We start from the raw sequence: 135,065 nt of genomic DNA on the forward strand, positions 1-135,065 counted from the left end.
CTGTGACTCACCACCTCTCATTATTGAAATCTGTACACTTGGGTACTTCTGGTGCTCAGCTGGTGGATGCTGTGGGAACTTCTGAAAAGTCTTGAATAAACAATAGCTCTCTAACCCTGAGGAAGTGTGCAGATATGGTACTTACAAAGGGGGAAAACTTTTCCTCTGCCGTGGGTGTGCCAAGACTGCTTCCAGCAGGAGTGTCTTCACCATACAAGCATGGTATTTACCAATTTACAAAGCATAAGAGGTTTGCTTTGAAGTTAAAAAAACCCCAGTTCTTATTACACATTTGGGGTTTTTTCCTGTTTGTATTTGATACTCACACTGCCTGTTTTGGCCTTTGACTCAGGAACTCTGGTGGAAAAAAGGGAGGGAAATTTTTATCTAAGTATGTCCTTGTTTTCAGACAATCCCTAGATGACCTTCAGAGGTCCCTTCCAATGTCAACAACTCTATGGTTCTGCTCATTGCAGTTATGATGCAGTGCCATTGCCTTCACTGCAGCTCCACAGTGGAGAAAAGACACTTGCTTAGACACTTCCTACAAATTCTAGGTTGACTTTTAAAGGAGGACAGTACTGAAAAATGCCAATTAAGCTGTACTTGAGTGTATTCTGTTTAAGGAATGCTGTACTATCATTAGTCCAGAAATTACATTGTAAAATAAGTTTTTGAGAACTGTGTGTATTTTTACGGAAGACTTCCAAATACATAGCTTTTAATTAAATTTGTACAGAAAGCATAGCTTTATAGCTTTTGGGTAGAGCTCAAGACCTCCCAATCTTACACACATTGCAGTAGCAATTGTGTCAACAACTTCCAGCTGCAGCATTCCTGTGGGGCAGGAGTCCTCACTGGAGTTAGAGGGATAAGGCACTCCTACAGAAACTGAGGCTATTTAGTGCTTGTTTCTGGGTGCTGCCTTCTCCTGCAGGGTACTGGAGTCAGGCAGCTGTAAAGGAGGCTGTATGTAGGCACAGCTCCTGGGAATTTGGTTCCTGCTGGTGCTGAGGGTGAGCTAAGCCACTTCCTCAATAATTTGAGGTCTGCCCTGCGATGCAGTCCAGTGAGTGTGGACTCTTCTTCCCTGCAGCTATGGAAGATTAGATTCAGCAGAATGAAAGGTATTTTATAACTATATTCCTTAAAAATAGGAGATGGGCATTACTGGTGTCTGTTTACCAGAAAATGGGTAACTATTGCAGTCTATTGTTTGAAGCAGGGCAGCTTGATTTTGGTCTTGTTTGGTGTCTACTTCAAATTCTCAATTCACTGATTTCACTGGATTTATGATTTCACTGGATACCTCTGTGGATGAAAGAAAACAGGCATACTGAGAACAGTTTGTGTTTTTTGTTTCTTCTATTCAAGTACATAATAAGGGTTTGCAAGTAGTTTAAAGTCTAAGTTTTGGATTCAGAAGGAGCAGGAAGGAGAGCATAGTCAAGCTTTCAAAAACAGACTCTGCTTTCACCCAAACTATGAAAACAACAAAATTTTTGCTGTTTGTGGATCTGCTTTTCAGCATTCAATACAACCATTCCAAATAGTTAATTACTATTATTTTGAAGGGGGAGAAATAGTATTATACAGGAGGAGCAGGTCTTAACAGATGTCTTGCTAATAATTCTCTTTCCTCAGATGTAGGGCTTGGACCAGTGACCTCTAGAGAGCCTTTCTAATTTAAATTCTGTGAAATAAATAAGCTTAAGACTTACACAACAAATAGGTCAGCTGAAAGTCAGATCACCACATCACATTCAAAGATAAACTAACGGAGAAAGCACAAACAATTTCCAGTCTTGAGGGAAAAATCCTTCATAAAGGATTGTGTAAAAGCCTTCATAATGCAAATGTAAAACATTTTATATGTGACTGTAGTAAGTTTAAACTGCAGGTAACACTTTTAAGAGAACTTTGAATTATTTTACAAAAGTTAGAAACTACAACACTGGCTCCTATTGATACATGCTACTTTTTCTCCTTTTGAAAACAGTGCTGGCAAATTAGTGTAGCCTCTCTGCACTCCATGGTGAGGAAGACAGTTATCTGTCATTTAGGAATAAAGCTCTGCTATCAGTAACTGGGTAACTCGGATTGCAGACCAGCAGGCACAAAGACTGGGTGTCTCTTTACATAATCTAAAGCCAAGGGTGTTTTGAGTTCTCCAAGTGATGGTATAAAGGCTATAAGCTGAAGCAGAGGCAGCAATAAATAAGTGCAGATCCTTGTTTGCCTCGAGAAAACAGCAGGGATTTAGTGAACAGCTAAGGATCTCTGGTCATAACCTCAGTCATGAAGAGGGGAAGTGAACCCGGCTGTGAAGGACCTACATTCCTCTCCTATTAAGTCAGTGTCACTCATTCCTGAGAGATTTTTACAAGATTGTTAGATTAAATCCCATGGAAAAGAATGAGCCCAAACTGCAACAGACCAGAATTCTACATTACCCTTAACACAGGCAAAGGCGATGCTTATTTGGGAATAATTTTTGTGACATCTAATCTTTAAGAATGGTAGCATAACAAATGAGACAAGATCCTCTACGTACCTTTAAGAAAAAAATATTTATTTATAAAAATACAATGGGATCAGTTTGAGAAGTGTGGCAATAAATACAGTTCAAGGAAGAAAAAAGCATTTCTACATGGATATATTATGGCACAATAAAAGGTAAATGCACCATCAATCATGGAACTTCTGTTGGCTCAAGACTTTGTACAAGCTCCCTTTTTAGTAAGACAACTATTTCTAAGTTTGGTCAGTGTTGATAATGGAATGAATACACAATCACAAATGCACACTTATGTCTAATGCAGGACTTACCATTAGCAAACAATACTTTTAAAACATAGCAATGATATTAAATCACTAATGAGATATCTTAAATTCAATTGGCAAAAACCACATGTAACTTTAAGCATGAGATTTCATTTATCTCCTCTGGAGAAAAGCTGTAAATATGTAAAATGAAGGCTTAACGTGGTATGTAAAGACCTACTTAAGTAGAGATTGTGAGAATGCATAGCTCCTTATCAAACAACCTGGCTGTATGAGAGCACTCCCCCTTTCACAGTATTCCTTTTACTTCATATGCAGTTATTGTTTATGCTGTAGACTACAACTGTTACAGCACTAAAGGCAACTAGACAGGGAAAGGGCAGAGAAAGGAAAAGGAATGTATGTAAGGCAGTATTTCTTTAGGTACATTAAGCGTAGTGTGTAGGAAAGACAGGTAACAATTCCACAAGGCTAGTTTCGTTCTTACTGAATAAAATAATGGACTAATACTGAACTTTTGATGCAAAGCTAGTAATCAATGCCCTGGTCACTGTACTGACCATGGTAATCTCTTTGATAGTCATCTTGGTACTCTCCGTGATAGTCATCTGGGTATTCTGCCTGATAATCGCTATCGCTGATTTCTGACCCATTCGTTCCTGTTCCTTGGCTGCCGTTATGGATGACAGGTTCTGTGGGTGCAGCACAGTACTTGGGGTCATACACTTGCCGTCCAAGCCCATACACACTCATTCCCTTCTGTGAAGCTACTTTGTTGGTACCCATTTGTAACGAAATAGTTGAGTTATCCACAGGCTGTAATATGTGCTTCTGATCGTAGATGTCTCTCCTGGTACCTGGTGCCAGCATACCAGCCTAATAAAACAGGATTGTAGAGGTTCAGTAAGAAGGTCAAGAGCTGTGATTACCAGATTTATGATTTCAACTACTATGCCTCACTGAAAGTGCTGTAAAGTAAAAATTAAAGTATAACAAAACACAGCACAGAAGCATGTGCTCACTAGTACGTAAGTCACAGACGAAAGTCCTTGAAGAAAGGTCCAATTAATGTTCCTCTTTTGGAAAGAACATACTAAGTACTCTGACTAAAGTGGTGCCAGTAAGCAATTTCTTTTTTGCCTCTGTCTAGTTAATACTTAAAATGAAGTTACTGTTTTCTTCTGCTCTAACAGTGCTAGCAGGAAATTCTAGAAGCACCGGGTCATTTTTGTGCCTTAGGACACTCAGCACAGAACACACTGGTTAAGAGATTCAAAGTCCTCTATTACGGCTTTGAATAAAAGCACAGCTGAACTACATGTACCCACTCACTGCTGCCTGATAGACTCTGCTACTGGGCACCACTCCAGGCTCTCCTGTCCCACTGGTGTCCACCCTGCACATGTCACACAGTCTTGCTTACCTGACTGGCTCCTTTGTTAGTGCCCATCTGTAGGCTAATCGTTGTCTGGTCAAATGGCTTATCAGTTTGCATTTTTGGATCATAAAGGTGTCTTCTAGTTCCGTAAGCAGTCATGCCTGCCTGACTGGCACATTTGTTGGTGCCCATCTTTATTGGGGGAAGGAAGAGATGGACAGAAAAAAATATTTTTATTTGTACATTAAGCATAGTCTAAGGAAACAAATATGGTTTGTAACTGTGCTGGCTTACAAAAAAAGTAGTTTCAGGGCATGCTTTCCTCATGTAGTTTGACCACTACCTGTTATAAATTACCCTTTCTCCTTACTGAGTTTCGAAAGGAAAAATAAAGGCAACTGTCATCTTAAGGCATTTCAGTGACTGGCATTTGCCCAACTGGAATTGGAATTTTCCCAATTGCAATTGGAATGGATGTATGCCTCAAAATGTAACGAGTAACTTTTACCTTGGACAGAAATTATTCATTTATACTGCCACAATTTTCTCTACCACAGGAATTTTAAGATTTTATTTTGGTTTTTATAATTACTAAGGAAAGAGGAGAGAGAAAAAAGTTTCAATCACACAAAGAGATTCAGCTATCCAAAGACTCCTACTTTAAAACCACCTTAAAAGACAGAGATGATGCTGCTAATATTAGCTGTTCCTTTCCTCCTTATCACTCTTACAGCAGATTTAAAACAAACAAACAAACCTTCCAGGCAGTGACTTGAGCTTATAAAGCCAATCAACTGCTTACAAGAATTAAAACCTCATTCCTCATTCCTCTTCCGTGATAAGAATATAATGTTATTCTGCACCTGGTTTTGCATAAACAATGTATCAGTTAATCAAAGCAAGAAAGTTGTTCTCAAATGTAACAAATTAACTGCAAATTTGAATTTCATACTTACCTGCAGGCCAATTACACTTTGACCAGCTTTTAGTTTTCCTGCATCAAAACTTCGTGCTTGTTTCTCTGCATATTTGACACCAATATCAATTGTAGTATGAAAACCTTTAGTTTTTGCCTATTTAGGGAGAGGAAATATAGAGTATTCAGTGTTTGAATCGTATTTTCTAGCTCCACCGCTGAGCCTGGGCTCTCAAACAATGCCACAAGCAGGTCTATCTCCATGAGACTGTGTGTCAGGGCTAACAGAAGGTACCAGCTTCCCATGCCATTTGAAGGTGGCACTCCAAAGCTACCCAAGTCAGAAGGATATTCTGCAGGGAATAGTGTTCTCCTGTGAGCCCCCCACTGCTCTGTGTATGCACAAGGAGGCAGTCAGGGACCCTCACTCTGAACTCCAAGCCTTCCCTGGGGCATGTGGGAGCACACAGCCCTCTGAAGTGCAACCTCTGCAGCATCTCAGACTCTCAGTACTGTCTGTCCTCTCCTGACAGGCTGGATGCTGTTTTCTGTATTTACATAGGTTGTAAGGGTGCGTCTGAACTGGCACATGGATTTGTGCCAACTCCAGGGGTACTAATACTTACCAGACCTGCCAGTGCCACTAGAGTAGTCTGTACTTGAGTCATATTTCCATTTTCAAAAAGATCATTTGCTTCAAAAATATCATGTGGCTTCATGCCGTAGACTTGGATGGCTTTGATAAAATTCCCAATGTTCTCCAGCTAAACAGAAACAGAAAAGCCAGTTTTCTACTCAGGGTTTCAAAACAGAATGTAAATAATTTTAAAACTTTCTGGTGTTGGTTGGTTTGTTTGCTTGTTTTACTCAAGTTCTTTGTGTGAACTGGACAAAACAACTGGCATGGTTAAGAGTGACAGGTGGGAAGTCTGGGATTACTTTTTGTTAGTTTTAATACTGATTTCAGAAATCAGACTTAAGGGGTTATCCAGCCTGGCATCCCTCCATCAGTGAGTACCACACACTTTGTTGGAGTGGGCTTTGATAAGAAAACTTGTCTCAACTGTTTGTCCCTTTCAAGTGAAATTCTAATCTAAAACCTAAAAATTAGAAAATTGACATAGTGTCCATGCTATTTGACTTCAGCAACTGATAATTTTGAATAAAATAAAAGCATAAGTATGTGGATGGGATCCTTCTGTGGACTGAAAGCCTTATCTTGCTCACCTCCTGGGACAAATAAGCTTTGGGGTTTCTTAGCACTTTTTAGCCCTATGTGCTGTAGAAATTGGAAAGCAATATGCAATACAAAGAGTAAGGACTGCATGTCATCTTTCCTTCTAAAGTCTTAAGAGGTATTACAACCTAAAAAAAATAAAAAATCCTTGACCATATTTAGAAGTGTTCAATGCCAAGAAAACAAGGAGGCTGACATAACAGTATTAAGCTATACCCAGCAACAGCAAAGGCAGTTACTCTAGGCAGCAACATTTCCAATGTTTGTTCCGAAGCTGCATCCTCTCCAGATACCTTCTCAGGAGAACACTTCATACAGAGATGTATAGGTGCAGGCAAGCTGTTGACTTAATACCCTGCAGCATTGCCTGGATGGAAAAATCAGTTGTGATTTAATAAAAAGTAAACTTTTTGTTTGTTTGTTTGTTTTTTTTAACTGAGGAAAGGCCTTGCTATAGGGCTCTAAGTTGTTCTACCATCTCACACTTCCCCAAACAGCTAAAGCACTGCTATTAAATACAGGTACTCAACTGCCATTGATGAACCACCTCAGCTGTAGCTGCATTCTGGTAAACGTTACTCAGGTCTGCAGCATCCTCAACTCTTGGATATGTATCACATGTAAACTTGGTGCTCTTAAGATTTAAGATGAACCATTTTCACAGCAAATTTGTTAACACGGAAAAAAATAATTGTTTGGGGGTTGAAGGGGTTAGAGGTGTAGTTCTGGGGTTGGTTTGTTTTTTGTTTTTTTTACCTGGTGCCAATTTAGTTTTGATTGATTAATTTTCTTCACTGATCCTGGCTGCAGCTTATTTATAAGCCTGGGGAGGTGAAAAAGAGGGAAATGCTTAAACAATAAATCTCATCCTTATACCATCTGTGCAGGCATTTTATAATACTTTCACTCATGCTTTATTAGTTGCATTAGTTTCATCAAAATGGTTAATTTCTTGGTTCACAGAGGACTAGCTCAGTTCTTAGGTCTCACAAGTCTAATAGACTCTAAGAATTTTTGTGTGCTATTGATTACTATAGAAATGAGCTATGCCATTAAATTTAGAAACACTTAGAAATCTTTGCTGAAACAGAAAGGAGATGTAAGAGTTCATTTTTCCAATAGTTTCAAAGAAGTTGTCTCCCACCCTACAGTCAGCTATCTTTGACTGTTATTGTTGATGTCTTTTGAAGGGGAATCTTCAGAAAGTCCCTTCTTAGTTCCTCAAAAGTAGAAAACTACTAAAAACAAGGCTACTTAATAAATGCTTACTCGCATAAAATTATGCCATCTTTTAATCCCAGTTGAAAGTTTGCACCAATACTCAGCCCTGTAACCTCTTCTATCCAGTTACGCAGATCTTCTTCTATCTGGGGGTCATATTTCAGGGCAATCTGTAACACAAGCAGTTATAAAGTTACTTCAGGAGAGCAATCTCCAACTCTTCCCCACCCCAATTCCATTTCAGAGTATGTTACAGCTGTTATCCGGTAATTTTATTGCTGGATTTTTAAACTGTATTTTATACATCAGAGTACAGATGTAAGTACTTTATCCCTTCAACTACAATTTCCATGGCTTTATTAAACATCTATTTGCAAAAAGCACTTTGAAGCATGTAGCAGTTTTTCCTAGAGCAAGTATTTCTGGAGATCCTGAAAAGTCTTTTGACAGCTGCAGAGGAATGATTTTTGAAAAAATATTCAACCCAAGTTGTACTTTGGCAGGAAATAAGGAAGGGAAATAGTATATTATGAACACAAGAATTCTGAATCGCCATGCCATCACAGCTACTGCTTGCATGTAGATTTCTACATGAGAAATATTATATAATAGATTTGAAGTTATCCAGCTGAAGATTGTAGTGGGTTTGCTTTTATAGCTAGTTTATGATTAATGGAGATGACCTAGTAAGTTTTCCCCTTGTTGCTACAACATGAAGAGTTATCTCGCTGGGGATTTTGGAAGCTGTGTGTGTGTCTTGGTTTATCGTTAACCTTTTAGTATCCCTGCTATTTCTTTTCTCTTTGACCTTCCTGGAAGACTCTTTTGGAATAAACTGTGATCTCATATTTTAATTGCAAAGAAAGAAAACCTGCAATAATCTTTGAAGTTAAAGTCATCAAGCAGAGGCCCAGAGTTGTTAGCAAGATGACTTAAAAACTAATTTTCCAGATGTTCAGACTTCACTATGTGTGTAAGTTTATGCTTCAGTCACTAGAAATCAATCCATGTGAAAGGAATGCTTAATACCAGTGAACTTCACACCACCAGCTGTCAACAGCATCCATGTTCCTTCACTGCCCTTTGTTCCCCTCCCTTGAACACACCAAAAAGCAGCTCAAACTTCCTTCAGGCTGAACCTGTCACCTTTGCAAACATTTTCGATATCGGTGACTTGCACAAAATGGATTCTGTCACTGAAATCATCACTACTTCTTCTGCAAACAAAACAAATTATCTGAGCACGAGATTGTGTGGGATAAATAACCTCCACTGGTGCAGAAGTTGGCAACACTTCCACCTTCATTAGCTGTACTGCATGGGTCAGTGAGCAAGGTGGGAGGCGAGGGAGGTGCCATGAGAAACCTGACAGGCAAGCACAGAATGTACCTGCAGTATTTCTAACTCCTGGAAGATCAGCTCAGCTACACCAGTTGCTTACAAACTCCTAACAAGAAATGCCTGTACAGCCTTTCACATTCAGATCAAAATGTACATTTGAGACTTTTTTCATATAGTTTTGAGACCTCAGCCAAGGAAGGCTAGCTATTAGCAGCTATATTTATACTGCAGGAGATTATAATTCCAGCCTATCTGAATTACTTGGATAGAGGCAATTGCTACATTTTGGCTAGCATTAGTAATCCCTGACTCTAAACTGACCAAACTACAAATTACAGTACTCTGTTCTCTATTTTTCTTCTAAGGGGAATGGAAAATTCCTGTATCTCTGGCTTTACTTCAAAAACTTGCCTAATACTTATTTTCCTTAGACTATTTGTAACAGTAGTGCTATGATGCCATAGTTACAGATCAGGATAATGGACTAACCCATTCCTACATTCAGATCTTGATTAAGGTATAAAATCTTGTGCAGTATTCTGTACAAGATGACAAGGGAAATGTCATGACTTTATTTTTTAATCACACCTTTTGGATATTAGCTGAGAAGCAGACTATAAAAGCTAACTGAACATTAGAGCTTCATAGAGGACATGGCTGTGGTCTCATCTCTTGGGTGGCAGATAGTTTCCCTTGCACCTCCCTTAAGTTTAGCAGCAGCAACACAACCACATTCATTTGTAGGGATGGTAATAATAGCAAAGAGTGGGTAACATCTTGAAAATGGTGTATGAAGAAGTCAGCTATCATCTTTATCCTTCCTAACCTGGTGATTAGCTTACAAATTACTTTTCATGGATATTGTTATTTCCTATGGAAACAAAGCTAATGTGATCACAGCTTTAATTTGTTTTCCCATGAACATCTGGTAGAACTCAACTATCTTGTTCAAAATTATAGAAGAGAAGCAGTCTTGGACAGAATTGAGTCAGTTTAGATTTTGTGTGAAAATAAATATATGTGCAAAGGAGAAAGATACCAAAACATCCCCTGCAAATGACTGAAACATAGCACTGTACTCTTTTTACACATTAGAGAACCTATTGAAATCTTGCAAAAGTGACCTTGCCCACAAAACCATAAGTTATGTGTACAGGCAAGACATATAGTGTCTTCAAATGAAGAAACAGGATTTATAGAAAGGCCAGAACATTCTGTTCTGAGGCTCCAGTTAGAAGACAGCAGACAATTTGGGCTGGTCATTCATATGTTGACAGTTCATACTGTGATAAATATACCATTCTGGCATGCACGTGGGCACAAAGCAGGGGTTGAACTAATCTCCTCCACAATTCTTTAGTTACATATATAATAAACACTGTGCTTTCTGAAAACTTAGGCAATTTCAGTGTAGCTTAAAGACAGTGTTAAGTCATGGTTTAGCCATCCTACAGTTGAAATTTTCTGGAATAGAACTGCATTTGTGTTTCTACCTTTCTACCACTTATTTTTAAACACCGGTAACTTTTTTTCTTCTCTTTTTTTTTCTTTTTTTTTAATTAAAAAAAGGAAATTAAGTTTGTGATCATATCACCAAGAGACAGTTTAAAGACTAATCTTTTCCCTCCCAATATTAAAAAAAAGTAAATATGGAAGCCAGTAAGACTGAGAACTCTAAAGACTTCTGCAAGTGTGGCTATTCGTATCCATCTTGGCAAACTTATAAAAGAAAAAAAAAGGCAGAAATTTTCCTCATTTAATTCTAAGTGCATTCCATATGTGAGATTACAACTGAACTGAATATTGAATTGCTAACCCCTTTGCTTGGGGACCTTAGAAGTAATCAGGTGGAATTTTATCACTTCTGAAAAATATTTACTTTATGTTGGAGTACTTCACCATGTGTTCAAATCCTGAGCTTTTCAAGGGGTTTTAATTGTCTTGGGATATCACTACGGTGGTTATCTAGAGATAGGAAGTAAAAAATGCTTATACACATGAGGAGACTTTTCTTATTGCCACTAAAAGCATTACTAAAAAGCATTACTTATTGCCACTAAAAGCATTAAATCTGCTTGTTTTCGAAGTTGTTTTCCTCTACTGTACTGTTTGACTTAAATATGGTAACATTTTTGTTCTGATTTTTGAGCTGATGGGAAATTAGGTTACAAAAAAGTAAAAACTGGCGCTAGTTTCTCTGCAAATTATCTTCAATCTACCCAAAAAGCTGGAGATGTGGAATCTTTACAAGGTTTTAAACATGCGAGAAGAAGGGATTAAACAGGCAGAGATACAGGTCAGATACTACCAGAAGCAAGGCATTATGCTTACTTTAAATTCTTAGCTCTTCTATTCCCAACAGCACAACCAGAAGTTATGTAACACTCTTTGTGACTATTTCATATTTTCCACATGTGGATATCAGAGTTGTTCCAGTTTTCCTTTGATTGCTATCTATGAGGTGAAGCTGAAGGCTTTGATATAAATGTAAAAAAATTATGTCTTTTTCCATTAGTACTTATCAACGTGCCAACATTTGATCCTTTTTAAATACTAAACCTTCATGGAAGATACTTAAATCTTACAAGTCTACAACAAAAGAAAACATTGTCTACTGAAGATAAAAGCAGTAGCTAAGAAGCTTCATCCAAAGTATCATCAGTACCATGAAAAAAACACTGCAGTTTCAGAATATTGTAGAAATTATTCACTTGTAGCAATGGATATAAGATTCTACAAAAGTTTAATACAAGATAGCAGGAAGCCAACTGCTAATTTCTTTCCTTCTGACAAATGTTGAAAGATATATAAAGTTGTAAATGTTGCTCTTTTTGTTGATGCTTCTGAGATATAGGTTTAATAGTTAGAAATATCTTTGAAAGGAAACTAATAGTTATACAAATGGTCAAAATTACAGGTGATCCAAGGCTGTGGAAGGAAAAGGTGGTTAGGTGTTACTTGCCTATTACAAACTGATAGACATATGTTTATGTCAATGTATGCCTCAGGCTAGAATCCTTGGGTTAAACTTGATTCCTCTGGCAACTTCACCCCTGATCCTCACTCCTAGTTCTGTTTCGGTAGGACTTTCCTGTTTGGGACATTTTAGAGTGTAAAAACCCTCCCTCCATGTGTAGTACAGGAACAGTAATAATCATCACTGTCTTTATCAAGCTCATGAATTTCTGGAAGCAAGAGAAATTATGCTGGCCAATTTTAATGATCTGTCTGTGTCCCTTGAAGTTACTCAATGCGCCTGTAGCATGTTTAGTTTGAGTGATGATGTTAACCAGTACTTCACACCATAACTGATATCATATGGACTTTCAGTTGTCCTTTTATACTAATCTTTTCCAAATTACACAGTACACACTGTACGCTAAGGGCTACATGTATGCCAAATCTCCAGTTTAAGAGTTCAGCTGGCTATATTGCTGCTACTCTGGAAAAATACTGTAACAGGATCTCAAGAAAGAGTTCAAGCACACTGGACTTCTTTTTGCACTGGGAGTAGCAAACACAAATCTTACTAAGTTAAAAAGCAGGTATAAAAGATAAAACTTTCAAAGTTGAACATTGTGTCATAACAGCTTGCACTTCTTAGCTCTGATGAAATTCCTGATTAAAGCAGCAGGTTTCCTGCCCTCCCCAGCAGGAGACAAAGGTTTAACGTTTAATGCTAAATTTAAAGTACTAGAAGGCATTTGAAAAAACTGCTCTCTAGTCATAAGTTTTAACAAGAAAAGCATGTGCTTCTTGAAGTCCATCAACAACTCTATCATAGGAACTGTGTTTATCAACAAAACTTAAGATGTACATATAAAACTGCAGCAAAGTAGGTTGTACACTTTGGTTTTCCAAGGTAATAAAGTGCAGGGCCATGTACAGCAAGAGAAATAACCAGGACTTTACTCGAAGATAAGATAGCATAGGAAGAGGGTACATATATGCTTTTTCACCAAAGTGAACAGAAAAAATAGATAAAGCCCTAAGTTTTGGGCTTTAGGGAGAAATTTGGTATTGCCCATATTCTTGCTTAAAGTGACAGAAAATTACTAACTTTTCAATTAAAAAACAAGATTGAGTAGAGGAAGCTTACTGAATTTCTAATAAGTATAGGAGCATATTAATCTTGTACTGAATTTAATCCATGTCTAGCCAGGGGGTTTAATATTAATTTTACTGTTACACATTTAGATCATAAACTACTGAAAGCAAATAAAAACGACAAATGGAAAACTCCAGGTTTTAAGACCTAAGGTTGTACAGTTTCAATTTTAATCAGCAATTTGTTTCCATATCAACTTTTCAGTCTTTATTAATTTGGAACTGAGTGAAACTGAATTGTTGTGGTTTCAGTGCTGCCTACAAACAGCCTTTGCACTGAAATAAGCACAACCTTCAGCAGCAATTTGTCCTGCTAAGGCCAAAGATACCAATGCTGATACTTCTTTTTTGTTTGCTTGGCACTAGCTTGTGATGAAATCTTTGTCCTCCCCCTTTTAAGGCTTTATGATGGTATGGGGAAAGATGAAAGCAAAATTCTCTCCTTATATCAAGGCAAAAGAAGCTCTTGAAAGCCCTTGTTGCTCAGAAGTGGGAGTCAGGCAGACCACAGCCAGTCCCAAATTGTTTTCCAGAATTCCTGTTTATCACCTGCTGTTCCAGAACACACTTTTGAGTCACCTATCTAAAATTTACACAGCAAAATATCTGGGAGAAAAGAAGCACTAAGAGCTTACTGGCTATGTGAATGACCAACACAAAGGCACAGAAGAGTAAGTTCTTCTCATTAGAGAAGAGGGAGAAGGACTTTCTAATTTTTTTTTTTTAATTATAAAAGCAAGATAAAACTTTCTGGTTAAAATTCCATAGTGTAAATATATTACTGTACCTATCTAATCTTCAGCTTCAGAGGTGACAGAAAGTGGCAAGGACATAATCACTGATTATTTAGTCATAGAGAAAACAAGTAGCAGACTCTGTGAGTTGACACAGAGCACCCAAGAGTGGAAAAATATAAAGTTTTGATTTTTACTGAAAGTGGGTAAGAAAAGGAAGTGACAAGGTACCAAGGTGATTGTCAAGGGGAGCTTCTTGCCGTTTGAACAACCAACCCTTACAATGCAATGACCTTACATCATGAGGACAATTCCCTGTTAATTTCATGTATGTCGACATACATGTTCCATGAAAAAGCAAATGTCAGAGGAGGCATACTGAAGAAACCTAAATGTAAAGGGAATGTGACAATCCAGATGAAAACAAAAGGGGAAAGTACTTCAGAAACTCAAAGCCACCATTCAGTATTCCTTGTTATTGGACCGTGCTTGTTTTTTTTGTCATTATGGACTGTTGTACAAAAAGGCAGAGAACACTGCATTAATATTGCCACAGAAAGATCTCATCATATCCCAATATGCTACTTAGCACAAAAATTTTACAGCTGTATCCATTTTGCTTTATGTGTAGCATAACTGACACCTTGCCAACATCTCACTGTTTTCTCTGTAAATCAAAATTTTTAAAGAAGGGATCTTTAAAGAATCTTTAAACAATCTTTAAAGAAGGGATGGATGAGCATTAATCCAAAATTCCTGGCACTCTTCCCATAGGCACCACTTCAAACTCTGTGAAGTGAGAACAAACCATGCCTCAAAATTTCCAAGTCATCTTACGAGTGCAGATACCTGTAGTCATGCATGGTGCTTGTTGCCAGATCAGCCAGCTGGAAGAACTGAGTGTTCTACTCCCTGGCTGTCCAGTAGGGCTTTATGACATTTTGCAAGCTATTTAAGAAGGCAGTGCTACCCTCTCTTCCCCCAGAGTGCACCAACAACTCAGACACACGCCTGTCCTGGGACTGAATGCTGCTTCCCTCTTGCTCTCAGCAGCTACTGCGATGCCCTCCCTTATCCAAACATGTTCTCAGTTTCTCTTGCACTTTTTGCTCTTATCATGTTTTGTCATTGTCACGGTTTTCTGGCTTGAAACTCCGGTTCTCCTTAGTCATCATCTTCCACTGCCAACCGTAGCACCTTCTATCATGCCACCATATATTATACTTCTTGGTATTGAGTTCCTTTGCACTGTGTATTTAGCCTGTATATTGCTGAACTATTTATATTTCTTCACAGAACGTGGTTTCAGTCACATTCACTATCTACTGGTTTTCGTTTCAAAACACCACTGAGACATGAAATTTCTTCAGCTATGACACAGCTGATCCAACCCAATGGACAAAAGCCTGTTATTCCCTGATGGGAAGTGAATTCTTCTTGCTTTGAAATTCCCCCCCAGTATGAGTGATATGACACAGCAAATCTGGGCAGGCTCTGACATCACATGCACTAATGTCTCCTGTAACAACACACTGAGTCCTGTATGGAAAATCCTGGTAACCTGACAGACAACAGTGCTGCCTAGTTAATCTTCTTTTGAGGAGGAAAGGGAAAAAAATCATACAGAACAATCTGGTGCATAAACAGAAAAAAACTTCCAAAGCAGCTGAAAACAATTTAGTTTTTCCAGAAGCATCTCCTGAGACAATTTTTACTGTATCTCTGGTGGAACAATAGTTCTCAAAGCCTAGATGGAGCCTACAAACAGAAACAGTAACATCAGAGATCACTCACTCTTTCTCAGAATAATTTTCAAATCTATTTCTACTACAGAAAACCAGGAAATTATATATTCTTTCAATCTTGTTCATTCTTCTCCTCAATAGAATGACTTTTAAAACATGTAATTTTATAAGCACACTGTATTGTGACTCAGTAGCCCTTTCCCTAGGCCCAACTGTGTTGACAAGTCTTTCAAATTTGTCTTCCAAATAGAACCACAAAATCTGATTGTTTCAGGCTGAGTCTCTCTCCACACCTTTTTTGTTCTCTTCACACCCTCTTCACTACCAGAACCAGAGTAATTGTTCTACAATAGCAAGCAGGTTATGGGTAACTCAAACATATCACTCACAAAAGTTGGCTAAAGAAAGCTGAAGTCTGTCACTGCAAGCGTTGCTACAAAAGTTACTCAAATGCACATTCCTTCTGCCTCTCCAGCAAAGGCACAGTCCGTGCTACATTTTCTCAGCATTTTTCCAAAGATAAACCTCAAAACTCTGCTCTTACCACTCTTATTTGCCCCCCACTCAGTAAGCTCAGGCCCTCGATTCCTTGCTGCCAGCTGTGATCCCAGGCATAGGCTTGAGTGGGAAATGAAGCAGATGACATGGGAGGTCCCAAGGTGACAGGCATTTCCCAGTTAACAGTGCTCAGTGCTTCCCACCGACTGCACTGATACACTTGGTTGCCTGTCAGCCTGCTCTGATTCACCTCCATGAGCTCACATTAGCTGAGCAGGCTCACTGAGGTGCCTGTGACAGGTATTCATAAAGAAAACACAGATTTCCCTCACTCTTACCATCATTTCATCTTCGCACATCATGATTCAATCTGGCTATTTTTTGTAATTTAGGTGAAAGAAAGACATGATTTCTAAGGAACTTCCTTAGCTGCTCCTAGCCAGTAAGATCTGCCCAGGTTTATCTTTCATAAAAGTAGTAGATCAAAATCTCTCAATTCATGCATAGCACATTTTTGTGGTTGAGGTAATTTCCCCCATTGCTAGTTTTCTTAGCAGAAGCACAAGAAATGCAGATTTCACACCCTAAGCTTTAGAAGACCTTGTCTATCAACAGCTTCATACTCTTGTTTTGCTTTACTGCCAGCAAAAATATTGCAAGAATGAACTTGGCCCAAAGAATGAAAGATAATAATAATCTCCTGCTCCTGACCTTCCACCTCACCCCCTCCTGGATATATCTCTGACCAGTTAAAGTTCAGTAGGTGATGCATAAGGCTGATTATAATCCTGGAAACATTCAAAAATATTTTGGATATGGCCACCCAGACAAGTTGTGCTTTAATCACATAAAAAGTGTTAAAATTATATTCAAAGAAAAAAAAGGTGATGACCATAAACAGGTTAAAAAATGTTTATTTGATTTTCTAATAATATCCATCTTCAAGAAAAAAGCCTAAGAAAAGGAAGACAGAGTGACAAAATTTTTTATGATGTTAACTTCTAGCTCAACCACTTATTTAATGAAAATGTAGTTTTAATCATGTAAAAATCAAGCCATAAGGTTGCTACACTGGAGTTTATGAGTAAAGAAGAAAGCACAGGTGGGAAAGCAGGACAGTCAAACCCCAAAGTAACAGGTTCTGATTCAACACCCTGTAGAAACTTTTGAAGCAACATTTTTCAGCAGTTAAGCACAAACAGCAAGAACAGCTGGCAGTGCTGGGGACGTGCAGGAGATGCAAACACAAACTGCATCCCAAACTCCACAAGGCATGTTGTGGTCTCATTATGAGACACCTGAATTGACAGTAGGCTTGAAATACCCAACCAGCAGAATGTATTGGCAATGCTGTGCTGCCAGTGACTGCAAGAGGTCCCAATCCTCAATTGTTTAAGGTTGCATTATTCTGCTGTAGAACAAAATGCTCAGGTGCACTGACTGAGCTCTTTGTTAGTTATGTTTTGTTCCAATTCTGTTCCATCCATTCAAAGACCAGTGCTTTATCTCTGATATTTAATATCACAGCTTTGTTTATTTTTTAATTAAAACCCACTAGATTCTTTCAAATAGAAGTAGCTTTCCAAACCACAAACATTTTCAAACCATCTTTTATTAATGACAAAGCCTGCTATCAAGACAGACTATAGTAAAAAGGCATTAGTCTTTATTATCTTCAGAAGTTACTTATAATTTTTACTTGTCCAGGGCATGATTAATACAACAATGTCAGCAAGGTAAGGGAACAGCTTCTTTCAAAATTAAGTAAAGAGCACTTAGTCTTAGCAGATATGTGCCTGAACTACACATGCTTCATTGACTTAACACTGTATTGACTTTCAATTACAATACATAATGGAACTTCTAATTGATCCCCCACAGTGTTATGAAGTGAACCAAAGCAGTGGCAACTCAGACTGGTAATGCAGTGAGAATCTCATACTACAGCTCCTGCTCCAACATATCCTTCTGTACACATTCCTTTCTACCGGCCTGAGCTCTGACTTGCGTTCTGCCCATGCTCAACACAGAATGGAAATATTCTGGTATAGTCATGTCAGCAGCAAGGCAGGAGCTGCTTTTCACCATGAACATTTAAATATAACCAAATCCCTTCCCAAATGCATGGGTATTTTATGCCTTAGCTTTTGCTATGAAGGCTTCTAGTATTTAGTCAACAAGAAAAATACTTACTAATTAAATTATTCTTATTCAAGCAAAACCAGGGATGCTAAGGCAATGTTGTCTATAAATAAGAGGCTGTAGCAGTGGAAATATCAGCAGAAAAGCAATATAACAGGAGAGCTTTCTTAGCAAAAAAGCAAAGCAAGGTTTTTACAATAGCAACATCCAGTTTTATCCTGGGAAGAGCCATGGTACAAACATTCAAAGCCCAGCAAGATTTGTTTAGAATCCATCTATAATTCAGCCAGCTTGGATTTTCAGTAGATCAGATTCCATCTTCATGCAAGCATTTCAAGACAGCAAGAAAGTGCAGAAATATTTAGGTTTTGCCCAAACCTAGGAAAATACTTGGTGCTCAGATCCTGTGTGCATGCCCCAGCCACATACTGTTTCACTTTATTGTACTTCTTTAGGATTACACAGTAACCAAAATGCTGTCTAAGTAAAGGTCTGCCTATAAAGTCCTCAAGCAAAATCCTGTGTTGACCCCAGAAGACAGGGTCGAGTCTTGGAAGGGAAGCAGCAAAGGCACTGAATGGTTCAAGTCTGTTTTCCAGGAGCGAGTGTTTATCAGCGAGCAGGGCAGCTCAGGCTCCCAAGGCTTAGAGCCTGCTTGGCCCAGCTGCTGGGCCCGGGCAAGGCACTTGGGGAGAGTCCAAGCAGGGCACTAGAGCGTGGCTGTGACAGCAGCACTTCATCCTTGCTGTCATGGCATTCCCTCACTGCCAGCTCCTCCAGGGGCACCAATGCCTGCCAGCCTTTGCAAGTTATACATCCACAACAGCGTCTGCTTTGGGTAAGAGAGAGTTTTGTATAAGCAACAAGAAATTTAATTATGTCTCCCCTCCAAATATCTACTAAAATCTGCACTGGCTTGATTACAAGGGGAAAAAATGAAGGCATAGGAGGGGGGAGGAGGGAAGGGTTATTGCAGTTAAAAAAAAGAAGAAAGAAAATAATAGCCCCAAACATAGAACCACCCACCTGAAGAAAGCCAAAACTGTTTTTGAGAAAAACACTGTAATTTAACCCCACTAAATAGAAACAATATAAGTTACTATGAGGCATTACTGCAGAACCAAATGTATTTACTCAAAAGACATCATTTGCTGCTGAATATAGCTATACAAGTTAACAGTTGTTTAGAATCAGATACCTACAAAAAGCATTTTTAAGCAAAAGAGTCCCTCTTGAAGAAAAAAAAGAAGGATTTTCACATGATCTCACTTAGAAAAAATCTGTTTCAAATCGCCCTACGTGTCCTGGCCTCAAGCCCGTTTTATACTGAAGGCCTTTCCTGTACAGTTCCATAGGGGATGGGAATCTCTACAAAGTTTGCCTTAAAAGGACGTGTCAGATGCCCAGTGTATACCGTGTTGTGCAGCTACAGAAGCTAACAATTCTGACTACAAAGAACTTTCTATCCTTTATTCTCTGAAGGAAATGATAAACTTTTTGCAGGCAAGAAGAAGCAGCCAAATTAATGTTCTGTCAAAAAAAGACAAGGTGAGACAAAAATCAGTGACGTGCTGTTGTCCCACAAGAATGTGTGCATACATCTATCTCTTATGGGTATTGAGTCAGCAACAGGACTGTAAGTGTTTTTCTCTAAATTTTAATCTAACTCTGAAACCACACAAAGAGCACATTCACTTGTAAATTTTAAACAAGCAAGCATTACTGTAATGCAAATCACAGTTTTTATTTTCTGAGGCTTCTAATCCCATTTAATTGTCATGACTGTCAAGCTCTATTTGCTTTCTTCAGAAGGGTTCTAGTCATAGGAGGTACACTGTGAGTTTGCTTGCAAAGGATGAAAAATACTTATATCCTTAAAAATTAACCTTAGCAAGTTTTATGATTTTCTATCACCAGTGTAAGATTTACTATGAGTGTATGAATCCACCATAAACAATGTCATTATAATACATTTTATACATACACAGAAAATGCTTTAAATGTGACAGTGCAGATGTGCTTACTAAGGTTAAACAGAATAAAAGTTTTCAGCAAATATCCTCACTGTTCCTTTCCTTGGCCCCGTGTTGGGCTGGCCCTGCACTGGGAGTTCTGTCTGCACTGTCCCCACACAGGAGAAGACCCGTGTGGTGCTCCACCTCCACCTTGATGTTGATGAGGCAGCAGGAGCTAATCCTGGCTATGCCATGCATTCATCACCTTCCTCCTAGAAAAAATGGTGTAAGCTGAGAGGCAGAAGTGGAAATGACACCCCTCACCCAGGGCTTAGCACGGGCAGTGACACCTGCCCTGCAGCTCATGACAGCCTCACTGCTTCGCGCCTCACGCCTGAGGACTCCAAAAGACAGCTGGCAACTTGGCAGTGAAGTGTCAAAATTCACTGGGGATTGAAATTGTTGGGCAAAGGAAGCTAACTCCTGTGGCAGTGGTTTACAGCAACTACTGCCACATGTCCCTGGGGTAGCCACTTTCACACATCTGTTTAATCTGCTCAGGGGCTGCTGACCTGACACTGGGTACAGGGTAAGTCTGCCTGGTGGGGTTGGGCCAGGGCTCCCGAAGGCAAGCCATGTTTGTGGGCTTGGGCAAGTGTGCAGAACAGGCAATGCCTGGCTACAAATAAGTGCCATGGGTGCTAACATCCAAGCTGCTGGCAAGAGAAGAGTTTCCACGGCAAACCACTTGCTTCTGTTCATTGTAAAAAGAGATGTATCCTTGCTATGAACTGTCAACCTAATGCCATGTAGGTTCCATCACCATCAGTCTGTACCTCTTAGTAGGGCTACTTATTACTGCTGCAGTATTCATAGTTCTATAGAAGTAGCCACAGAATTGGAAACCTATACTTGATTATGCCTAAGAGAACAGACTGGTCCTGAGACTCAAACAGCGAAAGTGGAAAATGGATTAGACATATCAAGGGAGAGTAGAGACACTGAGATAGACAGTAAAGGATGAAGATGAGTGGAAACACTGTAGTTAAGATTCTCCACTGCTGGATTACCTTCCTCATTTAACTAAAGCAACAACAACAAAAAAATCTATTTAATCTGCATTAATACCAGCTCTCACTCAGTATGAGAACTCTTCACACATGGGATTTAACACTAGGAGAATACAAATTAATAGGTTACTAACGCTTAATAAAGCCAGTGATTCACTGGGTTTCTTAAAAAAAATCCTCTGCAAAATTCCCAGCAAGAGGCTGAACTAATGTTTCAGCAATTGAGGTGGCAAACACATTCTCAGAAGTGCAAGAGGTGTCTGCCCAGAACAGGAACACGGCATGATTTGGAAGTGGAAAGCAGCATGTAGCAGGGCCATGTTCAAGTAACTGTTGTTGAATGCAAGTAACTGAAATTTAATACTGTCAGTCAAAGTAAAACTAAGCATCAGAAACAACCAGCAGAGAAACTGTAAACAAGTTGGAGAATTCTCATAAGTTGGTTGGTGATACATTAAAAATATGCATCTCAGGACTAACTGACAAAATACATGGTTTCATTTTTTATATTATTAAAGTGTTATTAAGTGATGCATGTAGTTACTGTGCCAAACATTGATTGATTGCAAGTTTAGCTATGGAATTATTCCACTGTCATATTTATATTTCATGGACAGTTTTGCTTTTGACTCAGTTACCAAAACTGTGCCATTATGTACAAAGTTCTGAAGTTCACTTGAGCTACAGATCTGTTACCAATGCCTGGATCCAGCCAGAAGAAATTCACAGTTCTTTGAAAAAAATACAAAAATTGGACACAAAGAGAAAAGTTTTAGTGCTTTCCACAGTGAAACTGATATTTAGCTAGGAAATGTTAACTTCAAGAGCCACAATCAGCTATCAGAAACCACAAATTAACTGGCAACAAACTGAAGTTTAATGCTTGCTCCTATAAATTCTTCTGCCATTTCCTCTGAAATTCTCTTTTCAGTATATATTTCTACTACAATATTTCTAAGAGCACCAAAATATTAGATTTTTTATTTATTCCCCATGCAACAAAATGAAGATTTGTATACTGCAAATGGTCATGCAGGCTGATTTTATTTTAAACTAAACATCTGAATTTAATTCAAACCTTGTAAAAGAAAGACATTTCTTCTTTAAAAGTTACATGGATGTCTACACACAAGAGAATAGGAATGCAGAGATCTTATGCTGTCAGTTATGATGACAGAACATACTCTCCTCTGCTCTCAAAGCCTAAGTTTTCACTGCCTTTATCCAATACAGTCTCAATTTTTATTACATCATTTCAGACAACATTAATAGAAATGAACTTTTATCAGCAGCAAACATTTTCACCTAGGGTTCATAAAATTCAGTGAGCAAACCTAAAGGTTTGTCAAGGGAAAATAGTCTAGAGGAAGCATGGAATGGTAAAACAAATGTATAGTAGGAAGAGTTGCATTTTAAGAATGGAAAAGGGTATTATTTTTGTTTTGAAAGGAGGGGTGAGAAAAAGGAGAGGGCCTAACAGTTCAACCACAGACAGCCAAAACTCATCTCACTATTAAATCACTAATTAAAAATTCTGCAAGTTAATTATTTGAATCTGGTTCCCCGATAAAAATATTTATTAAAAAAAAAAAAGAAAAAGTAAATTCTGGACTTGGCAATTAAATCTATTTGGCCTGTAGCAGGTAAAATACAGGACAAGAATTTTCTCCTCAGCAGTTTCAGGAGGAACACAATAATCATACCTAAGACTGGTTTGCATTATTCACCACAGACTTCAATTCTTTTTCATTAATCTGTATTTGCCCTCCAGAAGGAAAGCAGGAAACACCACTGCCCTCCTGCACACTTGCAAAATAGGGAGATATTCTGTTTACAGGCTTCATTTGTCTAACAGCCTTCAGTTCAAAATGTTTGTTTGCCTTCCTCTTCCATGTCACTAGGTTTTGACCTTTCAGGGTGGCAGCTGCAAGGCCAGGATAACTCACCTCAGTTACTCTGCTGTCTTTAAAAAGTCTGGGAAATGGTACTGAGCAGTGACAGCTTCCTGACACAGGGATGGCTCAGAAGGAAAGTCAGGGACATGGAATAGCCAAATGCTATGCAAAACTTAACTCCCCATACAAATCATACTCCTGCCCACCCTTACTTTCTTATGAAGATGAAACTGGCACTGTATCAAACGTAAGAGGAGGGAGAAGATAAATGCCTGCCCAATACAAATAACAATTCCATGGGAAGGGTGGAGTCACTAGGAAGCAGCTGAATGAACTGGAACCTCTCCTCCTGTGGCCTAATGTTCCTGTTTGCCCCACACCTTCTGCAGTGAGACAATGGAGCATAAATCAGAGACAAATATAAAAACTAGTTTGTAGCTCTATCTAATTACATCATCATTTCATGCTATGTCAACTTCATGTACTGCAGAAAATCCCCCATTGCTCAAGAAGAAAATTATTTCTTGCCTGCAGAAGAAACTACCCGTTTCAATCCATTTAAAGGGCTCCCCACTGAATATTTGTTTTGAATCAAATATCTTCTGTGATCTCAAGTAAACAGGGAATCAGCTTCAAAGGGATTACACTAGTTTGACTACCTACTCAATTCTCATGCAGACAAGTTTCCTTACAGCTGGGAACCAGTACACAAACTCCATATTTTTCTTTGAAGGAATGAGGAAAAGATATCCCTAACAGACACCACACACCATATTGGTGTGAAATAAGGTAGGGAGCAAAACAAGAGAATGGACAAGAAGAGCCTCAAAAGTCCAAAAAAAAAAAACCAAACAAAAACACCAAACTAGACATAGATTTTAATCTTAGAGACTGAATCCTGAACATCAATTAAATAAAATTCTTAAAAAGTATCAGGACATTTTATATTCATCTATTCAAATACAATAGCAAACAAAAGGTCTCTCTGAACACTAATACAATGTCTTATGAAAAACTAAAGAATAAAACCCAAAACCAAGGGACTTTTTTATCTAGCACAGTTGGACCCTCAGGCAGCATGGCTCTGAAGCTGTTTTCTGCAGAAAAACATTGCTTTGGGATCAGCACTGAAAATTTCAAACAAGAGTATCTATCATTCAAGCAGGGAGGTACTACAGCTACTTACAAACATAACCCCAACACCACATTAAAAAACCCAGAACACAAGAATTTGCAAAAGGCCAGTATTTCAGAAAGCGTGATTATAATCAGTAGCAAAACCTGATCCTCCAAGAATTGGAAACTAATTCTTCAAATCTTCATGAGACAAAACAATCTGGAAAAAGGAATTTCTGGTCTTTACAGAGACAGTATCTGCTGATCCTTTAGAATTACACAGATGAACAGAAACAAGTCTAACCCACAGCTCCATGCAAGGTACTAGATGGGAGGTACATTATGTATCTGTATATAACACAATTGCTTTGAAATTTGATCTCTTACAGTAAGAACAACACTCTAAAACTCAAAGCTATATCTCTTCTGGAGTTTTTGTTGTTCACTGGAGTTTGTTTGCTTGGGTTTTTTGAAAGGAGATGACTTCATTCGTCTTTGATGCACTTGAATTATTTTCTATGGCTCTGCTACACTGACATTTCCAAAGAGTGCAGCAGAAACCTGCAAACAAGTAAACTGGAGCTGCCCCAAAGCATCAATCCTTTGCACTGAAGGCAGAGAAAGTGAGCAAAACAAAACTCAGCAGGATGAAGTAGAAGGCCCTTTGCATAAAGGTGTGAAATACACCAGTTTCAAACCCTCTGTTAATGCATGGGCTTGGAGCAGTTCCTCAGGAGGCCCTGATGGCAATAAGAAACTGAAAGAAAGAACAAAGAACTTCCCATCTTGTCCCCATTAAGGGATCACTGTTAAACCTACATGATTTTGTCAATAATTTTTGAAGTAGAAGAGCATCCACTTTCTTCCTAATTCACATGAGCTAATACAAAACACGTTTTAGTCTTCTTTTAGGTTTGTTTTTTTTGAGGGTTTTTTTTGTGTATAATGGTGTAGATAAATCATTACATTTAGATGCCAGAAGCAACCACTCTGGGAGATATTTGGTTATGTGATGTCATCAAGCTTTGCAGCAGAACCCACAACCAACTGGGAAAGCCAATAAAGAAAAAAAACCAAAGCAAAATGTTATTTTGTAAAGAATAAATTACAATGTTTAAAGCAACTACTTTTCTCTCCTCTCTCCTTTCTACTCAGCTACAAGTAAAACAGGATTTGGTGATATGCTGAAGCCCAAAACCAGACGTGTGTGAAACAACCGGTTATTAAATACCACGTTTAAACTTTAAGCTTGTGAATAAAGACACTGAGTACCAACTTATGCCCGCTTGTTTAGCGGTGTAATTTTTATTGCAAAGGTTTTTTCCTCTTAGCAAGTAATTGTTCGCTGCAAGGTAGCAGCCAGTGTAACAGGACGGCACGATTACACCTTTTGTTCCTAAGAATGCGAGAAAAACCTCAGCAAAGCCGCGCACAACCGGCGCCCGGCCGCTGTCAGCTGGCTTTTGTGCCGCTTTAAGCCGCAGCCCCGGCACGGCGGGGCTCCGGGCGCTGGCTGTCCGGGCCGGCGGAGCTCCCCGCGCGGAGCCGCGCCGCCTTTGTGCGCCCGGGGCGGGGCGGGGCGGGGCGGGCGGGCGGACAATGCGCGTCTGTGCGGGGCCTGCGCCGATTGGCCGCGCGCCGCCCGTGCCCATGATGTCATGCGGATGGAATGCGCCGCGCGGGGGGCCGCGAGCCGCGCACAGCCCGCGCAGCGCCCCGCGCACCGCCGCGCTCGGCGGGATCGCCCGCGCCCTGCCCTGCCCGGCCCGGCGCTGCCCCGCGGGGCACCTCTGCCCGCCGCGCCGCGCCGCTCCGCTCCGCCGGCTGCGGGACGGCTGCGGGCCCCTGCGCCGCGCCCCGGCCGGTCCCGGCGGGAGGAGAGGGACGAGCGGGATGTCCCGTGCCAGGGCTGCCGGCCCGGGCAGGTGCAGCCCGGGCGACCTTGCGAATCGCGGCTCCGCACAGGGGTCTGCCCGGTGCTGACAGCTCTCCGGTGCCCGCAAGTTTCCCGAGCGGAGCCGCGAAGGACAGCGCCGTCCCGGGCCAGCGGCGAGCGCATCCTTGCGCGCCTCCATCGCGCGGGGCGGGCGGGACCCCCGCCGGCAGCCGGAGGCAGCGGAGCCCCGCTTCGCGTCGCGCCTCATCGCGTCCCGTCCCGCCCCGCCGTCCCGGCCCAGACAAAGCCCGGCGAACCCCGCGCCGTTCGTACCTTGTTCTTGACCTCGGCGGAGAGCCCGTAGGAGGGCCCCTTGTTGAAGTGGGTCATGTCGGCGGTCTCCCGCGGTCCCGGGGCGCTGGTCGCAGGCGCTGGCGGCTCCGGGCTGAGATGAGAGTCCGCCCGCGGCCGCGGAAAGTTCTAGTCCCTCCCCCCCGGCCCGGCCCCGCGGCCGCCGAGCAGCGGCGCGCCAATCGGGGCTCGGGCCGGGGCAGCCCCCCCTGCGGCCGGGGAGGGGGCGCGGGGCCGCGGGGAGGGGCGCTCGCCCCGCCCGGGCCCGCCCCGCCCGCCGCCACCGCCGCCGGGCGCCGCCCGGGGGTCCGGCCGGGGCGGGGAGCGCAGTGGAGCGGGGGGACGTCAGCGGGAAGGAATCCGCGGGCACCAAGGGCCGCCGCCGCGGAATGCGCCGCGGCCGCGGATCGCTACGGCTCCGGGGAAGGGGAGGGCTGGTCTCGGCGAGGGACCCGCGGTCCGGCGCCGCCCGGCCGCTCACGGGGGCCTCCCGCCCCGGTCAGCGAACTGCCGCACGCGGTGGGAAGCCCCCGGCGGAGCGGGATGACGGCACTGAGGACAGGGAAGCCGGGAGGACGGCGGTGGCTCTGCGCTCGGGGCGATGCTTGCCGTCAGGCCCTGCCCGGGCGGCGCGGGACCGCCGGCGGAGAGGAGGGGTCGGGGGCTGAGGGCGGAGGGGGCCCGGCCGCAGGCAGGGCTGGATGCTGGGAAACCCTCGGCCGCTCATGCAAACCGCTCTCCTGCGCTGTGAAGTGGCCTGAGATACTTGTGAAATTCCTTTAAAAGGTTACAGGATATCAGAAAACTTTGGAAAACGCTGGGAGATGGCGCGAGAGGGAGGGAAGACGTGCCCAAGTCGTCCAAGTGAGATGGAAGTGCAGCAGGACGGCGGGCTCATGCTCTCTCGATCTCACGGTTGCTCTGCACCGTGTGGTGCTGGGCACGGATCCTGAGGGAGCCGGCACTGCCGCGTTTGGTGCGGGTCACCCCTTCCCTGCGGCGGGAGGGCTCTGAGGGACGGCGCTGGGCTGTGGCCGCCGGGAGGGCAGGCCGGGCCGCTCTGCCGTGGGAGTGCCGGCGCGCTGCGCAAGGAGCAGGGCACTGCTGAGCTCTGCGTGCTGGGCATACCAGCGGCATTACACCGCAGCCAGCGCTCCCGGCAGCCAGCGGTGGGCCGCGGCTGGCTTCGGCACTGAAGCCACTCTGGAAAGCGAGTACACACTAAACACTCGGTCCCTTGAGTGAAGTACTGACCCGAAATACAGCACTGGGTGTCCTTCGGTGTTAGAGTAACCCTAGGCACGCAAAGTAGCCTTTCAAATACGGTTAAATTTTAACAAATTTGGAAATAAAAATCATAGGATGATCCGCTAGTAGGACTAGCTGGATAAGGCGCAGCAGGCTGTGAGGCTGGCTGCTGGAGCTGTGGCCCACTTAGCCACCTACTTGGTATCCCACAGAGAGAGCAGGTCTGTGCTTGGATTTCATAGCAAAATATCAGCACTAAGTGCTCTAAAGCCGGCTGAAACCAACGGGGCTCTTTCAACAGACTTGTGGTGGGGCTGTAGCAGTCCTGAGGAACGCGCAGGGCAGCCAGGAGGTTGTTCCGTACTGTGGTGCTGTGGATCAGCTCAGCTCAAACCGCTTCTCCACGGCACTGCCTCTAAGGAAAACAGCCGGGGCTGGTCCTAATTAAAGGAAGCAGAACTGCCTAAAGAACCCACTGGGAAAAGGAAACTGTGCAAGAGAAGCAGGAAACTGAAGAATGGGGTGAGGAAAATGGCAGTTCACGTAAACATAATGAAAATTCATTAGTTTTTAGACATTCGTGTTGGGATAAACTCATCTTTCATGAGCTCAGAGAACATGTGATTTAGGGCTAGATTCAACATCCTCCTAAGTCCTTGGAAATGTTTCCATTGACTTAAGTAATGTTGGATCATGACACTATTTGTTAATGCTTTCAATAATTTTTGCTGCAATACACAGTGGCTTGGGAAGTTTGAGACATTTACAGTTGGTATGCTTTTCTCAGCTCCATAAATTATATGTTTCATCAATTCTGGAATAAAATGGTCCTGATTAGTAGCAGACAAAAATATGGCCTACTATTTTCTTGCTGTACAATCAGGTTTAAATTATCCTCTAATAAATCCTGTAGTTTGTGGGGGTTTTCCCTCATCTGAGCAGGGCACAAATACCATTTGTTGTTTTTATGCTGATAGTGAGCACCTGATAAGAAAGCCACCAATCTTTCAGGGTGATTGCTGCCTTTAATTCTGTGATCAGTAATATGCTCACACCCTGGGGGAAGAGGTTGTATAAGAAATATTGGAGTGTAGTTAAAAACACATTCTGTTTTGCATCACTCTGAGAATACAAAGCAAATTTAAGCCCATCAGTGCACTACAAAGCAGCTGGAGCATACTGGGCAATCTGGCTCATTATGGGTAAATCTCATCTTTGCCCTATTTTTCCACATTTTTTATTACTAAGGCTGTTTGTATGGAAAGAGGATTTGAAAAAGAATTATTCTCCACCTGAAATCGTAATCCTCTTTGTGACATTGTAATAGCTTCTTCAGCCACCACATGTAATATCATAAACACATGCTGGTGACTTCAGCTGGAAACTAGAGGAAAAGATCTCTGAAGATACAAAGTCCATTTTCTTGGAAACATGGACCATAATCTTACAAATATTCTTGCACGTGAATTATTATAAGCATATGTGTAGTCCTGTTAAACTCCCTGAGTCTAAATTATCCCATGTGTAATTCCAGCATAATCCATAGAATTAATGTGGCTCAATCAAGCTAGCAAAACCACATTTGATTTCTGTGCTCAATGACTGAAGATGTGCAAGGGGATGACTGGTGAGTCCTACTGGTGGAGTTAAGCCTAGTGATGTCTGAGGTGGAGCAGTCTCCTTACTACCCATCTGGTCCTGCTAATGGGCCTTGGTTTAATCAGCTGGCTCAGGTGAGGAGGAGTAGGATGATTTCTGTGAAGGATAAAGGGAGATAGTTTGGGAGAGCTAAAATGTGGGCAGGAAGATAACTTGCTTTTCTGAGTGGTATGGCTGGTCTGAGGGAGAGGAATAGGGTTCTGAACTGGGGAGAATGGTGGTACCAGCCATGGGGCTGGGGAGAAGCAGATGAAGAAACATGCCACTGTGTGTGTTTGTGGTCGTGGATGTGATTTTTGCCTGGAGCAGAAGAGTAAGTTCCTGGGTGGGATTGGGAGCTACAGAGGTTGGAAGCACTGGAGTGCAGGGAGAAATCAAAGAAGGAGTTGTGCTCCCTCAGCACAGGCAGGAGGTGCCTCTGGCGAGGAGGGTCCCACACCGCGCTGCAGCTGATGGAGCTCGCTGGCCTGCAGGTATCTGGGGGGAACTGGCTAAAGACAGGGCTGGTGCTTTACACCAATAGCCTGGTGCTGTAAGAAAGGGGAGGATACTCCAGCATTTCTGACTTACAGCTATGTTGTCTCCTAAGGATTAAGAAAAAAATACTGGCGAGCGAGTGCACTGACCTGGTGACGCAAAAGCGAGGCTGTACTGCTCCCTTCCCCTTTGATGTGCCTCAGCCAAGAGGCAAGGAGCTAACTGAGCCTTTTGCAATTCTCTAGACTTTGGGGGAGTCTTTCCCAGGCTGCCATGGCAGTATGTTAACTACTCTCAGTGTTGTGAAATGGCCTGTCCCAGGGTGGTAGTGACACTAACACTCAGTAATGTGTTAGCCTAATTAACTTTAGTTACAAAAGTTATTAAAATTGCTGTAGGATAAATACAACTTGTGACTCCAGTAAGACTTGAATCTTCCTGATGGTTAAGACCAAACGTTAGCAGTAACATAGAAACTGCAAAATAAGGACTCTACAGAATAACCTTAGTATTACCCAAATCTGTTTTTCATCTTTCATGTATTAGGGTTCCTTTACAAAATAATGCAAAGGTAAGCTGGTATAATGATTATGCATATGTTACCTCAAATACCTACTTTACAACATCGCTGTACTCATGCTGCTAATGACTTTGGACTATTCTGAGCGTATGCAGCATTGCCCTTGGTACTCTGATTGAACATACCATGCTTTATCTGTGCTGTATTGCCTCTAAACTATTTTTCCAGACCACTCTTATCCCATGAGAGACCCTCTTGCCTTGTAGAATAATTACAGGCACTAAGAAGTGCTTGTAGCCCACTCCTCTTTCCTCTGTACCAGACTACAGAAGACAACATTTTCTCAACAGTCATTAATTCTACCTAAAAGTAGCTTGCAAATGTCTGAAAGTCAACATCTGGAAAAACTAAGTACAGAGACTTCTTTCAAATACCACAAACTGAATCATGGGGCCAAATTCAGCCTTGATGGAATTATTATCTGATATCTGTGTTCTGTGTTTTCCCTACGTTGCTTGAGTAAATTCCCTTATATGGAGATGTTTTCTGAGATGCACATGATGATGCCAAAATGCTCAGAGAGTTGCATAGGACCAGACCTAAAATACTGAAGTAGCAAAAAAAAAGGAAATTCAAACACAGATTTTGTTGAAAGTGTGTTGTGGTGGAAATCCCTCATTTGAGAAGGGATTTTTAAGCATCACTTCTGACAGCTGTAATACTGGGAGCCCAGGTCTTAATTTTGGAAAAGACTCCCCTTTGTGACTAATTTTTATGGACATTAATGTTACTCGTGTTTATGATAAAATAACTTGCTGAAGGGAAAGACTTATCTACATGTTTGTGTTTTTAGAGATTAAGCTTCATTTAAACCAAAACAATATATTCCCTTTGTAAAACATCCAAATGTTTGCTTCTTAATTCATCACTTTTTCATTGATTCTAACATTGATGTAACTTTTTGTCCCCCATACTTTTATGAGAATAGGGGTCTTTGATACCTGGTGGTGCTAGCTGTTCATAAATAAGCTTAGGGCAGGTTTTCTGCTTTTTTATTTTTATTATTTTTATTTGAGGCTAATGACCTTCTCTTAAAATGTGATAGCTGCATTCTTATCAGTGGGGATATAGCTAGAAGAATAGTTGAATGCTGAAGTGGGTTCCATGCTGATACAGAAAAAAAAAATTAAATATAATTTACCTGTGACCTGGTTACTCTTCAGGGTCTGGGTTGTCATGTGCCTCTCCCTGCCTCCTCCCTGACTGGGTGAAAGGCTTGCTGCTGGTGTTGGTTTTTAACTTGTTAAAACCAGGACACAAATAGAAGGCAACAAAGGACTTCAGACTGCTTGCTGTGCAATCAAAATGCCTGATGTATTTTACAGTTCTGTTCCTCAAGCACAGGAACAGCAGTCTGTTGGCTTGCAGCAGGTGGGTCAGAGTGCCCTTTCTCCCTCTTCTTTGGTGGCTAAACTCCTCCATCAGTAGGACCTAAACACTGGCAGGCAGATGTCACCAGCACACAGGTGCCGAAGTGTTTGGCTCCATGTTAATAGCCATCAGTTTTATTCCACAGCGATATTTACCTAAAACAACAGTACAGCAAAACACACAAAGGAAATGCCTGCAGGGACAGCATGTGTTAGCAGAACTGCTCCCAGCGAGTAAGACAAGACTTTGTGTGTCTTTCTTCTTTGTTCTACTTCATGTGTGTGAAGAGAAAAATCAACTCAGCTCTTGTATCTCTACTTAAGTCAGACTGTGGTAGGAAAATAACTTGTCACTGTATCTTTGTGCTACTTGTAAGCACTAGACCTCTTAACATGGTGGCTTTTTCCTTCTTAATTATTTTGCTTCTGGTGGCTCTACTTAAAACTTCCCATCAGTTTCACTGTAGCTCCCCAAGTTTGCTGGGGTGCTTCCTTGGCAGCCCTGGATGAGCCAAGGCTGCGACCAACCCAGCAGCACACACCAGAATTTTTCCTCCCTATGGCAGAGGAATGAGCCAGGGAGGATGGGCATACACACACCTTCTGCCAAAACTGGATTTGAACTGCAGTTCTGTGATGACAGAAACAAATGCCAAGTGGTGTTCGCCTGAGCTGCTGCTGTTTGCAGCTTCACAGGAACTGCTGCTCCAGGTGCCGAGGGAGCTCCTTGAGCCACAGGCACCTCTGCCCTGATGGGAAGGGGCTGCTGCCCGACTGCCTCAAAATTATAAACACTGCATATTAAGGAAGTGTTCCACGCTTCTTATGCTCTGAGAAGATGCAAAAGTTAGTGATATAACACGTTAATTCTAATGCAGAATGACTTTGAAGCCTGAAACTTTGCTTATCTTTCTATTAAGCTTCATGAGTCAGTTTTGCCCTCTCTTTTGGAGGGGATAACTCTAGTAGGGAATTAGAAGAAGAGAGATAACTCTAACTTTGTGGTATTTTGTGCTTCTGTAATTCTTGGCTTCTAGCTACCACTTTAACTTTCCATATATGCATACAAAATATACATTTTCACATGTATATTTTGAAGAAGCAATTTCTGTCTCTCCAGGATGCAGAAGAACTTATTACATTTACTACTTGGCTGATGCCTGCTCAGCATGATCTGAGATCGATTTCAACACTTTATCTCCCTTCCTGAACCTCCAAACTTGATTTTTATGCCAGTTGAGCACATTCTCCTTGATTTTATTTCAGTGCAGCTCTTAACAGGTCTGGACAAATTCATGTCTTTCAAGGACTGGTGTGTTGCACCATTTTTTTTCTTCATTCTCAGTTGTGTTCCCCAATAATAACCTCACAAGAGAATTGATTTAAAGTAGTATGTGGTAAGTTTTCTTTGTGCAATTTTATGATGCATTATTCAAATTTATTTATTTGGTGTCAAACACAAAATAATTACAATTGACCTGTGAACAGATCAGTTATTTGATGGTTAAAGTCTTCATGCTCACTTATGGGAACAAGACTATGCTTGAGCAGTGCTGATATTTTAAAAGGTTGGTTAATTATGCAGTAATAATAATCTTAATCCAGTCTTAATAATCAAAATTTTAATATAGAAAAAAAGAATAAATCCCTTCTCCTTGCTGCCTAATTCCATGACTTCTTCCAATTTTAATTATCCAGGCAATATTTTCTAAACGAGACTAATTTCTTGTCAGAAATATTTTCCACCTCTGACATGGTATTCTTACAAGCTTGAGAAAATGTGCTGGTTTTTGCCTCTCTGTTAACTTTAGTTTGTTATGCTTCTATGAAATCTCATGGTAAAGCTATACTTAGAAATTAAGATAATTTCAAGAGTGAAGCAATACATAACAAGTGATCCTCAGAGTGCTTTGTAGGGTTATTTGGTACTGAAATGATGAAAGAAGCAAAGACTGCTGAGTGTTGCACATGAGTGACTAGCTGAAATACTGTGGCATTTAGCCAGAGGCTGGCTACCATGGCATGGAAACTCAGTTATTACAACAGTTTGGATCCCAAATCTGTTTGAATAAGAGAGGTTTCAAATAATCCTTGTCACTGTTAATGTACTTCAGTACATGTCAGAGGATGTGATTCAGACTTGGGGGGAGAGAAGGGAATTAGGAATAGCTGATGCTCAGATAACTGAGACTGTACCAGAATACAGAATGCTGAGGTTTTTAGCCACTTTATCCCAGATCATTAATCTTGTCCATTTTATGCTCACATTACATCCCGCAAAACTTCAGAATTTCCAGGAGATGTTGAGTGTGAAGTGGGTTTTTTTGTGGGCTTTTTCTTTTTTTTGGTGGGTTTTTTTTTTAATCTTTGTAGTTTTTTTGGTGCTATGGAGAAGTATTTGTCCTTTCTTTTTCTTTTTTTTTTTTCTTTGTCCCAAACTGAAACAAAGATTTAGTAGTTAAAATAATTATTTGCTTTACTTGTAATGCAAGTAATACCTATTTTTTGAAACTCAGTGAAATCAGTGTGATGTACTTAGAGCGTGCAGTTGTTCTTGCTCAGTAGCAAATGCAGTGTTGGGGATGGCTCAGTTCTGTATCTGCAGTTCCCACATGTGTTGACCCATGGCCAAAAGGGGCTGTGGGATGGAGAGGAAAGTACTGGTCATGTTTACTTGTAAACACAAAGGAAAATTCTGGTCATGGAGGTTAAAACTGTAAGTAAACAGATACAAAATACAGTGGTATCTGCATTCTATAATCAACTTTTTTCAGGGGAAAAGCTGGCAGACAGGCATGTGGAAATGTTGATTACAGCACAGTGCTGACCTGTGTAAATTCAGTCTAACCAGTATAAAACCTTAATTGCTTTGTCATATATTCTGACTCTTCGATAAACCTGAAAGAACTTGGTGGGGCTGGGAGATGTATTAGGGGAGCAAGGCAGCAGTAATAATTTCTTTCCTCTCAGAATTACCTGTTCAATCTTTCCAAAGTAATACTTGACATGGAAGCAGCTCTCTCTGTATTTCCTCAGCCCTCCTGTTCCACCCCCAGTGTTATTCAAAGAAAAAGTTAGATGAAAATTTTAATTAATTATCTCTAGTCTGGAGTTCAGTGAAAAACATGTTTAGAATTGGGTTGTGCTCTGAGATAATTACCTTTGCTTGTTAGTGGTCATCTTCTATCTGGAAGTGAAGGAAGAGTGGAGATCCTTCCACCAATAGTTTTTAAAGGAATTTATTTCTTATCTAACTCCACTGGAAAATCTGACTTAGTGTACCCTGTTACAAAGGTATTTTTTTAAGGAATTATTACAAGTATTAATGCATAGCTGCTAAGATACCACTTAAGTGCTTCTGCACAAATACAGCTACATTGCTTTTAATATTCTGCTTTTCAATGTGGACATAAAAATCACATTTAACTGTAATTCCCAGCTGTCATGCTTGCTTTTTCACAAATGGGTGCCTGCAAAAACAGGCCCTGTTTACTGCTGCAGAATAATAATTTCTGGATTTCATCTTGGCAGTGAATGTTGTGGAGATATCCTTTAAGCCACTGAATTGGAGGTTAGGACATTCATTTCAGTGTCAGCTGACATCCCAAGCTGGATCACAAATGAAAAGCAGCAGAGTTCAATTGCAGTGTTTAACAATAAAGCAGGAAACTCTAATTGCCAAGCTACTGGCAGCTGAAAGTAGAATTTACAGTAATGCTAACTGAGCAGATCTGGCTGTTGATATAGCATTACAAATATCCACTCTTTCTTAAACCAAGTAGAGGGTTTTTATGATTTTAAGAAACTACTGTGCACCAATGCATAGAAAGGGAAGGAGGATTATGTGCAGCAACTTCACTGTTGGGTCTAAAATACTTCTTACATCTCAATATTAAACAAATACTTTAACTTTGTTATGGACTCTCTTAAAATTATTTGCTGCATAGTGCAAGAACAATTTAATCCATCTAAGAATATTCTCTTTCTCTTCCTCTGAAGTTTATACAAAATATCTTTGAGTACCTGTCTAAATCCAGTGCAGTGCAGGTCATCTCACAGCACTTATGAATATGTGATTTTTGTATAAAAACCATCACACTCCTGACACACTTCCTAAAAAAAAGAAAAAAAAAAAGGCATTGCAAATGAAACATTCTGGATGGAACAGTGGACTATTGTCTGTGCTACCATTCATTAATTAATCAATTTACAATATACTTGTTAAATATGCATAATATCTTAATTGATAAAGTGTTATAAGTTGTTTGAAACATTAAACATTCATTGGAGAGATCCTCATTTCTCTCATTTTTGTCCGTTCAATATTATCCCTACTCTGTCTGTTGTTAGAGAATAATAAACACATCAAACATCTTGTTTAGCTTTGTTCCTCAGGTACATGTAAAAATAACACAAGGTATGTGTAAAACTCACATTATCAGTCAACATATACATCTTTTTATAGATGAGTGCATGATTAAAGTCTATCCCTGGCACAGCTAAATGTGAGATTGCTTATTTCTGTTGCATGTGTATTTCTGTCTGACTAGTTAGTGAACTGGATTGTAAAACATGTTAAAAATTTTTGGGCAAGAAAGCAAAATAGACGTAAGAAATTCTAAATGGGAAACTTTACACTGCAAAGTAGTCACCTGAGTTTAAATAAGTATGTCAATAAAGGTCAATCTTCATGTACCTTATGTCACTTTCATTTCCTTCTCCATTGCCATTGCAGCATGAAACAGCAATGCAGAGGAAAAATGTTGTCCAAAGCTGTTACTGTGAGAGCTACTGGTTTTCTTGAATTCTTGTGCAAAATCCTGTCCCTTACCAAGCAGCTTTCTGCAAGATGACCTCTGCCTCTGAGTACTTCCTATTGATTTCAACAATACCAGTCATGAGACTACCATTATGCTATCAGGAAGTATGGTCATTGGAAAAAGTCAAATTTAAGTTTCAGAAGGGACTAAGCTCAACTTGTTCTTTGAGCAACCTGAGGGCTCAGTTACTTTCCTGGATCCTCACCTAGCTCATGGAAGAAGCAGTTTATTGGCACAGCTGGCAGTGCCAGCATGGGGCAGCCAAAGGAGAGGCAGATCAAGGTGCTGACTGAGAGCCAGGGAGCTTCCCCAAACCCCTTGCACACTGTTGCTGGTAGTCTGCTGGTTTTGGTTTTCTGTCCCATAGCACAGACACCATCCTAACAAGACATTACTCAGTGGCCAATTGCAGAAGCTTCAGTTAAATGATCTTTGTGTGTTCATAGCATATGAGCTGTCCTTCACTCACGAATGAATGGATGACTGTTTTTGCTGAAATGAAACTTAAAACTAATGTCCTAGGGAACGTTTGTCCTAAACACTAAAGTCAACAACCAGATCATAATTACGTACATGAGCTAGCTTCCTGAAGTCAGCCTGGAAATATAGATGAAGGGTTGTATGAGATATTCCTAATGCTGGTAATTCTGATACACACCCCAGGATCAAAGCTCTTACATACAGCATGGATGTTGATGTTCCTTGCTTGACTGGTACAGAAGACTCTACCTGTGTCCAAGCTAATATGTGAAATGTATTCAGGGACAATATGAATGCAATTTCCACCGATTGGTACAAGGTTAAATGGGGTATCGCAATAATGTGCTGTGGAAAATATTTATTAAGAGAATTTTACTATTGAGTCTGTTATATCAGCTTAAAATAGCCAATGTTAGATAAAAATGTGGTTTTGATTTGTGCAGTTAAGTTCTAAATCACATTTTTAAAAGTGACTTTTTAAAGCTTCAACATTTATGACATGCATGGCCTAGTAGTAGTAGTGCCACTTGGCACTAAACAAAGTAAAGGTTCTTGTGCAAGTGCTGCTCTCTACCTCCCTCTGCACTACTCTTCCCTGCAGCCATCCTACTTTGTCTCCTGTCCCAGGGAAACTGGCTGCTGCTGGATGCAGTCTGTGACAGCACATCGGCTAAGGCACACTGCTGAGCTCATTTGGAGGCGAAAAAGAGGATGGAAAAGGTGGTCATTTGGGGTCTGTTTATGCTCCAGGGCCCCTTGCACAGATTTAAGAGGATCCTTTTGCTCTACAAACATGACTTGCATTTGTATGTTTAAAATTATCTATGCACTATTTGTATACAGCAGTCTTTTGTTTCAAGGCATTAACTGTCCTATGCTATGACAGGGTGTTTTTGCATGGAAAAACAGGTGTCTGAAGAATTGTACAACTTCCGAAGTTGTTTTTGAGACTTTGACTACTGTTCACAGAAATCCTTAATGTCTTGCAAAATGTAACAGAATAGCATAATTTTATTGGAACTGTCATGGCTGAGTTGTAAAAATCTGAGTCATTGGCTGAAAGCAGATCCATCTGTTTAGCTTTTTCTTGTTATAACATGGAAATAATCTCTTAAGCTGTTTTTATCAAGAGTCAACCTTTTCTTATATGGTTATTTTAATACATTCTAGCTGGTGCTCCTCTTTTACCTTCCCTTCCTCCTTTTCTAGAATAAAATTAACCTGTTGTTAAATGTACATTATATACTCTCCAGTAGGAGACAACCAGGTCAAAAGAGAAGCAGCTCTGAATATTTAATATTTGTCAAGTAATGCATATCTAGATAAAACAATCTGATAACTAAAACTTATTTAGAATTTGGCTTCTGTGCTAGGACTCAGGGAATGATTTTCTGGATGCCTTCTGTTCTCTTTGAAAGTCTTTGCCAATTTTAATGATGGTATTTCCATAAAGTCATATTTGTTTTCTTTAAGAGTATATTTCTTCCTCCTTTTGCTTTAAATCTATAAGGTATTATGGTTTCCTCTTTTGGAAATGGAGAAAAAAGAAGTAATGTATTTCATATCAAACATTCCTTGTATGAAATGCAAATGTGTTTGCCATAATATTAATATTTAAGAGAAAAAACAAGACATAGCAGACCCCAAGAATCTAAACTCAATCCAGTCAGTAACCTTCAAGTCTTTGCCTAGACCCTGAGAGGGCTGTTTTCTGTTCTGTGCTGGGAGAGGAGGAATGCAGCTTTCCCCTAGAACAATAGACTGTTTGGTTGTACCCACCTTCTAAAAACAAAAGATAAGAAAGAGCTTCTCAATAACAAAATGCTAGTTTACTTCGGCTCCATTGTGCTTTTGGAGAGAACTAGCAGTTATTTGAGATAATCTTTTCAAGGAAAAGTCACTCTGGTTGATAATAAAACTTCCTTTAAAAGAATTTGAGCCAGAGGTCTTTTTTCTGAACTGTCTCTTATGGCTGAGATGCAGTGTTTTGTTGAACAAACAAAACAGATTTAGACTTTGGTCAGTGTTAGGCTGTGATCTTTCCATTTCTGAGCTCTCCAGGGCAGCTCTACCTGCTTCAACTCTACAGACTACTGGGTCATTTCTAATCCAAGCTTTCACTTGCTAGAACTAATTATAAACTGCTGAAAAGTAAAAGCCCTTAACTCAAGTAGGCACTTGAGCCAGTGAGGAAAATAGCAGCATTAGGGAATGGGTACAATCCCACGCTTTCATAGCCAATTATCTGAAATTTTGTATGTGCTATGCTAACCTGTGTTTCCCAGGTTGACCAGAGTAAAGAATATGCTGTTGGGGGAACATAGGCAGAGACACTCTTGACTTTGCTTCCCCAGAAGGCTGGCAGTGAGGAAAAGTGGGAAAAGTCTTCCCAAATCCTTGAAAATGAGACTCCTCCACATCATGTGGCCTGGAGCCATTCAGTTTTCGGGACAGCCTCTTGTGAAGAAATCTACTGTTACCTTCAGAGTGTTTACATGGGAGGTTACAAGTCTGAACAGGCAAGTTCTTTCTTTCAGCAATAGTCATTGCCATGCAGGTGACAGGTGAAAGAAAATTCCTGGAACTCCACAGTGTTCAAAGGCACACTCACAAAGTTTATGAACCCGCAGTTGGAAAGCACACCAAAACCCAAAATCCTGCCCTGGGCATGGCTCTGAAGGAGTAACAGAGGAGCCAGAGATGCTTTCACTGAGGTATTGATCCCGAGCAGGCCGAGGATGGGCTGCCCTCTGCTCAGCACAGGAGCTGGCTGCTATGTCTGTGCCGAGGCGGCGCAGAGCTCTGCCTCCCCACCAGGCCATTCAGGCTCGGGGTGTGCTGCATGAATGGAAGCATTCACTGCCTTTTTCTACTCACGCTTCTCCAAACCTCGGGGCGTTGATCCTGTGCTGTTGCCCCTTACCCACAGCAGAGGAAGAGGCTGCCTCTGTCCTCTTCCCCTCTACTCTAGTTCCCTAGAGATTCAGGAGAGAAAGCACCGAAGTAAAATAAATTACCATTAGCCATAATAAAGTCCAGTGTATCTCCAGTTTATCAAACTATCTGCAACTGTGCAGAAAGTCATGATAAGATAGTCCTCACTCCAATTTGGGGGGGAAAAGTCCTTGGACACAGCAGATTTACTTCAACCAAGTAATTTTCAAGGACCTCAGTATGTGCTGCACAAAGTCCTTCTCACATAGCCTTAACCTATTAACTGCTCTTTAATTTCAGACATAATCTTAGTTAAAACCCACAAAAACTCCCTGTTCTGAACTCACATGTGACCACATCAAGGGACTCTACTTATGCTGAGGATTATTAAGCCTGCTGGACAGGTTATAACAGCAGCTTCCCCACAGGGCCTTGCAATATTGTGACTGCAGTTTTCAGCACATTTTCTGATGATTTCTAATGATTTTCTGCATAAAGCAGCCTATTCCTCTGGACCCTCGTTTCCTAACAGCAGGAACCACTGCTTCTGTTGAGCTAAATTCCACCTCCCATTCCACAGCAGAATAGCTGCTGCAATGTTTTGACATCTGACGCTGAGGAAAAGGCTTCCGAGAGACTCTCCTCCTGCGGCGGTGTAAGGAGCTGCTCTCGGCTTCACCAGCCAGGCTGTGCACTCTGGAGGGCGTTTCTACTCTTCTTGCAGCTTTTTTCTTTGTTTATGTTGCTGTAGCCAGCCCCACAGCTCTGTGTGTGTACAGATGACAGATGTGTTTATATGGCTTTGTAGGTGGGGTAGTTGTAGAATTACACTTTAGCAGATGAATGTGAAATGCTGGAGTGTGCTTTCACATGCTTACTGCCAACCAAATGCCTTTAAAAAGTTATTCCAATGTATGGGATACCATTTTTCATGGCAAAGTCTTAAGTGCATTTTGTACCGTTGAAAGTAAGGTGCTTAAAATGAGAAAACAGGACATACTGAAAGTTAAATTCACTGTACCAGGAAAAGAAGGAAATGCTGTTCCTTCTCTTATTACTATTTTTTTTCTCTATTTTAGAGCTTGAACCCGTTCAATTTCCCCAACTGACAGTTTTGCTCCGTTTGATGTAGATTCGGTAAGGCTTTTTGTACATAAGCTTTGAAGAAAGCACTTCTTAAGTTGGTAAGCATTGTGCCTGTAGCATGACACTTCTCACCTCTTCATTTATTTTAAGAAGTGAGCAACAATTTTCAAAAGGTGCACAACAGATTATAAGGACAGCTTTGACAAGACCAGAGGAAAAATGATACTGGTTTAATGCTCTGGGGGTTTTGGAAGACTGTAAAGTACAAACTGTCATGAAGCCAGCTTAATATAACTGTTTCCTTTATACTCTAAGGATTCACAAGGGACTTCACTGCCAGCATAAAGGAAATAAAGTCTGTTGTGCTAGAAAAAGACGTTGTTGCTTACAATTTTTAAAATTATACAAAGTTTCCTTACAGGAAATGTTACATTCATACAAATTCCCATATTTATTTGTAGACAAAAATTACCATGGAAATAGCAGGAAAACTAGATGAAAACGGAGACAGCATAGACTTAGAGTCACTTCGGATTATTGGTGACAGACTTACATGATAGCAATAAATACAACTACACAAAAATTTTACTTAAATGTAGAGAAATCTTTATTTTCTCATTTTTTAGTACTAGCCTAATTTCTTAACAGGAATTCTCGAAAATAAATTACTACAGGAATGTGAGTGAGGAGATTGAAGAGTCTGTTTTAGGTAAAGCTTAGCTTGTCTTCCGTTGTTACACTATTCGACCAAGATATACTGACTTGGGATATTTTTTCTTTAGATCAGGCCACTGAACAATGAAATAATCTGAAAAGTAGTACAGAATCTTTCCTGACAGGGATAAAGTTTCCACACGGCAGATGCTCTCTACATACACAATGATTGTTCTCTTTATTCGTAGAAGGCCAAGAAGAAAAGCACATATACAGACAGGAACACATGTTCCTGGTCCATTGCACAGTATCTGAAAGAGACAAAACATATTACAACAGTAAATAATGAGGTTTTTCATACAGTACAGAATTAAAAGTGTGTTACATTACATTTATGCAAAAAATACATTTCAAGAGACAATTAAAAAAACCAGAAAAGGCAAGTGAATATGAAAAAGGGAGGGGGAAACAAAAGACATTATTGCAAAGTAGGTGTCAAAAATACCATATTTTTTTACATTTCATGACGGAGGAAAATACCTCTAAAATGGCACAGGTTTTTTTAAGAAGGAAAAGTTTACAATTTCCTGACTCATGGATATAAAACCAAAACTGCTCCCAATCTTATTCACAGCTTTGTGCAGTATCAGTCATGAAATCTGTGCACATAATAAAGCCAAAGAAATTTAATTAGGATTAAACCTGGGATCCTGTTATAAACCTCTTGAACCTTGGCTTAAGTCATCAAAACACTTAAGCATTCATCAAAAGTGTGCTGATAAATTAGGACTTTCACAAAAATATTAGCTGATATGTGGGACTAGATTTTATTTTTTATTTTTAATAAAGAGTAGGAGACAGTTACAAGCATACAGGAGGAAGGTGTTTTGGTAAAAACATGTCCTGTCCTTGGAGCAGAGGATCTCCAATTCACTCATAAATGTTAAAAATAAAGTACTCTTTTAAATTCAGATGTTGTTCAACTGAAACCCAGATTGCTTAAAAGTAAACAGTTTAAACCAGGGTATATTAGGCATTCCACTTGGTATCAAAATTGATTTCAGACAAGAAATTTCTTACTAAACTTAAATACTACCATGTAATCAGCACTTTTCTGCACAGCTGGGGTTACATGGAAATAAAGAGTTCTTTTATAAAATCATGGCCCTGTATCCCATAAACTCACTTTTTTTTTGGTTCCAAGTTCACCAGCTTCTGAAAGATATTGTACTGGTGGGGGAAAAAATCTGAGTTTTTGCTTCAGGGCTGTAACAATCATTTCAGAATGATTCTTTTCCTGCTTCATGGCAAGATCCCACTGATAAACTGGTTAGCAGCACCTTGCCTCAGTTAAAAGCATCAACAGCTTTGGTGCTACAGAGTTCCAAATTCTCTTACCTATACTTTGCCTTGATCATAGCCCCAGAAATCCAGTTTGGAGATGTGATGACTGTAATGCTGTGTTTTCTTACCAGGATCAACAGACTGTAATACTGTTTATAAAAATGTTGGGATTTTATTGTTGATCTTAATTGAACTATTTATTCATGCAAGACTTGTGGAAGTTTTCTCCAAGTCCTTTACAAGTAACGTGCTCTCTGCAGCTTTAATCTTGAAATTTTAGGGTATCAACATCCACAGATACTTGAATTTGAAACGTGCAATGGTGTACTTATTTTGTATTAGCAATTATATAGCTAAGAAGCTGAACACATCAACTTCGTATATTTGAAATCAGAGTAATATACTGTGGTTTCAAACCTCCTGCTGAACCTGATTTCAGGCACATCCATGCTGGGACTTTAAATCCTACTCTACAATCTACTGAGAATGAAGATCTGGTTTTTATGCATTTGGCTTGGCAAGTAAGGACATAAACCAACCATACATGCTGCCTCTTAGCATTTAAAAGAAACTTTTCCATGCCTGTGAACTAAATGGTGCATTTTTCTGTATTTCCTGAAAAGTCTGATTAATTTGCATGGATGTTGGCTGTGATACTGGTACATGGCTACTGACATGTAACTTAATGCATGTTTAGGTATTTCTATTTGTAATAACATTTGTTACCATAGTGTAAATAAAGGCATAAGAAATGTGTTCTCCTGTGTCTGCAGGCAAAACCCACCAGTTTAAAAGGAAAGAATACAACATTTACCTCCAGCAACTCTTTAAATCTAATTTCCTATTTATCATTTTTATATAAAAAGAGAATAGTTTTTGCCTTGGTGTTTCAGATATTTTCTACAGCTGTAGAAAAAAATTAGCTAAGCCAGCAGTCTGGCACACTGGGAGCACTGGCACATGGCACTGCTTCTGATAAAAGCTACTTTAGAGTTGGTGAATGCAGCACTGTAGCAGAGTGACATTTACCAGTGAAAACACTGAAAGCAGAGCCCACAGCTTCACTGGGATTAAATGTCACTGGTTAAAGCAAAAATGAGTAAAGCAGAAAACTTGCAGTTTTTCTCATAAAGATGGGAACGTACAATTGCTGTACATCTTTTAAAGAACAAGTGTATAAGTACTACTTATGTTCCCAAATTACAACAATCAAAAGGAGGACAACATCAGTTCCCCTAAACTTAATTGAAAGTGGAAAACTAATATGTGATTTGCTTTGCATAGGGAACTGTCAACCCCTGCTGTTCTCCTTAATGACTTTTGCAGAGATTGGCCTTTTGTCACCTGGTCAAGAGCAGCAACACTGCCCTGCTCCCTGGGGCTGGGGAGGATGGTGGTGTGGGAATGTTGCTTGCTGCTGGGGGGATGTGCATGTGTGAACTCAAGATTGTGCTGCTTTACCAGGCATGGAGCTACCTTCTGGAGCACCTTTAAGGACATTGCTCAGGCCTTCTTCGTCCTGGTAATGCTCCCTACTCCACAGTGCTGAGCAACTGGAGATGAGACTGAGGGAATAGGAGTGGTGGTCATAGCCAACTACTGAGAGAGGCAAAGGCAAGTGGAACGACACGAAATGGGCCAAAGCTGGGTTAACTGCATTACATATCTATATCTATCTATGCAAGTCCTGCTGTTTAACTGCTATGCAATATCTACTTTTTAACAATGTAGGAAACAACTCATTAGGTATTCCTATGTTATAGGAATAATGAATGTTTTTGTTTGTGTATTTTTTGTGTTGATGGGGGGAGGTGGTTGTACAAGAAGAGAGAATCTGCAATGAATTCATTTATATTCTGCGACACAAATTACAGCACCTTGTGAGCTCACCAGCATTTACTAGGTTGTAGTACTGTTTTACTATTTTGAAAACCTCACACTAATGACCTGTAAGGTGAAACATCCACCTGAACATTTAATATTGAAGATGATCTAATGGTAAAATTAAGCTCCCAAAACCATCTGTGAAGAAATATCTCAAATTTTGATTGTTATGAGCTTGTGACCAAGATATAAGCCTAGAGAGTCAAGAAGCATGGGCTGTACTCACAGCTCTGCTGTGGACACACCATAGGATTTGGAGCACAGTACTTGCTTTCTCTCACATCAGTATTTTCTGTTTTTAACAGGTGGAAAACAATAATTTGCTCCTCAGAGAGGAAGCATCAAAATTCTGTAAATCTTTCCCAATGAAGGTCTCAAGGTATGGAGAGCACTGCTTTTATTAGCATGTGTTTTTGTTCAGTAGCATACTTTGAGAGTAAGGTAAAATGTACATGCTTTCTCCTTGGACTAGAATTTTTTCCTTGTAATAGATTAAAATATAGCAGGCTACTGCCATTAGGAATCCATTTCTGATAGCAACTTTGATGGCAACTAAATTCTGGATAGCAAACAGTGAAAAATTGTTACTTTTTAAATTTGTTAGTAACTCCAAAAGGTTTTAAAAGATACATTGTTCATCTACAGAGAGTGACTGCAGTTACAGAAATACGATCATTTTAACGAAGACAAATTTGTTTGGTAGTCAGAAAAACAAGACAAATCTGAGAACTGAGAAGAGAAAGGGATTTCTTCTTACTCAAATACTTGAGTATCTTGAGAGGGAGAGTGCTTGTTGAAGCTTTTGCTAGTCTTGCTTTTTAGTATGTCTGAAAATTCAAATTTTGAACTTTGAGAAAAATTAGCTTCAAATTGTTGATACTTTTTAAGGTTTAAAGAAAGCAGGAACTTTTTTCAACAATTCCTTGTTATTACTATTGATGGGGAGAAAGAAGAATTTCAGGTTCTCTTTGAACAATAGAAAGGTCATTAAACTACTTACTGGCTTATTCTTTTTGAAGAGTGAAGATCTTATCCAGTTCACTTTCCTCCACCACCTGCATAACTAACCAGCTAAAACTTCACACCCTATTTGCTGTTTGAACTTATCTGCAGAATACAAGGCAGGACAAAAAAAAAAAAAAGCCAAAAAACTAGCTGTGTAGTCTGATGTAAATCAGGTAATTAAGGTAGAACTGAATTATACCTGGATACACTTTTATCTTCTACTGTCCAAATCACTTGAATCATCAGGGGTGCAAGAAGGTGGTTCCAGTGTCCTACAGCAACAGCTGGTGTTGGGGCTGCTCAGCAGCTGTGGCATTGCCATGAAAACCTTTCTGCTCCCCTCTGAATCTTGCTGGTACAGAGCTGTTGTTATTATCACACAATACACCCAGTAAGTGAGGTGCTCTTCTAAACAAGCACAGACATGTGTGGTCCTACAGGCAGATTACCTAACCAGGATAAATAAGATCACTGAATGCCAGAGTAGGGAAGAGAGAGGTGGAAGAGCAAGGACTTAAATTAGTACACTACACAGCTGGGATTCTATTTGTTTCTGAGTGTTGCTTTCATCATAGAATGGAATAGATTGGGGACCATCACCTTTTATGCAGCTTTATAAAGGTTTGGGGAGATAGATATGAAAATCCTCCTTAGTGGATTTTTCTGTGGGAGAAAAGGAGAGCGTCTGCAAAGCCACTAGTAACCACATGTAAGGATTTAATCACAACAGCACTGGGCATTGTCGCTTCTGCCTTCTAGGCCTGACCCAGAGTTACCAACCCATTGTCCTCAGGGGCAAGAGACAAGGGAAGAGGCCCAGCTGATGTGATTTGCATCAGCATCCGCATATAAAGTAGCAAGGGAAGCTCTTAGTTCCTGGATTTCAACAGAGCACAGGAGCTTAGCTATGCATGCGGCTATTTGACACTGTAAAGACTTAAACCAGCTCAGGTCTGCTTCTGGGTATGCCCAAGGGCTTTAGTGATGAAAAGAAAAGATATGATTGGGGTCATTAAGAGTGTCAGAAGTTAGGCAACAGCTTAGTGAGGAAAATCCGAGAATCTTGATTTGGATGCCTAAAGAAACATGCAGGGTTTAATTTTTTTCTTTTATTTTTTTAAGGAGTCTAACCTTAGGCACCTTACTTAACTGCCCCTGTATGCCAGGTGTGTCATTGGGATTAAAAGGTCTTTGGAGTGGTAGTTTCCATCAGCGTACTTCCCAGCCTAGCTGCCAGATGTAAAAGGAGAAAGATAGAATGATCAATTAAAAATAATAATAAATGACAGCTGTGAAACCGGTACTAAGGCTCAAGTCTGTGAAAATGTTAGTGTTGGTTATTAAAGCATTACATTAATGTAATGTTTTACAGGCTGTCAGTGGGACCAACAAAACAACCATTGAGTCTTTTGAGAAACTGTGGGAGATGGATAGAAGGTTGGTTAAAAAAGAACCAGATTACCAAAGCAGATACAGTGTAGAAAATAAACTAAGTCCCTACCTACATTACTGTGGAGTGGGTATGTGGTTTATTGCTCCTGACAAAACAGTAGGAAGTAAAAGGAATTTGACCTAGTGTAGATGAAAAAGTTGGTCATAAAAGAATTTAGTAAAAAGCCTTTGCCAAGTGAATTAAATTGTAGTTACTGAGCTACATGTCTAGCTACAATACTAGGTAGTAGCTAGCTTTCAGCAATGTTACCTTGACTGAATCTGAACCTGAATACAGTCTCTTGGTCACCATGAGAAATACCATCCAACTTTTTAGAGCTTCTTCACAAATAATTTTTATATCTCATTATATAAAAGGTACTACTTATTCTAGTAGCCTGCTTCTCCTTAAAAGGAAAAATTAAATCCTAGGATTGTTAAATATATGCATATATATTACTAATAGTGGCCTAAAACGAGCCTTTAATTGCAAATCTCAGTGTGTCTTTCATTAGTCAGGCATTCATTTAACTTGAACTTGAAAGCAGTACTTTATGTAACTAAACATGACATTTTATATGTACATAAAACATCTCTTAAGCTACTGCCTAATCCCTGAAATTGGTATAGCAATAATGTGCATCAAATACTTTCCTGAAATATTTTCACGGTGTAAAATCCAGAGGTGTTGGTAGTCTGTATCTGCATACCAGTTTAGATTTAGCAAGACTGTTATGCTTTATAACATACATGGAAGTGTGACCAGGGTGTTCACTAGGTTCCTAATGAACCTGACAGCTGATGAGTTAAGATTCTTTTACATCTAAAAATGCCTCCTTACATCTCAGCTAAAATCTCAGTTCATTAGGAACTTTACTGCTACTTCTGTCCTCCCTCTGGAAAGCAGTGTCTATAGGCACGTCTGATTAGCAGTCACAGAAGGGCAGAGCTACAATGCAGCTTTGAACCAGCTGGCTGGAATAGCTTTAGATGTTTATCTGTGCTCAGCACAGGGCAATTCTGCACTGGGGCTGCAGGGTAGCTGTACAAAGTACACAAGGTAGGAGGGGTGAATTAGACTTTTCATCAACACGGAGAAGTTAGACACAAATTTTAATGTCTTCACTTTGTTTTCTTTCTAGGTGAAAACACTTATTATCACTGAAGGTCTTAATCCAGTGTTCTTACTCTTTCTTATTCCCACTGTTTTGATCCTAGAAGAACAACAGTAGATCAGACATACTTTCAGTCTGGTCCAAAAGAATTCTAAAGGCTGGGGAAAGATTCAGCGTACAAAAGAATGCAGCAGATAGTCTTAATATTGCATTATACAAAGTTCACTTGTTATGAAATGAATGGAGAAAAATATGCTACCACCGAGATTTTGCAGCTTTCCACAAAGTTCCAATTAGAACTGTGATATAAGGGACAATAACTTACTATTCGTAACAGTACTTTGTGAGAGTGTTATGAACTTCAGACATCTTGGGCAGGGCACAAAGAATGGAAAATCTTAGCTCAATGAAATAATGATCTCCTTTCATTTAGCCTACTGTGTGAACACTTCTGTAACCAGAAGCCATCTTCAGAAGTCAGTTTAAGCAGTCAGGGGACCAGGCGTGTGTGATGGGATGTGCAGTCATAAAAGAATAGGAAGATTGCTACAAGCACGATGAGCTGTGCAGGTTTCAGGCATCTAGAAAGAAGTTTAAAAAGGAGAGACTCATTCAGCTGACAGCTGGTGGGGAGGGAGAGACAGCAGAGCACTTACTTGCTGTGCAAACGTAAACTTACTACAGACTTCCCACAGGAAGGAGGTCCTAATGTGGGAGGACCGTCGCCTTAGCCTGATTTAACCCAGATTTTTCTAAATAGCAGCGATCTGAAAATATCTACTTATTTCAGGCTCTGTAGAGCCCTGAGGCAGTAGGAATTGTTGAGAAGTGTCCCCAGAAAAGGAAAAAAAGTCTGGTCTCAAGGGTCCAGGATGTGCAGTCTACTAATGAACAGAGCTTTATGCAGCATTTCTGCACAATTCTAGGTGAAATTTAATTACATGAAAGGATAGCAAATCACTCACCCAATTACATAACCCATCTATGGGTGAAAACAAGGACTAGATACAATATTTTGCAGCTTCTGCTCTGTGGTAGGTGTACATCCTTCACTTTCAGTTTGGACTTCTGTTATGCCAAAATGACCAGGATAATCAGACCCAGACAAAAGGCTAGATCACCTGAAAACCTAGTTGCAGGGTTGGCAAACTGGCCCAAGGACAACCCAAGGTTCAGTAAGCAGCAAGAGAACTGAAGACCAGTTTCCTTTGAACTTGTATCTACTGACTGACTTCAAGTATATCATAGGAAAAATGTAACTTTAGTTTAGTCCTTCTTGTATATCAAATAATCTATGTAAAGTTCTGTAATTTTCTCTATCTTTGGAAAAAAAATCTCTGTGCAGCTTCTCTAATTTTCTGTGAGTAAGAAGGATTTGCATATTTTTCTAGATAATAGACGTTATAACGTCTTGTTCTGGTTTTACATTTCTTCTTAGCCTTTCTCTCAATGAAGACAATAAGTCTCTCTTCTCTGACCAGCTGCTTGTTTGCATGGTAGGAATTTGCAATCTTTGAGACTGCATGCTAAATCTGGCTGCAGCTGATGAATGGTTTTAAAAGCTTTTCTGGGGGAAAGTAGGTGTAGGCAGTGTGTGCTGGCACAAGCCTTCCTTCCCTGGAATTTTAGGCCTCTGTAAAGGAAGGCTAGTAAGGCACATATATGTTGCAAAATCCGCCCACCAAATATTCACCTGCAAAACACTCTGACACATAATTCTTGGCTATAGAAACACAAGCCAATCATACTTCTGACATCTTAATTATTACTTGGTTTAATATCTCTAAAGGGACTTAACTGTGCAGAGCGCAGATGTTCATAACTCAGAAATGGGCCTCCTGAAGATGATCTCAAACTAAACAACTAAGCTAACTTTTGTACTTCTTAAACTCTTTGGAGGCCCACTTCAAGTGTGGGTCAAGTCCTGCAAGACAGCAAAGATCTCCTGGAAGCTGTTCAGTTCTTTCTGAACTTACTGTCTTGAGGAAGGGTTAGATGGAACTGATTTCTCATGTAAAGTAAACCAAGAAGCTTTACCAGATCAGTGTGAGATACAAAAGGGACTCTCTTGTCCTGCATTTCTTGGCAACTGCAACATTTCTGTGTTTCTCTAGCTTTTGGGTGCCTAGAGAGGACTTCAGTCATTCCTTCACACATGAAAATGTGTGAAGGAATGACTGAAGTCTAGACTGAAAATGTACAGTACCCATAAGCTCTACTGTTTAAAAATATGAAGCTCTCAGCATGATGTAATACTGTGCTTGTTTCTAAACTCGGTTGTTGATTTCTATGCCAAAAGTTATAGATGAGTCCTGTGAATGCCAGCATTTATTCCAGCCTTTCTAGTTCTTTACATAACTAAGAATTACATTTTGCTAAGAGCAGAGTGCGTTTCAATTCACTGTAAACATTTTTGTCAAAAGGCAGTTAAATACTACCAGTTGCTTCACATACCACGCAATCTTTTCACTGGCAATGTGAGGCATTTTAATCCCTGAATCAGTCTGCTTGGATAAGTGTTTGAGAATCTTTGCAGCTCTCTGAGTTATTATATTTTACAGAACTCTTAAACTAAGATATGCATACAAGTAGTAGTATGTAAGCAGCTTTCAAATGGTACATGATTTGCCATAATACCAGAGATGCTTCTGCCAGCTGCCCTTGTGGTTGATAACAGGACTTGACAAAAGTAACTGGGGTTGCCTTCCCCTCCAGCTCTTCTCTAACTACGGATAAAGACTCTTCGGATCTCACTCCGAGTCAGGGGTTCCTTTAAACACTACAAGGGGCTTAAAGGACTTGCTAAAATGTATCCTTAATTTTACAAGGACAAGTGTTTTTTTTAAAAAAAAGTTAGTCTTCTGATAGCTTATCATAGTTTATCAACTCCAACACCATTTCTAATAATTCTATGTGTAAATCTCACTGTCACTTTAAATTCTTTTGGTAAACAGAGAAAACATGGAATTAGATTAGTAACTTCCTGCTTCCTACATTAAGCTACGCAATGAGATTTTTCCAGTCAATTTCTTTTGCAATAAGTAAAAAAATAAATATACATTAACCTAACGCAGAGGTGCAGCAACGGGATTACTAAATATGTTACTTACATTTTTCTCTGCTCATGTAAACAAACTTGACTATTACTCCTGCCTCAATCAAAATCACTGTAGAAAGAATAGCTTGCTATCTTCTCTCTCCCTATTTTATCTCCAGTGTTCAGAATAGGCTTGAAAAGCAGTAAATGCAAAAAAAGCGACTTCTGTTGTTTTGCACATTAAACTGCTTTGAAAACTCCAACAAGCAAGTAGCTTTCAATGTGACAGGAACTGACCAGTACTATTGAAACAAATGAGATCAAATTACTCACTGCAGCCTCTCTAAACATTCAAAATATCACAAACACATAAAAGCTTCTTTAGAGTTAGCTATACATTTCACAGAGGGAGTTAAAAAAGTCTCCTTACAAATATCCTCTGTGGGTGTATAGATGCTACTACTAAATTATGAAAAATATCTTGTAACTCCACTAGTTTTTACATGTTTCATTAAAATATTTTAAAACTCAAAATATTAATTTGAAGTTCTGCTAAAATAATGCTTTTTAAAAAACCCTCAAGTTTCAATTATTGACTCCTTAAAATGACACCAACTCTAGCAAGAAGCCAGCTGTAACCAAATTGTTTCTTACAAAATTATAAGACTTAAAGCTGAGAGGAGTGCACTACCTTTTATGTTAACACAAAACTTTATTGACTGACTATAGTAGTAGTATAGTATTGTATTCTACCATTTGACGGCCCTGAATGCTTCTGACTTGTTTAGTGTGTGGAATATATTAAAATAAATGTAATTAGCATGAGAGTGCAGTTTTCTGAACAGCTTGAAAAAGCTACTAAAGTGCTGAGGAGTTGCTACTTCAGCAGTGATGCTTTTTGTCATTAGATGAGATAATTAATGTCAGTCAGCCAAAGACTAAATAAATATGCATTGTAGCTCAAAAGCCCATGTAAGCACAAGAACTGAATCTGTATGTATTTCTGCTGGTCTGAACCTGTCTGTGCCAGACTGGTCATACCATTTTAGAAGCAAGTCCAGCCAACAGGATAACCAGGCTTTCAGGCATAGTTCGTGCCGCTGCAATCCTGAAGAGATATTATCAGGAAGCAGCAATCTTGTTTTTGCTAGCTCTACCAGCATAACAAGGGAGTGACTCTCTGATGTTACTTGCAAACTTTGAGAGGGAAAACCGGTATTTGCTATTCTAATTCACCAGCAGTGCAACCTGTTCTGTCTTTCTTGATGTATTGCTGCTATATTTAATTTAACATTAAAAATAGTTTTCCTGTGAATTGTAAATCTAAGCATACATATGAGATGCAGTCTGCAATGTGTTGATATTCCAAGTGCTTTTATGATGCGGATTAGCAAGTTCTCAATAAATTAGAATTTTCTTTACCTACCAAATCTGGTTTCCGTTTGTAGGTCAGAGGAAGAGAGTAAAGTATGGAGTATAGTGTTGTTACCACAGAGGAGATCCAAGATTGTCTAACCTCACGGCTTCTGGGAATGCGATCAAGGGTGAACTGGAAAAGAGCACAGGGAGAGAAGCTGTTACTTTTTTGAGAATGTTGTGGCTCCTGCTGATTAAATCTCTCCGTGCCAGCCTTTCGAAATTTTTTTTTAGTCTAGTTTGGAAACGTTTATGTATAAATAATATACAGTAAAGTATAAAGTACAGCGAACTACTAGAACTGCGTAGCCATTGCTCAGTCCTGTCTCAGGTTCCTTCAAAGCAGCCCAGCAGCTGTGCCGGCAGCGCTGGCCGAGTGCGGCACCTCGTGGGCACTGCTGTGCTCAGAGCTGCACAGCCCCACGGCCTCCTGCAACTCCGGGGGGATTTACACTGCAGGAAATGCAGCAGCTCCTCTCAGCTGGTGTCTGCGGAGTGAGATTGAAAATGTAAAAGCAAGCAGCACCTTTAAATGAGTACTCAGTGAGTATTCAAAAGATATGCATGATGCATATTCAAAATGCAAAATATCTGCATGAACAAACAGGAAAGAACATCTTGTCATTAAATAAAAATAGGTAAAGAAGTAATTTTCTTTGTTCTCTCCCTAAATGAAGATTATTGACTTTGTGTAAAAGATATCGAATTAATAAAGCAAGGATGTTCTCTTTTTCTTTTGAAACCCTGGGAGCAGGGAACAGTTGTTGGGCTGCCTGCCCTTCTCACAGCTGGTTTATCTCGATGCAGAGGAGCTGCACCTAAGAATTATTGCTGTGTCAGAAGGCACTCCTGATAACAATGACATTTTTGACTGTTTAAGCGAAAGCCAAATGTAGTGGCTGCAGTGCAGTGTTCAGTGATGTCGACATGTGGACAGTGGCTGTTATCTCACTTCACGTGGGACACCAGATCACTACCACTCTGCAAGAACTTATATTGGCTGTGAGAAACTGTAAACACTGAAAATTGCCTAGTTACTTCAAATGCACATTGCTAATTGTCGTAGCTTAGTCCTGGTGATTTATGCCCCCGAAAGATGATGTTAACAAAAGCTGTATGGTAAATACAAACTACAAATCTGTCTTGAATAGCAATAACTAGGAGTTTTTAAAGTATATAAGGTGGAAAGAATAAAAAAATCTCCAATATTTGTAAATGCAGAATGTTAGTTTTCTTGACTGAGATTATACTGTTTCATTGTGATGTGTTTCTTTAATAGCTGTGATACTGGAAGGCATTAACAGATGTTCCATACTGATTTTTTCACTGTTTTATTTGCAGGCGTTGAAACTCTGATTGCATTACTCTGACAACAGAATACAGAAAAATAAACATGCCCCCTGCTCCCTATTCAACAGGTTTCTGGTTATCACTGCCTCTGTTTCTTAAAGCTTTGGAAGAGCTCAGATGATACAAAGAAATGCTGTAAGTAGAATTTAGACCCTTGCACAGTACTCAGCCCTGCAAGAAATATGGGTATGATAAGGTGTTTTTAGGCAGACCAGGGTTCAGTGGAACTATTCAGATGAACCTGCACTGTAAGAATAGTGTTAAAGAGTATTTGACAAGAAAACTGTATATTATTTTCTTCATCATTAAAAAACCTAAATAATTTCAGCAAAACTTGGTAGGAACTCCAAACAGTATCAAAGTAGAAATTTACTTGTTGAATTCAAATAAAAATCAAGCTGGTTTTATCTATACTTTTCAAAAAACATGCTGGAAACTTTGCACATCAGTGTCTATGTCATGTTAGGACTTCAGTCCACACATTAAACAACTCCCAAATATTAAGATGAAGAAACAAAACTGGGGGGTTTTGTTGTTGTTTGTTTAAAAGCCATTGCCAGATCCTTCTGTAATCCCAGCCTCTCATCTCATGAAGTACTGTCAGTGTTCTTGATAAAGGTACATCCTGTGTATTTTCCTGGAATACTGCATAGTGTGTCTGATACCAGAAAAAGACAGATTTCTCCCCTATCTACTATAGTGTCATATTGTTGCATTTTTTTTTTACATCTTTAGTGCAGCCAGAATTTTTTTTGTTTTATTTGAAAACAAATGTTCCAAACTGGCAAGTCTGTAATGTAATTTCAAAACCAGCATAGTCCTTTATCCAGTTAATATTGTTGTTTCGCAAGGATGCAAGGAAAGCTGGTGGAAAACTGCAACTGCTGTAAATTATTATGATATGCTGTAAGAAGCTACTAAGACATAATTTTTAAATGTTTGATGATCTCCAGTGTCCCCAGTAACAAAGCACATACTCTGTGTGTGTGTGTGTGAAAGCACACTCTGAAAGCTAGCAAATATGTTATAAGCATGTGATCTTTACTTTCCAAAATTTCTTTTGTTTTCACTCTAAATACTTTTGCTCAGTAGAAAGAGGATGGTCAAAGGAAAATGAGCATCTGTTATCCAGACATCAAACTCACATACAGCCAAAAATGTTCCTCTTGCTTTCAGTGTCGAAGGAAAATATAAGTACAGGATCTGTTACTAGTTGCAGGGGTTATAAAAGGGAAGCTGCTTAGCAAAATAAGTGAACTACGAAAACCACATAACCTGTTAATGCTGAACATATGTATCTTTAAGAAATCTAATAATTTAGGGTTGGACATTTTTCAGGTGAGTGAATATGACTGTATGAATGGCTATTTACCAAACAAGATTTCTCTGAACAGAAAGAGAAATCTTGTCAGTTTATTAAACATTCATCCTTGGTGCACAATGAGAGGTGAAAGTTGGGATAAACAAAAATGTCATCCCTAAGTGAGCCTGTTGTTCACCTAAGCAGCAGTTGCCTTGCATTAAAAGGGTTTATTCTGAAAATCATTGGTACTGAGTCCTACAGTCTTTTGTCCCAATAGTGCTACTGAAAACAATGTAAGTGCATCATATAAAATTGACACCATGGAAGTAATGAATTTACTATGTATTGTACTACCTACTCAAAAGAACTTAAGGTTTTTGTAGTCAGAACATTCATTTCCATTGTACTTATTCCACTAACACTTTTTACTAATTTCACTGGATGTCAGCTCACATTTTAGGTCAGCAGTTATGCTGCTGTCTGTTAATCATACAGCAAACTAGCTGAAAGCCAGCAAACATCTGAGAAAAAAAAAACCAAACAAAAAACCCCAAGATATTTTAATGATTTTTAAATGATTTTTAGGAGTTCAGCATTTGCTCAGGTCATCAGCCAGAAAATGCTGACATTCAGAGGCCTTGCATCCCTTCTAAAGACATGTTTAATACTTTATTTTAAAAATACAAGCAAGACACAGTCTAGAATCACACAAAACCAATACAATTTAAATAAGGGTTTTCTTAGATAAAATATTTTTTATATAATTTCTTTCCAAAAAATACTCTGTGTCACTGAGGGAAATGCCCAACTTAAAAAAAATCCTCTCTGCCATATTTTTGCCCCAGTATTCTTACAGCTACAAGTAACACTTCAATGGCTAGCTGGTTTACTAAATTAGAAGAGATTTATTTTCAGCATGTTTTTCTTGAGCAAGAGAGCCTTCTTTGTACAGTCACTTTAACTACAATTACATTCACTCATTGCTTTAGGTGGATTAATGTGTTAAACAGGAGGTAATGACTGTTTTAAGAGAAAGTAGGGAAGGTGGTAATGAAAACTCATAGCAAGAATGGCATTTTCTATTTTTAGGTATATTTACTTTGCATTTTCAGTGGCTCTCTAGTACAGCATTAATCAGTAGTGTTTATTTAGTTTAGTTTTAGAGGCAGTATGCATAGAATGGCACCCTCAGCTGCATTTTAGTGCAAGTGATCACCAATACCTAAAAAATCAAATGCACTTGTTGATCATAAAAATATCCTTTCAAAGAATCACTTCCAATTGCCTTGAATTAGAATGTCATGTTAAGATCATTTTTCTTACATGAGTATATTTAACAAGTTACCTGGGACTTGGAGAATGTTTCAGCCCTTTTTTGTTCAAAAGAACGTATTTTAGCTTCACTCATCTTATCTGAGTCTGCCAAAACATAATGTCTAGGAGAGTATGACTCTGACAAACAGCTAAGTAATCTCAGGATTTCTGTTGTGTGCCCACCTGTAAAACAAAACAAACTGCAATTATTAAGGGAAAAAATTTGTAACTTTCCATTTCTTCAGCTTAATCAGTCACTTTTTGTTTTAAAGCTTATTAGTACTACTACTACTACCAGTGAGAGAGCATCTTCTGAGAACAAAGGATTCAGTTAGAGGATGGCTGAGACTGTTTAAGTAACATGGAAAGAACTCAGCTCCCACTGAAGCTGTATTGATGGATGTTTTCAAGTAAAATGGGATTGAACCAGGGTCACACAGCAGTCTGACTTTGTGTTTAATGTCCTGTACAGAGCGCAGAACAACTGGGCACAGAGTGACCCTGCAGTCTGTACTCGAAGGCCACCCAGTGGTGCGATGGCCAAGAGGAAGCTGGATGGGATGTGCCTCAGAGCTGTGCCATGGAAGCAGAACTGCACTGACCCAGCCCTGCGCCCAGTGCTGTGAGCTGCCAGAGCAGGGGCTGTGCTATCCCAGCTCATCATAGTGAAATTGGCCAGGCAGCAGTGTCACCCACAGCAGGGTCACCCTGCAGCCACAGCAGTGTACCACTGGGTGCTGACAGAACAAACAGTCCTGCTCCAGCCGCTGCTCTGACCACTGCCCTTGAACAGGCCTTCACAGCCTTCTGACTGCAGGGTCACTCTGTCCAGGAGCTAAACTGGCACCAAACTGGAGAGAAGGGCAGGGTGTACTTACAGTGGTTTTTGGGAGCTGAGTTAATTTTTTTTGTTGCTGTCATTTGAGTTTCCTGAAAAGCAGCTACAGGGCTACTGTAACAGCAGAAGGGGGAGAGAAGGAAGACTGTGTGCACAGGTAAATTGGAGCAGTCTCACCTTTTATCTGTTGGACTGGATCACACCAACATGAAACTGCACCATTAAATACCTAAGTGTTTACTGAATGTGCTACTTTTCACTCTGCTGGAAGCTGCAGAGCAAAACAGTAAACTGAATGTATTTCTACTACTTCCTGCTGTCACTGGGCTCCCAAGAGACCTTTGCTACAAAGGTTAAGCACTTGTAGCTGGTGAACAACTGACAAGCAAGGAGAGCTATGTTGCAGCATTGCACTAGACTTTGCCACCTTTCCATACAATTTCATGCTGTATTTTTCAAATATGTTTGGAGATCATTTGTCCTGAGTGGTGTTTGTTAAAGGTTTCACAAATTTTAATGCGATCATCTGAGCACTCACAGAAGAGCAGGAGATGTCTATTTAAAAGTCTCAAAGAATAGGCTTGAACGTTATATCAATCTTAACTGACATGTATGATTTCACCTGGTAAGCTTATGTATAGTGGAAGTATTCTTTTAACATGGACAAACTAGATTCCAAATGATTGAAGGAAAATACACACATTTCCAGCCCCAGCAGAAGTAAATATGACCTGAAGAATTATGGAACTGCCAGACAAATTCAGATTGCAGAAAAATCTCTAGATTATAACTCAATTAGTTGGTATGCAAAAACCAAAGGGATACTGAGGTGCTGAAATCACAGCTGGCCTGTATTTGTCAACTGCAAATTTTCAAAGAATTTTTGGGGGGTAAATTAACCGCCCTTCAGCTCTGGGGAGCTAACAAGGAGCAGCAGATGTGTGTGTCCCCTTTGGCTGGGGTGACATTCCTGCCTCTGATGGATCCACGAGCGACTCTCGTAAGTGAATCACAGCATCGCTGTTTGGGTGAATTGCCAAACGCCACGTGTGTAAGGGGCGTGCCAAGCTTTGGAAAGCCGTGCCCCGAATCCCTACCAGTCATTTTCAGTCAGAAGAGCGAGGAGCTGCGCAGGTCAGTCCTGCAGCAGTTTATCGATGCCTTCGTGCGGGATTTTGGTGAAATACACGTGCTGTGGGTGGGAAAGGCTCCGAAACTGTACGGCCGGACACAAACACGGGCGAAAATAACCAATATGTGTATGTAGCGTAAGAATGACTCAAACCGAGAACCAAAGCACCAAGGACAGGCGGCGGCCCCGAGGACACCCGGCCCGACCCGGCCCGGCGGTTCCGCGGGAGCTGCCGTGGCGGGGCCCCGGCACCGGCTCCTCACACACTCCACCGCGACTACAACTCCCGGCATGCACCAGGGCACACCGGCGGTGCCGCGCTGGCTCCGCGCCGCGCTGCATGCCGGGACTCGTAGTTCCAGGGCCTGGAGAGGCAGCTCTGTGGCGCCACCCGCTCCCGCCGGCGGCAATCCCCACTCACCGGAGCCGGCCAGCACCAGGAGACTCAACGGAGGCGTCCGCCGGCCGCGGCGCCTCCTATCCAGGAGCACCAGCGGGACGAGCAGCAATGGGAGGAGGAGGAGCAGGAGGACGACAACGGGCAGCTCCTCCATGCGCGGTCGGGCCGCCCCGCGCGGAAGCGGCAGTGGCACCTCCCCGTACGGCGGCCGGCGCGGTGCAAACCTCTGCGCGCTCGGAGCGCGGGGCTGGCTCCGGGGGCTCCGGGGGTTCGGGGGCCGCAGGCGGGACTCGGCGGGCCCGGGGCTCGGTGATGTGGCGTGAGGGGCTCCGCGTGTGCCCGCGCTGTGCCCCCCGCGCCTCCGAGCAGCGCTGGCTCCCGCTGCCCCCCAGCCGGCGTCCCGGAGCTCCGCAATGCCCCCGTGAGCGCGGGGTGACTAGAGCCGGCGCCTCAGGGCGCGCAGCCGAGCGTGCCCGCTCCGCAGGGCTGCAGAGACCTGCCTGCTTTAGCACAGCTGCAGCAGCAGCCGTGGGGCTCCGCTGGCACACGGATTGCTGCGGGAGCTGGGCAGTGTGCCATGGTACTGAGCCAGGTATGTGTGCTTACGTGCAACTGTGATGCTACACAGCCGTGCATAAAATAAAGCATATTACCAGTTCACTGCGTGTCGTGGTTCTTGTTTTCATTCATTGTAATACTTAAGCTTTTTTATTTCAGTAAGAAGCGTGGAGCGACAGGTCAGCACTCTTTCTGTCTCGGTCAGCACCCGGTCTTTGTTGGCGATAGCGATGATTCAGCCTTTGGACTAATCTCAGATGAGACGTGTGTTTGCTAGAAAGAGTAAGATATTGCATTTTATGATTAGGAAAGGGTTTGTTCATCACAGTCCTTAAATTACCTGCCAGGGAGCAAGGCCCTTCTCTTGGCCAGTGAATCAGGAGCAATGAGCTCTGGAGCTTTATGGAGATGTTTGACGCTACTGCTTTTATGGGGTGAGCTGTCAAACATATGAAACGTGACAGCTGTCCGCTTGTACCTCAAGTGAACAAACACAATAGATCAAACACATTGCAATTCTGCATCTGCCTGCCCTGCTTTCTCTGGCTGGTTCTTTTCCTCTTACTCATTGTGTACAAACTGGACTTTTTGTATCCCTACCAGCCTTGGAAGCTGAATGTTTCTTTCTCATTTTTAACAAAAATGTGCCAGTTGTGGATTCCAAAGGTTATTGCATGTCATACAAGTAAAAGATACATGCTCCAGCAATACTTTGCCATCTTAGGATCTAAAGCAAATCTTTCTGGTTCATGCTTCATAGCTTTACAGATTATGTTTTTTTCTTTACATCTGTGTAACATATAATTTTGCCATTGTTTTAAGCAGAGACTATTAAAAACAGTATTACCATGGTAAGCTTGTCTTACACCCAAGTGAGTAACCTCCCAAAAAGTATCTCACTGCCTAGTCATCGTTGACATTTGGAAGCAACAAGGTTTTAATTAAAAGTTCGGTTGATGATGTGTGAATTTCAAAAATTAATTTTTATTTCCACTTAATTAGCTACATAAAGCTAATAAGTAGGGACAACAGAGATGCAAGTCTCAATGACAGAAGAAAGTACCTCAGTACCTTTTCAAGACATGAACTACTAGGTTAAAACAAGACTAACTTCTACAAACGATTTAAATACTAATGTTGTCTATGGTGACCTTTCCCCCCTTGTACTGTCTTCAATGAAAATTATGTCATTGATGAAGAATTTATCCTGGTTGCCACAGCAGGTGTAGCTAAGAATTGTTTTATTTAAGGTAGGTTTGTTTCAAGACTTTTCAAGATCTTTCCTTTTCTCTAATTTTACACTACCATGAATGTTAAAGAACTGCTTTTTATTAGGCATTTTATTCCAAGAAACAGTCCTGGAAACTCAGCAGTAGAGAGTGATATAAAAAGCTTCAAAGCTTTCTTTTGTCCTTTTCATGTTATTTGTTCTGTATGTACATACTTCCCCTTCTAAAACACAATTCTTCTGTAAAGGTATTTACAGAATTTGGTATTTGTAAATACCAATGGTATTTGGTGAAATTAATGAGAAATTGACCTAAAACCAAGGGAATTTGGAAAGCATTTGAAACCAAGAGGTAAAAATAAGAGTGATGTGGACAGGGAAATGCCTGTTCTTCTGAGTAGAAAACTGAAGATCTGACAGTTTTTGACTCTCAAGGAGTCTAAAAAGCTAACCAGTGAGTTTGCCTCATAAACTCCTACAAGTGCTTGAAGTCTGCAAACTCATTGTTAAATTTTCAAGAGTAAGGGATGTAGTTTTCAAATAGTATCCGCAGAAGATTGCATGGCTTGAGGGAGGAGTTGGAGTTTGGTAAGTCTGGTTAAAATAACTAAAGAGTGAAGCAACAGTGTGCTACCTAGTTGCAATAAAGTTTTGTGGACTTCTTTTTTCCTTTGTGAAAGCAGCAGAGCTCATGAAGATCCCATTTGCAGTGTAACACTGCTAATTATGCCTTTTCTCAATAGGACATAGGTGTATTTGTGTTTTTGCATCATGGCAACTCCCTGCTCTCTTGATACCATGTTCTGGACCTGGGAGACTTCAGTCCAGCAAGTGTAATGGTCCTGAGGAAAGCAGGTTGCTGCCCACTCCTCCAGCTGTGTGCTGAATGCTTGGCCATGATTCCAATCTGGGAAGTGTCTGGGAGGAAGCAGTGCCTCATTGTCTGAAAAGTCATTTGACAGAAAGTGATGCAAGTGCAGAGACTGCCTCTGACACCTCTGCTACTGATGCAGGAAGTTAGCTTTGAACTTCTTTACTGAAGGAGAAATGAACCACATTTATTCCAAATAATTGGTCACTGTTGGTCAACTCTGAAACTATCGAATAGGAAAAAATAGGCACCATGTTTTTTCTATGATCTGCTTGTGAGACAATGTTCCAAAGAATGATGTGTTGCTCTCTTTTTTATATGTGAATATTCTCTGTGGAAGCCTACTGGTACATGAGGTGCTTGTGTCCTTTGAAATTTTCGCTGGTGGGTACTAAAGGGAACTGAGCAAAGCTTGCTGTCTTTGTGTTTCAGTTTCTTTTGTCTCCAACAGGAAAGGCTGTCGTTGGAATAGAAATCAAATACCTGAAATGAAATGTAGACAGTTTTGTCTATCTGACCCTTTCTGAGATTCCACTTGTAAGTGATCTAATTTTTAACTGTTAAACAAGGGTCTTTACATTCAACTGAAATACATCTTATATTCATGATTTCTTAACTGGCACTGTGAATAATTGTGATGTTTGGACTTTTTTTTTCTTTCTAATTATGGGTTCTAAAATTAGACCTATGAACAAGAGTGAGTGTACTGTTGTTTTCTTAAATGAGGTCATTTTTTCTTGTTTTGGCTTAGAGTGCCGCTCCACAAACAGTTGCATCAGCACAACTGATGAGTAAACTAGCAAAATGGTAGAAGGAGTTGGGTAAGAAAAAGGGCAGGCTTTGCTACTGGAAAAAATTGTAATGTAAAACCATTTATCATGTTAAGTCTCAGTAATTTATTTATGTGTATCTAAATATTATTCTTAGTTTCTGGGTGATATTTTCATAGAAGTGATTTGTAAAAACAGGTACGTTACATAAGTAAACTTTTTTTTTGCAGGAAGCAATTATTTCTTTGTGTGTGCTTGTGGTATTTTTAGAAACACTAAGAGATATGATATGCTCTTCGATTAGACAAAACCTGAAGGCTTCTGACTGGGTTTTTTATGGTTCTTTAATATTAGAAATGCAAACTGCATCTGGAAGACTCTAGAAGAGTAATACCATCCTATGTGTTGCAAAAAGTTCTGTGGTAGGGAAGGAAAGGTATTTTTAGTTTAAACAGTGGACTAGACCATTTGGGATCAAATGGAGACAACTTACTGGCTGATCTCACTTGAAGGAAGAATTAGGATGTTATCAGAGCCAGTCTGTGGCAAAATTTGTCCCTTTAGGCAGCTGCTACTTTCAATTACTTGGGGCCAAGTGCAGTTTCACTTTCTTCTGAGTCATTAGAATTAAAGGAATGTAATCTTAGAAGCCTGATTTGTATTTGCAATCAATAACAGCCGTAATATTTATGTTAACATTACAGTTAGTGCTGTGCTTCCTGGTATAAGGGCACTTCTCGTATGTATTTAAGATGAGTCTCATTTGTTTAGATATAAAGATACAGTGCTTGCAAGCACTTAAACAATGTTTGTGTTAAATAGCCAAAAAGTGGAACCAAATTCCCCAAATAATGAGACTTATTCCATATTAAAAACTTTTAAAAAATTTCATTTTTTCCCATTCAGAGTTGTTTTTCTTTACACTTTAATTTTCAGTGGCAGACAGCAAAATCGTGGTGAGTTTACAACAGCTCAATAAATAAGGTATCCTTCACTCCTGCTATTTAAATATTTCCCTCTTTTTGGCAATGTCAAGTTTTCTGAAAATAGTCTTTGGAAGTGGGAGAGGAGGTTGTTTTTAGAAATTTGTTTGGGTCTAAATGCCACGTAGGAATTTCGAATCGCAGTAGCAATTTATATGGCAAATGTTTTTCTCTAACAGGCATGAGCCACACTGCCAGCAGATGTTTCTTTAACCTGCTGCATCTGAGAGCATGTCTGGAGGGCTGCTCTGTGTGGCTTTGATGACACAAGGCTTGGTAACCCTTTGGGTGCATTCTGAGTGTGCTTTTATGAGGCAGGAACTTTTGCAGTAGACAGCACCAAATTACATAATGCACCTTGTAGTAATGACTGGGTAGTGTGTTCAGGGAGCAGTCCCTGTAACATAATGTAAAATAATGCTCTTCTATCTGTTTAAAAGGCCATGAGAAAGAGAATGCTGTTTCACTTCTTGAACATACTGAGTGTCCTGGAGATCACTTGGGTGCCTCAGGCCACTCGGCCTGTAAAAATAAAGCCTTTTTTAAAAACACTCCTAAAAATAGATTTGAAGTAGATTCTTAATCTCCTGGAAATACATTTTCAAATTTATAATGTTCAGTGAAATTCGCAGGGTACTTGGGGGTTAGGATGCAGAATTCTCTACATATTCACTGCTGCTCTTTGACTGGGGTTTTCCTGAGCTTTCCATGTAAGCATCTGTAAGGAGGGTGAGGAGAAATGCACATTGGTTTAGCCTTTTCTGGGTTCCTGCTATCAGAAAACTGGCCACTGCTTGTGCTGGGAGATAGATGAGGCCAGGCTATCAGCTTGTTTTGGGTGCACAGCTCTTCCTCTCTCAGCCTGAAAGCCAGGCGGTTGTGGGGCTGCTGCTCTGTCATGGCTCTGGATTTCAGAGCTCAGCCCTCAGACTCTTGGGCTTGAGGAAAGGGCATCTCATCTCATCCTTCTGCATTCTCTCCCTCCTCTCCTTATGAGTATTCAAAATGCAGCAGAACTGACACCCTCCTCTGTCAGGAAAGGTTACTCAGTTAAAAATGAGAATAGTTTTCTGAGCTGTTTAGGTTTCTAAAGGTCTAGCATTGAACTAATGCCATGCTGGAGCTGCAAATAGCTGGTCATATTAAAAGAGAAGGAAGGGTATCTTCTGGTTTTGCTCTACACTGTGTTTCATTTTCTTTTCCTCCCATTTTTGTCCCATCTCTTATTTATGCAATTGGGTTAAAAAATATGTCATTTAATGACTATTGTTTTGGGGATGTTGCCAGGTATGGCTGTAGATTTGGGGATTTGATCAAGTACTGTTTAAGTCAATTGAATGTAATGACTCTACTAGCTCTCAATGGAGACAAATGGAATTCTTTGCAGAGTTTGCAAGGGCTGCCAAAGGTGTCTCAGTGTTTTAATTCTGTATGTTTGTGTATAATTCTTGCAAGACAAAATATTAAAATTCCAAAATCTGAAATTAATTTTTTCTTCTATCTGTTTAGTTAAAAATATGTGAGATGTCAAGTACAGCAAACCCTGTTAAGAAAAAACTGACACAGTTTAAAGTCCAGCTATAGCAAATATCATTTGCCTTTTGCACTGTACTTTAACAGTCTTTAATTATGTGATAAGATTTAAAACCAGATACCCCTCAGTTACATTTTTTCATCAACCACAGGTGATGTGTAACCCTGTTCTCTCTCTGTTTGACAGTACAAGAAAAGAATGTCCTTGCCTATATTACAGTTTTAATGAATGTTAGGAAATTATAAACCATTTGCATTAGTTACTGTGAATTTAATGCATCGTTAAGGTGTCAGGAGAGTTAGTTGGTCGACTCTAGTGCCTGTGAATTAAAAAGTGATAATGAGACAATTGCTTAGAGTTATGGTATTAATTATTTTGCTGACTTGTGATTAATATATTACTGAAAAGAAAAAATGTTACACGTGGACAGCTTCCAATGTCAGCTTCCAATTTACTAACACTGATCAAAACAAATAAATAATAGAAATAATTTCCAAAAAGAGAGCTTACAAGTGATTTCATGCTCTTTTTAGAATACTTTGAAGAAAAAATATGTTGTCTTTTTGATTGTACCTTTGTGTTTGAGAACTGGTACAATTGTAAATACAGGCAATTCTTAAGTAGCTAATAGTCAAGCCAAGAGCTTGTATAAGTCAATTATTATTATAATTTTTATCATTATTATTATTTAATTGATGAAATGTTTGTAAGGTATGCTGCAAACGCCTTTATACAGTACTGTACACATGAAGGACAAACAAGTTTGTTGCAAGTAAAACTGAAGAGTGCATATGTGGAGTGTGTCCAGAACACACCCGACTTGGCTCTGCAGAACGTGGCGTTGGACTGGCATGTCTTGGTCTGTGTGTGTGCAGGTACTGTTGTCCAACATACCTAGAACTGTAAAGTTTCCACTTTCAGTGGTGAGATTCCTGTTTCCACTGGGGCATAATTTCCACACAGAAAAATAGGACATTGCCAGAGGCACTCCAGATGTGTAATGTCCCTTATTCAGCAAATCGGATGAACATGTGCTGAAATGTTGGCTCTTCAAGCTGTCCCAGTAGAGTTATTACAGAAAAATGTGTATGTTTACAATGAAATAAAAGGAAATGGGCAACACTGAAAAAAACCCCACAACCAAGATATTCTAATTTGTGTATACCACAATGCAATTTTTCTGCAATTTATTCAGTTAGACAAAATATTTGGTGCCATTCGTGAAAGTGACTTTTCAAATCCACTTGTAATGTTTGCATGATACTTTTTTATGGTGACACTCTTTCACCGTAGCATTTTTTCATATATATATAAATTTTGTATTTTCTTTATTTTTAGGTATTCTTGGGGTTTTTAACCAATATTTTTCTTGTACTTGACTAATCAGCGATGTGTGGTGTTGAATAGTGTCACTGGAAGTAGAAGCCTAAATGAAATTCCCCATTTGATTTGAAAGGCAAGCTTTGTTTCTGTATTTTAGCACTTCTGTATTTAATGTAGTTTCTTATCTTTTGTATGTTCTTACCAGGACTGCTGTTGTAAATCTTAGATTTGAAACATAACAGTATAGAAGAGCATGATATCCTTCCTATGAATAGAATTGTGTAGAGGAACAGAAGTATGTGTGTGTGTATATGAGTTAACATGGAGATCAAGGCCTTGAGGAGGGTGGAAATCACTAGACCTCCTGATATTGATCGAGACTAACAAACTCTAGGTAAGAATCTGTAATAGTGCCAATGCAAAATTAGAAAATAAGTACAATATTAACAAGTAGCAGTGCTAAAAGCAGGGGGTTTGCTTGAATTAATTATTAGCAATAAAGGAAAAGTGAATAATACATTCTGGACCTCCTAAACTGACAAAATTAGGACATAAATTATATTTACTTTTAAAACAATATATGACACCACTTTAATATCTATCCCAAATTATGAAATTAAAAAGTTTTAATATTTAAGAAATATCAATTTTAAAATCATGTTCTCTAAAAAATGTATAATTATTACAAGTACTGCATTTGAGAACTATGTGGAAAACAATTCCTTCCTTATTCATATTTTTTTAATGGATTTCAATAGCATTTAGACATATATAAAGTGAGTGTGGACCAGGTTTTATTGTTTCCTTGTGTCATGAAGTAATTTCCCTTCCTTGTTTCTTCAAGGCTTTCACAGATCAACAGAGGATCAAAAAACCACTACATGTGATAGAAAGTTTTGGGAAAAATCTTAAGAATTAACAAAGCACTCAGAGGGAATTATATTGTGTGAAGGAGCTACTGGACCTGTTCAGGCCAATACATCTGCCATTAAAATATCCTTACAAACCATTCTTTGCACGCTGTGGTGTGTGCTGAAAGAGGCCCAGTGCCATGCTGTGCAGCTGCTATGGCAGGTGCCAAAGTTTAGGCTGAGTGAGGCTTAGAATCTATCTTTGGCATACAGATGAGTGATGCCATCCAAAGCACGTGCTCTGGCTTTTTACCTGAAAATCTGATGCTATCACATGAAACAAATTACCTCGTCTCAACAAGCACTATTTTGTTCTCCATTCGAACTATGCTGATTTAAATTACCAGTCAGAGCATTAAAACCTGGATTGCTTTCTGACCCTCTGTTTGCTAAATTGTTGGGAAACATTTTGTTTGGTTTTAGCATGGCTGGGCTCCAATTTTATCCTTTCCAATTGTATGCCATTACAAAGTACATCTTCTTCCATTTTCTGCTGTTCTGACATCATCAAATTCTAGTCATTACCCTGTTCTACAGTGCTCTTGTTGCTAAGTGGCTGGACTCACAAAGCAAAAGGAAATATGTGCATGTGAAGAAAAGAATCTGGTATCATTTCAAGATTCCTCCTGCTGTTTCTGGTGTGCTTCGTGTCGGAGATTAGGGAGCCAAGAAGTTTTCTAAATCTCAGAGCTCTCTGGTTTAAGCCTTTGGGAATGAAATGCTTTCTCTAGACCTTTCTAGTTTGCAGATCCCAAAGATGCACCCAGTTGCAGCTTTGTTTACTAAAGAGCCAAGGGCACATTTAACAAAGCTGCAGTACTGCCTCCATTATGCTCCTTTGTGCAGGCACATCTGAGGAAAGAAAATGCATGCAGGAATGTGAGGTGGACAGTGAAGGAAGACAGGGGAGAATGACTCTGGGGAGGAAGAAAATAAAGTGACAGAAAATGAAAAGGAGATATGAAAATAGAATTTAAAGAGGAAGAGGGGGAAAAAGAGGAGGCGGAATGACCTGGAATAGAAAAAAAGAGATGGTGTTCTGCAAGTTCTGTGGATCATACTCAGCACATCTGTCTTAATGTGGTTTGATGTTTTGTCATAATGCTGACGTTGGGCATCAATGCAGTGGTTTGTAGTGCAGCATGGTAAGCTCACAATGTGCTGTTTTACAGGTCCTCAGTAGCTTCTGGACAGTTATAATCAGGACAATAATACCAATGGAGAGGGAAGTGCTGAAGGTGAGGTGTAAATAGATGAAAGAGACAGTGTGTGATGAGAGACATAAATGGAGAAGACAGAAAAACTGGAAGAAAACTGAAGAAGGGACAGGAAGAGATTCATGAACAGACAGCTCTCCAGAAACAAGCCTTTGTTCTCTTATGGACAGTAAGTACTACTGGCAGAAATGCTCTCTCAAGTGGGAGGTGACAGGAGCTGGGAAAGCTAAACTCACTGACCTCAGATGAAAAACGGAGCGTGTGTTTAGAGGGAGTAAACTAAAGCAGGGAAAGAGAAGGTACATTACTACCTAAAAATGTGGTAGGATATGTTACAGTGACCTGTGCTGGAGAGGTGTGACACACGTTCTGTAGCACTCAGTCTGAGTAGGTGTAGCACAGTGTGCATCAACTCACAAAATGCATCTGCTGTTTGGAAAGCCAAGATAACACCTTCCCTTCAGGGAAGCATACAGCTCAGCAACTGTTAAATGGGTACCTGCAGGGTGTTAAAAAAACCCTAAAGCACACGGATTTGTTCTTTTGTCTATGCAAATTTTTTTTGAGAGGGAGGATTTTTTAGAAATTGAGTGGTTTTTTTTTCTTTTCAATTCACCATTTTCCTGCTATTTTCCAGCTTTTTTTTTTTTTACTAAACCCAAATTCAGATACTTTCTTTTCAGTCTCCTCTTTTCAGTCTTGGGCTTGCTGAATTAAATGCTGCAATATTAGCTGCCTGCAGTTCCTATGATTGGACTCCATGGGTGGCCTGAGTAATTTTCAGACAATGGAGCTGGTTCTTTTCTCACTCACACCACTGTAACTCATTGGTTTCAGTAAAGTTACTCTTGATTCACAGTACTGTGAAAGAAGAGTTGTGCTTGCTCTTTCGTATGTTCTTTAATCTCCATGAAATTTTTGCTTACATGTATAATTGATTTTCTGGGAATATCTCCTGCTGCTGACAGGTAGACCTAGGAACTTCCTAAGACAGAAATAAATGTAGGCATTTTTTAGGTCACTGAATTCAATCCACTTCTTCTACAACACAGTGTTATGTAATTTCTTTCATAAACTGCTCAGGCTTTAAACATCCATTAAGATCTATTCTTACTATAATGAGTAAATTCAGACAGAAAGGTTAGTTACATCTTGTGTGAGTTTAAAACCACAACTGAAATAATTTTCAAAGGCTCTTATTGTTCTTTCTCACCTATGTCTCACTTTTCAGTACAGCAATCATGATAAAGGCTTCATTCTTGGCAGAAGGAGGCTCAGCTCTGGGAAAGCACGATTCTGAAATTACAGGCATACTTGGAAAGGTTACTGTGTATTTTTCTTTCATGGTCACATCCGTCTTGCAGATTTTAGTGGGAGCAGTCATCTGACAACAAATTTTTACCATACCTGAAGTGCCACTCTGAAAGTCATTCCAGAAGGAGAAGGGTATGGAACAGGTGTGTACAACTTAGCTGAGGATAGATTACTGCAGACTTTGACTTAGTTATGTTGGGCTGCCTTCTAATTACCACCCTGTTGTAACAAATTCCATTCATTTTATCCAAATTTGTTCTTCAGTTTTGGAATTAATGGGTCTAATTGACATGAAGCTGAAAATCATCAATATAACCAAGAAGTTTAGTTGTAATTAAGCATAGATGAAAAGCAGAACCCTGTTTTTCTCTTCCATAGTGTAAATAAGACTATTCAGCTGAAGCCACAGAATTATGCTGCTACCTGCAAGGGCTACTGTGATACCTCCCAGTCCCTCCTACCTTTCATATGGTCTTTCAGCATATGTATTGATATGGAACATATTGTTGTTTTTTGCCTCGTGTTGCTAAATCTCTGTTCTGCAGCTTACCTCAGGAAGCCCATTGCCTGTACTTCCCTTCTGTTCTGAAGCTTGATTTCAGAAGTTGCAATTGTTACCAAGGAAAGTCCTTGACAGTTGCCCTTTAGCAGTGGTGGCTTTGGTTGCCAGCAGCTGGAAGGTGGTGGCTGCACATCACAAGGGAGGGAGGAAGAGAGGGATTAGTTGTGAAAGCCAAACTGTGGTCGCCATATAGCAGCCAGTTGGCTGTGATACTCCTCTGGTGGCTCTTTATCCCACCCTTTAGCTACTCTAATTCTGAAGCAGGAAAACGTGCACCAGTTGCAACATGCAAGTCCAGTAAGCCTTATACTTCTAGGACTTGCTGGAAATGCTCTAAGTAATTGTGTACCATGTTCATGCAACACTTTGTAGGAGTGGGAGAGCACTCCCTTAGTTCTGTTGGCATTACACTGCCTATGCAATATGGGCCTATGGTGTTTACTGTGAGGGTCTCTGGGATTGCTGGACGTGGGACATCCAAGGTGACACTGCTGCATTCATGCAATAACATGATGAGATTATTAGATACCAAGAATCTCCTACATACACAGTTCTCAAAATCTCCCTGGAGAACAATTCTGGTTGGAAAAGAGGACAGACAACCAATCTAAGGCAACCTGGACATGGTAGCCATATCTAACCATGTCTACAGGTCTCCCTTCTACTGCAATGCCTTCCTGCTCCCATAGCCAGTTCTCTTTTATTGGCAAATTTTCCTTTATCGAAAGTGTGAGGGGTACCCTGCTGAATGCTTGTGTGGAGAGCAGTTGCCAGTCAGGAATCCTCAGTGCATCACCATTCTCAGCTTTACAGTCAGTAGCTCTCAACCTATTATGTGTTGTTGGGCTGTTAAAAGAGGGCATTGCCTCTGGTCATGATCCGCTGCGTGCTCAACAACGTGCTGATCTCAGGCCAAGGAGAGAGCAGCAAGGCAGGTCAGACTCGTTTCTGTCACCCACGCAGCACACTGGGCCAAGGGAATGGTTTGGTAGGCTGTGTGCTACAGGCCTGATACAGGGGTTTGGGGAGAGCCTGGTTTGTATCCTAGTTGCTTTGTAACCTGTAAGTGCATAATGGCGATGGGCTGTTTTTAGGCTTAGGGTTCTGATAAGAGGTCTCTGGCAGGGTTACCTGTTCAGTTTAAGACATTGCCACTCTCAAGTGCCTATTTTACTCTGCTGTTATGTATTACCACACTCTTATGGTGGAGACTCCAGGTCACAGGCTGGCATGTTAAAAACATACCTACTTTCATTGTCATACTCTCCCAGAATGATCATGACCTCCGGCAGTTGAGAGAAATCACATCTTAAAACACAGCAGCTAAATCTGCCAGAGCTTGTCGTTCAGAGCCTTTGGCCTTTGCTTCTTAAACAATGAGTGGAAAGAGTCCTCACCAGTGCCTGCAGGCCTGAGTTACTATTCATGCCTTTACTGCTGCTGCAGGTCCTCTGTCACCCCAGAAGGCCACTGCTTGTCCATGTGGAATACTGGTGTCACAGCTGTTACAACTTAAAATAGCAAGGAATATGTATAAAGAAACTTCAAAGTCACTGATATTGTATTAAGCAAAAAGTGAGGGTTCTTCTTTAGAAAGTGAATTAATGAAAAAAAAATATTTTGACATTTTTATGGTTTATGTCATCTTGAAAGCGGTTTATGATCCTACCATTGACTTCTTAGGTTTTAGTAGCTGTTCTGATTCACTAAAAATTGCAGTTGCAGTAGAAAATAGGTTGAAATACTCATTTTTATCAGGAATAAAATGATATGACATCAGACTGAAACAAGAGGTTTTAATTTCACTAAGAGATTGTGTCAATATGGTACTGCTGTCATTATTTGTCCATCTGTTTTTGAAATGCAACATTGGAAGCAGGAATGGTGTCTCCTTCACTTGTCTTTCATGTCTTGTGAAATTTTGTTAACAAAAATCAATTCAAAAGCAGGTCAGTCATAAGACACAAGTCCACAGGAAATAAAACTTCAGTAGTTCTGGTGTTTACTGAAACACTTACCTGGTAGCTGGTTCATGTCCAGCAATGGATTAAGCCAGGCTGGCTGGAAACAGTTAGAGATGCTGGCAGTGGGCCCTGCCCACCTCCCACAGGTTCCCACTTCTGCAGCAAGAATGGCTCAATGCCTCATTAATCAGCACCTGGGTTTCTGCATTTTGCAGATTGGTGCATTAAGCCAAGCCAACATCAGTTTCTGTTCAGGCTTAAGCCAGAGCATTCCTGCTGTGGGAGATGTCTTGCAGGAGAGATCAGTGTACGTAGTGGGGTAGATGGGTTGTCAGCCACAGCTTAATTTATAGAGTGAGATATATATTAATATCTTCAATGTTATTTAGTTAGAGGAGAATTTTTAATTTTTTGATCTAAAAGATCAAAAATCCTTAATGGAAATGTAAAGCTGAGGTGGTTTAGGATGTGGATGATAGCAGAAGGATGCCAAGAGGAACATTCATGACCATTACATTTTCTAGTTGGTAAAAGACTATCGTGTTTCATTTTGTCAACATAATTTTGCTTCTGCTTTTCAACACAACAGCTCAAAAATTTAAAAAAAAAATTGTCATAAATCACAACATTCAATTTACAAAATAGCAAGTATTGGCAATACCTGTTCCTTGTGTGATGGGTGTGTTCCCCATGACTCTACTGTACAGAACTCCCAGGGAGTGCAGAAATGGATTCCAAGAGCACGAACGGCCACATCAGCCTTTTTCCCATGACATATTTCAGACAACCGGGCTGTGTAAGTGAAAGAGACTGACTAAAATGTGGTTGGAAGGTGAGCTGCTATGCCTAACCGACCTTTTTCCTGCCCCAACACAAACACCGTTCCCAGCCACGTACACTCAGCAGGGTTCGGGGCTCCGTGGGCTCATGGTGGCAGCTCGCAGGGGCGGCGGTGGCAGCCGGGGTGGCCGGAGGGGTGGCCGGCAGGCGGTCCCGGCCGTGCGCTGTCACCGCGGCCGCGCTCGGGCCGCGCTGAGTGGCTGCGGGACTGTCCCGAGCCATTCCCGCGGGCTGTCGAGCCCAGCTCTGCGCGGCCCGCGGCGGGGGCGGCGGCGGAGAGGGGGCGGCGGCCGGCAGCGCGGGGCGGGCGGGAGGGAGGGTGCGGGGAAGCCGCGTCCGCTCAGAGGCGGCGAGCGGAGCCCGGCGGCAGGTGGCGGCGGCGGCTCGGCCCCTTTAAGGCTACGGCCACCGTAACCCGATCCCCGCCGGAGCATCCTGCGCCCGGGAAGGGCCGTCCCGTCCCCGACGCCGCGCGGAAGGCATGGAGGAGGAGGCGGCGGCGCCGCAGCCCCCGTAGCCCCGCTCCCAGGTGCGGCGGGCGGGGAAGCAGGGCGGCGGGGCACCGAGAGGCCGGGGCCGGCGGGGCGGGGGCGGTGCGGCCCCTTTCCCCCGCCCCGCGGGGCTGCGCGGAGCGGCCCCTTCCCTCCCTCGGCCGGGGCCGCCCCCGGGGGCCGAGGGCCGCAAGCCGCAGCCGGCGGCGCGGGGAGCGCTGACAGCGCAGGGTGCGCGGGGCCGCCTCCTCCCGCCGCCTCCTCCCGCCGCCGCGGCAGCGCCTGGCCGCGGCCGGAGCGAGCGCCGCGGGTGCGCTCTGCCTGCGCGCTGCCTCCGCGCTCCTGCCGCCGCCTGCTCGCCGCCGGCCGCACGCCCGGTGACCGCTCGGGGCCGGTGCAAACGGCGGGCACTGCGCTGACCGGGACGGCGAGGTAATGCCCGCTTCGGGGCAGCGTCCTCGGGGGAGCCTGGGGGCCCTCCGCTCCCACCGACTCTGGCGGGTTCCCTCTCGGGGGCTTCGCGGCTCCAGCCTGCTGGCGGGGTTTGAGGAGACTCGGTAAATGCTATCGCAGCGGACACATCGCTCTGAGTACCCTGTCTTTATGAAAAGCGTGCCTTATCTGCCGGTTGCTTTGGTGCTCTAAGAGGAGAAATCTGAGTGGAGTTTAGGGTGTGAATAGCCTTAAACAGAAAAGGGAATGGCTTAAGTGTGAGTAGCTTGAATTTTGTTGTATTTCTCCTTAACGCTGCTTACTGAGCTAAGCAGGGTATCGAATAGGAGCGACCATTCAGAACCAAGAGCACAGCAAAACTCCAGCACTGCAGATGTTTTATTACTGGGTCTATTATAAAATGTGCAAACAGTCAGTAGTCTATTGTTGCTCTCTGCAGGTTGGTGTGACAAGTTTTACAGCTATTGGATTTGGCTTTCAGTTCTAAGCGGATCAGGAGGGCACAGTACTTCCTGCGATGTCCTGGTATCACTAGCAGCTTTACGGTGTAATCCTGTTTGGAAATTGATCCAACTCATCTTGAAATCCAGTCTCAAAGAAAGTGAGGGCTGTGGGCCTTAAACCTTCCACTGCACCTCCTTACCATGTCTTGTGGCTATACTGTTACAGTTCTTATTTTTATGATGTGAAAAATTGATGTGGAAACAGTAAGATGAGGAGAATGTAAATGCTTTTGATGGTACAACACTTGATAACTCTTCTGCTCCTTTATCCTCTTCCATTAAGTGCCAACTTGTTTCTATCCTGAGTTTATAGTGTTTTCATATTGAAGGTGAATGGATGTTGAGTCTTAATATTGATGAGTTTTTTCTTCTAAATATCAAGTAGAAACAGAATTGCAGGAAAACCTCTGCATGTTAATAGCAGGTGGCACCCAACATATTTTTAGCTCTTGTGTAGTATGTTGAAAAAACCTTTGTTGTCAACCTTTTCAGAGTTACTGGGTCAATAGAGTATTTTTAAATCACACTAGGCATTAAGCAATGCCTTGCTGAAAAGTATCAGTTTCAAGTGTTAGGTGATATTTTTTTACCTAAAGACTACATTGAAAAGCTGCAAGAGTGAAGCTCTGTTCATTTGTAATCATTGTCTAACCAAATGGTTAAGACAGTAATTTTGAGTAAGCAAGGAAAATACTAATGGTGAAGAACCAACCTGTATGTAGTACTGTTTTTCCTGAATTACAAAGTAGTTACACAAAACCTCCCTCCCCACTCAGCCTCCCATGAGCTCAAACCCTGTATCAGCTGACTGAACAGTAATCAATGACTATGCAGTTTGGGTGATAAAGTGTCTGCTCATACATAATCCATGATCAGACTTTGCTGGACAGCTATAAGAAGATACTTGGAAAAAACCTCATAGTGTAGTTTAAGCTGCCTGACTTACTAACTTTGGCCTCTGTCAAAGAAAATTGTAATCAGAAGCTTATTTTACCTGTTTTATATCAATAAGCACAATACAAGCTGTGTAGGTTCAGCAACATGAATAATTTTTCTTGTAAATGAAAAGAAAATCTGGTAAACAACAGATACTTTTCATGTTAAACAATACAGTTGAAAACAACCTAGATATATGAGAAAATGTTTATAGCTGAATTGTTTTTCCATCTCACATGAACTTCTGTTTACACCTGGTCCTTGAATTAAATTAAAATACAACACTCTTAATTGCTGAAGTAACACATGAAATTATTCTGTACTTGGTAGTTAATATATTGAAACAGCATCTTGATAAGCATATATGAAATCAGGCTTGCAAAACTTGAGTATCTATGAGACCAGCCACAGAGGCTTAGTGATTAATTTCTTGTCTGCCTCTCTCCTCTTCTCTAAAACCATCATGCCTTTCTCTTTCATGGGCATCATGGTTCTGCATTTGCTGAAAGATCATGCACTTTCCATTCAAGTACCTTTTTTAAAAATCAGTTCCCTCTACAGGCTCCTTAGGAGAAAGATTAGTCTTCTAATGCATTTCTTTCAAGGGATGGTTGGAAGGTTTGTTTAATTCCATAATCTGTACTGAAATGAACACCTGTCAAATGCTGAAACATTACTTATCTAATAGAATCTTCTGGTACTAAGGAAACAAAACAGAACATGGTTTTCTGTTGTCCAAGAGATTATGTCAGCGTCTTTGAAACTCAGAGGTACTAGTGCAGTTGCTACAGATGAATAAAATGTAGGTAGCATAATGAGAATTGCTACATTTTAGTCATAAGAATGAAGTATATGTGATTGATTCTCAGTGGTTTTGCTATTTTTCTTAAGAGAATTGTACTTAACCCTGGATTTTGGCTTCCTTCATTAATTAAACCAACTGATACTTTTTTCCTTACGTGGTCTAAGAGAAGACTTGGCTGCTACAACTGAGAAAATGTAATAACAGGCTTTTGTCCCTGGGGGTAGAGGCTGGAACTAGACACTATATAGTGCATCTCAGCAGGTTAAACTGGTATATACTAAATTGATTGGTTTTTCCTTCAGATGGTAATGTTTTAGAAAATCAAGCTTAACACTCATTGTCTCTGGTACTTTATGTGAAAAGTGTATAAAATTTGGTTTGTGTTTTATATCATCTTGGTCAGTGGAGGCAAATGGAGACGTATGTGGAGAATCAAAAATACTGAATATTCAGGACAGTAATTGAAATTGGAAGTTTTGATAGAGTAACATTAAAAAGTATGCAGTATTTATGTGCTGCTGCACTAGAACAGGTCTTCAGAAAACAACTGGAATCAGTTACTTTGATGCAATGCCCTGCAGTGTGTGTACATAAAAATTTTTGTTTGGATCAAAAATGCCCTAGTGAACTGAATCTGCTGATCACCCCCTTTGAGTTGTGTTTCATAGCTGTCCCAGAGCATGCGAGCTGGATTCCTTTTGGGTTCAACTGGGCAGGAAGATAGGCCCTAGGAGCACATCAAATATGTTCCAAGAGCTGTGGAGTCCCTAGGACAGAATTAAAGCTGGTCTGAAGTAAGCACTTGATATCCATATGACAGAGGCAGGTTTCACTCAGCAAACCTGCTCTTACTTGTCCTGCATTCTCTTTTTATGAATGCAGCTCTGTGGGTACTAGTCAGAGGAAGTTTTATTCTCTTCTGTTCTGGGGAGAATAGATAGAAAGAGGTAGAGGGGGAAAAGTGTGAGATTGCTGAACCTTCTGTTTCTAAATCTTTGACGATGGAACTATATTTTTCCTGATCTATGTGTTTCAATGTACTCACCATTTGCACCCCAAAGTGAGAATAGTGTACTTAATTTTTTAAGAAGTTGTTATTGTAATATTATGGAGGACTTTTCTTTCTAATTTTTCTTCCTGAAGTTCAATTTTTTTTACCATCTGCAATGCAGATACAATTTCAAAAATCTAAGGCATATTCCCTCATTCTATAATGCATGTGAAATAAAGGTGGACATAAATATATAGTTGTATCACTTTTGGTGACCATTAGGTTGCTGTAGTAACATCAAATTATGCTATCCTATATGTCTTCATTTTCTTTTTAGATATTTTCTTAAGAAAAGCTAAAATAAGTGACAGCAGGGTTTTTTTAATAGATATTAAAATACTTATTTGAATATTTGAAATGAAGCCATTTGGCTTTTTTCCCCTTTTCTGTTCAACAAAATAAATTGACATTTTTTGAGTTTGCTCCAGTCTTGGAGTATAAACCACTTTACTGTCAAATTGGAGATGTTTGTCAGAAGTTTGTGGCTTCTGGGAAAATACCATTCTGTTTTGCAAATACTGGCGACTCAGGAGAAATGACTGAAGCATTTAGAGACTGACACTTGTGTTTGGAATTGTTTTGTTATTTAGACCTCACGAAATAGCTAAACATCCAGCAACTGACAAGCCAGTCAGCTCTGATGATAGGAAGCTTTTCAGAGTGTGTGAAATTATGCGAAGGTTAGACTTTTGTGAAGGAAAAAGCTCAGATGCGATAGCCTACAGACTGTCACAAGGACAAGCTTTCGACTGTGAACACAGTGTGAACTGAGTGTACAAACAGAGCTGCAGTGAGGCTATTGCATCTCTGGGCTGACCCAAAAACCTCTCTTCTATGCTTATCTTATTCATTGTTGCATTTTAAAACCTTGTTGGCAGCAGTCAATCTGGTAACGAGACAAGTTTTAACTTTGGATCTTCTTGGGACAGGAGTGGAGGCTTCAGAGCTGGCAGTGGTTTTCACTGCCCTTTCTGTGTAGATAAAATACATGCAATTTTAGGCCACAAAAATTTATAATATGCAAATGTGAAAAAAAACCAAAACCAAAACGCAACTTTCAGACCTAAAAGTTTGGACATACTTTTATACTGTTAAGGCTTAAGTAGAAACATTGAACAAGTTGAAACTTGTAGTGAATAATATTTCTATTGGTAAGTTTGGTGTCAAAAATACTTTTTGTGTCTACTTAAAACAGTAAAATGGAGAATGGACTGAAATTACCTTCTGCTTCTCTTCACAGGCTGAAGAACAATGGCTTCCTTCAGCAACCTGACTATTGGCATTGCTGTTGCCAGTTTTACTGTATTTCAGCTCCTGTTCCACGTTTTAAGTTCTTGGGTGTCGACACGAGTAACACCTGGTTTTAACAATCTCAGCCAAAAAAGGAAGATAGAATGGAATTCAAGGTAGGGTGTTCAAAACAACAACAGCCAATGACCTAGCTGAAATCATGGACACCTGAACCACCTGTGTGTATGTGTAAGACTGAAGAAAACCCCATTAGTTAAATGTCTGTAAAGATCAGAGGGCTGGCTCTAGGCACTAAATAAATTATGCATGTGAATTGTTTAGGCCCCTTCATGAAAACACAGCATTACAAACACTTGCACATTAAACAGCTCTCTTAGACAGTGATGCCTGAGTGGAGGTCAGTAAAAAAGAAAACAGTGACTGGTGAGAGACAATAAGCTGAAGAGATGCTGTGTGATGCTTCTAAAGAGAAGAAATATAAAATTCCTTTCCAAACATATATGAAAATCAAAACTGTTGCAATTTATTCTAAATCTCAGTGTATCTCTGGTCATGCTTTTGGGAGCAAAGCAGTTTGCTCTCTGTTCTCCTGGCTGCTACACTACAAAGTGTTTTATATAAGCTAAGGTTTTCCAAGGAATTTAATGAAGCTTTGGTGTAGTATTGAAAAGAGTCAGGTACATCTGTGTGTTGTTGGGGAAGGAGACTACAAGAGGAGGAGGTGGAAGCTTTAGCAGATGCAGGGTACACATGCAGGAAGGAGTTTTGGAAACTCAGTCCAAAAATCATCTTCACTCCCTTTGCATTTCTGCACTTCCATCAGTGGGATGAATCCACCTGCATTACACTTGTCTCTTCTGACACAGGACTTCTAGAAACTTGTTTGGCCCAGTGAGTCTTTTAAGCCATAAAGGAAGTATAAGGTAGTAATTGCAAATGGGGTGATCAATGAGGTTTTATTTGCAACATACTACTCTGAAAGGGTATATAGAGTACACAAGATTATCCAGGTGAAATTAATTGTTACAGTATAATTTTGAGTAGCCTATTACAAGTTTAAAATATTTTTTCAGAGGTTTCCCAAATTTAACACTCAAAAATGTGTACTGTATGGTTGTCACTGCATTCAAAATGCATTAGTTGCATTTCTGTTCCTCCTCAGTGCTGTTTAGTATCAGGTGGATACTTTTAAAGCAGTTTCCATTGTTCTAGGCAGCATTAGCAACTCAAATAGCCTTGCCCTTCCATTTGGCAAATGTCCACTTGTGGTGTTCTTAAAGGCACCATCTTGATTTCAGTCCCATCTCTGAATAATTACCTATGTGCCAGAGCAACTGTGTAGGATGCCAGTTCACAGTATCAGTGCAGCTAAGGTTTATCTCTCTGTTACAATTAACAATAGAGGCAGATGGGGGCAGTAAAAGAAACTGTTTCCATTTGAAGCTGAACTATTGTCTTTAAGCCAGTCAAATGGCCCTTGAATTGCATAATAGGCTCTATGAGAACTTACCCCATGCTTGGTAGCGCTGTGCTGGTGTAGTGCTTTGCATAATAACATGTGAATTGTTTCACACATCACAAGTGTGCTGGAAATAAGCTGCTCCATAATCTCGGTTACTTTGTAGTAAGGTGTTTAAGTGCTCAAGTGGATACAGTACCCCAGGCTATGTCCTTTTTCAGCTCTTTGCACATTTTTCTTTCTTGGGGTTGATAGCAGGATGTAGTTGTTAGCATATAGACAGGTTGTGATGCCAGCTTCCTCCAGGTCTGGAGGTAGAAGGCATGAAACACAAAGCATGGTTCATCAACATCTTGTGGATGTTGTAACTGGGGAGGGCATGAAGGGAAAGAAAGGCTAACTGTGCTTGTGTTACTTCAGCTCTGCTAACCAAGCACAGTGTTTTGTCAAACTGCCCTGTCGCTCCAGTATTTCACCAAAATGAAGAGATACCTCAAGGGGTATCTTGCAAGTTCAGAGAATGCAGATGGGTATGTATTTACTCTGCAGGCAGCTGTGCAGGTAGAGACAGTTACTATGTCCCAGTAAAATCAGCTGGTTTAATTTAAATTATTTAAAAGTAGATGGTTGTTATTTTGTCCTATATTGAGCTGGTGTAGGGAGTGTACACACAAATGATTCTGTTGGCAGTGCTAAGGAAACTGGCACGGAGGATGGTTATGCATTTTTATCAGCTCAGCTGGGTCTGGAAGAGGGCATCTGCCTGAAATGAGCTGTAGCATTGAAAATACATTGTTACAGTTTGGAGGATTTTGCAATCAAGCGTTTGAACTGCAGCTCTTGACTGTATTTTCCATGCTGTCAGTTTGTTCATTCTGACCTTCCAAGAATTATGAATAAAGTAATTGCTTGTAGCATCTAAAGTATGCAGACACTCAAAAAGAGTTGAAAACTATATTTTGTCACAGATGTAGCATAACTCTTCAAGTCATTGTGCATATATTCCTGTCACCTCTCCTAAAAAGAATGTTCATACTGCTATTAAGTAGTTGTGGGGGGGAAAAAAATAATATATACATATATAAAAGAACAAGTCTGCAACTTAGCAATGCAACTTTTTTTTTGTTTGCAGCTTAATGAGGAGTAAAAGGATGTAAGCTTTGACAAAAATTTCAAGGAAATGTACAGAGCTTGATAGCTTGACCTAGATTCCATAATAAAATGGACTGTTGTAGTATTTCCCTTCTTCTTCCCTGTCTTCTATGGAGAAGATTCAAAGTCCAGAGTTAAGGAGGAAATATGCTGCTTTTTCTTTTCTTTTTTTCTTCTTTTATTTCACCCCCTTCAAGTGCTCTACTTATGTATATCTCCTATTCTAAAGGTTCAGATAAACAGTCTTTTCAAAGACAAATTGCAACTGTAAACTAATGAGCTATATTCGAGGACAAATTTTCCTTCTTGCAGCATTATCCTCTCCTCAAGTTAAAAATTCCAGGTATTTCTCAGACACTACTATTGCTTGCTGTGCTTTGTTTTTAAAAAGAAAGAAAAGTTCCTATCTTTTTAAATTCTGTGTTGCAAGAGTAGACCTTTTAATTAAACTATTAATTATCGTTAAAATTCTGATAATTAAATTTTCTTTCTTTGTTAAAAGAAGAGAGGGCAGAAGTGCAGCTTTTGCTGTAATGGTTATTAATTGTTCTCATCCAGCTTTTGACTACTCATTTTATACTAATCTCCATTCATTTTCTGGAACATTGTTGAAAAAGCTGCTGAAAATAGCACGGTGACATTCTTGAAACAAATTGTAAATACAGTTTCTTTTATGAAAAGTTACAGAATCTTCTATTGCTAATAGATAATAATATAACTTCTGGAAATGGAGTAGGAATTATAACCTTCTATTAATTTGCAAAATCTTCTGCAGGAAGTAAGATGTTTTCTTCCAATCTTGCATGGTAGAGCTTAGGCTCCTGAGAGTGCCTTAAGGACATCTAAAATATTAATGACTTCCAAATACGTGTATTCAATATGTACAAAGACAAGAATAATAACTAACAGCATCTGTACATTTGTGTGCATATTGCTGATGCTGTGAATATGGTGTGAAGTGTTTCCAATCACACAGCACTGAATTTAGTTCTCATCTTTCAAACAGTATCCATGATTCAGTATGGATATTTTTTCACATATTGTTTTTTCTTTCTAGTTACCCTTGAAAAGTGGGAAAGCAGACAGCAGCTACACAGTGTAAGATTCAGCTTATAGCAGTGTTAGACCCGTGGCTAGGGGAGGAAGGTTACACATTTTGGACTCATGCCCATTGCATTGTTCTACCTTCCAAGAATACATGTGGACTCAAAAGGGCAGCAGTGGCCCTGGCCTGTGTGCTGGCAGAAATCCTGCTAGGGCCTCTGTAAATAGATATTTCTCTGTAAGTAAGTGCCTCTTAACATGCAGAGTTTATCTGCACTGTGCATGCAGCCTGTATACTGGAGACTGTTGTCTTTGGGCAAAAAAGGTGTCTAGTACCCAAGGAGGGAGAAGGCAACTTTGATTACTGTGACTTTAATTTCATGTTTCTCTTGTCCAGTACAAAGCTGTGTGCTGCAAGTTGATATAAACCTGTGGCTATTATAGCTTGGGTACTCAGCTACAACCTTTTATTATTTAAGTTTTCTCTTTGAAAACCAGAATCTACTTCAAATGCACTAGAAGTTCTATCTGAAACTTAGAATTTTTCATTTAATGTCACTTTCCAAACCTGAACTTGGTGACTTATTATGGGTCTTAATTTTGTGTCTGAAAGGAGAAACCTGCTGTTGCAGGACTCCTGGGCTAATCTGAATATGAAATACATACAAATTTTCCAGCAAATGGGAAATGCAGAAAACAGTTGTTAGAGAACTAGATGTCATATTGTCTTTGAGGATTCATTAGTACATGGGATAATTGGAGGAAAACTTAGATCTCAGTTACTTTTAAGACTCTTCTTTCTGTCTAATATCACCAATCCCACTCCAATCGAAGATTCCTTCTTTTTGACTGTTTTTTCCCACCTGTCATTGTATAAGTGGCTGGATGTCACCGATAGAGAACAGGTGATTGTCTTCCACAGAAGTATCTGGATGCAGTTGAGAATGCCTTTGGAAACATCCTACCTCGAGCACAGTATGGGAAGTTGTGAATAGCAGTACCTCCTTGTGACTGTGATCTCTTTTTCAGGACAGTGTCCACATTCCACGCCTTGGTGGTTGGAGGGTTTTGCCTATATATTTTATTGTACGATGATGCTGTTAATGCTGACCATCTCTGGTAAGGGATGTTACATACATGTTGTGTTTTCACAATAAAATAACATAATTCAGGAAAAAAAAAATCCTGCAGTGTATTAAGTACTGAATGATGGTTTCATTTTCCATTAAAATATGCTATTGTGATGTGTTCATTTTTATGTCTGTACTATTTGAAAATTTGGTAATTATTTTGTCAGTATTAATGTCTTAGTTCAGTGTATCTCTGTGAAGTGGAACAGATAAAATACAAACAATTGATTTGAAATAGCATATTAAATTACTAAAGAGTAAACTGTAACTGTAAGTCAATATGACTGAAACTCTGCTATTTACAGTAATCATTTTAAAGTGAAATTGAAAAGCTGTATCAGATCTGGATAGTGTATATCTGTGTGAAAGTTCTCCATTGAATCCTGCAACGGGTTTGGGTTCCATGGAGAGAGAATGTGGTAGATCATAACAAAGACTGGAGCATTGGTAAGTTCCAGGGAAACATCAGCATTGTGTATGTATACGTTTTTTTATGGTCTAGGACTTCTCATAAAACTTTTCCTTTTTTTTTCTGTATGTACTAGAAACTAACTAACATAGATGATGTAGAAATTGTTTTTGTGATGGTGAGAATCACATGGTAGAAAATGTGGAGGTGGTAGATATCAGATAAGGAGAGGGAGAAAATGTAAATAAGTGGATTAAGTTGTAGCTTCATAGGAGAATAGGCTGTTCCAATGATTGTTCACTTCACAGTTATTACCGTTTTTCAAGTTTGATGTTTGATTAGCACTTTATATGATTCTTTACCTGCAAAGAAGTTTGAAGAAAGTCAGTCATGGGGACTTTTGTTTGTTCTATCTGCCTGTGCACATTCGTGTGTAATTCATTTGCCTGACATACCTCCACAGCAATCACCAAAGAGATTGATCTTCCCATTTGCTTATTCAAGTCACTCCCTGTTTGTCACTCTGGGCTCTTGCTTGCATCAAAACTGGGCTGCAAACATCAGGGCTCATTAACTCAACTGCACCTTCTGTTCAAGGGGATAGATCAGGAAATCTGGAAGATTTGAAATGAAATTCTAAGTTTTCCACTTATTGACATTTGTTTGGGATTCTAACATGGACTCTTGAAGGGACTCAACAGATGGACAAAGCAGTCATCTATGTTGTTGAATGTTGGTTTAGAAAGCCTAGAGACTTTCTTTTTGTTGCAAAGTGACCATTCTCTGGTGAAAAAAAAGAAGGGAAGTGAATCCTTCCTTGTCTCATCCAGTTAAGTCATGTCTACCAGTATCAAGGAACTAATTTCATATTGCTCTTAGTCATTTGCATGTTCTCTAGAGAATATGAAGGCTCTTGTGTGCAGGCTTAGTCTTGGTGGTGATGTGCTGAAGTGTGTTGGGATCACTTAGAAGTTTAATTATGATGCTGCTGCTGCAGCTGGGAGCTCCAACAGGAGGGCTCCATGTAAAGAGTTTCTGCTGAATTTTTGAGAACACATCTGTCTGTGCTCTATGTCTAAACCTAAAGAAGCACTCAGCTCACAACCTATGTAGCTCACAAAGTCAGGTTTTGAAGCCATGGAAAAATGTTCCCATTTCAAGCTGTGGTTAAAAGAGCCTCTAAGGCCAATCTTAAGAGATGGAGTGAGCACCAAACTTTCCTTGTAATGATTTTTCTTCACCTAACAGCACAATTCTGGTTTTGTGAGTCCTATTGTCCTGTAAACTATTCTCTCACTGAGGGAAGCAGTTTGTTTTAGACACTAAGAAAGCCTAAAAATTTAGTGATCAGATTGTAATAATACAGGAAATCTCTTCCACTGCTCCATTCCAATAGGATTAGGAAAAAACAGTTAAGTAATAGCATTTTTACTGTGTTCTGGCTGAGGTAGACTTTGTATTGGAGTTGGCTGTAAGCACACTTGTGTTCCTTTTTTCTGGAAAGGTTTACAACAAGGGTTGCTTTTGCAGCTTGTCTTGAGCAGTCCACATTTTATGAATCTGTTGACCTGTCACTTCAAGCTCAATTCATATTTACACAAGACATAGCTACATTAGTTGCACAACTTAATTAAAAAATTAAGTTACAATCCTTATGCCAAGGAAAAAAGACTTGCTTAACCAACTCCTCAAAGCAGGAATGCACAGAGGACAGTGGAGAAAAGAACAAACATTGCTTGCTGTAATGTGGAGGCTTCCCTTTCTTGAGCTGTATTCACAAGTTTGGGTTTGTTGAACATTCTAGAGGAACTGAAGCTCTGTGTGTGCTGCTAAGAGCTTTGCCTGCTGAATGCTTGGCACCAAAAGGGAAGGGATAGAAGGTGTGGAAACTACTCTGAAAAGCATTTCTGCTCAAAGCTTCTTTGGCTCCAAAGAACTGGCAAATAATTCCTTTCCTGTGTCCTTTTACTCTGCTTATCCCTATAAACATCCATCTGATTATGAATATGAAAAGCACCAGCTGAGCAAGATATTTTTGTCATCCTTACCAAAGTTTTAGCACTGTCAGAAAACGAAAATGGAGATGCAGAGTGTCAGTTAAAAGGCTAAGACACACCGACCAGGCTGTTCTCTTTTATCCCCAGTTTTCTGAGAAGCCAGCTCAGAGTACTTGCTGGGTTTCAGCATAAATCCCTAGCAAGGCTCTTAGGACAGTCTCTATGCCAAGGCAGGGGTTGATCCTGATTAGGGTAGTTAGTAGATGTCTTTTATCTGGGTGGAAGAGGAATCCACTTTTATGATTAGAACTGTTCTTAACCAGATTGTGCAGTATCTTACTGATGAGCCAAGAATAATGTGTCCTGCTGGACCTAGTGTTTGAGATGTGTATGTCCTTTGCAAATTAGGCTGTAACTATGTATTTTTATTATGTTTACAGGGGTGACCCTTCAATTGTGAAGCTGAATATTGCTATTACCACAGGCTACCTCATTTCTGGTAATTATGCAACATGTGTATAACATGCATAACCAGTTTATTTGTATTGAGTCATTATAGCTGTATGTTTACACTGAGCCACTATGGTGAAGATATGATATGTGCATACAATACAGTTTCTACTGTGGCTTTTAAAATTGCTAATGGATTTGTGGGTTGTGGTGAAATCACAGGATCTTGCTAGAGGATGTGAAAGATGGAATATCTCCCCAAGCACTGAGGAGTTGCCACTGTGTGGCTTTGTGATGGTTTGATGTGCAACCACCAATTCAAGCTCAGTTTTATCCTTTGGCCAACTGAGAAGGTGTTAGAGCAGTGCCCTTCACTCTCTTCACAGTGCCTACAACTTGAAGCTGTTCTATCATGTGTTTCTTCCTGTGACCTCAGAATGGTGGCAGAAGAATTTTAGTAACCCTCAATATAAGCTGAGGCAAATGATGCCATAGGATCCTGCCTGCCCACCTTTTAGTCTCACTTTAAGCCAAAATTTAGTAATGTTTGAAACATGGAAATTTTTAATTATTTTCTTGGCATGTTATTTATTCCTATAAATGTTTTTTGTTCTTAATTTTGCTGTCAACTAAAATTGGCATGGGAATTTTGCTACAAAATGCTTTGGAGCTTTATTTTATGTTGTGTGGGAATAATACTGGCTTATCAAAGCAAAAACTTGTGGCTTGGACTGTTTTCAGTGAAAACTTCTCATGTTAGGATGAAGTCTCTGGTCAGAGACTGGGCCATGAACTTGGTTATCTCATACTAGATTTCTCAACCCAGTGGAATGATAATCTGGTGATCAGCATACTCAGTTAAATTGTGCATTAGTTAAAGTGTCTGTTTTTCCCATAGCTTCATCTGCCATGTTTAAATTAATCAGTATCTATTTTTGAACAATTATGCATTAAACTTTCATTATGAATTAATGAATGCCTTTTAACAGGCATCTCAACCTGGCCACTCATTCTCTCTCCTATATAGTTAATGTTTAATTATTAATAGGAAGTGGAACAGCTATGTCAGATGATGTAGAGCCCTGCCTGAGAACAGCTAATATAAAAGAGATCAAGGCATGTGCTGGGCATAAGAAAGGCACCGGGGTAAAGTCTTTGATTTGGAACCTTGGTCAATAATATTCCAGTCCAAAGTACTCATTTGCAGAAAGTAGGACAGAAATTGCTTGTAGTACAGAAAAGAAAATCTTCTGGATTCTCAGACCATCATGGGAGAAAAAAGATTTTTTTTTGCTTTGTTTTGGGTTTTTATTCTGTTAATGCTTTCCTTATAACACAAACTCAGGTCTTCTATGTAATTTTTGTACTAATTGAAAAATTTGGATTAAAAAAAGCAAATATGCTTCTTATCTCAAATGCCTCTTGCAAAATATTTTTGGTAAATGGTTCCCTGTTTGCTAATATAACTACTTTTTGATTCAGAGGTTCTCTGTAACAGATCCCTGCATTTATTACATGTGTTTTTATGTTTGCTATGCCCCCTGGAGACCCTCCTGCCTCTTTTTTTTTAATGTCATTTGTTCCAGATTTTTGGGGTCATAAGTGTGGAGTTGCTATGAGATTCAGGATCCACCTTTTCCTTCCAAAATATTTTGGCTAAAGTTATTGTGTCTGTATTTCTATTGATGTGGAAAGTAGTCATTTATGGAAATTGTTGGCAGAATACTGTTGCTTAATGCTTTGACTGAAGTCAAGTCTTTAGGATAAAGACATTCTCTTCAGAGATCATTAATTCAGAGAGTTACTACTCATGCTATTTTTTTTGAGGTCAATGGTTGTAAAATAAATAGCTGTTTATAATATTTCTTTTCTCTTGTAGATCTGTTGCTTATTATTTACTACTGGAAGGCAATTGGTGACAAATTTTTTGTAATACATCACTTGGCAGCTCTGTATGCTTACTATTTTGTACTGGTAAGTGCTGTATTTTCTTGTAACAGAACAAGCAGATGAGATTAAAGACATGGCTTTCATATTTTTTATTTATTTTTCAACATTTGCTTAATGTTGAAAAAATTTTCACTGGTTAGTAAAAGGCATATTTATACTTTGAATCATTATTTTAAAATGTTTTTATCTGTTATTTGTGGTAACTGCACACCTTTTCAATTTTACACTCCAACAAAAAAGTATAACTTGGTTGAACTTAAAAACTCTTCTCAGTTTTTGCTGTAAAGAGACTTTGACAGAAGGGCTTTTCATATGATTATAGAAAAGGGTTTTAAATAAAACCACAAGCTTGAATATTTAGTTGGAAAATTAGAAGGAAATGGTTTCAGGTGGTTATGTTCTGCTTCTGTCTCCCAGGTAACAAGTGACAGGATGAGGGAAATGGCCACAAGCTATGCCAATGAAGGTTTAGTTTGGATATTAGGAAGAATTTCTACACTGAAAGGGTGGTCAGGCAAATGTGCTGGGAGGTGGTGGAATCACCACCATCCCTGGAAGTTTGAAAGGTGCATGGATGTAGCGCTTGGGGATATGGTTTTGTGGTAAGCACACAGTGCTCAGCTAATGATTGGACTCGATCTTGAAGGTATTTTCCAACCTTAAAGAATCTTTTCCTGCCTCCTGTGAATCCCAGGCTTATACTATTGAAAGTGTTGAGATGCCAGATTACTGTCAGATTTCCCATGTAATGGTTTAAAGGGCCTGAAGTACACTGACAAGTAAATACTCCGTTTCTGGTTGAAGAGAATTACATCTACTAATATAATGGACGAAAATGAATTAGAACTGAATATTAGATAAATGAAAATACCACTACCAAGGCTAATCCCTGATGCAGAAAATTCATTAGTTGTTTCTGGAGGAAATAGAAAGCACAGTGTTAGTGTGAACTTCTTTTAAGGCACTCATTTTTATGTCCATATAGTTCTGCCTGTGGATGTCAGTGTGTTGCTCTCAGTCTGTTGTCATCAGAGAAAGTTACCCCTAAGTATGGTATTTCCAAATTGCCTTTTGAGGATAGGAAAGAGTTTGGTTAAACACACAGATTTTCAGTTTGGTGTTGTGCAAACTGACACAAACAACTTGAATTAGTGGGTATTTGCTTGCTTGGTGGGGGAAAGAGGAATCATGACACACACTCCATAGGTTGTTCAGGAAACCAGTGGAAGTTAAAAAACCCCAATCTTATCACTACATTTGCAAACTGCTGCTTACCCAGCCATTGTGTAAGGGGATACTACTTCCAGCACACCCGATTGATAAGGCTGATCAAAGGCTGTGCTGTGTCACTTGGAGGAAAGTGCTCAGCTGGAATTGGTGTTCACTGGTGTGGTGTGAATGTGGCACATGGAGGAGCTGTGCCCGGATTCCAACCCACAGGCACGGCAGGGATGGTGCAGAGCTGCTGGAAAGAGCCACCCCTGCCCTCTGGAGGAGGGAGGAGAAGGCTTCATGTGCCCTTCCTGCTGGCAAATAAAATAATAAAATGAAATTCCTGCTGGGAATTTTATTTTCGCTTTTATATTTCGCTTTTGCAAAATATATTCCTAAAACAATGCAGGGAGATTTTTCTTCAGCATACAGTGTTTCTGTTTGGGCTTGTTTAAATAATACTGTCATGATAATTAATAATCTAGGACCACATATGCAATTCGTCTCTAGTTTGCTTTCCATGGGCATTTAACTGTAGTTCTTTTAAAAGTTTATTTGAAGAATGAAGCTACTAACTGGAGATATCTGAAAGACGATTGCAGCTTTTGTGATAAAACTTGTTTTGAAATTGCAAGAAAGGTGGCCATAGCTGGCAAACTCAGTTTGAATAAAGAAGTTGAGATGTTGTATCATTCTGTGTATACTTACAGACTCAGATGACCATTTCACATCTACTTGTTGATTTTTGTATGTCTATTTTGTTTTGCTAACCAGAGCAAAGGTCTGCTGGCTTATTTTGGAAACTTCCGTCTGCTTGCAGAGTTCTCCACTCCTTTTGTCAATCAGCGGTAAGTGGTTAGGGAGTTCTTCCATAGTTCTTTTAAAATTTAATCTGCATTATTATTTCTGTCTCTTAGGCAGCCTTTTTATAGTTGCTGAATGTCTGCTGAGAGGGAATTTGTATATATTGAACCAAGGATTACTATGTGGAAGTCTTTTTTGCTATGAAAATGTTTTGCTGTTATAGCTGCAGCGGTATAACTAATGTATTCATCCCTGAGTTCCGTTTTAGATTAGACCAGGCTTTGTACGAAATGCCAAATTTTTATGAAAATACCAAACAAAAAAGTTGATAAATAAAATATGGTTTATTAACTTTTGTATATTCATTTAATTTTTATAATAAAGCCTTCTTCAATATAGATGCTTTTTTCTTGGTATCATGGACCAGGAAGAGAAGCAAGATAATATTGTCATCAGAATTCTAGAGTGCAATTGCATTGCCCTGTCTAATTTGAAGTTTATTTTCCAGTATTCTACACATGTAGATCAATATTAAAATATGCATATGAATATCTAGAATAATATAAATGTATATTCTTTATTTGCTTCCCAAAATACTTCTGCAGGTTATTTTGAGCACTTAAACATATCTGGAATGGTTAATCTTCACACCTGTGATTAGAGAAGAAGGGGGCAGAAGCCTCTTCTGCAGAGCTCAGAGTCAGAGCCTGCCCTGGCTGCTGGTTAAATGTTTCTACCTGAGTTACTGCTATATCAGACAAAGAGAATGATAATGTCACATACTGCAGCAAGGGGAAAGCTGTCACTGGAGTTTCATGGTGCTTTGGGGAGGGTGGCTTCTCCCCTTACTCTGTAGCCAGCAGGACCCAGCTGGGGATAGGGATTTGCCCCAGAAAGACCTTCACCTGAGGTGAGGGACTTTGGTACAGGGCAGTCTGCAGTCTTCTCCTCCTCCAATTTTTTGTAATGTAGGATGAGAACTTGCAGTGTATCAGATGCCTTTTTTCTTGCCCATGAATTTTGGGGTGTATTTCTGCTTTACTGATTCTACCTACATGTGTGGCATCTGTTTTCTTTTCCAGAGTCCTAGTAGAGAAAGGGTAAGGCAAATAGAAACTGTATTCCTCCTGCAGACAGGCTATTGCCCATTACTGCATTGGGACTGTAAACTGTGAAGTGTTTTATGACACTGTAGCCTTCCTCAGAGCTCTTATGAATAAAAAAAGATTGTGCTGAGATCCCTTTTGAGCATTAGTTTGGTAAACTCAAACTTGCAGGAGGAGAGGGTGGGATAATGGAGCTCTCCAGAGGCTGCTCTCATCTGCCCCAGTGCAGTTGAGTAGGAGATTACAGTCTGTTGTAGCCTGTGCTCTGTGTGCACAGAGGAAATAAAGAGTAAATAAACACTTCTTCAAACTTAATGAAGAAAAAAGGTTTTATATTGATATTCATGTCCTAGTGAATGGCTATTGTTCCAGCTTCTACCAAGACAGGATTTCATCCTGGGCTCAGGTTCCTACACTGATGCTTACCTTCCAGACTGTGGCGTTAGGAAGTACTGTGGGACATCTGGCCATTAAAAGTAATTTATGTTATACTGTTAAAATGCCTATGGTGAGATTATGGGTCTTTGAATACTGACACTTAGCACTCTCTCAGAAAAGCAGAAATTGCTGCAGGAGATAATAAAGTCCCTTGCACTAAGGGATGTCATCTCATTAGTGGATGATTTTCTTTTTCCATTAAATTTGAAGTGAATCAGACCCTTAAGACAGTAAGCAGTGGATAATGATAACAACTTACATTATAGTTCTTGTTTGCATTCTTAGTACTACCCAAAGAGCTCTTATTAAAATGTAAAAAGATATTCTAATCTCAGAACTGTCTGTGTATTTCCTGTCTGTGTTGTTAGGGATCTCTAATTGGAGGTTGTCTTCATGCCAAGCATTTAGATCTTTTAATATCAGCATTTATGTAATTAATTCTGAACTGTGATGGGTAAAATTGTAATGGTAACTGTTATTTACAGACTTTATCTATTTTTTTAATTTGCTGGGAGAGGGAAGTTGCTAAACAGATGTCCAATTACCTATACTGGCAAGTTGCAGTATGTTTGAAAACCATTTTTTTACATTACTTTTTGATTCTGCATTGTACATATAATTGAAAAAAACAGCTTTGGTTGTTCATCTGACCAAACATATCAGGTCTTTCTCTTCATCATGTCAGTAAGTGTTTCTGTGGTGAGGCATCCTGCTTCTGGGCTGGACTGCCACCTCGCGTGCCTGGATTTTAATTGTCCTAGTTGCATGCTTAATGAATTTGTGAAATTTTTCTGTTAGAGCTGGATGTCCTGCAAATCTTTTTAGTGTATTTATAATTAACTGGGTTGTAATCTGTAATTAATTAATTAGGTTATTAATTTTTTTAAACCAGTTTTAGAACTGTTTTTTGTTAAATAATTTTAGCCATTTATTTTATTGGAAAAAATCTGATTATTTCATTCTCTTCCCCATCCCCCATTATAAACACAGTGATTCAATTACTTTGCTCTGGTCCTGCCTGACATTGCTGCACAAATTTTACTTGTGTTTATTTGTTGTTCTTTTTTCAACCCTCAGGTTCTGTGTGCTAGGCAATAGCTAAGTTATGCCTGTCTACTGAGGAATAAATATGCAAGAATTCTTTTTTAAAGACCATTTATGACCCAGTAGTAGATGGAGAGGTAGTTTTTGGGTTTATATTTTTCATTGCATAACATTCCAAGCTGTGACATGATCAAGAACTGTTTACAATGTCTGGTTTTGAAAATATTCTTGTTTTGGGCTGAACAGAAGCAGTCGGAAAATCCCAGTTACGAGAAATTAAAGCTCTGTCTGGATTACCAAATCCAAATGCACTTTTGGAATTGCTTTCAGTGAGACAAAGAATCTTAGTTGCTGTTGGTATGAACTATAATAGCATGTAATAAATATGTCTTTATGATTTTAAAAGATCATTTTATTATTGTATATTACACAAGTCACTGAAATGCACACTGGTTGTCAACTGATATACAATTCATATCAGGATTTTCTGTGTGTTATTCTGCAGTATACTGGATATTATACTGCTTAAGTGGTGGGGAAAAAGTACAGCCAAGCAGAAGAATTTGTAACTAAGCCAAGACACAGTGCAGTAATTTAGAAATAATAAAGGTAGAAGCAATTAATAAATGATGAATTAGGAATAAACATGAAGTAAAATATTTTTAATGAGATGGCTTCAAGTCTGCCTGGTATTTGTGAACACTTCTTTTGCAGGTGGTTTTTTGAAGTACTGGGATATCCCAAATCTTCAAAGGCCAACATCATCAATGGTGTGCTGATGACAGTTGTGTTCTTCGTGGTGAGGATTGCCGTCATGCCTGTATATTACAGCCATGTAATTTCTTCATTTGGAACTGAAGGTTTCCAGAGATTGGGATTTGCAGCCCAGAGCGCCTGGATTATCTCAAGTGTTGTCTTGGATATTATGAATGTGATGTGGATGGTGAAAATTGCAAAAGGATGCTACAAGGTCATTTGTCTGATTGGTCGGGAGGAAGCCAAAGCTCACAGAAATGGAAAATCTGCCTAGAAATCATATAAAAAGAAATTTCTGCTATGAAAATAATTTGGGTTCACTGAAACAGTGCACATTTCTGCCGTGGAATGCTCCTATTACGGAAACAAGGTATTACCTCTGTACTGACCTTACTCTTTCCCTAGCCACACTGCCTGCACGCCCAGGGCCACGCTTTATGGATCCTGTCCCGTGAGGAATAAAAGCAAAAGCTCACCCAGATGAGTTCCACATGCCTGTTCTAAGCAGTTGCAAGCATCAGAAATTAGAAAGGAGCAGACTGGTTACTTGCTTATTGTCCACCAGTGTGTTCGAAGTGTTTCTCTCAGGTTTCTCTGATTAAAATGTTTTATAAATCCAGTGAATACTGACATATCTGTTTTTTTAGAAAATGAAAAATTCCCCAAACTCCTGATATGGTGCAATTTTCCAGGCACGTTTCTATGTTTTCTTCTAGGAATAACAATCAAGATTTCATTCTTGACAACTTTTTAATTTTTGCAAGAAAAGCTAAAAATTTGGCTTTGATTCTGTGAAGTGTTTTACTGCTTTTTGTTCTGCCTTATATGAATGCAAACCATTATGGGAAATTTATGAAACAATTTTATCTAAAATGCTGTATTATAAGACCACATAATATCTTAAAAGCTGTTAAAATTCTCATTTTGATGGGAAGGATTCCCATTTGCTGTGCTAGGTTACATGCAATAATACATCATCTAAATTCCCCATGGAACTTTTTTTGTAAGTTAATATGGTAGATGATGTGCGGAAATGGCACCATTCTTATTGAAGTGCTTTTTCCTTTGCTGCTACTACCTTTGAGAAGTGCTGCAGTTCTCAGAGTATTTTAAACCATTGGCTATTTGGATTCAAAGTTCAGTTGCAAAGAAATAAAATTCTTCTGTGTATGTGATGTGTAACTTTCAGTAATAGTTTTTTCTTTTATCACAGAAATGACCCATTAGATATGACATGTTCAGGGTTTTTGTCACATTTTCCTTGTTAATCAAATCAGAAATCTGAGCTGTTGACTAAAATTGCTCTTGAATTAACTGTGCCAAACTCCTCTAAAGCTGTATGGTAATTCTGTAGAAGGAACAGTTGATCTCTGTAGATCAAAAAAATTATTTTTTTTAAACCACACATTTGTCAATAGGTACTCAGTTCCTCCTTCTGTGAACTTGAAGGATTGGAGGTCATCAGAGAGGAATCTTACCATCCAGGAATAGTCTTAAATTTAATTTATAATACTGTTTGAGGAAGTTCTGAGTTATGTTTTATTTTAAAATTATTTTGAGAGCTATATTTGTGTGTACATTTGTTTTGTTTTGCTTCTTTTAACCGGAATTGAGATGGATTAACTTCTGGTTTTTCTCCTTGGTGTTAGTGTGCTGAAAGTGTCCATTTCCTCCATTTTCACTGAGACTTTTGCACACATCCCAATTATTGTAGCAATCTGTTAAAGCAATTTATTTTTAAACAAAATGATAGCATATTAGCCCTGTGTTGGGTGATTAGTCCTGTCCCTCTGACAAAGCTGGGTGACATGAGCTCTCCCCTCTGTAGTCAGAGGTGTGTGTGTTCCATGCTGTCCTCCCTGGTGAGGGACTGGCCATTCCCCTCTTCCAGAAATTGGATGTAAGACCCTAGAGGACTGCATAGGCTGAAATGGTTTTTAACCTAGGCAGCTGTAATCAGTTTAGTTCGCCAGTTAAAATGCTGTCAGGAAGTATTGTTTGGACTTGTATAATATGCAAGTTTAGAAGCCTTGTTCCATTGCTTAGCTGGGCAGGCTTTTTCCTAAAACAGTTTCCCACTCCTGCCTTGTTAAGGGACATAGCAAGGATTGTTAGTACTTCTAGTTTTTGGATCCTGTGGTTGTTAATACTTCACAGGCCTACAGACAAAAGATGTGTTGCCTTGGGAGAGTTAGCAAGGCATCTGTTGAGCTGTGTGATTGGAGTGAGCACAGGGCCTTGTTTGGGTACCAGTAAATCCACAGGCTTTGAAAGTCCATCCTGGGACTTGCTTTGCTCAAATAGACTCTTTTATGCTAATTTGCAGAACCTGGTATCTTTTAAAAGATGATTTCAGTGTATCTAATCCAAAATCATAAAAAGGCTGTGTTTCTATCACCTTTATGATTTAAAGGTGTATAAGAGATACTGTTTTCTTTGCTTTTTAAATCACTAGATCCCTGTATTTTAATTGATTTGTAATAGCTTGCTTCTTTCTAAAGTAAATTGAGTAAATTCAAAGATTTTAAAGAATATGTTTGAAAGTAGAAGTCTGCTTTTCTTATATGGGAAGTAGGATGAAAAAATTGAGAAGATAATTTGGAGCAACTCTTAGGATGATAACTCATGAAAAGTTTCTGACTCTTATAATTTCTAAGCACTGATTGTAATATTTTAGTATTTTAAATATTTTATTCTCAGTGGAGGCCATACATTAAAATGGTCTACTTCTTCCACCTCTAGAAGACTTCTGTTTAATGGGGAAAAAAAGAACTAAGTCAGGCTATAATGAAATTAATGTTAAAACTAAATTTAGAAACAAAAAACAATCCAAAACTCTTCATAATACACTTTGGCCAACAATATAGAATTGAGGGGCAGTCAGATAATTGTTTTAGAATAGCTAGCATTTTGGATTGCTGTACAAAATTAGTGTGATTAACAGTTCATTTTGTAATGCATTAGGTTTAAATTTAATATTTTTTTTAAAAGTTATTACAATTATGTCCTGATGCATCAGAAGAAAATTTTCTTATGAAAAAGGACTATTAACAGCTGTGGTTTCAGCAAGGACTTCAGTAAAGAGGCAGCAAAGTTGTGATATACTGAATACAGCAGTACATAGAGCACTTTTTACCTGCCATTAAAAGCTTATAATACAGCAAATTAGATAGCCGTGGCACCCATTTTTTGATTGCACTTTATTAATTTTAAAAATGTGGTGAACTATTGATGAAGTTTAATGTTGTAAACTTGTGTCTTTGCTTTTTTATGCAAAAAGATAAATGCATGATAATTAGCATCGTAACAAATGCTTTTGAATGTAGTATCTTATTAGTGGCTTAAAACTTCTATTTTTAACAGATGCATTGTAAAAGCAGACTCTTGGCATGCCACCAGGTGTCTTTTCTGTGGGCATATCAAATGGAAGGAGTGAATCTTGTAAAAAATATCTTGTTTTTCTTTTTTCTTCCGTTCTTCAATATCAGGTGACAAAATTAGCTCAATAATCAATAATCTCTCATGGGAGAGACTATTTGTACTGGTTAGGCTGTATGTAGAAATCAAAGTTTCCCTTTTTTATGGCTTTACTTGTTCATCAAAAGATGAGTAAATACCACTTTGAGAACTCTGCAGGAGAATGGTAGGTCAGGTGTTTCTTAATTGATTTGTGGAATCAGTACTTGCAGAGAGGAAGTATATTTTAAATACTCATTTTCTCAGTGAGTGTTTCAGTGGATTTCAGTGGAGAGCCTCACACAACAGAGATGCTGTAGGGGTTATCTGTGTGAATTCTTCAGTGGTAAGAATTACATCTCTGAAGCCCGCTCTACCTCTATAAATACATGCTATCTTGAGTAAGCTCAATAATTTAATGCTTAAAAAATGTAATCCATTGAATTATGAAATATATGCACAGGAAAATGAGGGGAGTTGATTTCATATATAAATTCTTAACAATTCCAAATTTTGTACTAAAGTTTATTAAGAGTTAAATTAGTTACAGTATCCAGAAGAAAATTACTTCCATCTTTACTTAAATATTGTGGAAGAAGATTACTCATACTGCAGAACTAATGTTAACCTAAGGGTAAAAGCTTACACAAGTGAGCAAATGCATTCAGGCAGGTTTAAAGAGGAGAGGAGGAGGAGACTTTGAGTACACACATCAAGATCCAGATGTCTTCCTACTGCTGTGGTTGGGGCAACAGCAGACTGATACGTAGCAGAAAGGTTTAGGTGTTTCTGTGTCTCTGTTCGCAATGGAAAATGAAACTTTATTCTTTAAAATTTTCAAGCTGTATAAAATGGAATACCAGTTGTTGATTACTGTATGAAGAGGACTTTTTTCATGGCCTTGTGTGTGTTTAAGCATATGTATGTGCAAGCTTTCTGTAAAAGACCATTTAATAGAAAAGTTTGAAAAATTGTTTTGTGATGCTTCTGCTGAGCCATTCAGAGAGAAATAAAGGGCTGCATGACAATTACTCCAGCTTAGGGTATGGTGCAGTGTTGGCTGCTGGTGAAAGCCAGCAATAAAGCAAATAGAAAGGGACTAGAATTTTCAGATGAAAAAGTGCAAGTGTAGAAGACTTTGAAAGTATCACAGGCCCCTTTCATATTTTTAATAGCCTGCTGTACAACAGCATTATCTGGCTACAAGGAACTTCACGAGGGAAAGTTTGTTCCTGGTCAAATTTCTCTGTCTGTGGAGTACAGCCAGGAAAAGAAAAGTACTTCATTGGTGAGATTCTGATTGACAGCAGCCAAATGGAAATAGTCATAATATTTATGAACTTTAACATTCATCCAGACCTGGATAAAATCTCTGTTAGACGGGTGAAGGTTTTAGGATTATCTGAAAGCAATTTGAAAGTTCTTTTTATGGCAGAGAAGATGAAATATGTGCTGCCTGGGTTGTTTAGAGATCTGGGATAAGCGTCAAGTCATTCTTTTAGATGGTAACACTTGGTAAGGTTTCTTATCCATTAAAAATTTCTACTAGCTACCTCCTGTGACATTCTTGCTCTATTTATAATAACCAAGCACTTTATAGCTCAGTAAAGAATGGAAGGTAGCTATGAAGAATAAATTGTGTTGTTTGGTATAAGAAATATTTTGGCAAAAATTTCTTCTGAGAACAGTTTCATTGTGTGATGTCCTGCACTGAGAGGGCATCTGTTTATAACAAAGTATATATGTTTTTAACCTAGTTGTAAGTAAAAGAAGTGTCTAAGAGAGTGAAGTATGAAGAGTTCAGCACGGCTTGGTATTAACCATATAATAATTCAGTGTACTATTTATAACTTCCTACTTACTGAATTTGAAAATGTAAAAGCAAATAAAATATTCTGAATTGCATCTTTTTTTTTAATCTATGTGTGGGATGTCAAACATTGTACTTGTCTTGTGGACAGGACATGCTTTTATGAGCCTATAAATATTTAAGTATATGAGAATCTGCACCCAAATGGAACATGTTGCATGTAAATTGTCTTCTAAGTTTTTAAATTTTGGTATTTTTAAAAATTTGCTAGGTTTGGAACCAACATTTAAATATTAATACTAAGCTGTAATACAGAACACAGAATTTTGAATGCAATGTGGTTTTGTTTATAGTAATCCTATTCCAGTTTCATGAGAAAAATCCATCAAATCATAGGGGAAGGGAGGAAAAGGGCTAATCATGAGCTCGGCTATATGATTTGCACACTTAATATGCACACATCAAAATATCCTGGATTTGTTTTTAGCATGCATTTACCAAACAGTGTTTTCTTCAATATTGACAGACACCTATATATATAGAATAAGCACAGCTAACCTGTTGGGAACAAATGAGTTGCAAGTTAGGAATAAGTAATGGAGCCTGTAATTCAAAAACATTTGTATAATCTTCTATCTAAGAAGAAACTTGATGAGTTTATCTAACTTATGTGCAGAGCAAGGATGAAAACTGTAGATTCTGCTAGAATGATTTCTGGTAAATCTTGACAATCTGGTTTGCAGTAAATTCTAATACTGTCACAAAATGCCAGGATCACATTATTAAATTCAACTAGTAATGTGACCTGATTGTAGTAGCAATCCTTATCGTGGCACAAGAACTTAAAAATGCAATATAACAATTCTGAAGATTGGTGATAAAAGTAATACGTCAGAGTAAGGTGAATGATTAACTATTATGGGTTAAAATTTACTTTTTATTATAAGAAAGAATCTGAATTATTTGTTAGCATTTCAGTGATACTGTAAAGCATTTCTGTATTTTGTTTGAACAGTTTAGGAGCTTGCATCAAATGATATTGGCTGATTTTTTCCCCCTTTGATATATGCAATAATGTCAATAAGCAATAAATTGCATGTTGTATGCAAGGTATTGGTACTTCATAATAAAGCAAAGGAACACAGTTTCTTATTTTGTGAATTTTTCTTTCTTAATATGATAAGAGCTTATGTACCTATAAAAAGCGCGTCATGAAGGAATGATTTTTGGGGGGTTCAATTCTGAAACAACTGCCTTATATGGTATCTTGAAATTTCATCTTGTATCTTCTTTATTTTAAAGAAGGTGAAGATGTGTGTATGAGGTCTGAGCCACACTGCTGCTCGGCTGGCTGGACTTTTCAATGCTGAAATTCTATGGAGGACATCACTGTGGCCAGGAATGTAACTTAAACTATAAATATTGTTGTGTATTGGGGAAGAACTTTTGGATTGGATAGTGTAACTATATTGCACTCTCTTGTAGTACCACATGTGTCAGGGCATAGGCTGGACAGTTGTCTGAAGGCTCTGGGGCTAAAGAGCTGCTGTTGTCAGCATATTATAAATATGATGCACTACACAGTCTCTTACTGAATACTAAGATGGGCAACTAAGTTCCTCAAAATGGCAATTCCCAGGTTCTATATGTGCTGTGAATGTATGCCTAGGAAGCATAAATTGTGTGGTAAAGCCCCGAGGTATCTTCAAGCATACTTAGAGATTGCTGCTGTTTTATATCTTAACCACTGGCTTCCAAGCACAGGAATTACTCCTGTTCCTTGTTTTTTCTTTTGTGTTATGCAATGGTTAAATTGCTAGGAAAAATACAAAGCAGTCCAGTGCTTTTACTTTTTTTCCTCTCATCTTCTGAAGAGTATTTAGTTGCATTTGTAAATTATATACATAGGGTACTAATTTTACTAGTGTAGTAAACTACTCATTAACTAGTTGGTCTTTTAGAAAGTGAGTGGGAATTTCTGGAAACAGACATTCTTTGGGGTCAGATGCTATATAGGTCAGATTTCCAACTGCTTGAGGAAGGACAATGGGGCTTGGTGGGGGGCTTTTGTATTGGCACTAGGCAGCTTTTAACACTGAATGGTGCAAAGGAAGGATTGAGCATGGCTGGGAACAAGGGATGCCTTTCAGTGAGCCATTCTTAAACTGATGCATTCAACAAATCTTGCTTAAAGTGTGAGGAACATTATCTCTCCCTAAGATGTAGGACAGAGAAAGTATTTTGTATATCCAGCTCTTTGTCATACTCAGGTGCAAAGTTGCTTTTCATTTTCTCCCCAGTCTTTCTTTTTTTATTACTCTTCATGTTCTTGCTGAAAACTTTTGTTTCTCTCTTTGTATTTGTGTGATGATTTTGCACTAATATTTAAAAAAACAATTTGATCTTCCCAATGGATACCTGTAATTTTTCAAATGGTGGGCTACTGTGGTGCTCTGCTGTGGTTAGCACAGGTTTTTCTCATGAGAAGTTTTCTTGTGTTTTGTAAATAAAGATAAAGTTTGGATGTTGTTGGAACAGTGTCCCAGAACTTGGGCAGTGCAGGCCTGGCCAATCAGGCCTGGGGGAAGGCTTCTGACTGACCAATCTGGGTGACTTTTGAGAACTCTATATATGTGATGAAATCAAAACAGTAAAGGTCATCCCTTCTTGCCACTGAGAACTGATGCATTCATTACTCTGCTAGCTGCTCAACAGCGACACTCTGCTTTTGTGGAGTTCACAGTGCAATAAACCTAAGGGTAGATTCTGTCCTTCATTGAGATTGTGATCTTGGTGTTCTTTGTAAAGAATTTTTTTTATTGAATAGAAGATGTTTGCTACTTGGCTTATCTTATAGAGGGTGAAAACTATTATCTAAACAATGACTGACAGTGCAGTTGTTGGTGATGGTGGAAAGCAGGGAGATGGCACACTGACATCTATAGCATTATGTCCTTTGAGTGGAAGGAGTAGAATCAATTTCCCATTTGAGAATATCAGAGAGAAAACCTTTATTTTACTGTAGAGTCCTTCTGCCATTGACTTGAAATATTTAGAAGCAGAGATTTCAGTTGCTCTGTGGGAGGATCTTACCAAACTGTGTTGTTAAGTGAAGGCAGGATGGGTGACTTGTGGTTGCTCAGCCTGGAGAAGAGAAGGCTCTGGGTACACCTTAGAGCCCCTTCAAGTATGTAAAAGGGCTGAGAGAGAGCTGGAGAGGGACTTTTTGCAGAGAAATGCAATGATAGGACAAGGGAGAATGGCTTTGAACTGAAAGAGGCAGGTTTAGATTGGATGTTAGGAAGAACTTCTTCCCTGTGAGGGTGGTGAGACACTGGAACAGAGAAGCTGTGGATGTCACTGTTCAAGGCCAGGTTGGATGAGGCTTTGAGCTACCTGATGTAGGGAAAGATGTCCCTGCCTATGGCAGAGGGTTGGAACAAGAAGCTCTTTAAGGTCCCTTCTAACCCAAACTGTTCTGTGGTTCCGTACATGTAGCAAGTAAAGACTTAAAATGGTTGTTTAGTGCAGCTTACACAGCTGTTACTGGGAGTGTAGTCTTAGATACTGCAGCAAAGCCAAATATGCCTATATTGGGAAATGATGGAGGCAATCAGAATATTTTCTAGGGCATATAGTAGATATTCAATTACTGACATGATGCTACATTTCTATCTTAAGGTTCTCAATATGCTGTGCTAATAATTTCTGCATGCAGAAAGGGTACAAAGCAATTTCCTCTTACATAATCAAGACTATAAAAGAACAAAAATGAATGAAAGGATGAATATTTGATATTACTTTATACTTGTATTTTTATTTCATGTTCACACTGAATGGCAATGTCCTTGTTAATAAGAAAGATCCTACTTTGAAAGATGGCATGTGAAAATTATCTTAAAAGCACTCTTGAGAGGAATTATATAAAAGTTTTTAAAATTCAGGTAGTTACATATTTTGAAATACTGCTGCTTAGAACTATTTCGGTGTGGTTTAGAATTTGTCTTTTTTAATCTTTGTGATCTTTTTTGAAAGAAATGGGAGAGAATCACTCATTTCTGTATTCATGTGGACCCCTCTTCCAGATTTGAATTTGGATTTTCTTCATCCTGAGTTACTGTAATAGCTGTGCCTCTTGAAGATTAAATTCCTTTCTACTTTAATTTTTAATTGTTACAATGAAATAGAATGTTTGAAAAAAACTTATGGTTATGTTTTAAATCAGTTTTGTTATACATTTATAATGAATGTTTCTCATCTCTCCACCTGCTTTTTGCACTTGACAGCCTCTTGCAAGTCCATGTGGTGGGATGAACATTGAAATAGTCCTATGGGGTTTGTACCTACTGTTACAGTGATTACTGCATAGCCAGGTCTTACCACTTGCTGGTCAGAAAGGGATGGGATGAAGGAATTCCTTGTTCTGATGCACAGTGAGCTCCACCTTCTGCGTGTCATGGACAGTATTTCACACATACAGTTAAACTGCATCTTCTGGCTTGGAAATAAGGCAATAAAAGAGCTGTGATACTTTTCTTGGCTAATTGATGTTTTAAAATCAACACCTTTACGGTATTGATGCGTGCTGCTAATACATTATGTGTTCCTTCTACACCTAAACAGTTGTTTGCTGTTGTGAGGGATAATGGTTTCACCAACAAGGCTGTAGCACGAGGGGCGAGCACACGGAGCACTCGCTACCGCAGCTGCCCGGGGCTCAGCGCGAACCTCGGCGGGCACAGTTCGCCGTCTGGGGCAGGTTCAGAGCCAGGCTTGTCCTTGCCCTGCGGCCCGCGGGCTCCGCTGCGCCTCCCCCGGCCTGCGACACATCGGCACCGAGCGCCGAACGAGGGCGAGCTGCCCCGCTCCGGGCCCTGCCGGCGGCGGCGGCCGGTACCCAGCCCTGTGCCCGCTCCCTGCCCGTCTCCGGGCCCGCCCCGCCCCGCTCCCGCCCCGCTCCCGCCCCTCACCGGCAGCGCAGGCGTGCAGGGCCGTGCTCTCGCGAGGCGCTCGGGGCCGCCGCGGAGGCGCGGGCAGGCCGGGCTGGGGCAGGTGAGGAGGCGGAGGGTGTGCGGAGGCTGTGCGGAGTGTGTTGGGCAGCGGCAGCTCCGGGCTGGCGGCGCGGGGAGGCGGCACTGGCGCTGGCGCTGTCGCTGGGCTGCCGGCGGGCCGCGCAGAGGGGCGGGCCTGCCCTGACCTTGCGGGCGCTCCGGCCGCAGCCGCTGCCCTTCATGCGGGCACAGCCCCGCCGGGGACCGTGAGGGGCGGCTGGGGAGGAGCCCCGGCAGGCGCTCGGGTTTTGTTTGGGCTGGAAGCTCGTTACTTAAACCGGTGTTTTAATTAACCTTCTAATTCGTGGTGCGGCACTGTAATTGCGCGCGTGTTTACCTTAATAAATAACCAGTGTACTTTAGTGTTACGAACGCTCTCTTTCTTTTTCTTCAGCAATTTGCTCTGACAAGGCCCGGCGTGCAGAGGCCATGGGTTTGTCTGCATCCTCCCCGGCTGCTGCAGAGCAGTCACCCAGCGCATCCCGGCAGCATCACACGGCGTCTTCACCTTCAGAATGTCCCATGCACCAGGAGAAAATGAGCGGTAACCGTTCTTGAAACCTAAACCATCTAAACTCTTCACGTGGAAACCAGAATGAAAAATCTCGGGGGGGAAGGGGCGAAATTCTTCAAATAAACTTGAGTTTTTCACCTAAAAAAAGTAATTTTCAAGTAAATTTTCCTTAAGAGGAGTCACTTGTTCACCAGCATACTCTGCAAGCTGCTTGGTTTGTAGAGACAGGAGGTGCTTGCTGGAGAAGCTGTGGGTCACTCTCAGTTGTCCCATTTCACAGGGGCCATACAAATCCGTTCCCATGGTGTGCTACACCCACAGTGGGTCAGGGAGCCCCTGCAGAGATGATAACTGGTTGACTGGTTGTCACTAAAAACCATGCACCTGGAAAAGGGCAGCAGAATGGTGGGATGAGAAGAATGCTGGAGGACATCAGTCAAGACACTGGTTTAGCTTCCCTGAGGGAATCTAGGTACCAACAGTTCAGTATAGGAGCCAGCATGGGGTAGGAAATAAGCATTCAAAAACTACACAGCAAACTCAGATCTTACTGTGATTTTGCGTCCTGAAATGCAGGAAAGAGAATGCAGTTAAAACTCTTGCAAAGTTCAGGGGAAAAAGTGAAATACCCATTTGCATTTACATGAGCCTTCAATGAACTTTTCCACTTCCTGTCATGTCTTAGAGTTTTCATCTTGTAGCAAATTGTATACTACTTTTGTGTTTAAGGTTGTCCAATGCACATGAAGACTGCTGATCATAGAAATGAGAACACAGATGATGTTCCTGCACATCAAGAAAGAGCTTATGAGTTTGTAGCATGTCCTGTGAAGTCTGGTGCATCTCAAGGGAAAGATGACATAGATCCCAGTAATATGGTAATTCTTACTTATTTCAGGGGTTTTCTTTAGTCTTAGTTTCTTCCGAAATACTGTAACCAAATATGTAAATAGTGTTACTGTGTAAGGTGGAAACTCTGGGACATAACATTATTTTTTATTTTTAACACTTTTTCTCTTTTCATCTGCAATTTTTTATTTAAAAACAAGTAATATCTTATTTAACATTGTATTCAAATTTACATCTCTTTGATTAAAGCTGGTTTTTAAGTATCTTCTGCTCTCTACTTATTAGTTACATATATGTTTTTTATGATACATTGGTGGATTTTAGGTTCTATGTAATAGTAGTATGGGTGAGTTATGATTAGCATCTCTTCAAGATTTCCTCTGATTTGCAAAAAGCATTGCTCTTTTGGAAGTTGAAGTTTAGGCAGAAAGCATTCCTTTAGTCTGCTGATGACAAACTTGTGCACAGAATTCTACAAAAAAGGATAATTTTGGTGGAATTAAATCAAGGCTGAACTTCTTGATCTTTATAGGAGCTGATTGATTATGCTTTGATTTTTCTCGAACACTGTAACTTAAAAAAATGCTAATACTCTAGTTTGTTGTTGATTTTCCTTGTTCTCCAGATGCCTCCTCCCAACCAGCAGCCATCCCCAGGTCAACCATTTCCATTGTCAACTGTTAGAGAAGAGTCTTCCATTCCTAGAGCACATTCTGACAAGAAATGGGTCTACCCTTCAGAGCAAATGTTCTGGAATGCTATGCTAAGAAAAGGGTAAATACACTGTGAATTACCAGATGTGAACCTGGAGTTCATGAAGTAGTATCATTAGTTATTGCTCATTATTTTTGAAAATTTGTGGATTTTAACCAGTAAGTAATAAATTAGCTCTCTTAAAAAGCTACTATTTTTATAAACATCTTTATTTTAAAGGGTGAGTTGGTCTCAAAGGCCGTGTCTCTTCTAGTGATCAGGAAGATCATAGGGAATGTCAAACAACTGCTACTGGCTCAGAAAATTTTCTTTGAAGTCCATGCACAGGCATACCCAAAGTTTGCAGGATTGCCAGCTTTCAAACTAAGTTGGTTTCATGGTAATCCTACAAAATGACACTAAAAGTTCTATGTGAGAACATCTAACTTCTCAGAATTGCTAAAAATGGGGAAATTTGCTAGTAGATACTTTCAGTATGTGCAGAAGTTTAATGTAGGCGAGACCTAACTGAATTATTAATATCTCTCGTGGCCTAAAAATCCTCCTGTGCTGATGTTTCCTCATTCTTCTGTAGGGATTTGTTTTTCTTTCTCGAACAGGTGAACTTTACAGGTGGTTTCTATTAAAATAATAGTAATTCTTGGTTCTACATATCAATATGGTTCATAACACAATATGACATATTGTATGGAACACACAAGCTTTGGTCCTGTAAACACTGAAATGTATTAATGTTACGCCTTTTGAAAAGGAAGCACACATGCAGTCACAGTGCAGCATCAAGAGAGATGAAAAGTATTTCTAAGTGTTTGCAAAATGTATTGAATACGGGACTTTGGTGCATTAGAAATGCAAGTGGGATTTTTCATAAGCATTTTTATGAATACTGTGGATGTGGTGATGTTTGCACACTGATAACTTTCTGATCCAGTTAAGCTGTTGATTTAGCTATGTAGAATTTGTGGATCTCTGTGATGATAAGTTGGATAACTACACTTCTACACAGAAAATGAAGTGGTTCTCAAGATGCTTAAGTAGATGAGCCAGAAGTTTGCATACTTGTCTTGTGTCTTGCATACAACCTTAAATCTCGATTCAGATGTTCATCAGATAAACTGAGGAAGGTGAGATAGTTATGCTGTAATGTTTATAAACTGTTTTCAAGTTCTTATTTTTTAGGTGGAGGTGGAAAGATGATGACATAACAAGTGAAGACATGACCAACATTATTAAGATTCATAACCAAAATAATGAGCAAGCTTGGAAGGAGATTTTGAAGTGGGAAGCTCTACATGCTATGTATGTACATATTAAATGTTGCATATGAAATATTTGTCATTATGTTATGACAAAGATACGAGATGTAAATTTAGATTAGCATGACTGGTGTAAAGCAAACTGTCACTTTTTAGGTCAGCATAGTCCCTGTTCTTATGAGACAGATGAGTTAAGCACTCTGTATTATAAATTCTTCTCTGAAATTCCATGATTGTGTTACACAGTAGTTTGGATTATGGTTATCTATTCTTTAATCTGTTAAATCTGTGGATTAGATTTGCAGAGAACGGCTTTGTTTGCAAATTTACAGCAATGGAGCAAATCAGAGATACTTTATTTTACCAGCAGTAAGTGGTGACAGAAACTGAGTGACTTTTCTAACCTTTAAAGAAAGAAAAAAAGTAGGTTTGTATCACTTGTAATAAATTTTTTACTGTTGCTCTTTCTTCTACTCAATTTCTGTGTCACTAAAATTACCATAGTGATTTAATCACTGAAAATAAGGCTGTTTTAAAGGGAAAAATGTATTTTTCTTTTTAATTGTGTGCACAGGGAATGTCCATGTGGGCCGTCACTGATGCGGTTTGGAGGCAAAGCAAAGGAGTACTCACCGAGAGCCAGAATACGTTCATGGATGGGGTATGTGGGCAAGAAAGAAGTGAGATGGGAGATGGGAGGCCAGAGAGATGTGTCTGCAAACAGACATGTGGAATTAATTTAAAGATGTTTCACAACTGGTATTGCAAGTTAGAATTACCAGCAGATAGAAGTACTAGTGGGATCTTATGCATAAATTAGTCTTGAATTGGACTTCTACTCCCTCTGCCAGGTTGATGATACCCATTAAAATATCAGCATTGCCTGTTTTATGTGTCCTTTCCAGGTATGAGCTGCCCTTTGACCGGCATGACTGGATAGTTGACCGCTGTGGGAAGGAAGTGCGGTACGTAATCGATTACTATGACGGCGGAGCAGTGGACAAGAACTACCAGTTCACCATCCTGGATGTGCGCCCTGCGCTGGACTCGCTCTCGGCCGTCTGGGACAGAGTGAAGGTGGCCTGGTGGCGCTGGACTTCCTAACTGCTCCTGTGGTGTGTACTCAAAAAGTAACCACTTTCCTCCTAGACAAAGGACATGTGAATACCAGGACTTGAGACAGACTTTCACTGCAGCTGTCACTGCTTTCATCATCACCGCTGTTCTTTGGGGGTGGGAAAGGAGGACAGGGAAATCTCTTGTTAAGTACCAATGCTTTGTGGTGTTTCAAATGGAATAATAAAGTTACAGTGGCAAAAACATGTATCTTAATTCTCTTAAGAAATGGGAAACCTTACTTCATCTCAGATTCTGCATAAGCTTGCCTTCTTTTCATTTAATGACTTTGGTGCTGCACCAAATACGTTACAGTTCTGATTCTGACTGGAGTTTTGAGTGTTACTGAATTAGTGAAAACTGGAAATACAAATACATATGAATACATACTTCCTCAGAAAACTTCAGTTAATCAGTTAAAGGAGGTGTAGTGTATTTTGAAGGTATGTTATGTAGAAAAGGAGAATATATTCATGCCTTAATCTGCAATTTATCTTTGAGCAGAAGAACATCTATTAGAAGCAGGAAATGGGTCACTTTTAAAACAGCATTTCTAAAAGGACATAAAATTGATATTTAATATCTATTTATTTGAGTATTTAAGAGGTGGTTTTCTGATGTAAGAAAATGCATTATTTTAGTATTTTCATGTCCTTAACGTGTGTCATGTAATGAAGTCTGGAGAGCTAAGCCTAATTTAAAGAACCTCATGCAGTGCATCTGTATTTGGCACCCTGGCTGCATTAATGATATTACAGCATGCTTTTTTATTTAATAAGGAATTGCACAAAGGGGTGTGATTACACAGTCACACACATGAGTATAGTGAGGTGTATTACAGGTGTGTGTATAACTGGACTAAAAGGGTAGCAGAAGTGCCAAGGGAGAAGGTTGATAGGAGTGTTTTCTAAAAGCCATGCATGGCTTAAAGATTTTTTTAGTATTTGTGCTTCGTAAGGGAAGCAAACTTCTTTTTTTTAAGTCTTCCGCTGTGACAGCTTTAAGTTTGCATGACTCAGTAAGTTACAGGTGCTGTGCAAAACACTTGGGAACGGAAAGGAGTAAGAGAATATCACATAGTAGCTTCTCCAATGGGGGAAGCTGCCTTCTTGAAACTCCCCAACCTTAATGGGGAACTTGCTGTAGCTGTACATTTTATTTTCTGAAAGTGGCTTATGTTTTAACTGACATTGGAAGCTTTGGTTCTTTTTTTTTTCTTTTAGGGGAAGCTGCTCTCCACTGGTCAGGGAAGCTTTCCAATTGTCATGCATGGTTGGAATAAATACCCAGAACCTGAGACAAAAACTATGCTCTTACCCATATTGACTTTGCTTATTCCTTTTTCACCTTTTTAGTGATTCAGATATATACACATAACAAATAGCTAGGGAAGAAAAAAATTCCATCTGAGTAGGCACTGTATGTATGAGATATGAAAAGTGTGTGAGCTTGTATGAAGTATATCTGAACAATGAAGGAACTGCTCTGTTCTAACAGTAAAGATTGAGGAGTACTGCTTTTTCAGGTGGTGGGTTGTTGGGGAGTTTTTTTGCAGGTGGTTTATGCATTTGGCAACTTGAAACACTGAGAATTCTGTATTTCTCATAACTGAGTATGGAAAGGGTACACCACTGTAGGGAGTACTTTAAAAACTTCAAAAGAACGAGTTTGCTTTGTTGATTTTGGCAGTGTGATGTTGGGAGCGTTACGGAAATTGTAGTTGCTGCTAAATTTGGGGAAACTCACAGGCCACTTCATGTGTTTACTATCTTCTGTTATGTTCCATCTTCCATAGATCCAAAATTGTTCTTTTCTGTGCTACTGTTAATGAAATGTACTACTTCATCATCAAACTAAAAGGAGAATCAAATAAATATACTTTTCTTAACGTTGGTATTTGGTGATCATACTTTTAGCTGTAAGAATTATTAAGATGAGCTTTTGCATGTGTCATATAAGATTACAGTCTGTTACAACTATAATCTTGATATAGATTATATATTTGGAACTGTTACTGTGTATTATTGTATATTACTACAATTTAACTATCATCACATCTTTGAATATATACTACTCATTTTTCAGGTGAATACAGAACCAAAACCCAAAGACTAAATTCAAGTGTTAGCTAACTGAAACAGCAGTTCTCAGAATAAGAGCATATGACAACAAATATATTCATCCTGAGTCTGGCTAGCTTGAGAGGAATGCCAAGAGCTTAAAAAAAAAAGGATAAAATATTCCTAGAAGAGTAAATGAAAATAATTTCTACAAACAGTAAGACTTAAGGATGTAAATGGAGTTTTCTTTTTTAGCCTTGGGTTCCTTGATGCATGATGCATGGATGTCAGAGTGATTATAATTCCAATGTAAATTTGAAAAACAGTGATTTAAATTGTTTTTTTTTAATCCTTGGGAAGGATGTTTTAACTGAAAAACTATTGTTTAGCTATATTAAAAGAAATGTGTGTATGTGCATAAATAAATAAATTTATATCCTTTGTAAGTATAGGAAGGTACAGAGTGTTCATGGAGCCGAAGAAAGTGAAGTAGTATCCTGACAAGCCCTTTCAGGGAATTCTGCAGTGACATCAGGTTCCCACGTCCCAGTCAGGCTGAAACATTTTTGGAACCCAGCATTTCAAACCAAGGTTAACGCTGTGCACATTCCAAAGGGAAAATGCAGACACTTGGTAAAGAAAGGCTGCTTCTGAAATTAGTTCGGTATGTAGATATCTGAGTTCACCTATATTCTGCTTTACTGTGTCAAAGCCTTGTTTGACCTATTTGTTTGACTCCTGCAGATGAAACAAGTTAGGGGTGCCCTCCTGCTCTGCCCTGAAGATGTGTTAAGGATGTTGCAGTGCCCAGGAACTGCAGTCTCTGGGACTGGTGGAAAAGGACTCCAGCATAACACTCCCGGCTGTAATCAGGTCTTGTGTCATGCACATGCAGTCAGGAGTGGTACTGACCTGTATTTTGTGGAGCAGGGAACCATTCTGCATTCAGGTATGGGTTTTGGCCTCTTGCTGGTGTGTTGCTTCAGGCTGCAGTGGCTCCCCTGCACTGGGCTGCCTGGCACTGCTGCCACTACAGGGATACCGGACTGGTTGTGTGCCTGCAGCACCCTCCCTGCTCAGTCACAATGGACCAGCTCTCTGCTCCTCTGCAGTTTGTCCTGTTAGTATCTGGCCAACATGAGTGCTCTGTAACTGGGGAATAATTCAGAGGCTTATCTTTCTGGCATGCCTGGAGTTCCTGACTCTCTCGACTCACCCTGTAACATTTTGCGCTTGCAGGCAGTTTGGGAGGGGGAGCTGTAGCTCTTCTGTCACTCTTCATTTGTTCTTTTTTTCTACTGTCCCCTAGAAACACCTTTGCTCCTTCCTTTCATACTATGCCAATGGTCCTAGCTTCAATCCCTCTTAAGAATTTTTCAGCTAAGCCTTAAAATTTCTGCCCTGCTTTGCTGTAAAAGAAAGAGACTGTGTTGCTGTAAGAAGATAGTTGTGTCCATTCTCAATTATTGCTACTTTCTACTGCCAGAGCAAAGTGTTCTGGATTACCACTTCTGAATTATGAGGTGAAAGAGACATGCTAGTTTAGTGTGAAATGCTGTCTAGTGTTTACATAATGTATTTACCATCAGGACTTTAATGTGCTCTGTAAATTTGAAGTCTCAAATGTGCTGATGAATACTGTTCTGCTTTTAAAAGGTGTGAGAGTGGCAAAGGACCTCAGTGCTCTGAAAAATGGTCATAAATAGTCTGTCATCTTATGCACTCCCATTGTGTTTGTTCCACTCTTGTATCAAAGTGTGGGGGAAGAGAAGCTAGTGTGCCAAATTACAAAAGATGGAGGCACAGATACATTGCAGATTCATTTTTAGCTGAGCAGCTAAGAAAGAACTGGTAGACTGCTAAGAAGCACTGCCTGATATTTGAACTCTTACTGAAGTTTTCTTTTTATAGAGGGTAGAAATGCTTGTTTCAAAACCACCACTTTTTACAGATATCTGTTCCCAACACTTACTAAATTAAATGGCACGCTAATTCTCTGTCTCCCTTTGCTTACACCTGGAGGAGAATCCATGTAAGTTCCACAAGCAGATGCACTTGATGATGCACTTTGAAGATAGAATACACAACGTGATGCTAGATATGTTTATGTCTTCTGTATCATAGCCTTCCCTACCCACAAGTATCTTTACATATGTTCTTTTAAAAAATGCACAGGATTGCTAGATTTTTACAAATTTTTAGTAGGCAACTTCATACATTTTTACTCTCACTGAATGGAAATATGTTCTATTTATTATTCTCCCTTTGTACAAGGTAAATTGCATGCAAGGATCTTTACACAGTGAATTGAGTAAGTATTGATTCTCTTATCAATGTTAGTGCTAGGAGCCTATGGTCATACTAGACATGCCATGTCATAAAAAGGAACCTTTTCAGTTTGCATTAGATGGCTACGTGTTTCTCCTTCAAGAAAAAAGGGCTGGTCAAACTCCTAGAAGAAGAATCTTACATTCTTTTATGACTGTGACAGTTACATATATTTGGTCTTACTAGTTGTACATCAAATTGCCTGGAAGCTTCTGGGCAGAGTACTCAACTCCAAAACTAATCACGGGGCCTTGTGCAAGTGTGAAATGACACATTGTTTACCACTGAGCCACTGATTCTGATGGGAGTTCCTCACAACACATGTCTGCATATTTGCAGTGTGGTTCCATATTTTTGACTGGAGTCTGAATGAATCCAATTTTCAAAAGATTATGTAAATTTACTGCAAGTATTGAGATAGTTATTAGGCTTCATTAAGAAAATTTAAAAGATTACATAATTTCATTTGCTGATGTTCATGGCCTCTCTCATAAAATAGAAACCATCACATTTATTTTCAACATATTATGTGGAAAAAAAAGAATAATGTTTTTGGTTTTCCCATGTTTTGTCATTTTGTGGTAACTACAGAAAGTTTTAGCTATTTTGCTAACATGCTGCTGTTCTTGCCTCCAGCTTCTGAAGAATATGACCCCATAAACCTCCTGTCTGCAGCGATAGCTAATGCTTTAATTGATCATTAGTACACTTTCAAAATGAGTTTCCATCTGCCAAAAGATTAAGTGTCTCAGGGAATTGACTTAGAGCAGTTTGATGCATGGAGGATAAATGCAAGTGCCTCTAAAAAGCACTGCTAGATCACAAATCCTTGAAAAACTTGCTTCTAAAGTACTTACAAGGAAAGGTAATAGAAAAGGTTTTTCCTCTGCTTTGTTTTTTCTCAAATTAGAGGTCTTTTTTTATATATCAATGAGAATTTGTTATCTCATTTTAAAAACCTGAAAATCAAAACCTCATGAAAATGCTGAATTTAACCTTACAGCAAATGATGCAAATTTTGGCAGCTTTAATTTGCAATGTAAATTTTTTGTTAAATGAGCTTATTTTAACTGTAAAAAAACATAGGGAAAAAAAACCCCAAAACCAAACCCCCAAAACTTTTCCACTGTACTTGATAATACCAGGGGAAAAATACTTTCATGCTTTATCATGTATTTTCATAATTAGTGGTGTTGCTTCTCCTGTTTTCTTCAAGCTTTTGCCTCTTAGTTTATTTGGAGATATTTTTACAGGTTTCCTGTTGGTTTCTCTCTGCCATTTTTGTACAAGCCTCTCTGGGGAAGACTTCTACCATTGCAGTAACACTTACAGTTGTTATTAGAGAAATGGTAGCTCCTTTTTTAAGTTTCTGAAAAAGCAGTGCTATTTAACTCAGGTAAGGACAGTTCTGACTGTTAAGAATGCCATGCTGGCTGCATTAGAGCTGGCAACACTTGTATCAGAAAAAATGGGAACTGCAGCTGTCCTGGAGAAGTGCCAAAAGGTGGAGGGAGTTTGTGTTGCACTGGTCAGCCATCACCTTTGCTGTGCTAATGTTGGTGTTAGTCTTGTGAGCCCAAAATGGGCAACTGCGGTGACTTCTAGGCTTCCTAGTGGTCCTTTAATGCCTTCTGGAGTATGTGCTTTTAGGCCTGCCTGCGGCTGTGATGGAGGAGATGGCAAAGGGGCTGGCATGGAAATGACAGCAAAAAGATACAGATGGTTGTTTCAAATGGACTTTTTTCCAAATGTCTGTCTACTCCTCTTCTGATTTGCCACTCGGTTTAGGGGAAAACCGGTCTAAATGCTGTTTTATATATATTCACTAGTGGTTGTTGAAACAACACCTAATTGAGGCCGTCATCATAGTGAGTGGAAGACAAAGGATACTGCTTTTGCAAATAACACTGGGAAGACTAATCTTACCTATGTATGAAAGGTTGCATTCTGTTTGCTTTGTCAGGCAAAGTGGAGGATACTGGTGGCATGATGGTTTTGTGACAGGATGTTGGAGCTGGTTTAATACAGGCTGACTCTAAAAAGTGAGACTTTTCTTTTTAAACTTTGCCACATGTTGATGGGGAAGTATCCATTTAGAGAATATGGATAACATCCTATCAAACACTGCAATGCTTGAAGAAATAAAAAAGGGAAGAGGAGAAATAAGATCTTGACTTTCAATTTCATAATAATGTAATATGAAGGTGAGATTGTAACTGTAGAAGTTCATTTCAAATTTAAATATTTAGTATTTTCAGTTGTCTGTGAATACAAGGAAACTTATTACATTAAGATGGAATTTAGATCTTTGACATGAAGCTGATATTTTCAGAGAGTGAAAAATATCAAGCTGACATTATGCTGTCTCATTTGATGACTTCCAAATGTCAGAGTGCAGTAACTTATTCATAGAGACCTCCATGTCTTGTGATAGTGTCAATTCAAAAGACATTTACATCGACTTTTTTATTTAAACATGTAAAATGGAATATGCAAAGTGGATGAGGAGAAGGGGGAAAGACCAGGGGCAAGGAAGTTCTCAATAATAGAATGGAGGCACTTCTGAGGCTAATTTCCAGCCCAGCCTTCCGACAGCAGCCCGGCAGTGCTTCTCCCTGCCAGCATCTCCCTCCTTTCCTGCTCAGCGCCATCGTGGTTCTTGGTGTTTCAACACAAGTTAGGGACTTAAAAGTAGCAGGATAATCTCTCCTGAAAAGTTACCCTCCCTCCTTGCTTCTAAAAGTGATTCTGTAATAATAGAAGATACTGACTGGTTTTGCCTGGGGGTTAATGGTACTGTTGGCAGTGCACAACCTCGGTGTGAGGGCTGCTAGCAGGATTGCGAAGCCACAACAGTTGAATATAAGATAATTTACATTCTAGTAACTCTTTGTGCAGGGGTGCGTGTGCAGATGCGATCCGGTGGGTCGTATACAGCCCGAGGCCGAGTCGGCTGGTCCTCCCTGGGGTCGGATCGTCGCACAACGCTCCGCACCCCGGGACAGGGACGGAGGGACAGGGCACGGGCTCCTCGGGACAGGGACGGAGGGACAGGGCACGGGCTCCTCGGGCCAGGGACGGAGGGACAGGGCACGGGCTCCTCGGGACAGGGACGGAGGCACAGGGCACGGGCCCCTCGGGCCAGGGTCGGCCGGAGGGAGGCAGTGACACACGGACACTCCGGGGTCTCCCGGCGGCGCAGCGCGGCCATTTTGTTCTCCTCCCTGCGGTGCGGTGCGGCCCGGCGGCGCCCCCTGGCGGCCATGCTGCGGGCCCCGCGGCCGGCAGAGGGCGCGGCGGCGCGCGCCGGCGGCCATGTCGGAGCTGGCGCGGGAGGAGCTGTCGGCGCTCGCCGCCATCTACTGCGAGCCGGGCGCCTGCGAGGTGCTGGCGGCCTCAGGTGAGGCGGCCGCGCTCTCTGCCCGCAGCCCGGGCTCTCCCGCTGCCCCGCGCGGCGGCCCGGCCCGGCAGAGCCCGGGAGGAGGCGCTCCGGGGCCGCTCGCGGCAGGGCTCGTCCCCAGGGGCAGCCCCGGCTCGGTCGCTCGCTGCTGTCGCTGTCGCTGTCCGTGCCCCGGCGGGTGTCTGTGCTGCCGGCCGCCCGTGGGGCACGGAGCCCAGCGGGCCCTGCTCGGGTGTAGTGAGGGACTTTCTCAGTGCCGTGCAGGCCCTGGGAGCAGGAGGGGCAGCGCTGGGAGCGCGCTGGCTGCTCGCTAGGTAAACAAGCAGGTGAATCCTGTACGTGTTGACAAGACCAGGTATTTATCCGGAAACACTGAGCAGGCCTACAGCTGTTGCAGTGTATGAGAAGCGTTGGGTTATCGCTGTTTTTCTGGGGTAAGGTGACAGCCTGGGCACTGTGATGTGCCAGATGTTCTCCTGCTTCAGCAAGGTGTGTACGGCTGTAGGTTTTATAAGGTACTGAGGCTGATGTGCCTCCTGTGGGTGGAATGATCAGGTTTGTAGTACTTGCTCCCATCAGCTGCTGGATGCTGTAGGCGAGGAAAGCAGCAAGTGTAGACGCCTTCGTGGTTTCTGCACCAGCCATGGTGGCCTCTGATCAGAACATGGTATTAAGAGATGGGTTTTGTCAGTCTGTAATGCACAGTGCTGTGAAGATGCCCCTTCAGCAAGGGAGAATAAATCTCAGTAATTTCAGTATACAACAGCAGCTACTGTCAGGCTTAAATGTCAGGTGGGATATGCAAGTGTTGGTGTCTGTTCAGATCCAGGCCATTATAGTGCCTACCACAGATGTGACAACTCTTAGATATTTGTTGGAGAGAGATACACATGCACGTACACACCCAGAATATTCCTGTATTGTGTGTCACAGGTCCCCAGTGTCCTGGGAGCTGTTGCAGAGTGCTGCCCAGCTCCCAGCAGAGTGATGGACAGGGAGCAGCTTCCTGCTGCTTGGGCTGCAGTGAGGTCCTGGGGAGCGCTGCTGAAGATGGATGTAGTGGCCTGCTGTCAGATTTTGTCTGCACATGTATGTGTTGAGCCCTAAAGAACTGTGATTGATAAGGAAACACTTTTTTACTGTGAGGGTGACTGGGTGCTGGAGGTCGCTGAGAGAGCTTGTGGAGTCTCCCTTACTAGAGATAATCAGAATATCTGGGTATTGTCTGGGGCAATTGTCCTGTTGTAGGTGACTGTGCTTGAGGGGAGAGTTTGGATTGAAGACATTCATGTCTGCAGGGAGCACAATTAACCACAGTAATCTAAACCCAGAATTTTGTATCTAGATATGCATGACACACCTCCTGCTCCAGCATAGGCATGTGATTCTGCCGTTTTATTTTTTTTTTGATTGGTATTTAGGGTTGTATTTTTAAAATATGATTGATGAAATGTTTCAACTGAGCTTTATTTTTCAGTGAAAAAGTTTAAGAATGTTATTTTGGGCGTAGTTTGAAAAAGCAGTATCCAGGCTTATCAGATGTTAATTTTTAAAACGTGCGCATATCTGAACATTGCATATACACGTCTGTTCCTCCAAATCTGTTGAGAAATATAGGCACATTCTTTTCTGTTCTTCGTTTGTGGAAAAATGATTTTGTGTTTGTAAGTTGCCAGAATGTAAAAGGTTTAGAAACCTTCCTGAAACATAAAGTGAGGTGCCCCAAGTGCACAACGAGAACAGGCTATTTTATTTATATTGATGTTATGTGACCTTGGAGGGCCTTTAACCAGGCTGTGTTCATGATACATTAGAATCAGGTGTATTTGGTTGATTTCCATAGTTTTCTGCTGGAATTGAAAAGATTATTTACAACAATGATTATTGGTATTTTTCTTACTTATGGAATTTACTTGTTGGAGCTGCAGAATCCTTTAGTCTGTATACAATTACCTTTTGCTGTTGTCATTAACTTACATTTGCTTTATCTCTTCAAACCATATAAATTGTCATTGACAAAAGGTGCACAGACATAACTTCCAGGAAGAGTGTTATGTATGCAATCTCTAAGACATTAAGAGTAATTTGTGTGTTGATCCATGGGATCAAAAAGGAGGCCTTTGGAGATTCATGGTTTTGAGGAATGTAAGACAATGCTTTTACAGGTCTCTTGGTATGGTAAAAACTTTGGCTTTTTGGAATTTAACAGTGAAGTATTCAGAATGTAAAATGTGTTTTTATCAAAACCAATGTGTGGATGAATTTAAATAAACTAATTACAGCGTATCTTTTTTACCTTACGTATCTATTTGCAAAGATTAGTGTTACAGATAGAAATCCATAATTTAATTGTTAATCTGTTCTCTTTTGGTCTTTTCACCAAGCTTGCTATAAAAATATATTTAGATATTCTAGGCTTGTACGTTAGTAGGTGCCATTTTCTGAATTTAAAAATAGACTGCATGTGTTGCATAAAATGCCTTTGGGCAGGAGAGGAGGGGGATATCTGTCTGGTTGACATGGAACATAGGAAAAAATCTGAAGTATGCTAGAGCTAAATATACTGATAAGCATGCAGCTATGGGGGAAAATGAGTTAAAATGTATTGAGTTTAGTCTGATTAGCACATTAAATGCCAGCAGAACAGTCATACCCAACCTTTTATTTCAGAAATAATCACCGTGTTGCTGTGAAGACAACTGGGCCCTTGTAGCATGTGCAAACAAAGGAAATATTTCTTTGGAGCCAGGTTGCGCAGGGCGCCGGTGGTTTGCTCTTTGTTCTGCCAGTGTCTGCAGCGCTGGTGCAGAAAATGGACGCTGCAAGGTTTAAATAAACTTAAGATGCTGTAGCTCTGCAAAGGTCTTGAACTGATTTTTCTTTTTAAAAGTGTCTGAAGCAGATGTAAATGAGCGCAGCTGGGCTTTTCCCGATAGCTCGGGGTGATACACCTTGGGATGCAAGGCTTTTCTCCTTCCCTTGGATTAGTTCATCATCACAAGGAAAGGTGTGAGATTTTTGCAGGTTTAAGAATAAGATCAGTGCAGCAGGAGGCCCTTGTAGAAGGGGCAGGGTTGGCCTGTCCATCCCTCGGTTACTTCTGCCTTGGTGAGATCTGTTGTGACAAGCTAGTGAAAAAATCCTAGGAGGATTATCAGAAAGGTAACATGTTTTTCTGTCACTGTAACTAAGCTGGCGATAGAGTAGTATTTTTCAATTTATATAGGCTGTGCATTTTAAAATCTCTTGGCAGCATAGTTTAAAATAAAGTGATTCATGGGCAGGAGTACAATAATGCTCATCCTGTTCAGCCAGATGCCAGCTGGCTGTGTACCTGGTGGGGCTGCCCTGAGTAGAGGCAGCTGAGGGACATGGGGCAGCAGCCCTGTGTCTGGTGCAATGCTCGAGTGTGCAGACACCCCCGTGGTGGCAGGAGGGTGCTGGTGGCCCCAGGACACACAGTGCAGGGTGTTCTGCCTGTGTCTGTGATTATGTGTGCTGAGCCTGGTGTAACAGCAGAGGAGCTACCGCTGCTGGGCCCCAGGAAAGCATTTGTCAGGGCAGCAGAAGACAGAGATTGGAATGGGAAGGCTTGAGATCCTCCTCTGTAGCTACTGACCACGTGCAAGGGTCTCTTCCAAGGCAGGTGTCTGAGGAACACATTTGCCCTAAAAGTCGTCTGGAACCTTTGATAGGGTCTTGGGGGATTGAAGACAAACTCCTGTTGGCAGGAAGCAACACTTTTGACATATGTGCCTGTAAGTACGGGCATGATTGGGTGTGATTTCATTGAACTTACTGGATTTGCACCTACTGCTTTCAGCACTGGCGTTCACTCTTAGGTAGTGATGGTTTGTAGATGTTTGGAGACTTCTTTATAGTACTGCTAGAATTTGGTAATTGGATTTGGAGGATTTGCTGATTTTATTTTGTGACTTCTCTGACCTTGAGAGTTCTTTGTATGACCCAGGAAGGAGGTTTGGAAACAAGTTCTTGCATAAGCTCTCTAAAGTACTTCTGTCTGTCCAAGTCACTTTTAGGTTCTTTCACTTTTTTAGTAGGTTTCAAATATAAAGTCATAGAGAAGTTGGTTAGCAGCATCAGCAGTACTAATCAAACATAATTCAACTGACTGTCGTGTAAAGGAAGGTAAGGTAAGGTGGGGGGAAAGAGCGCAAGTCACTTCAAAAGACCTGCTCTGAAACTCAGCTTTGCTCTAATCTGCCTTTCAAATCTGGCTTCTCCTGCCCTCATAGAATGAATCAACCTGACATTTTAGCAATTTTTGAAAGAAAAGGGGTGAAGTGTTTAGAATGCATCAAAGGGGTGAAGCAGAGAACATCTGAAGAAGATCATCTTTTATCTGATTGATACCCTGTTACTTCATGGCAGAGGAGCAAAAGTAGGTTAGGTCTTTGTCCCTGCTTTTCACTTTGTCAAGTTTTGTATTGTTTTTCTGTGAAACTTTTCGTTAAGAAGGTTTTATTTCATGAATTACTGTACATTACTTTCATATTAAGCACCTTTAATTATATGATTTATCAGGATGATGTGGTCTGTAGCGTTTCCTGCTGCATATGGTGTGTATCCTTTTCACTCTGAAAATAATTCTATTCTTAAGTAGACCTGCAACAGATTTTGAGCAGATATGCAGATGTATAAACATACATTTATATGAGTACATCCATATTTATATATGTAGTATCTAGGGTCAGGTGTCCAAGAGAGATATTTTCCATATGTCAGTCCAACTGTTGTAGAGGAGTTGGCAGAAAAGATTTAAGTGTATTTTCTCTGCAGGTTGTAGAGGACAAGGAATCTGACTTTTTTCTTTCCAAGTCTCTTCTTAGTGTGGAACTGTTTTTGAATTATTGTCTTAAAAAACACCCAGTGCAAGTCTGTTTGCCTTGCGTTTGTATTGATGTTAGAAGTCTTAGAGACTTCTTCCGGAGCAAACTTAGGGCAGTGCTGAGTCCATCCAGAAAAGTCTTTATTTTCAGTTGTCCTTGCTTTTGCAATTGAGCTGTAGAAGCTGAGTTATGTGTTTGAGAGAGACAGTTCTTTATTACTGGCTTGTCTAGACTTTGAAAGAGCCAAAAGGTGCGAATGCTTTTTAGAATGTGTTAATAACTTTTCTTCTACTATGTTATAGAAGTGTTTCATTTCAGGATTCCCTGCAGGTATAGCTTGAGCCATTGGTTGCAGGCCCCCACCCTGCAAAAAAATATCACCCTCCCTTATTTTATAGGAAATGGCATTTATTTGAGTTGAATTGTTAAAGAAAATAACATGATTTAATGATATATATGTATTTCAACTTCAAGCAAACTATTAATGTTTTGGGTTTTTTTGTATTTTCCAGAGGTGCATGGAATCTCATTTAAAATACAAATCAGTGTGAAAGAACTGCTGGATACAGATGTACTTTTAAAGCTGCTGTTTCATTTACCAGTCAATTACCCATCAACTCTACCGGATATTTCTGTTAACTCAGACCAGCTTACAAGGGCCCAGTGTATGGAGGTGAAAGATAAATTACTTGAACAAGCAAAGAAGCATCTTTCTGAGCCCATGGTACACGATCTCATTCTTTGGGTGCAGCAGCATCTTAAAGACGTCATTAAGCAATCAGCAACAGTTGGCAATGAAAAAACTACTTTGTCAAAAGGAACAGAAGATGGTATCTGGATGCTCCTTTTGCATTTAGATCACATGAGAGCAAAGGCAAAATACGTGAAAACTGTGGAAAAATGGGCTTCAAATCTAAGGCTGACTGGAAGAGTGATGTTCATGGGCAAGATAATATTGATTCTTCTTCAGGGTGACAGGAGCAGCATTAAGGTGCAGGAACAATGAATGTTGACTAGTTCTATCGATTTACCACTGAAACCTACGTGTCTGAATATTTTGTGTGTGTTTTTCTAAGATTAACAATTTTGGAAGCAAATTGATCATTATGAGAGTAGGAAGACCCAACAACTTTATTCTGCATTTAAGAAAAAGAAAGTATTCTATGAGAAAGAAACCAGTGATACCTTTAGACCTGTGGCCTGTATTGCTTTGCTTCCCACTGTAACTATACCCCTGTATCCCTTTGTTTCCTGACTTTAATACGCCTAAATTCAGATTCTTGTATTTCTCAAATGCCCCAGAAAGTGGAAAAATTTGTAGTGAGAAATTAATAACAGACGTATTTCTAAGTCATTGCTAACTGTCTCTTTCCTTGACTTAGAACCACATGGTGCTCCTAGTGCATGCCTGAGCTTTGAAATTCTTGTCTGTACTTACAAACTGCCACTGCATTAGGTGGGTTTTTGTGGTAATGTTCGAGGAGAATGTTTTGGTTTTTCTAACTCGTGTTTAAATCAGTTAGGCCTGCATTTAACTTAAAACTGATGAGTATAAGCAGTTGTGCACTTTTTGGGATGGGCACTTCCAAAGTTTGATCGCTGTGTTCTGAAAAAAAGTCTGTGTGTTTTGAATGAGCTTTTGCATTTTACTAAACTTTGAAAATAATAGGTGACATTAAATGTTTTGGGATTTTTTTTGTCATTTAGGAGTATGTGGTTCTTCAGAAAACTTCTAAGATAGATGTGGACTCAAGTGGAAAGAAATGCAAAGAGAAGATGATGAGTGTACTGTGTGAGACAGAAGTACAGTCACAGCATAAAAGGTATAATTTAGTACTGTTGTGGATAGAAAGGTAACAGAATCGATAATTACATTCTGACAAATCTAGGCATATTCATGACTTTCCCTTTTACAATGTAGGTTTCAGTCGTTTGAAGTCAAAGAATATTCAACATTGGAGGAGCTACAAAAGGAATTTGAAACTGCAGGACTTACAAGTCTTTTCTCTGAGTTTGTGCCTCCTCTCTTAAAATAAAATTGAAAGAAAACACTGGACCTCTAACCAAAGCATAGTTGACTGCAGATGCTGATGGAAGATAAAAGGACCAATGTGGCAAACAATGTTGAAGCTTTTCTGCAAAAAATACCAGAAGTAGTCATCCTTTTGCAAGAACAAGGCAGTTCATACATTAAGAACTGATAATTTTCTGACATTTATGTATTAATAAGTTTTTCCAAGCAATGTGAAGTTGATTGTGATAATTGCATGGCAAGCATGAGAGATTGGGAAGAAATAATGTTAAAAAAATAGTCTTCTAGTCAGACTCTGTTTTGCAGTCCCTGTTCTTCAATGCTTTGTTTGTTCCCTCTCATGCCAGTTTGTTCATAATGGCCTGCTAGAAAGCATGATTAGTTTTGCTTTGGAAGATTCTATGAAGATACTTCTATATAAAACCAGAGCAAATACAGGTTTGAATATGTGAGGACAGCATATACTTAATACCCCTTAGGAGTTCATCTGCTAATTTCTCATTCTCCATTCAGTTGACTATAAATGCTAGATGGTTGATTTGAAGAAAAAGCTCATGTCACTTGGGGCCTGAAAAAACTTAGAAGTGTCTTCTTGAATATTAGTTATTATTCTAAAATGTATAGAAACACCCACATGGAGGATTTAAATTGATTAAAAAGCTGAGGTAAAGCCAATTGTAATATTTTCTTTGATAGTTTGCAGATGTCTTTTTACACTTTATCTGGTTTTACTGTCTGTGCAGCTTTAGATATCTTGATTCAATTAAACTGTTGGAGCAGTATATATACAGAGTTCAGTCTTCTATCTTTCATGACTTCTGTCAGGTTATTTTTGTTTGTTGATTTGGGGTTTTTTGGATTCATCACTGTCCTTGGCCAGCTTATAATTTTTTTAATCAGTAGTCTGTGTTTTACATCCGTATAGTATTACAAATTGTATGCATAATTTTATGAATTGTGCGAGTTGTGCAAGTTCTGTTTACCTAGGGAGAATTGGATATATATTTCATAAAATTATTAACGTGTGTCCTTTGGTTTCTGTTTTACCTGAAACCATTCTCTAGCAAGACCAGATAAATTATCCAGTAATAACAATTTTGCTGTCATGAGTTTCTCAGTAGCTAGCACTGCCATTTCCCATTTCAATTGGTTTTAGCATGTAGCTAAACATGTGCTTTTCTCTTCTCGAAAAGTCAGTCCCAGAAGCCAAATGTCTCATGTATTCTGTGCTAATTAAGCAGATTTAATCAATTCAGTGTAAATTAATTTCTCTCCATTGTACTGGGGGAAGACCAGTACAATTTGTTTAGTTCTCATAGTGTGGTTTGGCACATCATTACATAAGATCTGATTTCCTGTTTCATACTCAGACCATGAGATCATGCCTCTTTCTTTATATATTCTAGAAAAGCAACTAAAGCAGACTAGGAAGATTTTTACACTTTGCTATTTGAGATATCAGATGCATAAAGGGTTGTAGACAGTTTGAAAGTTTTTGAAGTTTTTCAGGAGTTTGGTAATTTTCCTAATATGGGGTGTCTCAAATATGTATGTTGCATGTTGTTTTATGCACTGATGCTAATTTAATGAGATAGTAGCAAAGTTCTTCATAATGAGTCGTTCATGTTTACCACATACAGTACTTCAGGCACAGTAGAAAACAGACTGTGTTGAACAGGTTTTACAAATCTGTTCTATATTATTTTGAAATGGCTTCAGAACAGGAAATGTAATCTTCTATCATTTTAAGTGCATGTGAAGATAAATTTTTACTTTTATAAAGAATATAACACAAGTATCTTTAAAATACTAAAATAACATGTTTTTTAAATTACAGTTTCCAGAATTGAGCTGTTCTCAGGTAAAATACTGGTTAAAAAATTGTGTGTCGGTGCAGTTGAAAGTTTTGAAAACTTTAAACTGCAGAGGCTCCCTCCTTATACTGTGTGACAGATCTGACAAGTATCAAACTCAAGAAAAGGCCTATGCATGCACAGCCTAAGAAAACATAATCAGTATCTCTCTATAAAAGTAAATGCTGTAAGATTTTGCCAGATGCATATAAATCTGTGGTATATGCATTGTAAATCTGCTGATTTTGGGAATCGGGTTGAATGGCATACCTACTCATGTGATCTCAAATGCATGTGACTACAAAAACTGAGGCATAAGTTGTTGTGATCATCTTGCTTGCAAGATTACATGCAGACTTACTAAAGTTTTCCTCCCTCCTAGGAAAGCCATTTGTGGCGTCAGTGTTTGCCAGTTGCACTTGAATATTAACTGGTGTATTTTTGTGAGTTTTACTGCCTGATGCCTTCTTGGTCAACTGTTTGGCCAGAGCTGGCATTCTGCAATAGCCATTTAACAAAAAGAAGTGACAGTTAGGTGAGTTGCAGCTCTCTCCTGATCTGTGCTCATCTTCCTGCCAAATGAAGTTGTAAGAAGCTAGATGATTTCTGTATTTCAGGAGCTGGAAAATGCAGTTTATACAATGGATTTTTACCATAGCTGAATTTGTTATTCACTAGCTTACACTAGACAAATCCACAAGTTCAGTGTAGGAAAGGACTACAGTTTTTTTGCTCGGTTTGATGTGCTTCAGGAGAATTACAAATCTGATCAGCTTGATACTGTTCAGACAGCAGAGAACATGAAAACTGATGTCAGTCTGATTCTGTTAAAGCAAATGCTTTTGCCTACCTATCAATCAGTCACTGATTTTGAAGGGTAGGAGGATATCTTCTGTTCAGACAAGTAAACAATATTTTTAACGGCTGCTCTTTTGGAAGGATGTTGCAGCTGTCTGTTAACTGATGGTTTGTTTGCATTGATTGTGAAAAGAGATGAGCTAGCCTGAAAGTCTCTGGGGCACAAAAGTCATCCAAGTGGGTCCTGCGGTGCATATTCTGCTCTCCAAGGGAACTGAAGCAGACACAGAAGAACAAAATTCACAGATACAGAACAAGATGCAGGGAAAAAAATGCATATCAGTGTCTAAAACGTTAGTGAAGTGTATGTATCTATCAGAATCTGACAATTCAGGTGCAAGGTAGAAGAAATCCACAAATTAAAGATGATATAACAAATTAGAAGCTAGGTTTCTTGTGGGTATTGTGCTATAAATAGTTCTTCAAGCAGCATGGTCAGTAAAGCCTTGTTTCCTGTGGCCTTGCTACTTTCTAAAGTATAGCACACATGAAGCCTTCCCTGTAGAAGATACATTCCTAAAGGTGTTCTCCCAGGTGGGTTCCCCAGTGCCTGATATTGATTGTGCATAAATAGATTATTGTTTGCATAAATCTTTGAAGTATGAATAACATTTTTTCACCTGTTACCTTTTCCTCAAAGTTGTAGGTGGTTGGTTTCTTTTGGGTTGTTAACCTCTCATTTTAATGGAAATGACTTAAATTCAAAAGTTCTGGGAAAACTTGGTAGTATAAATAAGCTTGCTTCTGTATTGACAGCACAGATGTATAACCATAGTTTCTTTTCAAAATCAGGCTAAAATGAAAGATGTTGCAATAGGAATGACAACTTGAAGAATCAAATTTTTTAGGATAAGACTGAGGCTTGATTGGTCTTTTTGAATACCTTGGCTTATTAAGTGTAAAGAAAACAAAAAATGAGTTAAGAAAACAAGAAAGATCCAGAGAAGGGGAATAACTTAAGTGGGGGACATCATCAGTATTGGGAATTTACCTGGTTTTTGTACTTACTCAGTCTCCTTAATTCCTCCTCCTGCCATCCCTGAATTGGTTATTTGATGTTACAGGGAGGGCAAGACACTGTAACAAGTCATATATGAAAATCCTTGACATAATCAATTAAAAATAACTGAAAGTAGATTTGATGATTTTGTGGTTAAATCTCATTTTCCTGTAACACCATTTGTCTCTTACTTCTGCTGTGAATGACCCACAAAACCCACTGAGATTAGTATAAATTATATGCAGAAGTACTGTAATGAGCCTAAAGAAACTTCATAGTGGAAAAATATTTTGTTTACATTGTTTTTTTTAAAAATAGTTTAATAAACCCTGCATATGGATGATTTAAAGCCTAGTGTCCCTTGATTTGTTCAGCTTTATCTGTGAAAATACAAACATAATCATGTTACAGTACATTTGAAATAAGATGATGAAATGTTGCACTCACTGTATTTCTGCCAGACTTTGAGACTGAAATTGCTTACATTATGAAATAGTGCAATTGCTGGAATCAACTTTAATATATCTTGTAGTAGTACTAAGCATTATCATCCTGTCTTTTTGTGTGTAACACATGCAGCACTGGCAGCACTCTGTTACGGTTTTATATTTTGTATGTATACTTCATTTTTTGTTATCTTATGCAAGAGTTATGGTTGTTTATATTCTTAATTATAGACATAAAGGGAACTTGGAATGTGAATATGCTGATAGCATTTTGCAGCTATTGTTCTATGCTGTGTTCATGTATTGGCTTTCATATTAGTTTGTGTTGTCTAACTTCAAAGTGTTAACCTGCAGTGAAGTGAACTCTTCAGGGTGACAGAAAAATTTGCCTAAAAGGCATTAATTTAAGGAATTCTTTGGACTCCAAAGATGAATCCCTTAATGTTTTCAGTTAATTATGCATTCAGATGCTTTAATTTTATGCTAATAAGGTAGCAACTGCTGCACTTTTTTATTTTCTTTGTGTTTCTTAATGTGATACCAGTAGTCTGTTTTTACCCTGTGCTAGAACATAGCTGATCATGGAATTTGTGTCAGTATTTTATTAGTATTTCCAGTTGTAAATATCTGATTCATTATATGTATACATTGTTATCCATTATAACTTGAATGCAAAGTGTTATTTTAGGAAGAAACTTGTTACAAAAGGTCTCTGCATGAGAACAATAACTGTTTTGTGCTGCTTTTCCTATTGTCACCTTTTACATTCCTGCAGCTATGGGAAGCTGCCAGATGATTGGAGTTTTCTGGAGCTGAACTTAACAGACCAACCCAGTGTGTTCCACTAAATCTCGATGCCAGCTGGGTGGAGGCAGGGTGCTTTCTAGGCCTTTGTGGGACCACTTTGGACAATATCTAACTGCTCCACTGATGGGATTGGCTGGATATTTCTTGAACTTTGTGTAGGGAATAGAGGGAGTTAATTCCACCAATGTAGAAGGCAAATGGTTGGCTGCTGCTTGATCTCAGCTTTACATCAGGAAAGCTCTCTGGTACTCCTTTTATGTTAGTACCATGGAAGGTAGTGAGATGAAGTTTACACTTGTGCTAGTCACAGGTAGCACTGCACAGCAAAATCAGTGCCACGATTTTAAGACTGAAGGTGGTAATGTACTTTGACTGTTTTTTAGTTGTACTTAGAAAAAAGACCACTGGAAAATGATTTTGTTGGTCTCTGATCAGTCATTAATCTGTAGTGGTATACAGAGGCAGGGTACATTTTTATGGGAGATAGTGCTATGAGTAGCTTTCAGTGAAGATATAATAAAAAGCAGTTCTTTTTTGAAGTAAAATAAAAAAAACCTGAGTTGCTTGTGAGAACACTGTCCACGTGAGGTGCTGAACAGAAGCTGAGCTGTATGGATTGAGCTGTGCCAGAGGCTGATTTTTATTTGGTAGAAGTGGAGGTGTTAGAAAGGAACAGACGGCAATAAAAACACTGGTGATGTGGCTCTCAGAGAAGCCAAAAGAAAGGGGTTTTTGCATTGATTTCTCCCTGGAAAGAAGTTTGGGTGTATGAGCAAAGAAGTTGCTACTGTATCCAAGCTTCAAGTAGAAATGTCTGAAATAAATATGCAGCTTCATTGTCATTTTCTCTTTTTAGCAGAAACGGCATGTAGAACTGAGAACAAGTAGTGGAAATTTTCACGAGTATAGAAATGACAAACCTCACTCAAGAGCTGTAGGCTGTCCATGAAGGAATTAGCACAATTCTTAGAAATTGTCCTCAAATGACCTAGGAATGACAGAGACTTTGTTGAGGCAACAAACTCCAAAAGTCTCATGATTTGGAAACTAAGCTGTTGTTGCTCCGAGCGGTTGGGAAGATTGATGGAAGAGGGGACCAGCAGCTCCTGGGATCAGATTTTCTACAAAATTTGGGCATTCTGGAAAGCAAGGGCTAAGGGGGTTGACAAGTCACTTTTGGGGAAAAAAGATTCTGCTTATTTGTGGAATCGGAGAACAAAGGTAAGTGTTTAATTTTTACAAGAGTTTTTCTGCGTTGATACTATAAACACCTGGTATGGAGATTTTAGATAGTGCTTGCTTAAGTAATGTCTGATGTCTTGGAAAGCTGATGTATTTCAGTTCCATGTCAATTACAAAGACCATTTTGGGTGATAATGGTGGTCAGTGGCATGAAAAGGTGTAAGTACTGCAAACCTATTCCGGATTAAGGATTTGCTATGGAATTAAGAAACAGCTTTTAAGTTTGAATTAGACAAGGCACATCTACTAGGAGCAAAAACAGGAGGGAAAGAAAATGCTTCACTGGAACAGCTACAAAAAATCCAGAAAATCATGTTTCTGAGGTACTGGTGTGGCAAAAGAGAACTTCAGGGTTACCTTTGCACTGACAATGAGCCAAATGCTGTAAACTCAGCTGGGTTTGAGGGTTGTCAATCAGAGTTTCTGGGCTGTACAGTGCTTGGCACAGAATGTGTGTCTTCTCTGCCAGCATTGCACCAGATTTCTTTATCCCCCCCCATCCTTTTATTTATTTTTTTTTTAATTTGAAGGCAGCTGCAGGAAGGGAGATGGCAGTTGCTTGCTATTAATTCTGGTTTTTTTACAATAATTACTAAAAGATGCTAAAGGTTTCCTTCAGACTAATTTTAATGAAGCAGGGGAATGCTTTTTAAAACAAATAAAGGAACAGAGATAAAATCTCAGGAGAAGCTGTTAATTTACATATTGGAGCTGTGAAAAAAAAAGATCAGAAGAAGAAGAGGGTGAAGCCATTCATGACTGGAGAACACTGGTTTTTGAAAGCTGGATAGTTTTTGGCAGCTGGGACAATGAAAAGCTAAGCCCTGGAATTTTTTGCATCGTTCTTAGCAATAGCTGTGGAAAGAGATGGAAAAAAGATTGATTGTTGCTCATCTAATTATGGATTTTTTTCTAGAAATTTTTTACTAAATTTAAACAAATGAATTGTGGATAATTGTTTATCAGCAAAATAAGTTTCCCTGCTGTTAGGTAGAATGTGAGAAAGTTATAAGAGAAATTTTGTTAGGTTTCTTATGGATCTGAAGTAGGAATGGGTTACAGCTCCCTAAAAATTTATTAACAGCTAATCATTAAAGCAATGCGACAAGTGTCAGAAAATTTCAACTGCTGTGCAATAAACTACAGCAGAAAGTTGTGAGTATAACTCCTGTTACTCAGTATTTGCAGGCACTCTTGGGTTTTGCAGCAAGGGGGTTCAGAATTTTCTGAATACAATAAGGATTTTTTTTTTTCTTGGCCAGCAGCAAGAGTTCCTATTCTAACTTTCTGATGGCAGAAAGAAAAGGGATGTACTTGCGGAATACCAAGAAGGGGTAACAATTTTTAACAAATTTGTAGGTCTCATTCATAAGTTTCAGAACCAAATAGAAACAAACCCCTGAACAGTCTGGGCAAAGATTACTTTCATGGTAAAATATAGGTTGTGGCAATCTGAAGTGATAGCTCTTAGGTTGTGCACACACATATTTGAGAGATTATTGTCTGCACAGGTAAGGGGTGGGTTTTTTTGTCCATTTTTTTCCTGTTAAAGCCAGATGGGATGCTGGAATGTGCTGAATGTTTGAGCAAGAACCTAGTGTGTGAACAAATAATCTGCAGTAAACCTCAAGTTGCCACTCGAGGTCAAACGTGATGTGAGTTGTTCCAAAGGTATGCTGAGGGATATATTCAGTGCAGGGAGCTCTGGGTGAGCCCAAACCCCAGGAAAGGGGCCTGAAGTGCTGACACCTGGCACAGGTGGGCACTGGCACGGCAGGAACCCAGGGCCCCCAGACTTTGCTGCCCTCAGGTGTGAGGGGAGAAAAGCCCAAGGGTAGGAAAGTCTGCTCGGGGTCCCTGCTGGAGGCACCAGCTCCAGCTGGTACTTTGTTATTTAGTTATTGCACTGTTTAATCATAGGTGTGATTAAATGATTTTAAGGAACAGAATGTGTGAAGCTGTGCCATGGGAAACTAACTTGGAACTGTGCAGGTGAGGAAGCTAGGTGTGGCTGAGTGTTGGATATGCAGCTGGGGAGGAGCCTCAGTGCCAGCTCTGGTGCTGCGAGAGGGCCTGCCGGGATGGCTCCTGATGGTCGGGCAGGGAGCTTTCCTTAACAGCTACTAATTACCCTGGGATACAGTAAGAAGGGTGGATGTTCCACCCATAAACTGAAGACTGAATTTCTTCAGAGATTAGGAAGCTTTGGCAATTCTGGAAGATCACACACAAAGTGGTAAAAATCAGAGATGTCCACTGGTTAACATCATGCTTTGGTTCATTTTGTTTCATAACCCCTTGTGTAGTGAATGGAGACAGTAGCATAATTAAAGGACATGGGATTATTCATTATAATTTAATTATTAATTATAATTAAAGGTGTCGTGATTGCCTTATGATGGCAGCATCCTAAGGTTTGCACTGATGATATGTCATTTCCCAGGAAAACTATAGCTCACACAGTAAAGCCACTGCTTTTCATGGAGTATACTTGTAGTCAGGACAGGCTGGGTGTTGCTTCAGTGTCTCCATTTGCCAATACTGACCTGGAAAAGAGAGCAAAAGTGTGCTTGTTCCAGGAGCAGGCACATGCTGAGAGCATCATTCTCCCTGGCTTTCTCCTGCAGTTGGTGTTGGTGCAGCTGCTGGCTGAAGGGGCACCAGGTGGGCAAAATTTCACTCTGGCTGCCCTGGAACTGAGGAAGTGGCTCTGGCCGCTGGGGGTGGAAGAAACAGGAAAGCAATGTCCTTTCTGTCCAGGCAAAGGGGGCAGAGGCTGTTTCCAGCAGTGGTTGCTCCTGGCCACCTTGTGACAGGCACACGGGGCTGGTTTTAGGCTGCATGAGAACTGGTACTGACAGTGACCCTACTGTCACCCTGTGTACATTATATGCCATATTATCCCATCCACTGTCCAAGTTACACAGGTTGTTTTGTTTATGTGGGCATTTCTTAATGCTGACATGAGGCACTGTCTTGCTGCCATGAGGATGAGAAGACCTTAATTCCAGAACTTTGTGCTGTCAAACATCATCCTTTTGTCTTTTTACCATGAAATGTCTTCCCATTTGTAAGCAATAAGAAAATAACCGAATGGTTAAAGTTAACTTACACAGCAAACTAGTGACAGTATGGGATGTAGACTGTCAATCTGTCACTTATAAAAATGGAACAATAATTGTTGTTCCTTTTCAGAAATGTAGTTTATGCAGTCTATATAAAGGCAAATTATTTAGTGCAGTGCAAGGAAAATTCTTTTTTCCTATCTGAAACCAATTTAATATTAACTGATGAAACCACTAGAAGATACTGAGCCCAATATGAAACCCTTTGGTGGAATACATGATGTGGAGGAGTGGCTTATCTCACAAAAAGCCTGCCTCCATTTTGGAGGTAATGGGTTTTTTATTTTTTTGCTTTCTTAATAATAGAGGAAGAGAGAGGGATAGATCTGCTAGAATACTCTCCTTATCATCTCTGCAGCCTATGGTCTCATGGAGAGGAATAGCTGAGAGTTGAAAGGGGAAAAATCCTGACTATTGTGCTTTCCCTGAGATAAGGAATATTTTAGAATCCCTTGTCTCGTGCATGAAACCTGGTAAAAGGGTTCCATATTAACATATGGAAGAGTTTTTGGGGAAAAACAGATCTTAGCCTCAGGAGTCTGCTTTTGATTCTTGGTTTGTCTGGGTGTTTTATATGTCTTTGAAAATGAATGTTAAAAGGGGGAATATGAGCCACACAAGCTGAGATTGCTGCATTGACCTCAAGAGGTGAAAGCACAATTGAAAAGGTCTGTTTTAAATGTTTAAGGAATTAATAATTGCTGAAAAGTGCAGATACTAGAAGAACAAGCATCTTATATGCCATGTTACAGACAGATCTGGCACTCATGGGAGGCATTTGTGACAACAGTCTTCCAGTGGGTGACATTTATGTACCAGATAAAGAGACAAGACCTCTTTATGTAAAATTTACAATGAGCTTTCTAATGTCATCAGTTTTTTTAGGCTTACAAAATTGCCTCTCTTATAAAATTAACTCCTCGTGTTTGGCCATCAGCCTTTGGGAGTTGCAGAGAACAGCAGAGTGTGTGTGGCAGTGTGTGCACCATGAGTGTGGAAATGGGGACCCACAGAGGGACAGGACAAGATGCTGCTGGCTGTGGGCACGTGGCAGTCAAAAGGGCTCTGGGCAACAGCTGCTGCTGTTGGACTGAGCATGGCAAAATTGATGTTCAGCTTGGAGAGTACGGGGAGACATCATCACAGTCTACAACTTCCTCACAAGGGGAAGAGGCAGGGCAGACAGTGATCTCTTCACTGTGGTGACCAGGGACAGGACCCAAAGTTGTGTCAGGGCAGGGGGCATCTCGGTTGGATATTAAGAAAAGGTTATTCACCCAGAGAGTGGTTGGGCACTGGAACAGGCACTGCAGGGATGTGGTCATAGCACCAGCCTGACAGAGTTCAAGAAGCATTTGGACAAAGCTCTCAGGCACATGGTGTGAATTTTGGGGATGGTGCTGTGCAGGGCCAGCAGTTGGACTCAGTGATGCTGATGGGTCACTTCCAACTCAGCATATTCTATGCTTCTGTGAAAGTGCATCATAACCCTTGTTTTTCTCTGAAAGTGTATTTGAGAGTTGGGAAGAAGCTTTTAAATCATTTTTTAGTGGTAAGGTGCCAGCAAAGAATTACAAAGTAGAGAAGAAATAGAGCCAAAACACTAAATGAGGGAGAAGGAAAAAGACATTGGACTTAAAACTGATGCTGAAAGCAGTGTGAGGGAAGGGAGAAGAGAGTGCCAGACAGAGCATGGTGTGTTAGAGCAGGAAGTGTGAGTGGAGAGCACTGGCTGCAGTGAGGCTCCTGTGTGTCTCCCTGCTGCCTCCTCTGAGCAGTGACACTCATGTCACTTGGTCTCCTAACCTCTGTAAAGTCCAAGTGCAGCCTCTGACTGCCTGGATCCCTTGTTGGAGAAGGTGGCTTTTACATGATGGAGATCAAGGGAAAACAGTGTGTACTGACTTTAATTAAACTGGGAATTGCCTCTTGTGGCAAGAACCCTGGTGAGAGGTTTGTGGCATTGTTCACCCAGAATGCTTTCACATTTTCAATGTAGGAATTGATACTCACTTTCAGTAGAAAGCCATAAGCATTGTGTCTTGAAAGCAGCAAGATTCTTTCATCTCTCAAAACCTTTTGACAAATGAAACCTAGTAATAGGTAGAGCTGACCAATCTGAATTAATTTTCTCAAGCAAAACTCTGTATGCTAGAATTTTTTTGGGGTGATAAATGGACAAGGCTTTGGATTCAGCCATCACTTAACATTCTTACCTTCAAAAATAAGTATTTTGTTTTAGGATATTGTGACACTTTGTGGGGGTTTGAAGGACAAATCCTGACATGCTGTCTCTGTAGGATGCATGCTTTTGTCCAGCTTTTTTGTATGGAGAAGATGATATGTACAGGGAGGCTTCATTTTGCTGAGCAACACTGTGAAAGGACAATTTTGCTCATGAGCTTGAGAAATCAATGAGGTGAATGGGTGGCTCTGGGGAAGTGGTGGCCCCATGGAGGCTCTGACCACATGCTTTGGCTGGCTGTGGTCTCTCTTTATTTCTTATCGTATTCAATATGGCAACAGTATGTACAAGAGA

At 40.0% G+C, this 135,065-nt stretch overlaps 5 protein-coding genes across 12 annotated transcripts; 3 read left to right on the top strand and 2 right to left on the bottom strand.

Annotated features, from left to right (window-relative positions):
- Positions 1 to 2,551: 2,551 nt before the first annotated feature.
- CNN3 (calponin 3) lies at positions 2,552 to 26,560 on the bottom strand. The gene is made up of 7 exons (XM_085068124.1): positions 26,349 to 26,560; positions 7,585 to 7,706; positions 7,072 to 7,138; positions 5,705 to 5,842; positions 5,119 to 5,235; positions 4,208 to 4,354; positions 2,552 to 3,660 (listed from the first exon to the last, which is right to left on the bottom strand). Exons 1-7 carry the CDS (start codon positions 26,403 to 26,405, stop codon positions 3,313 to 3,315), a joined length of 996 nt encoding a protein of 331 aa, XP_084924250.1. The 5' UTR covers positions 26,406 to 26,560; the 3' UTR covers positions 2,552 to 3,312.
- Positions 26,561 to 41,603: 15,043 nt separating this feature from the next.
- Positions 41,604 to 59,717, bottom strand: ALG14 (ALG14 UDP-N-acetylglucosaminyltransferase subunit). 2 transcript variants are annotated; one of them, XM_085068135.1, is made up of 5 exons: positions 59,265 to 59,717; positions 56,905 to 57,056; positions 52,917 to 53,039; positions 43,073 to 43,167; positions 41,883 to 41,985 (listed from the first exon to the last, which is right to left on the bottom strand). In XM_085068135.1, the coding sequence occupies exons 1-5, from the start codon at positions 59,395 to 59,397 to the stop codon at positions 41,913 to 41,915; spliced, it is 576 nt and encodes a 191-aa protein (XP_084924261.1). In that variant the 5' UTR covers positions 59,398 to 59,717; the 3' UTR covers positions 41,883 to 41,912. The 2 variants fall into 2 exon arrangements, with proteins under 2 accessions (XP_084924260.1, XP_084924261.1); XM_085068134.1 differs by lacking the exon at positions 43,073 to 43,167 and having other exon boundaries at positions 41,604 to 41,985; positions 59,265 to 59,704.
- Positions 59,718 to 68,515: 8,798 nt separating this feature from the next.
- Positions 68,516 to 100,169, top strand: TLCD4 (TLC domain containing 4). 6 transcript variants are annotated; one of them, XM_085068129.1, is made up of 7 exons: positions 68,516 to 68,807; positions 78,798 to 78,963; positions 83,493 to 83,582; positions 86,440 to 86,498; positions 88,329 to 88,423; positions 90,386 to 90,459; positions 93,718 to 100,169. In XM_085068129.1, the coding sequence occupies exons 2-7, from the start codon at positions 78,809 to 78,811 to the stop codon at positions 94,031 to 94,033; spliced, it is 789 nt and encodes a 262-aa protein (XP_084924255.1). In that variant the 5' UTR covers positions 68,516 to 68,807; positions 78,798 to 78,808; the 3' UTR covers positions 94,034 to 100,169. The 6 variants fall into 6 exon arrangements, with proteins under 6 accessions (XP_084924255.1, XP_084924253.1, XP_084924254.1 ...); XM_085068127.1 differs by lacking the exon at positions 68,516 to 68,807 and adding an exon at positions 73,644 to 73,847; XM_085068128.1 differs by lacking the exon at positions 68,516 to 68,807 and adding an exon at positions 73,935 to 74,241.
- A 4,301-nt stretch (positions 100,170 to 104,470) lies between these two features.
- HCCS (holocytochrome c synthase) lies at positions 104,471 to 110,413 on the top strand. The gene is made up of 6 exons (XM_085068126.1): positions 104,471 to 104,620; positions 105,320 to 105,468; positions 106,065 to 106,213; positions 107,333 to 107,452; positions 107,984 to 108,070; positions 108,315 to 110,413. The coding sequence occupies exons 1-6, from the start codon at positions 104,506 to 104,508 to the stop codon at positions 108,511 to 108,513; spliced, it is 819 nt and encodes a 272-aa protein (XP_084924252.1). The 5' UTR covers positions 104,471 to 104,505; the 3' UTR covers positions 108,514 to 110,413.
- Positions 110,414 to 116,171: 5,758 nt separating this feature from the next.
- Positions 116,172 to 127,255, top strand: RWDD3 (RWD domain containing 3). 2 transcript variants are annotated; one of them, XM_085068136.1, is made up of 4 exons: positions 116,172 to 116,313; positions 121,676 to 122,154; positions 122,871 to 122,986; positions 123,085 to 127,255. In XM_085068136.1, the coding sequence occupies exons 1-4, from the start codon at positions 116,229 to 116,231 to the stop codon at positions 123,197 to 123,199; spliced, it is 795 nt and encodes a 264-aa protein (XP_084924262.1). In that variant the 5' UTR covers positions 116,172 to 116,228; the 3' UTR covers positions 123,200 to 127,255. The 2 variants fall into 2 exon arrangements, with proteins under 2 accessions (XP_084924262.1, XP_084924263.1); XM_085068137.1 differs by lacking the exon at positions 116,172 to 116,313 and adding an exon at positions 116,630 to 116,747.
- The last annotated feature ends 7,810 nt before the right edge of the window (positions 127,256 to 135,065 follow it).

The sequence above is a fragment of the Lichenostomus cassidix genome, chromosome 8, assembly GCF_008360975.1.
Source record: "Lichenostomus cassidix isolate B80296 chromosome 8, HeHo_3.0, whole genome shotgun sequence".
NCBI classification, from domain to species: domain Eukaryota; kingdom Metazoa; phylum Chordata; class Aves; order Passeriformes; family Meliphagidae; genus Lichenostomus; species Lichenostomus cassidix.

Coding starts and splice junctions, on each gene's coding strand:
- HCCS (XM_085068126.1), top strand. CDS start 104,506: ATGGGTTTGTCTGCATCCTCCCCGGCTGCTGCAGAGCAGTCACCCAGC. Junction 104,621..105,319: donor GCACCAGGAGAAAATGAGCG/GTAACCGTTCTT, acceptor TTTGTGTTTAAG/GTTGTCCAATGCACATGAAG. Junction 107,453..107,983: donor TGGGAAGCTCTACATGCTAT/GTATGTACATAT, acceptor TTGTGTGCACAG/GGAATGTCCATGTGGGCCGT.
- ALG14 (XM_085068134.1), bottom strand. CDS start 59,397: ATGGAGGAGCTGCCCGTTGTCGTCCTCCTGCTCCTCCTCCTCCCATTG. Junction 57,057..59,264: donor CCTGGTGCTGGCCGGCTCCG/GTGAGTGGGGAT, acceptor TTTGTTTTACAG/GTGGGCACACAACAGAAATC. Junction 41,986..52,916: donor ACAAACGGAAACCAGATTTG/GTAGGTAAAGAA, acceptor TGTCTCTTTCAG/ATACTGTGCAATGGACCAGG.
- CNN3 (XM_085068124.1), bottom strand. CDS start 26,405: ATGACCCACTTCAACAAGGGGCCCTCCTACGGGCTCTCCGCCGAGGTC. Junction 7,139..7,584: donor GATGGCATAATTTTATGCGA/GTAAGCATTTAT, acceptor TCACCTCCCCAG/GCTTATAAATAAGCTGCAGC. Junction 5,843..7,071: donor CAAAACTAAATTGGCACCAG/GTAAAAAAAACA, acceptor GTTTCTGTTTAG/CTGGAGAACATTGGGAATTT.
- RWDD3 (XM_085068136.1), top strand. CDS start 116,229: ATGTCGGAGCTGGCGCGGGAGGAGCTGTCGGCGCTCGCCGCCATCTAC. Junction 116,314..121,675: donor CGAGGTGCTGGCGGCCTCAG/GTGAGGCGGCCG, acceptor TGTATTTTCCAG/AGGTGCATGGAATCTCATTT. Junction 122,155..122,870: donor GTGACAGGAGCAGCATTAAG/GTGCAGGAACAA, acceptor TTTGTCATTTAG/GAGTATGTGGTTCTTCAGAA.
- TLCD4 (XM_085068129.1), top strand. CDS start 78,809: ATGGCTTCCTTCAGCAACCTGACTATTGGCATTGCTGTTGCCAGTTTT. Junction 78,964..83,492: donor AAGATAGAATGGAATTCAAG/GTAGGGTGTTCA, acceptor TCTCTTTTTCAG/GACAGTGTCCACATTCCACG. Junction 86,499..88,328: donor CACAGGCTACCTCATTTCTG/GTAATTATGCAA, acceptor TTTCTCTTGTAG/ATCTGTTGCTTATTATTTAC.